Genomic DNA, 102572 nt, shown 5'->3' with positions numbered 1-102572 from the left:
ATGTTCGTAAGGATTTTGTTAATCGAAGTTTTGTTCGTTAACCGAATTGAAGATCCTTATGGGAGGTAATTCGTTAATCGAACCGTTCGTTAACCGAGGGACCACTGCTGTAGTTTCAAGCCTCATAACTTTTGTAGTGTAGAAATAAGTTATTAGTTTCAGTATTGTAACGAGCTTACAGTTTATTATATGTATCAGTGATTTCTATTATCAGTGTTATTAAAGCATGCCACTTATATTCAGACAGAAATATGCAGAACAAATGTGTGTAGATGAATTAAATTTTGATTAATTAAAGCTTGACATGTTTGATTAACTCATTACAATTTGCTCTTGCACTCAAGGCTTTACACCTTCAATTTTAACCTATAGTGAGTTATTGTTCATTTTGCTGGTGTTTAACATATGTGCCTATTGCACATATATGAATTTAGGAACCACTCATATCATAATCTCAAGACACTAGAGGTTGCACCAACACAGATTAAATTAACTTTCATATGTATCAGAACAAATGATACAAAGACACTTTAATTTTATGTCCTCTTGATTATGAAATGTGATCGTTATTATCAAGCAACTACAGTATAGTATAGGCTATATACTAATATGTTCTATACTGTACGTAATTGCATAGGAGTTAATTGCTATTATCATGATAATGTTATGTTGAGTTGGCTTTCAGGACATATAATGTAGTGTATCATTTTATAAAGGCTGGAACCATTGTGTTACAGCTTTATTTTTATAAGGATGCATTTTAAGCAATACAGTACTTGTAAACTGGAACTAATCAGAACTGATTAAAGCTTCTTCAACCATTAGCAGTTTCTGGTTTACTGTAATAATACTGTCTTTTCTTAAGAGTGCAGTGTTAGTTTGCAAATTATTTATTTCCGTATTCTTAAGTAACAATAAAATGGTCCCCATTTTTTTCCTCTCACTTTCTTATCATACAGAAGCTTCCTACTCTGACACTTACTCTAAAAATTACCATTTGCAACTCTCCAGGCATTCTCCGATACTTCAATGTGTAGGGCCACCCAATCATCACACGTGGCCTCCTCCTCTGCTTGTGCAAACAACATATCTATCAGAAGCTTGAGATCGATACCGGAGATCAAAGTGTGAGGGGAGAACCCAGTGGTCAAGTTAGGAGTCTTATTGTAATTATAGATGGCGGTTACCATTCCTAGATGCTTTGCCCAATGTCTCTTTGCTCGACTGACAGTGTTCGCAACAATTGGTGCAGTGTGTGGTGAAACCTCTCGCACTGTCTGTTTCCAGCTGGATGGTATGGGGTAGTCCTAGAATTCTTTATTCCCTAGGTCTTGCATAGGTCGTTCAGTAATGTACTTTGAAATTAGGCTCCCCGATCAGTGTGAATTTTCCTAGGGACATCATATTTGGTAAATATCTCATCAACCAGGTTCTGCTACAGCCGCTGCCTTCTGAGCCCGTGTAGCGAATGCCCAGGTGTACTTAGAGAACACATCTGTCACCACCAGCACATTTTCTCTCCCGTCACTTGTTCTACTACTGTAAAATCCACTGCCAGAATGCCAAAGGGTCTACTGGCTGTAAGAGGTTTCATCTGCATGCATACCTCTGGGATAACTGCCTTTGCTACAATGGACCGGTGGCAGTACCTACAGTATTCAAAGGTGTCCTGGTCCATTCGTGGCCAGTAACACCTCTGCTTAATCAATCTAGTGGTACATGCGATACCCTGATGACCCATGTCATCATGCAAAATTATCATTACCTCCTTCTGGCTTGGCCTTCCCCAGTTTCTAAACAACAGTTTGTTGTGAATGAGCAATCTCCCTCTCTACTCCCATAGACTGTTAAAATCCTGACCTTTTCTTAACTCCTGTAATTCACTTTCTCCTAGCTGCCGTTCTAGACCCTTACGGCATGATGAGATGTTATTGTCTTGCTTCTGCAGTTCCACCCATCTCTGTTCTACTGCCCCTAGCTTTGTCTTGTCCAAGTAAGTCAAAGGATTGTTGTCAGTGAGGACAGTAAACCTGCTGCCTGCCAGATAATCTTTGAACTTCTCAGTGACTGCCCACTTCAATGCTAGCAGCTCTAATTTCATGCTACTGTAATTTTTCCTATTTCTCTTTGACCCCTTCAAGCCCCTACTGGCATAGACAATAGGGTGTTTTCTGCCTTCTACCTTCTGTGACAAGGCAGTTCCTAGCCCCTGAAAACTGGCATCGATCTCTCGGAAAAATGGCTTGCTAAAATCAGCACAAATTAAAATGGGTGCCATGACTAACTTGTCCTTTAGTTGGTTGAATGCATCATCATGCTCCTGGGCCCACCTCGAGCAGAGGGACTGGTTTGGGGTGGTGACACCTGAAGTTTGGGCTGATAGTGGGGTGGCTAATTTTGAAAATCCAGGCACAAACCGTAGGTAAAAGGACAAACCCAAGGAAGGAACACAACTCCCTAATGGTGATGGGAACCTGCCACTGCCTAACAGCCTCGATCTTGCTAGGGTCTGTCTCAATTCCCTTCTGTCACACTACCTTCCTTTGAAATAGGTTGCATTTGGATGGTTTCAGTTTCAAGTTTTGTCCCTTTTTACCTAGAGAGCACCAGTTCCAGCCTTTCTAAGTGCTCATGAAGTGCCTTTGACAATATCATGAGGTCATCCAGGTACACTAACAGGGTTGAAAATATCTCGCTGCCAAAGATGCTCTCCATGACTCGCTGGAATGTTCCGGGAGCATTACATAATCCCACCGGCATGCGTTTATACTCAAACAGCCCGAATGGTGTACAGAAAGCAGTCTTTTGGATGTCCCTGTCATCCATCTCTTGTCCGATAATATCCTGAGGCTAGATCGAATGTTGAAAACCACTTTGCTCCTGCCAATGCATCAAGAGACTCCTCAATCCTTGGGAGTGGAAAGGCATCCATATGCATGGCTTTGTTCTGTTTCCTATAGTCAACACACAAACGCAGTGACAAATCTCGTTCTTCACCAGAACAATCGGAGCTGTGTATAGACTAGTGCTTTTCTGTATTACCCCCCTGCTCCAACAGCTGGTTGATATGGTCCCTAACCATTTGGATTTGAGTGGGGGGAACCCGTCTGAAGGGCTGCCTAATGGGAGTTTCATCTACGAGAGGGATGATATGCTTGATTATTCCAGTGCATCCTAATTAACCCTTGCTGTCCAGAAAAACATCGCAGTACTTTCGCAACACACTCCAAAGTCTCTTGTGTGCTACTGGGTATTTGTTCTAGGTCAATTTTCAGCCCTATTTGCCTTAGATCTTCTGGCATCTGCCCATCAGCTGGGCATTCTGTCTTCCATTCAATACTGTTTGAGCTCACCTCCGCTGTTTCTTGTTGAGGACACAGATTGGGCCTACGAGCCACTTCCACACGCCAGCTTTGCTTTAGCCACGTGCAGGAATTACCCACATTGACCCCCTTACCGCACCTAATGATAGTGTATGAAGGGATAAGAAGGAGGTTGTGAGGCAGCCACCCTTCCCCTGCCTGCATCGGCTCAATCAAGACCTCACGTTTGGGACATCTCCATAAACTTCGGATGTAAATACTACCGACTGGCTGGCGACAGTTGGCGTGGATCCTTGTTGGTTTCCACCTAGTAGAGGAAGCAAACCTCACTTGGTCTTTCTGCTGCCATCGGTGGATGCTCTAAATCTCTTAAAAACAATTAGAAAAAGCTCCGTCTCCCTTAATAGTACAACAGTTACCATATTGGGGGCCAAAATCCTTCACTATAACCACTCAACACTGGCTGAGTACATTCAGCCCTATCAACCCTGGGGCCTTGCTAACAGGGCGCTACTCCTCTTTCCTCACAAGGACCCCGACCTGTTCTATTTTATGTCCAAGAATCTCAACATCCACCAACATGTGGCCTAGGTATGGTATTGATCCACCATTAGCTGCTTTCAGCACAAGACCCTCTGGGGAATGTAATCCACCTCCCCTAGATTCAAAATCTCTCCGATAAACTCTCTGAGACAAGAGACACCTCACTACCAGAATCCAGAAGAGATGTAACCGAGACTGCTCCTATCCTAACTGCAGTGACAGGAGTTTTCCTCACCAGCCTGTCCTTACTCCACTCTGTGTGACCAGCCCACTCGTTCTACCCCTACTGGTGGGCTTCCTGCAGCAGGGGTTGGCCATTTCCTCCCCTCTCCAGAAATTTCTGACACTCTCGTGGTCTTTACTCCACTTCTAGACTGCTGAGGGGCCCACCTTGGTAGACCTCCTCTCCCTCGTCCTTGGTTCCGGTGCCAACAGGTGGCCGCCCTGTGCCCCCACTGTCCACATACATAGCACTCTCTCTGGAATGGGAATGGCCTTTCCTTGTTAAGATACTTAATTTCCATTGACCCCTTAATTTGTACTAGGTCTGTCTTCACAGCCTGAATATCTACTCCTAATTCAGCAAGCATCTTCTCCACCCCACTTTCTTTAGGTACACTCCCATGGGGATTTAATGTTTATCCCACTTTCTTAACCACTGGCAAACATTCGTTTATAGCTGTAACCTCACCCTCAGATGGGTTTTTTCCTTAATTAGCTGCTTTGTCATTTTCTTTGACTCTTCTGCAGCTACCTGTACCAATTCTTCATAAGACGATCCAGGCCAGCCACTCACACACCAACGTAGGCCACTCTGCAACTCTTGATCCCTTAAGCCCTTAAGAAAAACCTCTTTCAGATTATCTGACCTTGTAGCGACTTGTGCTGGTGCTACTTTAACCTTCTCCTCATACAGCAGCTCAAGAGCATCTGCAAATGTCCACACATTTTCCATTACACCCTGAGTCCTCTGATAAAATCTAAGTTGGAGTTCCCCCAGCGTCAGGTTTTCTCCATAAATACCCCTTAAAACTGTGAGAATCTCCTCACTATCACAACTGTCACTTCAAGCCAGTTTCTCCACTGTTTTCTGAGCAGGACCAGTGAGAAATATAAGAATATAGTTGACTACCCCTCTACCCTTGTCGCCAAGCAACCTTATGTTATGATTGGCCTCAGCTATCCACTTGCCTACATTAATTTGGTCCAGATTATCAAGTGTCCCTGAAAAAGTCCAAGTTTCATCTCATGGGCTACCATTTGCATAGGCTCACCTCTCTGGTCATACTGTGAAACCTCAGCTTCCATTTTAACACTCTTAGTGGGACTGCTCACCCCCTGTTCCATCAGGTTTGTGAGTATTTGTACTTGATTACATAGGGTAGGATAGTCTGGTGATACAATTCACTTATCTCCTGTTGGCGGCCTTGGTCAACCCCATCTTCTGAGCTCTCAAGTTGATCAAATTCTCCTCTGGAACATGGTGTGGGGATGGGCAACTTATGCTTGGCTTCTAGGTCTGTCCTCCTCTGCATAGATAACTGCTTCACCAGTCCAAGCCTACCTCCACTGCTATTGATCCTCAGCAGGCAGTGATGCCGTGCTAATCCCCGGGTGATTTATGCAATAAAAACTACTGTCTGGGTGCTACTTGTTCTTTGCTCTACAGGGATGAATCCCTGCTTACTCATGCAAGCAATTGCATACCCTGCATCTCCACCAAGTGTAGCAAAAACAGAGCAGCAGACTCCCATAGCAGGGATAGGACACACACTTGTAATTTTATCTCTTTCATTTATGCGAGAAATCACCCGAGGAAGGAAAGGCTGGGATCTATATCAGACACAGCTAATCATTATACATTGTACATACAAAACAAGCATCAACTGTTGTCATAATCACATATTGGCACAACACATTAGTAGGAACTAAACAGTACAAAACAATAAGCCTAACTCACCAGGATAACAAGGGGTGGACGCTTGGCGCCGACTCATTCAGGGGTGGTGGGGTATGAGTGTCTGTAGAACAATGCTTTTATTAGCCTTATCCTGGCTTACAAACTACCTCCACACGTTCATCACATTCTTCATATAACATTCATTATGCTCAACCTGTTGCTAGGCCCCGCTAGCACGCCTTCATGTCACGTAAACAAAAAGTGGCGTCCTCTCCACTTGGCCGGGCTGAGTTTGCTGGTAGCAAACCCCAATTTCAAATCCACAAAATATACTTTTTTCCTCCTCGGGACTTACAAAAATACATATCCATATTAAAAAATACTCTAAATCAAAAAATAGTTGTCTCTGGAGTTCTTCATACCAAATTAAGAAAATCAACTGTGATTGCCTTCTGAGTTGACACACAGCTGCATATGATGCTGCCACAAGTTCAAAGCAATTCCACAGATCATATTCTGTGAGGCTGTTTAGGTGCTCCGTTGTTTTTGCTTTCACCTCTTCTACCAACAAAAAATTTGTTCCTTTGAACACGGACTTGATCTTTGGGAAAAGGTAGAAGTTGCAGGGAGCCAGGTCTGGCGAATAGGGTGGGTGCTCAAGCACTCATGTTTTTATTGGATAAAAACTGCTTCACAGACAAAGCGTTGTGGGCTGGCGCGTTGCTCATCTGACAGCATTTTTTTAACCAATTTTGCACAAACCCTTGTCATGTTCAATTCTTCCGTTAGAATGTGTCGAACACTTTCCCTGTCTGCATTAACTTTGTCAGCTATTGCTTGACTACCCAACCTACGTTTTTTTCTAACCACATCTCGCACTTTTTCAATGTTGTCATCGGTAACTACTGGGCGTGAACAGCCTGAGCGGTCATCATCTTTCACTGTTTCTCTGCCTTCCGAAAGTCGTTTGTGCCATTCAAAAACGCATGCACGAGAAACGTGCAATCTTCACCGTAAGCCTCGGTCAATAATTGAAAAGTTTTTGTCGCAGATTTCTTAAGTTTAACGAGAAACGATGTTAACTCGTTGCTCAGTTTTGCAGTCCGACATTTTCCAACCAAGCGTAAGAACACATCTATACTTCAACACATGTCCACTTGTACCGAGAGAAGTGATCGTGTTAAGCCTTGTCATACTGTGACAGGTTAGAACATGTTCATTAAGCGTCTGTTTGTCCCTCCCCTTCCACTCTTGGTTCCCAAGTTATAGGGTCAGTCTCGTTATTTTTGTGTCGGACCTCATATACTGTACGTACATACATGTATTTTTATTTTCTCAGGGAAACCCTTATTCTCTCAGAATTGGAATTGTGTTCAACTATATCCAGAATAACATTAAAACACCAAAAGTGTCCTTGAAAAAGCATGTCATAAACAATAGCTACTCCTCAACACGGGAAAATTTAATTCAAATTGTAACCCAATTTACCAGATACTTTCCCCTGTAATTTTGTGGGTTTCATCCATACTAATAAAAATGCACACAAGTGAATGATGTTAGATTCTTAATAGATTGAAACTAATACTGTAAGTTTGGTTTTGTATCTTGAATTATACATTATGACCACCCTGTTGTGATTCATAATTTTCATCTTCACATTATGGGAAAGAAAAATTAACAGCACATGACAGAATACCCTGGCACTAAACCATTTTGAAAACTTACAACAGGAAAATAGGTAGTTTATAATTGTTACACAGTATTGGGGGAACCAGAGAACACCATTTACAAAATCATCTTTATTGAATATCTTCAAGCAATGAACACAGGTAATTAATCTGTATAATTATTTTACAAGCACAACGTACAAACAAACTATCCGTGCCTCATAATTTTCTGACCTTTTATGCTCTCAATGAATTCTTGATACAAGACCTAAAAGTGTCATTCTAAGACAAAATATGATAGCTATGATCCTTTCTTTAATTCAAGGCTGAGGGTATGGAAGCAATGCATTAGTCATATCTTTTATCCTATATACAAAAAGATGCTAGATCATAATTACCTCATTGAACTTCATCATAACTTTTCTCATGGTTTTTTCATGATATACAATATATTATTATCATATCTTTAAAGTGTGCTTGACAAATGCAAAGGTCCAAGTATGAATAAAATCAGCAACAAATGTAAGAAAATATTTACAAAGGAGACAAACATATTTGATTCAAACAAATTAGCGAACCAACTAACACTTGAAGCCATATACAGGCGATACATTCCACCGCAAATGATGCACTCGGACAATATATCAATAATCAAAGTACAGTATATAATAAAAAATGTATTTTCCTTGTTTATTTCAATGTAAAAAACATTCAGAAACACAAAGAAAAATAGACTTCTTTTCGGTTGAGTGCATGCATTTCGTAATGTGTGTATGCCCTACATATGTATCAGAAAATCTAGTTCTAGGTATATTGTTGTATCCAACAATTTCGTTTTTTTTAAAGATGCATGGTCCATTGAATGACACCATTTAGAGTTCATTAGGTTTTCATTCAAGACAAAATTATTTTATTGGGTTACAACAAACAGATAGTTACAATAGAACAGTACTATACTGTGATGGCCATATCCAAATGGAGTAAAAAAGATGGATTGTTATGTTATTTAGAGTACAGTACATAGGAATGGATCTGGTCCTTTTCTTCACAAAGGACTGGACAGTTACTTAACCCTCTCATGGTCTTTCGACGCAGATTGCATTTCTAAGCACTCCTGTGCTGGCACAACCCATCCCGCTCAACCATATCTCACACCGAGAGTACTCCTCCCAAAAGGAGGAATGCGGGAACAGCGTACCGGCCCTATCAACCACATAAAGTTCCTCCCACTGGGTTCATGGGCTGGCAGATATCTCGAAGAGTGCAATTTGGGTCTGATTCGCTCAACCCAATGTTTACTAAATTGGAAAAACCACTCCTGCTATTGACACAATCTGTGTTGAAAGACTACAAGGGGGAGGAGATATTGTAAATGATGCTATTTGCGTCGAAAGACTTCGAAGGGTTGAAATTTCTCACCAGGAGTACCAGAAGGTTAATATGACAACCACAACCCCAGTTACTGGTGAAGATCCAATTCTTGTAGAAAGTTCTACGTAAAATTTCTAACTGATAAAAGGTCAAGTTCCTTTCTGCTTACAAAATTTACTTTTACCCACAAAGACAAACCACAATTTTATTTCATTAATACTTTGAAAATGAAGGACTCAAATGTAAAATACTTGATTGTTTTATGTATATTTTTGTTAAGAGGTGTTTGATTGACTGCAGTCACCACCAGCCTTTAGTGTACACTGTCTACACACTGGAGACAAATGATGAACTACACAGCATATGGCAGTGATGTTTTCTGGTCCTATAATTCTCCAAGCATTGTATGAGTACATTTATAAGCATAAAGAGCATATTTCTTGCATACAATATTGCATGATACTTAAAAATGACCTGACATACACCATACTTCAACAGGCTAGCTGAAATACCTGATTTCACAAACCTAGCCATACAATGTTTCAATAAAACAAATCACTAGATGTTCAAACATTACCTGATTTAAATCAAAATACATTCTCTCATATAAAAGCTGTACAGTAAGTTCTACACTGATTTCATTTTAATGATACTGTGTTAATGCGTAAAATAATATAGAAATTATATTTCATCAAAATGTGAATATAGATAAAATATATTCAATACTCCATTTATCTTCTATTCAAACACAAACAACACTGGCTTGATAGTTTTACCTTAATAATAAGTATTTTATGCACTAATATAAGAGCTAAAAAATTGTGCCATTTTTATCATAATAACACTGAAAATTTTGTGTTTGAACAGATGATAATTGTGTTTTGCTAGATTGTGAGTGTTCTTGAGAAAATATATTAATTACATTACAATGATTATTTATCATGTTAACTATACATTAAAGCCTAAATGAAGTCATAATATATATGAACATGACTACAGTATTACCTACAGTTATTCCTATTAATCTTTGCAAGCCCCAATACCTATAATATATAGGTGTTTTAACAGGGGTTTTATTCATAACTTACTCAAATATAATTTCTATAACGGGCAGTGTATTAGTAAAAATTTTATGTAAATTCAATACCTCCTTAGAACTTATGAGAAATTAATTCATTTTATGAAGATCTTTTACATCGACTTGGGATTGTTTATCATTTGCCTATGAAAAAGCAATACATTGTGTTTGGGAGCTTCTTTGACAATATAAAAATGAGGGTATGGCTTTCCAAGGAGGCTTGTACTGTAATTGGGGAAGGGCAAGCCAAATTCCGAATCATAACATGAGGGGCAAAAAGGCACTTGTCTATTTCCACAGACTGCTTGGCTGGTTCAGGGTGAGTTATACTGTATTAACAAATGGGTGGCTCTGCCCATCTAAAGGTAAGACTTCACAATATACAGCATGGAAATCCCTTCATCAAGCTCTGAAGACAAAAAGCTCATACACAGAATATAGAGATCGAGATCAAAATGGCAAGTAATTTCTAGAGTACTTATGAATATCAAGGTATATGTACTGTATTTCTTCCTGGTGGTAGAATCCAGAATCTGGTGAGAAAATAATATCCAGTTACAGTCCGAGGAGAGAATTCCAAAGGTAAGTCTATAATGTGAGCTGAATTGTGACACGTGAATGGGTGAGGGTTTGCACTTGGTATGAACAAGTTGCTCCATTGTTATAAACTGGGGCTTCTTGCGTGACTAAGGAGATCTCATAACAATCAGCCTGGCGTTTATGGGTTCCCCTTCAGAACAGAGCCCGAGAAGGAGGAATGCGGATGTGAATCCTTCCAGTCACGGTACAAGTAGAAGGAGCCGATGGCGTAAGTCAGCATATTAAAAACACCAAACACCTGCAAATCAAAATTACTTTGAATAAAGGTAATTTTATAAAACAAAAGTATGCATTACAGTACAGTACAAAGATGTAGAATTTAAATTGATGATACCTGGATCAAATGTACATTTTTATGCAATAAATCATTTATTTATATATATATAGCTTGTTCGTGTTTTTTCTTTACAAACCATTGTGGTCAGTGCATTTCTTCACACCTATTTGTATTGTATAACCGTACTCAAAAGATCTGCTGGGAAATTTTGTATGGTGGTTCAAACAGCACACATATAGTAACTGGCTTTTGCTTGAATTTCAAGCAATGTAACAGCAATGTCTTGGGAAATGAGACAAACCAAAGTGATGTTACTACAGTAGGAAAATATGAACAGCAAGTTTTCCTTTTTCTATAAGTTCCCACTTAATATGATAAGTTTCCTATTTTCCATGATAAGTTTCCCATTTAATATGATGTTTCCTATTTTCTATGATAAAAGTTTCCCATAACTGAAACACAACTGCAGAACGTTTTTGTGGAACTTCAAAATCGTACTATGCTTTGTATCAGTAATGATGGTGGATATGTTGAAACCTACCAATTCTAAGATTAAAGATGCTAAAACTTAAATAAATTACCTCAACAATGCATTTTACCGATTGCTTTTATCTCCTTTAAAACCAAAGCTCTTAATATTTTAAACTGCATTGTCATTTTCCTCTATTGCATTGGTTAGCCATAATAACCCGATGGTAGCTCTCCAGGCGGCATTGTCTCGTGTAAGACGTTTATTTCGGAGGTTATTTCTTGCAAACTCTCCCCTAAGTAATTTTTGGCCTACCCCTAGCTCTCCTTCCCTCCACATTCAAACTCATGCATCTCTTGGCCCAATTGGCCTCCTCCATTCTCTCCACATAGCCAAACCATCTTGGCTAAACTTTGCAAATACCCTCAATAATCAGTCAGCCTCTTATCTATGAACAGGCACACAGCTCATATACAGTGCAGTATATCAATTCTCTTCAATGTACAGTACAGTATTCATTCATTAATTGGAGATTTCCTGTATAATACTCTTATAATATATATATATATATATATATATATATATATATATATATATATATATATATATACTGTACTGTACTGATATAAATTATCTATGAACAATATCTTTTACTGTATCATAATTAATATATGTACTGTACAATATTTTTTGCTCATGATAATTTTAGACATTTAGCCAAGAATCACAAAAATTAATGTTGGTTGCAATTTACTGTCAGGATATGCAGCATGGAGTGCTACCATCAGGTAACAGAGTATAACACACACAAGTGGAAAATAGCCATAAAACAATGATGATGATGATGTGGGTAGGTGTGTACAGTGCAGTACAGTACAGAAAACATCCTGTACTGTATTGTGCTTTTACTTAAACTCTACAAACTGTTTTAATTATTCCAATGCATTGCTGTCATTTGTTATATGATAGTGTACCGTACTGTTAGGGAGAGGAACCTCACTGATCCACCCAAGACAACAGTGCAGTATCTCCAGAGGGCTATAAACAAATACTGTGTGAGTGGAGAGTTGAATTTGTCCTGTAGTGTATAGTATACTGTATGATGTATATTAAAAAATGAACCAAGATGATTAAATTACTGCATTCCATCAAACAAATCTACTGTACTGGGAAGACTTCTGTAAAATTCAGCAATGAATTTCAAAGTACCAGTTTTTGTTTGCATAGTTTTCAGATACAGTGAACCCTCGAAGATCCGGATTAAAAGGGGGAACCACCTGTCCGGAAAAGCCAAGTGTCTGAATCTTCCGGCTAATGTACAAAATGTATAAAAACGATAAAAAATTCTATGAAAAAAAAACACCAAAATTACAGGACATATTATCCTGACTACTGGGGTAAGTTATACAGACTTTTTCCAGTGAAAGGCCATAATTTTGAGCAACATATTACTGGACTCATTTGTACTCGATGTACTACTGTACATTAAAGGACTAAAAATTTTATATTTTTTGCAAAATATGTAATGTCTATACCCACATTATTCACTATCTTGCAAGGATTCGAGCAATGCAAGTCATATTCTGCTAAGTTTAGTCTGTGAAATTTTATAAGATAAACACTTTAAGCCTAAAACTATCTTCACCCCTGGGAAGGGGGAGGTGAGGTTGACAGCCAGGCAGGGAGGAGGAAGGGGGGTGGGGTGAGGTGAGGTATTGACTAGCCGGCGATGAAGATTACCCAGTGCGTATTTATTTATCTGTCATATAGAGGGAGTTTAAGTTTTTCTCTTATAAAATGGCACCGAATTGACCTGGGAGAACATAACTTACATTGCTGGAATTCTTGTAAGATTATGATTAATTTGAATATAAACATGCTATAGTTTGCACTAGACATAAAAATTTTAGTAATTATTTAGTACATTTGAGTACAGTAAGATCTCATATTTTGTGCGATTTCATTTCGTGTTTTTGAATTTCGCGAGCACTACCTAATGTAACCAAGTCTTATATTTGGCGTAAAATATTGTGAATTTCGCGAGATCCAGCAAGCTGAATGCTGGCCACTGTCTTGTATGATGTCACAGTCCTCATATCAGTGACAGTCATTTCTGCTACAACGAGTGTTTTGTCAACGCAAATTGGTTGTAATGCGATTGATGAATAGGGGAACGCGGTTTGTAAAACGCGAACTATTGCATACGAATGTTGGCTATAACACGATTCCATCCTCAATGTTTTAAGTGTGGCACAGGGTTATGCAATGTTTACAGTTCACGTTCGACATAACATGTTCAATTGATTCATGTCTTGTTTGTGAAGTGTTTTTTGAGAGGTACTATGTAAATTTATTTTTTATTTTTTGCAAATTTAGTTGTTACCCATAAATACTGTATAAAAGGAATAAGTAAAAAGAATGTTTCGCAGTGAGGACTAATAATGGTTTTCGCCAGCGCTCTCTGTTTACATCACGTGATAAATTGAATCGCGCGGTTTTTGTCGATTGCTCCGTGATTTTCGCTGTTTTCTCCAATTTTGTTGTGTTAGCGATGAATATGGAAAGACAAGATAAGAAGAATGTTTCCAAGAAGCGTTCTGGTGATCGAATTGCCGGTGGTGAATATAAAAGAGGTTTACAAGAACGCAACTATCGCGTTGTAGCTCGCGCCATCCTAGTGATCACCCGGGCTGCTATTGTGTGCTTTTTTGGGCGGTGCTACCACCTGTCGAGTCAAAATAATGGCCTCTACCTCTACTGGGGGTCCCACTGGTGCTGGTGGGGGTGGGACAGACCCACTTAATTGGACAAATAAGGAAAAGGAGAAGCGGGACTATCATAAGGGAGTTAAGTTTGCCAAGTACTTGATGCAGGCCTAAAAACTAGTTTCTGGAAAGCACAATCAGGTCAATAAAGGCAGAATTTGTATCATTTAGAGGTTACAAATGGGAAAATCAGAGGTTGGTGTAGAGTGGCCAGTCAATATTGTTATTTTTCCTATTAGTTTATGTATTTGCATTTGGCAAATTTGAATTTGGCACAATTTTTCCAGTCAATATTACTTGCGAAATACAAGATCTTACTGTTCAGTACAGGTTTGCCCTTAGGACAATTATTTCTTTTACTTTTTTACAATATGTATTTAGGATAATGTGTGCATATAAATGAGTAAAAATAAATCTACCCAAAAATACGAGTTGAAAAACTTGTACTAAAATGTACTACGTACATTACTGGACTAAAAACTTGTACTAAAATGTACTACGTACATTACTGGACTAAAAATTTTTATCATGTGTGTAGAATATATGATGTCTATACAGGTATTCAAATTATTCGCTGTTTTGCGAGGATTCTAGCAATGCAAGTTATATTCTGCTAATTTTAGTCTGTGACATCTTATAAGATAAAAACTTTAAGCCTAAAACTACCTTCACCCTGTTTTGGGAATGCTTCTTAGGGAGGCTTCTTAGCCTAGAATCCCAATTTTTTTGTCCCAATCTTCCGAAACTCGGATTTACAGGGTCCGGATCTTTGAGGGTTTACTGTCCCTACATTCCATCTCAAAACTATTTTTTAGGGTACGCTCTGAAATAAAAATCAATACAATATACTGTAGTATACAATAAACCCTTGCTAATTTGATATTGTCTGGGCTCCCAGTTGATGAAAATACAGTACAGTAATGAGATATCGAATTATCCAAGTAAATTGAATTACCACATAATTCTGGACTTTTTCCAGCTTGCTTCACAATTCAAAAGAAATTAGTCATTTTTACAAACATGATGTTTGTTTTCATGTTTGATACTTGAAGCCTTGCATAAAAAAACTAACACTGTATACCTGTACATGTACATACAGGTATACGACATGGTTTGTGTAATGCACATGTAATACAGTATAGTCTGCATTTACGCGGCGCCTTGTCAGAATGAAATGCTTTAATTACGCGGTAAATTTGGTCATTTACGCGGGAAGCGGCACGGGCAGGGTGCGCGCAAGGTCGCCCAGTCATCAAAACATTACCGAGTTCTTCACCCACCACCCACCACAGCTGGCCCAAGTCAGTGATAGTGAGGATATGAACTTTGAGGGGTTTGACAAAGAGGCCCTGCAAGCCTCTGTGGTGCATAGTGATACAATTGATACAAGTGATACAGGTGAGGGCCAATAATCAGCCCTCTGACTCGGAACCAACCTCCCATCCCTGTGCGCCCAGCCATTTTTTCTACTAACGTAAGTGTTAAAAAACCTAATATCATTGATATTTCTCTTAATTATTAATTGTGTGTGCATACCATCATAAAATTAAGATGTTATTTTGACTACAAGTTACGTATTGTGTCGGAAAAAGTGGAATTTGGGGTTCGGCCCAGTCTCTATTTCAATTAATCCCATATGTTCTGTTATTTCATTTACACGTTTCTCGTTTTACGCGGGCCTCCATGGGTTCAATTGACCGCGTAAATGCAGACTCCACTGTATAGCAGTAACTAATGCACAGTACAGATTATTTTAATAGTTCTGAAATGTATTAATTAAAAACTAATATCATTTATAATAATAGAGTACAGTACAGTACAGTACTGTATCGGAGATACAGTATTTTTCAACCAAATCCAAGTTTTGTGGACATGCTTCGTATGTTCCATGTTTTGTACATACCCAACTATTTTTTTAATCTTGTTTTGTCTGTTCCAGTGATTTTGTTTTAATTATTTCTTTAACTTTTTCTTTTTTACTTTTATCCTCTTAGCCACTTGGGCAGTCGGTCACATTTCTGTTATGTACTGTTGGCAAGTACTGTACTGGGCATGTATTGACTCCAGAATGAATCTGTACCTGCACCAGTGCTGGTCAAGTCTGAACCTGAATGAGCTCACACTCTGTGCTGTCACAACACTCCCTGGCAATTTGCAATTCTCACTCTGAAAAAGTTTGCCATGACAATTTTCATAACTTCTGGCATCTTCAACCTTGAGCTATGACTTCGAGTGAAGCGGGCATCCACCAGCTCCAGGTATGAACACTCGACTGAATAACTCCCTCCGAGATGTTTATAAACTTCAATCAACTCACCCAACCTATAGTATGAGCTAGGTAATTGCAGGCATTCTAATCTCTCTGGGTAACTGAGGTGCCAAAGTGCAGGCACCAGTCTGGTGGACTTCCTTTGGACATTTTCAATCAACTGACAGTCTCTAGCATATCTCAGGCACAAGACGGGTTAACAATACTCCAAATGGAGAAGCACCTTTCTCGAACATCATTACAAGGGTCGAACCAACTACTAGATATCTGAACGACCTTTTTTTTTAAGACCTACTAGCTTAGTTACTTGATTCACCTCACAATGGCCAGAGAACTTCAGTTTATTGTTAACATATACACCCAAGTCCTTTCACATTCAGTCACTGTTCATGCTGTTTCTTCTTCCCACTGGGACATGTGATATGTCTCATTACTGTTGGTATGACCTAGGCGCATCCTCTTACATTTCTTGATATAGAATCGTAACAGTCATTCCTTTGACCACTCTTGAAGCTGACAGAGATCTTTCTGTCACTCTTCACAGTCCGTTTGGTTCTTAATTTCCCTGAAGAACTTGGTGTCGTCGGCAAACATTTTTAAGGAGGAGTGTTATAGCTTCTGGTATATTATTTATGAAACAAACAAACAACAAAGGGTCCAGTATAGTGCCCAGCAAACTCGTTGCACAACTTGCTTAGCACTCTGGAATGCACCATATCAGGACCAGGGTCCTTATGAACCTTTAGTTTTGACAATTTGTTTCTTATACCTTCTTCTGAGAACACAACGTGGGTCAGCACTGTGTCAAACTGCCTTTCCTCAAATGCAGGAAGAGTGTTCACTCTTTTTGTGACCACTGAGGAAAAGAATTTGTTTAACGCCTCCACCTTGTCCTGATCTGATTCTGCGTAACTACCATCTTCAAGCCTCAGATTCGTTAGACCCACACGTGTTTTTAATTGTGATTTTGAATAATGGAACAAAATCTTTGGGTTTGACTTGACCTCACTTGCAATCTGCCTCTGGAACTCTTTTTCAGCCCTTCTGCACTCTGACTTTGCTTGGTTCCTGGACCTGGCATACAGCCTCCTTTTGAACCCTTATGCAACTGAAAAGCACCGTATATAATGATGGTTTGATTTTTCCCATTATATAGAGAAAGTCACGTGCGTTATATAAAGATTTTAGGACTACTGTACAATAATTCAAAATTTCTTCTAAAATCACAAAATCTCTCAACCAAAAATATCAAATTGTCCTGAAATACAGTACTGATTTGCAAATACGTACAGTATATTGAATTAGCGAGGGTTCAGTGTATTGTACTGGACAGTATGAATATTAAGAGCAACTAAGACAATACAAGGTGCAGTATACAGTTGTTCAAATAAACAATATATATTGTATTAAAATATAAAAATATTATGTGCTGGTTAAATCTTAACATATTTGTTAATTCTGGAATATTATGCTAAATTATATCTAATTTTATAAATTATCTATGGGTTATGAAACTACTGTACTGTACTTACATGTTTCTTCACTGGAGGCTCCTTGTAAGCCTTTATTAATCTAAAACTGTGTAGATACAAGCAGTTATTTAACCATTAATAATTCATCAAATTATCATAAATATTCCACAAATATCATGTGGAACATTGGCTTGTTCTTGATGAAAAAACTATCTGTCATTAACAATAACAGTGCGTTAAAGTCAGAAAATATATACAGTACAAGTACAGTATGCAGTCTATTAATGTACTTAGTCACCTTCAAAAATTATTCTAGAAAGTAATTAGTGTAACAAATTTCACTAGTATCTACTGGTCTGGTAAGTCATGTCACTGTACACTACATAACTGGGGTTTTCTTAGCCTTTTCACCTTTGGGATTTGAGATAGGTTTCAGTCATGTAAGGTAAAAATGAGATGACTCGAGTTTGTCCAACAGAGTCAAAACTTCCACCAAAAGGACATACTGTACCTATCACTATGTCTAAGTGTTAGCAATGTTCTACATATCAAGGAAGAAAATTAGGTTATAATTAAACTGGGTTAAAATAGATATAAGGAACAGTTAACTTTGGTAAAAAAAACATGATGGTAAGGACCATGAGAAGGTAAGTCGTGAGTAAGGTATAGGGAGAACTTGGTCGAGTGGGTTGGGTAGGTAACCAGCTTACCCCTGCTGCGATGTTTCTCTGTGTCGCCAACTCGATACTGCAGAACTGCACAATGACGGCAATGAGATAGAGCAGAGTGGTAATGGCGGTATTGAACAGCTCCTGAAAGAGAAATGTGTCCTTCGTATTGGCGACAAAAAGGGACTGTGTCCAAAGGATAGGTCCGAGGTTTGAGGAGCTTTACGCTCTTCTGCTGGAGGAATAAGTTTGATTACTCTGCATCTTCATGCCTATCATGCATTTAGATGCAGAGGAAACATCATAAAGACAGCCTCCCGAAGAAGAAGAGCCAAAGGTCATTGGTGACGGGTCAGTCAGTCAGTTGCAAGATGCCCTACAGCTGCCGGTGAATGAGGGGCTGGTGAGGACAGAGAGGCACAACCAGCTGACGATACTCACCCCTGACAACAGGTAGAAGGGTTTTAGCCGTCTTGGTGGCCGTGGTTTTGTGACAGTGCTGGTTAACTGGACAATGCTAGCTATTATGTAAAGCACCGCAAAGAGAGCTGTTAGAATGAGTTCCTGCAAGCAAGAGGGAAGGAACAATTAGCACATAATACTGCAACAGGGAATCAAAAACAAGCTCGAGTTCACAAAATGAGGAGGATGAGGATTTTCAGTAAACATTCAAAACAAAGCATTTACCTTTTACAGCACATTGCATGGCACATGGGCAGGTTTAAAATGGCATTCAAATGCAAATAAACAAACACTATTAATAAATACAGGGAAAATTGTACACTAACAATGTGTAACCACTTCAAAACAGGTATGGTACAGTACTGTAATAGCAAAAAGCATTCTTTGCTAAACAGCAGTCTGTTCATTTTCATAACTGAAAGATATTATTAAACAATGCTACTGTTACAATTTTCTTACAGTTAATGATGTAAAAAAAAAAATCCTCACCCCTATCTGATTTCCTGTTTTCTTCTAATTTATATACAGTATAAAGATTAAACTATCATACTAGAATTAGGGATTAGAGGTCTATAGGTTTTATTTAAAAGATGCACTTAAAGAGATCAATATCCTTACACTTATCATCAACTGATGCTCTCATTAAAAAACATTGTACAGTACTGCACTGCACGTACAACACAGTATTGTACTGACTGCATAGCATATGTTTTTGTTGTTTACTGACAAGTAGAGTCTTGCTATCATCTTATATTTGTACAGTACAGTATAGGGGTTCCTCTCTCTAATTAGGGATTTGGGAGCCCATTAGACCTTAAAGAGGATCCTGTGGGACATAACCCGTTGTGATGTGAGTGGACTAGTGGACGACTTTATTAATGAAACTACAATTTTTCTAAGTTGCAAAAGGACACTGGTAAACAAAATTATTTTACCGTATAACCAATGATATAGTAGTTGACTAGTAGAAAACAATGTAAGGTTCTGCAGTATATATATACCTGTATAAGAATTCATGCTGACAACTTTGCTCTTCAATTCTGATGTGTAGGAATCTATTGAGGATCCAATAGGCACACCAAAAATTTTGCTTGAAAACTTTTGCTTATTCATTTAATAAAATAGATACTATACTGTGCTGTATTTTCTTCTTATCAATTTCCACTTCCAAAAATTTTATTTTACCATCTGCATATATTGCATTGACTTCCTAACTAGCAACTTTTATTTATTTCTGAAATACTGTAATGAGTGACAACAATGATAAAAAAAAACATTGGGAAAGCATGAGTAAATGCATCAATTGTTGTAAAGTGAAGTGAGTGTCAAATAGATCTAAATAAGAGTTATACTATATTTAAAACCTGATTATAGCCCCTCCACCTCAGAGTTAGTTTCACCCACAGAGATAACTTAGTTAATGACTATAAATCATTACAGGGCAAGCTACGAGTTATTAGAAAACTGCATAATGGAAATCAGTCTTTCTTGTAAATACTGTAACAGTATACTTCTAAGCACACATGAATTGCTCAGTTTTAAATTGGTCTTCAATTATTTATGGATGACTGACTACTGTACAGGAAGAAGTAACAATTGCCCTACAAATGGTAGTTTTCTTGGGCTATTCTCATACGATAACCCTACCAGCTACTGTAGTTTGCCAGACAATATTCAGTACATACAGTACAGTACAGGTATAATAAAAAAGTACACTACCCATGGATAGCAATGTCCTACACTACCTATAGGGTAATTTCTTAACTCTACTGACATCATCATACACTCTACTGTACTGTATAGTAACCTGATGTCTATAGGGTAACCCAAGCAACTCATGTACTACAGGCACTGTACAATACTACAACACTAAAGCCATACCATGAGTTGGAAACCCTAACACACCTGCAGACATTAGTGGCTAAGTCTAATTAATTCATTAGTTATGCTTCCCTGTCACAATCAAGTCCTTAAGAGGGAATTTCAGAAGTGAGAGTCATCATTTAAAGCAAAGAACAAGAAATTAACACATTACATCATCAACTAGGTTGGCCATATTGAATATTGTACCAGGCTCAATCCTTAATTTTCAGCCCCACCTTCTGTTTGGGTGGCTTACCAGTAGCACCATCTCCTACACACTGGTGAGGTTTCATGACCATGCCCATACTAAACAATTCAAATACCTTCCCCTCCTCCCTTCAGTTAACAGATAAATCAGCAGGAATTGGAGGACTGAGCACAGAATCCAATATGGCCCACCCTGTTCATGGGCAATGCAGCATCACAACTCATTGCTTTATCTTAAATGGTGACCCTCAGTGCTTAAGATCTCTTTTAGGGACTTGGTTCTGAGAGGAATACAAAACTAATTATAATTAATTAATCCCCATAACTAATGACTAAAGATGTACCTGACTTTCCAACCCATATAATACAGTACAGTATACAGTATAGGACTGTACTAAAACAGGCTCAATTCTTTATTCCTAAGCAATAAAATCTAAGTCAATGCCTTATCCACGAGAAGAAACTTTCACCTCATTGCTCTTTCAACTATCAAATCATATTTTGAAAGATGGTGCAGTCTAAATTCTGAACTAAGTTTTATATTTTGTGGTATCTTGAACACTTTGCTTAGAATAAAGGCCCCTAAGCTGTTATGCATTGGTCAGGAAAAGAACAAAATATCTCATGATGACACCTAAATCATTGAATCCAGGCTCTTCCTAGTACTGTATACTGTACAATATACAGGGTATTTAGTTATCCATTCCCACCATAACATTATTTACTGTACAGAAGTTTAGATCAGTCAATGGAGGAGACTCAAGGGGGCATTTACATGTTGACTTATGTTTCTCCCTCCAAAGAAAATGGTTCAAGATGCAAGAAAAGTAATTTATCACATTACTGTAATCACTATTATTGAAACAGAATCATTCACTCTGTCCTCAGCAACAGTGTTTGTAATGAAAGGCCTCCCAATTCGAGGCTTTCAGAGCATTGTTACTCGACCTGTTTCTGGAGGGTTGGTAGTTCTACATCCATGACCTTTGAGCATGAATGAGTACAGTATACATGTTTTCAAGTGATACGTACATTAATATAGCTTAATGGATTTCTTGTTATATTGAAGTATCTAGTATGCCATACAACGACGACTCCCTTCCCCAGTCCTACCCCCATCTACAGCTGTTACTGATATGGTAATCAGGCATACCATCTTATGATGATGCACTGGGGATCATATCAAAGCATTTCATCTAGCGTTTCAAATTGTAGTGATGGTAAATCTAACGATACACTTTTGGGGAAATGTACATTACAGACTGTAGGTACAAACATAAGACATATGATGCTGTATTTCATATAGGAGGTCAAGCTAGTGTTGCAAAGTGCAGTAGAATGAAGCAAGAACAACATATAGGACAATGTTTTAAATAATAATAGTCAATATGACATCATATACTGAACAGTACTGTCGTCTACACAGATCTGAACTCATAAAGAGATATAAAGATATATGATTGTTGCCACTGACTGTGTGATATTATGCCAGCCATAACTTAGATGACAAAAAGGAAGTGTCCATACATAAAATTAATAAATTACATAGCTAATACCATAAACCAAAGTGGATGACACTTCTAAGCAATGAGACAATTGACCAGAATGTTTAGGCAAAATCCTGTACAGTATGTATTATGCCAGTATGGATAATATATCAACTTTAATTTAAATACAGAACAATATAATCATTCTCAACCCTTTTAAAACATGTAAGTTCATGAAATTCACAAACAGCAAAAGCATGTGGAATCCCAATGATGTCATCCAAAGAAGACAGTTTAACTTTAGGTAACTGGTTAAGACAGTCAAGTAAATTATACTGTACTGTGTGTTAATTGATATGTTATGTCTGTTTCATGCTCACAGGCCACAGCATGCAAAGTTATTACAATATATACACCCACACCTACTGTACACAGGGAGAGTATACTCCCCATTAATACATACAGTATAACATCAATGTTTGTTAGAACTATAAATATAGTTTAGCTTTAATAAATTAATTTAGTGAGAGATATTATAAAGGACTGGTTAACAAAATATTTTCCACTTAATTCCAATAAATTTGAAGGTAAAGTACAGTACTGCAGATTTCTACTTATTAAACTAATAATTAAAATTAAAAAAATTGTTTCATTACAACAGAATTTTACTAAATGATCATTAAATCAATGTCTGGTGAAAGAGAGACTACTGTATTATGTAATTTAAAAAAACACCTGCAGTATCTAGTTTTGATACTGTATTGTTAAAATCATGATAACCCTCTGCAAATTTTGAAGGAGTTTAAAATACTGTACACAGTATTCCGTAGTTGAGTAAGAACTTTGTAAAAGCATTAAAATTAAAGACTTGAGGCTACAAAAACTAACCAATTATCATAAAGGAATTACAGTACGTACACTACTTAAGAAATTGGAGAACTTTTTTTTTTTACTGCAGATACAACTTTGCATTTAATGACTTACAGTCAGGAGCCAGTCGATGGGCAGGTTGATGGCATTCCTCAGGTTAAGGAGGTAGACGAAACACCAGATGGAGGTAGACACAAAGGCTGTCACCACCACAAACAGGAACCAATGAGTGCCTTTGGTCCATGCTGGCGCCGCACAGGCCATGCACAGGATGCCAAGGAACTGTAGGGAAGAAAATAATATTTATGTTATGGAACAGTATAGTTGATTCTGATACACTGAGAAATGCATAAAATATTAAATGCAGAGAATAATCTGTGTTACAATTTAAGCTCGAGCATTTGAACGACGAAGACAAATTAACCAATATGATATTGTACTGTAATGTACAGCGGTAGCACACTTGCCTCTCACTACTGGATCCTGGGTTCAATTTCCAGGTCAGATGTGAGAAGGGTATTATCCAGTGTGACCCAATCTAACATTAGGTACAGGTTTTCTCTGGGTACTCTGGTTTCCTCTTGTACAGTACTAACACTGGACAAGGAAGGTTGCATTCCAGAGCAGATTGACTCCTTGAATGGCCTGTAACCAGTAACCTGACAAGTGGTGGAAATAAGAAACTAATTAGTGCAGAACCAGCATCCTGTAACTACAGTATTAAGTTAATTTCCCTCTCCCTATTTCATAACATCATTCCTCATTACAGTACCAATACAGAGTACAAAACACTTACTCAACACTGTACTGTACCTCATTATGAACGTGAGTGCTTTCCTGGCCCCTACTTATTAATTAAATTTAGAATTTCTGAGATATTTTTCTTCAAATATACAAATGGCCCAGTTCCTGTAAATTTCTAGCACACACACACACAGGCAAACCCCGTTATTCATAGCCTCGGTATTCGTAACCCCGTTTATCCGCCTCAACCGTAGCGTAGGACAGCGTGTGTACGTGTGTACGTATTCCTCCGCCATACGCTCCTGCTCGCCTCAGTCTCACACGTGCTGGCGAGTGTTGTGTGTGATCTCACAGTTGGGTATTGTGAGATCTCGCAATGCCTAAGCAACCAGCTACTAAAACTCCCAGCAATGTTGCTATGAGATCACGTGTGGCAGTTACGTTGGATGTGAAATTGGTTATCGTAAAAAAAGACATGATCACAGAGAAGGAACGTCAGTGGGTGGGCGTGTGCACGGCTTGGCTCTCTTTACGGTGCATTCTATAGTTAAAAGCGCCGACAAGATCAAGGAGATGGCCGGGTCTGCAACACCACTGACAGCTACGAAGGTGACGAGGTTCCGTGATGCTGAGATGGAGAGTATGGAGCAGATGTTGAGCACGTGGATTGACGACCAGACCCAGCGCCTTAAAACACCTTTATCACAATGCATCATTCAACAGAAGGCAGTGGAGAACAACAGCTTTCAGTGCAAATTGACAGCGATAATGAGAGTGAGGTGGCTGACGACCCTGGCAGTGATGATGAGAGTGAGGTGGCCGACGACCCTGGCGGTGATGATGAGAGTGAGGTGGCTAACGTCCTTGGCAGTAAGGAGAGTGAGGTGGCTGATGATCCCAGCCTCCTCTCACCCCAGTAAACCTTCACCCTCTCCCCTAATGCCAAGTTCAGCAAGCAAGCAACACAGCACATCAAAGGTAAATTAGCAGTCTACTTTTAAAACTTACCTCACACACCTATGCACATAAACATTCAAACACTAACACACTTAAACATGTAAAGTATACTGTACTTGTAAACACATATGCCTAATAAACTCAGTGTTTGTTATAGATGTTTATTTGATATTATGTCCCTGTTTCTTTATTTATTTTATGTTCTATATGTGTTGAGTAAAACAAGTGTTAAAATCTGACAACCGTGACCACCCCAATATTCGCAACGAGTTTCATGCCCGTAACCTTTGCGAACACAATTCCTTCCACAGAGTCGTTCGTTAACCGAATCCATTGTTTCAATGGGATATTGGGTAATTGGTTCCGGCTCAGAGAAAAGTACATACAAAGTAAAAAAAAAAGTGCAGTAAAGTACACTTACTTTGGGGTGTGTATGTAGAAGGTTCCTGGTTGATGATGATGATGGGAATTAGAAGTGGGGGTGGAGGAGAAGGGCGAAGAGAAGGAAGTAGGGAGGGAGTAGAAATCACCTTTCAGGGGACCCATGCTTGATGCATTAATTTCACCAATTTAATTTTAAGTTCACTAGGTGTAATTCAAGATTATTTTATTTAAATCAACACTGTACTGCACTATATATTATCAATAGGTTAACTAAATTTCAGAATGACCAATAATTTTAATGTAAAAATGCAAAAAATATTCAAGACACCAACAAAATCGATGTTCACTCCACTGTAAACAAAGCCACACTGACGCCTGGTGGGTGAGTCAAGCGGCTGATGGCCGCACAAGAAACTAGTTCCCTGTACTGCATATATTATCAATATGTTAAATAAATATAAAATTACTAATAATTTTCATATAAAAAATGCACAAATATTATAGAGCACAACTTTCTTGATATTTACTCCACTGGAAATGAATGTAAACATAGAACAGATTACTGAATTGGCAGACTAGCCCATCAGCTGATACTCACAACAAAACGTGTTTGTCGTAAGGATTTCGTTAATCAAAGTTTTTGTTCGTTAACCGAATTGAAGATCCTTATGGGAGGAAATTCGTTAACCATTTTTTTTAATCGATCCGTTCGCTAACCGAGGGACCCCTGTGCGCGCGCGTGCACACACACACACACATATATATATATATACAGTATATATATATATATATATATATATATATATATATATATATATATATATATATATATATATATATATATATATATATATATATATATATATATATATATATATATATATATATATATATATATATATATATATATATATATACAGTATATATTGGGTAATTGGTTCGCTCAGAGAAAAGTACATACAAAGTAAAAAAAAGTGCAGTAAAGTACACTTACTTTGTATATATATATATACAGTATATATATATACAGTATATATATATATATATATATATATATATATATATATATATATATATATATATATATATATATATATATATATATATATATATATATATATATATATATATATATATATATATATATATATATATATATATATATATATATGTGCTACGGTTAATTCAACCCACAGGGCCCGCGAAAGTGAGAAACGCGTAAAGTGAACAACATAACATATGGGATTAATTGAAATAGAGACCGGGCCGATCCCCAAACTCCACTTTTTGACGACACACAACTATGTTGTAGTAAAAATATTATCTTAACTTTATGATGGTATGCACACACAATTAATAATTAAGAGAAATATCAATAATATTAGGTTTTTTAACACTTACATTAGTAGAAAAGATGGCTGGGCACACGGGGATGGGCGGTTGGTTCCGAGGCAGAGGGCAGATTATTGGCCCTCACCTGTATCACTTGTATCAATTGTATCACTATCCACCACAGAGGCTTGCAGGGCCTCTTTGTCAAACCCCTCAAAGTCCATATAAGTCCATATCCTCACTATAATTATCACTATCACTGACTTGGGTCGGCTGTGGTGGGTGGCGGGTGAAGAACTCGGTAATGTTTTGATGACTGGGCGACCTTGTGCGCACCATGCTCGCGCCGCTTACACAACATGGCGGATGGCGGGAGAGGGCGGGAGAGATGGCGGGAGGTTTGGATCCAAAAATGGCGAGGCTCGCCAGCCGCTCTCCGCGTAAAGGGGTACACGCACCGCGGAATGTGAGCATTCCGGTTTCGGCAGGGTTACCGCAGAAACATGGAAACGCGGAATGTGGGACCGCGTAAAGCGAGGGTTGACTGTATATATATGTATATATATATATATATATATATATATATATATATATATATATATATATATATATATATATATATATATATATATATATATATATATATATATATATATATTTCATTAGCCAATAAAAATTCAAGGTTCACTGACCTGGGTACGCCTGTTCACGAGGAGATATATATTTCATTAGCCCAATAAACTGCTTTTAGTATCCTGGTGGTCCAGCGGTTAGCGTTCCCGGTCACAGTCTGGGCTCGTGGGCCGTGGGTTCGAATCTTGGCGGGGTGAGGTGTTGATTGTATGTAGAAGTCCGCGTGCTTTATTGGGCTAATGAAATATATATGGATCCTCGTGTTTCGAAGCCGGATTTGGTAAAACGTTACTCTGACCACCTACGTGATACGGGTAGTCCCCATTAGAGGTTCACGGCGCCATTAGCTCGTTGAACAGGCTTTGTGTGAAATATAACAGAGTCTAGGACTGCTTTTAGTATCCTGGCGTCCAGCTGTTAGCTGCCCCAGTCACAGTCATGGGCTCGTGGGGCCGTGGGGTCTCGAATCTTTGGGTTGAGGTGTTGATTGTATATGTATGTATGTATGTATGTATATATATATATATATATATATATATATATATATATATATATATATATATATATATATATATATATATATATATATATATATATATATATATATATATATATATATATATATACTGTATATGCAAGTAAATCACTGTGGGTGCGCGTGATCCAGGTACAGTGACCCCTCGGTTAACGAACTCAATCCGTTCCAGAAGGTTGTTCGTTAACCGAAACCATTGTTTCAATGGGGTTTTGGGTAATTGGTTCCAGCTCACCGAAAATTGCCTAAATTCAACAAAAATGGTAGAAAAGTTCACTTACTTTGAGGTGTGTATGTAAAAGGCTCCTGGATGATGATGATGATGATGATGACGGGAATTAGAATGGGGGTGGAGGAGAAGGAAGAAGAGAAGGCATTGGGGTGGAAGAGAAGTCACCCCATGGCACCATTTCACCCATAAAATTTTAGTTCTCTTGGTGTATTTCAAGATTATTTTCTTTAAATCAACACTGCACTGCATTATATATTGTCAATATGTAAAATATATTTCAAAATGACCAATAATTTGCTTGGAAACACAGAAAAAAGCGTTTAGTTGAAGAGAGTCTCAAGCAAGATGTTACCTCCAGTGAAAACAGAGAGAGACTAACGCCTGTTTGCTGTGTTAAGAGGCTGGATGCTGTGCATTAAACTAGTCACTTTACCTTCAATTATGTTCAATAATTGTTAAAATGACTAAAAAATTGAATATTAAACTTTTAAAATTATTGAATAGTATAAACTTCTTGATATTTACTTAAATAGTAAGGAATTTAAGCCCTAGAACCGATTAATGTATTGGCGGACTGATACTAAAGCTGGTTGCCCGGTCAGTGCAAACGAAAACATGTTGAGGTCGGCTCGTAAGAAATTCGTTAACAGAATTTTTGTTCGTTAACCGAATTGAAGATCCTTATGGAAGGCAGTTCCTTAACCTAAATTTCGTTAACCGAGGCGTTCGTTAAACGAGGGGTCACTGTATACTGTATGCTGATAACCACAAAGAAAGAAGAAAACACGAAGCGCTTGGGAACTTCGTGTTTTCTTCTTTCCTTGTGGTTATCAGCATATATATATATATATATATATATATATATATATATATATATATATATATATATATATATATATATATATATATATATATATATATATATATATATATATATATATATATATATATATATATATATATATATATATATATATATATATATATATATATATATATATATATATATATATATATATATATATATATTGGAATGTATGTTAAAAAGCTTTTCTATACCATAATTAAATTTATAGCAATACATTACTCAATGACAAAAAATATCAATATATACCCTGTAATGTATGTACAGTACAGCTTCTCCAACAAGTATTGAGACCCCCGATATCCAAAAAAAATTGAAAATTAGGCAAAGACCAACCCAACCCAACCCAACCAAACTGATACATATTGCTTGAATTTTATTGCAGCGTTCCTGAGGTCTCGATACTTTTTGGATTGGCTTTACAGTACTGCACAATAAAATAGAAGACATTCTGAGCTTAACAATATTAGATTGTAATAAAATTTAAACCAATGTATTCTAAAAGGGTGATCTTTTAGCAACAAGAATAGGCACCAATTTGTCAATTCAGAATGGTAGTCAGTCTCCAAGAGTAACCAATTTTGATCACTTCCGAAGTAGAGCATATTTCATGCTGTTCATTTTTATAGAATGACGAAAATCATCCCATTCATCTCCTTAAAATGAGACAAGTGAGGAGCAAGGTCAGGCAGAAAATCTCACAGCGTTCATGGTCTCGAGGCAAGACCTATACATCCCGCATGGCATATAGTTCAATGCTAACATACATCACGTGGTAATAAAACTGTGAATGTCAGTGTTGGCGAGAATTATCTGCCTCCAAACTGGGCAACTCCCCACACCGAGCCTGGCCGTCATCCAACCAGGAAGACCAAATACTAGTAGGGTGCCCGTCCTCCTTTACCCATCTAATTTTCTATCATTCCTTCACACTTCTCAGTCTGCTCAAATTTCCGTTCATTCACTAGGGTGCTCCTCCTCCTCCTCCTCCTTTACTCATCCTTTTTTCTATCATTCCTTCACACTTCTCAGTCTGCTAAAAAAAATTCTGTTCATTCACTTAACACTCCATCTGGATGTCTACTCAACACTTGGCATTCAGTTTTGATATCGATTTAATGTCACTGTATTTATCCAATGGGTTTACTGGTGTAGTGTCAGTAACTACATGTACTTGCCCACACAAAGAAAACCACTTCAAAAATAGTCCAGCGAATGTGGGCAAGATTATTTCATGATCTTGCAATTTACACTTGTGTGGATAATTCAAGTGCTTACAATGTCCTTGTGAAGGTAATCCATATTTTTACCTTCCGTTGATGAATTTTTTCCAGCCTCTTAAGCATTCATGAAAACTTTTTAAAAACCAAATCATTTATTTATCTAATCCCTAAATCAATAATTATGGGACATATATTTGGAATTAACAGGTGATGTCCATTTATTTTGTAAGCATTCTGGGTGGTTGCTGTGTTGTTGCTGTCGCCTCAACTTGGCTATTTATTTTCCTATTTGCAGTAGTTTAAGATGTCCTTCACTTTTTGTCTTCTTAATAGCATGAAGGTGGGTATTACTGTGGTAGCTGATAGACGGTACAGTATGTCTTTCATTTCTGTGGTGTACATTAGATATTGGGATTAATTCTTGACTTTCTGTGAGTTCTATGATAGACAGGAAGTCACTACTTAACTTTATGAGGGCAGTTGAAAGCCCCCCCGGCCCCACCAGTGTCCGGCATGTATGGGTGACGTTACGGTCACTACCCTCCCCCCCCCACCTGTCTCCACCAGTCCCCGGTGTGTGTGTGTGTGTGTGTTTGGTTTAAAAATAAACCATGTGAAAAAAAAATTGCACATCAGCACAAGATGTGCAAATTTTTTAATTCTACTAAAACATTTCATGGCGCAGCCCACCCTCCGCTCATCCCACAGTAACTCCCTAATTAAAGACGATAAAGACATCCATCAGCGCTGGAAAGAGCACTACCATTCACTGCTCAACCGAAACACTGATGTGGATGTCCTGACTACCTAACAGGTCCCTCAGCATCCAGAGTTGACCCAACTCAGCTATCCTCCATCCCTGGATGAGGTAGCTACTGCCATCAAACAGATAAAAAATAGCAAAACCTCAGAGTATGATGGAATCCCAGCCAAGGTATATAAAGCAGGAGGACATCTGCTTACCAGCCGTCTCCACTCTCTCCTGGAGAGTATATGGGAAAAGGAAGAACTCCCCCAAGCTCTTAAAGATGCCGTCATCATCAAGGGAGACCGGTTAGACTGTGGCAACTACCACGGGATCTCGCTGCTGTTTGTAGGTGGCAAGATCATCGCACGAATCTTCTTAAACAGACTTCCTCCTGAGGCGGAAAACTTCCTCCCAGAATCTCAATGTGGCTTTAAACCATCACGTGGCACCACTGACATCTTTACTGCCCACCAGATACAGGAAAAGTGCAGAGAACAGCACCGTGATGGCCTTCATCAACCTATCCTAGGCCTTCGACTTGGTCAACGGGGAAGCCCTCTGGTGGACCCTCAGGCGTTTTGGCTGCCTACCAAAATTCATTGCCATTGTGAAGCAACTCCACGATGGTGTGAACGGCAGTGTCCTGCACAATGGCACCCAGTCTGAGTTCTTCCCCATCCAAACGGGGGTAAAATAAGAATGTGTACTGGCACCAACTCTCTTTTCCATTTTCTTGGCTGCCTTCCTTACTCGTGCCAGTGCCAATTTAGCCAGCAGGGTGGACATCCAGTACCGGATGAAGGGTCTTTTCAACATAAGACGACTCCAGGCTGGAGAGCCTGAACACCTCCGCAGATGTGTTTGCACACTTCGGCCTTAAAATGAATGTACGAGACTCAAATTCTCTTTAAGCCTGCCCTTGGTTCAGCCACACCTCCACCATCCATCCAGCATAATGGTACTTCCCTTTCTAATGTTACCCACTTTCAGTTTCTCGGCTCGCACCTGTCCACCATCGCAGACATCAATGAAGAGATTCAACATCGGATCAGATGTGCATCTCAAGCCTTTGGCAGACTCCATACCCATGACTTCAGCTGTAAGGAGCTGAAATTATCTACAAAGCTGATCGTATATCAAGCAGTGGTCCTTCCCACTCTGCACCGAGTGTGAGCTCTTTCAAGACAAGACTTGACCAACACTGGAGCAGGTTCAAGTACATTCAGGAGCCAGTGCATGCCCAGTACTTGCCAACAGTGCATAACAGAGATGTGACGGATCGCCTAAGCGGCTAACGAGCCGATCAGTGGTGAAGAGGATAAAAGTATATGGCAGCGAGACATGGGTCACATACAGGAGACACCTCAAGGCACTTGAAAACTTTCACCAACATAGTCTATGTTCCATCCTCTGAGTTCGCTGGGAAAACAAGAGAACAAATGCCAGTATTCTCGCTGACACCAACTGTAGGAGCATCGAGGCTACCATTATCCATAAACAACGCTGGACTGGCCATGTTACTCACATGGATGACAGTTGATTGCCAAAACAGCTACTTTACAGTCACCTAACGAATAGTAAACGTAATGCTGGTGGGCAACTGAAAAGGCATAAGGATAGTCTTAAGACAAACCTGAAAAAGTGCCAAATCGACCCCCACACCTGGGAGACAATTACTCCACACCGTAACGCTTGGAGGAGCACCACACGAGAAGGTATCAATACTTTCGAGTTAGCCCAACTGCATACCGAGGCAGACAAGCGCCACTGCCGGAAAGACACTGCCTTCGCCCCTCCCGCACTAGAGGTAGCCCTCCACATGTGCAACATCTGGGGACAATCCTGCCTGTCCCTTACCAACCTCTCTAGTCACCTCAGAGCTTACCAACGAAGGTGACATCCTTAATAACTCGTATCATTGTATCATAGCTGGACGATCGTCATACTCGATACCGAGTGACAGTAAAGTATGTGTGTGTGTGTGTGTGTGTGTGTGTGTGTGTAAGACATAACCATAAGTGTTTTCAGTCGGCAAAGACATTTATACCCAAGGGGAGGAGTGGCTTATGAATAAATAAGAGGATATTGATCCATAAGTGGTGTCATTATAGTAATTAAGAAGAAGAGGGGTGAGGGGAAGGAAGTTGTGGAGGGGGACGGTTGAAGAACAAAATTCAACCAGCCTTAGAATAACCTACCATAACTTAACCATAATCTATAAAAACCTGTCTTAACGTAACCAAACAGCCAAACCTCGTGTAACCAAACTTAACCAAAGCTAATCTAGCCTAGCTCACCCAAGCCTAACCCAATATGATTTTCTTATTCTGTGAAGGGTAGCAGGAATCAAAACAAAAACAAGACGCTCTCTCTTATCAGTCAAGCCCTCTGCTGCTTCATGGATCTATCTCTTATCATCAATTCTCCTACTGTACTTCCTTCGCCCCATTCTTCCACTTTCTTGGTCTTTCCTACACTTTCCTACCACCAATCTCGGAATTATACACTTTTAACCAATCTTTCACTCCTCAATTATACACATTTAACCAATCTTTCACTCCTCAATTATACACATTTAACCAATCTCGCGTCTCAATTATACACTTAACCAATCATTCACTTCTCAATTTACACTTTTAACCAATCATTCAACTCTCAATTATGCACTTTTTTGTACCAATTATTCATTTCCCATGCTGTTAATAAATCCATGTATTTGCAAACCTTGATCAACTTACAGCGGTTCAATACCTCTTTTATTGCAACATCAACTATAATTTCTGTACAGTATTTCTTATTATCGGCATCCTCTTCTATCTTCAACACAAACACACACACACACATAGTGTTATCAAATATGACTTCTCCATTGCTTCTAATCTGCTTTTTTCCTCTTGCAATCTAAAGTCGACGCTCCATTCCTCACGTAGCATTAATCCCATTTACCCAACTGGCTCCTCGCTCCAGAACTCTCGGGGTTTGTCTTTCCTTTTATTCCATCCATTAGAAGTACTGGACGAACACCCATGGCGAAATAACACATCCTTGACGTAGACTTACTATAAAAACCAGTGCTCTTCCCGATACCTTGACGTGTTTATTTTCCCGTTAAAAATTCTGATCGGCATTAAGGGTAGCCTATTGGGGGTTTGGGAAAATTATAGGGCAAGTTTTTCTTTGGAGGGAAATTGTCTGGTGGGATTTTGTTCGGTGGGATTTTGCTATGTACAACCAGGATAGACCGTGTTAACTCTGCATGGCCAGTCATATTATTATTCCCAACATTTGTACAAAGAAACTAACACATAGTGACACATAGATTTATACATATAGATATTATCTTTACCCATGCGTGCGTCCAAACAAACAAGGATCAATACTTTGGGCAAGCGATTGGGAGGACACACACTACGCCCTCCCGCCCGCCTTGCATCAATCGACGGTGAGGGTTCATAACCAAGGAGTAACATGAAAACTGCGCGTGTATTGACGACACTGGTAATGGTATCGGCAGTGTGGGGAGTAGTACCCATAGGAGCAGATACCAAGGTGCTGCGTGATAGTCTGTCTATCAACACAGTAGATTTGTTATAGATTTGAATATCAGTTAATTACTTAATGCAATAATATCTCCGTCAAAACGAATGATTAATTATTGATTAAGGCAACCGTATGACAGTGAATATGACAATAGTCTATATATCAAATTAGAAAACATTCAAAACCTTAAGTGGAATTAATTTTACAAACATCCTGTTGTCTATAGTTAACTAATACTCAAATACTCAATGACTCAGAAACCCGACACAAAGGATAAGCACAACAACTCGACCACAAACAAAGAAAATGATATCAACTAGAATGAGAAATGAGCAGGGGAGTGACTCATACACTTACCTGCACTGCCCTGCTGGTGGAATTTCCAAGCTTGCAACCACAACACTCCCTCAAATATGCAACGTTACCCAATAATTCTGCTACTTTAGTTAAATATACGAAGGCAGTGTGAATTTTAAGGTGCATTTTGAAGACGTTAAATAAAAATATAATGTAAAGGATCAGGTGGCTGCAGAAGGTACACCTGTCACCTTCAGTAGCTACGTTCAATCCACACCTTTCACCTTCAGTAGTTATGTTCAACCCACACCTGTTACCCCCAGCAGCTATATTCAACCCACACCTGTTACCCCCAGCAGCTATATTCAACCCACACCTGTTACCTCCAACAGCTATATTCAACCCACACCTGTTACCCCCAGCAGCTATATTCAACCCACACCTGTTACCTCCAACAGCTATATTCAACCCACACCTGTTACCCCCAGCAGCTATATTCAACCCACACCTGTTACCCCCAGCAGCTATATTCAACCCACACCTGTTACCTCCAGCAGCTATATTCAACCCACACCTGTTACCCCCAGCAGCTATATTCAACCCACACCTGTTACCTCCAGAAGCTATATTCAACCCAAACCTGTCACCACCAAGCAGCCATATTCAACCCACACCTGCCACCTCCAAACAGCCATATTCAACCCAAACCTGTCACCACCAAGCAGCCATATTCAACCAGACCAAAACAAGCAAGAATGTGAGTATATGCATCATCATGGCAGGGAATCAGATGGTAAATATTAAACAGCAGATGTAATAATGACACGAATTTGAGTTCTCTAATGTACTGTACTTCCTTCACTAGATACGACAGGTTTTTGTTTTGTCACTTTCGAAGGACTTTTTAATGGCACTTGCCGGTTATCCTTGGTCAGATAACTCTTTATTATTCATTATTGTTGTATATGCTAAAATTATATCAAATGTGGTGTTCCTAGTATGGTTATCGTTATTAGTCCTTGATAAGTATAATTATTTCGTATTAATAACGATGTGTCCTGGTAATTAAAGAGTGGATAAGCCTCTAAATTAAATCTTGGTTATTAAGAGAAAATGGTGAACAAAACTCATATAAATAGTCCTTTTTAATTAAGTGTATGTAATAGACGGATCAAATAGATGATTGTGACTATTGACTCATAAAACATTTCATCCCTTTTGTGTGTTTAACCAAATTCATGATTAACACCAACCTCGACCTGTCATTTCTAAGTGTAAACAAGACTTCAACAATGCTCTCTCTCTCTCTCTCTACATCTGTCTATACTGTACCTGCAAATATAACAAGCAACAGACACAACTTCCTCACTTAGATAATTGCCATAGTAACTTGCAGAATTCAGGACAAACTGTGTAAGATAAGTGGTGGTAGACACTTTCACCAGACACAAATACTGTACTGTACCCAAGTTCTCAGGTGATCATACCCACGATGGAGTACAAGCGAAGAACACATCAAAGCGTCCACCAATGGTAAACAGGGCTTGAAAATGCACGATAAACTGGTTGGTCGACATCGTTAACGCCAATGTAAAGGCGGAGTGGCAACCCTCAATGTGAACATACCCCCCAACCTTCCCTCTTCTTAACCCCCCCCCCTCCTCCATCCCTCCCCGCAACACAACCTGGAGGTAACGGAGGCGGGTTTGTAATGCCGGGTCGCGTTGCAGCCGCCCCTGCCTGACTCAGCGGGTCGGGTTGTTACTAGGGCCCAGGAGGGTGGTAGTACAAGCAAATGGGCTTAAGTTCCTAGCCCTAATTTCTCGAGAGACCTTTACGTTAAATTCCCTCACGTACTGGTGATGTGAGAAGGCATTAAAGTTAGGTTAGTGATTTACGAAGAAAAACCAACATGACTAGTAAAGGTGTAGATTTTACCTTGAGTTTTATCATTACTGTATATGGAATCGGTCTCACTAAGGCAGGATAGCAGTCAGGAACGGGGAAGTACTGCATAGTTTTACAGGGTGATGGGTGGAGAAGTGACGCACGGTGATGGACAGCAAACAAAATAATGAGAACAAAAATAAACAAACGAATAAGACAGATAGAGTATAATGACGGGGTTAAGACGGATCCTGTTGATAGTGAAGACTCAAGCAGTTACCTCTGAGCCTCCCCCCCCCTTAAGTGTCGCCCCAGCTGTCTTTTAATCTGTGTCTAGTATTATTACCACTCTATAATGTAATGTACCCCAGTCACTATAAACACACATATACTTTTACCTGCCGCCTTTATAAACTTAATTACCTTAAAATATTTTTTGTGTCCGCCACCACTGTAAGAAGTGTGGGCGGCCTAAAAACTGCGTAGAACTGATCACTTGTTACCCTGATTCGGTGTGGAGTAGGTGGGCGTCGCGGCGAGCCCACCTGACACACTACCTAAGGACACACCCACCTCCCTCACCAACTACCTGGGAACCCACCCACCCACCTCACATACAACTATACTGATAAGTAAATACATACACAGCCAAAATTCGCACAAATAATGCATATTATAATGTAATAATAAGTCTATACTCATGTAACTGCATTAAAGTTATCATCATCATCATCATCATCATCATCATCATCATCATCATCATCATCATCATTATTATTATTATTATTATTATTATTATTATTATTATTATTATTATTATTATTGCTATTATTATTATTATCATTGTTATTATTATTATATTTTCATAACCTGGAATTAGTTAACTTAACATATACCTTGTGTTGACGAACGATACGTAAAACAATTGGACGCCTGTAATAGCTAGCTAAAGGTAAACAAATGATAAAACTGGGCTAAAAATAGAATCGACTGAAAATACCCGCGTGGGTGCAAACCGTGAAAGCTGAAGGAGTTGAATGTTATCTTTGACACTTTGTAGTATTAGAGGGCAGAGGGCGGGTCCTGAACTTTCAAACCAAATCCTCTATGCCCCGGTCTCGTCTCGGGTATCAAAGCACTCACGATTCGGGTCTTTGTCAGCAGTACTTGGTGGATTCGATAACTCGGCCGAATCTTTAAAGAAATTAAGGGAAATGATGTACTAAAGGCAGATTGTCTATTACTAAATTGAGTCATAGATAGATAGATAGATAGATAGATAGATAGATAGAACACATACACCTGGTTAAGTCCACAATGAAACAGGACTAACGGGTCACAAACACTTTAGTCTCCCCCCCTCCCTATGCCATGCTCCATGTAGTGTAACCTCACTCAGGACACGAGAGACGGGGTAGGGGAAAGGAGGAGAGAGAAGAAAGAAAGAAAGAAGACAAAGTGAGATAAAGAGAGAGAGAGAGAGGGAGATGTGTAGACAGAGAAACGAAAAAAGTACCATATATTATACTTTAAGGTGATATGGTCAGTATAGAACACAAATGAGAGAAAAAACAAAACACAAGATAAATAGAACACCCAAGAACAGACAAAGAGAACACAGTGAGAAAGAGAATGAGTGTGGGAGGGGCAAAGGTAATTTAATATACTCATTATAGCACACGGGTGAGCCAGCCAACCTTAACTGTAGGTACTGCCAGGCACAACACCATCAACACTCGCTTTATGGAAACACTAGCTATGAGGAAACACTCGCTATACGTAAACACTCGCTCGTAAACACTCGCTATACGTAAACATTCGCTATACGTAAACACTCGCTCGTAAACACTCGCTATACGTAAACACTCGCTATACGTAAACATTCGCTCGTAAACACTCGCTATACGTAAACACTCGCTATACGTAAACATTCGCTCGTAAACACTCGCTATACGTAAACATTCGCTATATGTAAACATTCGCTCGTAAACACTCGCTATACGTAAACACTCGCTATACGTAAACACTCGCTATACGTAAACATTCGCTCGTAAACACTCGTTATACGTAAACATTCGCTCGTAAACAAAACCCCACTCCATAAAATCACAAAGAAACACCAGACAATTTCCCACAAAACAAAATCCTTCAATAAGAAACAAAGTGTGTACAATATCTTACACACTCAGAAATTTCTTCAGTCCTCATACTAACGCTTTAGGCTGGGTTAGATAAGAACGGTAAGATAACAGTAAGTAGTTAAGGAGTTGGTTTATACACACACACACACACACACACACACACAGGTATGCATTTACCATAGGGAGCTGGTTGAAGGATTAGTACTGAGCCTGACTGGGGTAAGCTGAGAACCAGGTCTAACTAGACTTACCATAACCGGGCGCTATACACAGCCCATATCCGGCCAGCACCCACCACACACCTGGCTCTGTATTCATACCCGGCTCTAAGCATCCACCACATATCCGGCTATGTACACCCACCACACACCTGGCTCTGAGCATCCATACATATCCGGCTGTAAACATCCACAACACATCCGGCTTTCTTCATCCATCACACATCTAGCTCTACATATTCCTAGGATGATCTTTAAGGATAGAAGACTGGCCACAGAGAGAGAGAGAGAGAGAGAGAGAGAGAGAGAGAGAGAGAGAGAGAGAGAGAGAGAGAGTGTTAGTTGTATCATCACAGTTTCTACACGACATCTTAAGCCAACCAGCAGGACAAAGGCGAATGAGGTGGAAGTTTCAGCAAATTTTGTTTGGCCGGGTGTTCAACGCCAGCCACAACAACTTACACACACACACACACACACACTACTCCCTCGCTAACTGTATAGAGTGTCGTAACCATGTAATACTGAAGGTGGTATTAGAACTGCGAATCTACAGTAAATTTGTGCATCAACTTCCATCGAATAGGTATCGATGGAACAGATGCTAAAAAAAAAAAAAACTCTGGTCAGATGTTGGTTAAGATGTACTACTGTATAACCCGCCTGTGTTCAGTGGTCGTTTTCTTTTTCTCCTCGGAGTAAACATTTATAAACATCTCAGAAGAGTTCAGTAGAGCAAAAAAAGTCGACGATTTATAAGAAAACGTACCCAGAAGCTAGTTATATTTACTACACGGTTTTTGCGTTAAGTTTAAACACAGAAAACTGTCTTGATAGAGATAAGCACCAACCATAGGCAGTCAGTCACACAGCCAGCCAGCTTAGTTAGTTAGTCAGTTTGTCAGCCAACCAGGTAGCCAATTAGTCGACCAGTCAAACTACCTGTCAGCGAACTAGTCAAGGCAGTCGGTCAGTCAACCAGTCAGACAGACCCGCTACCACTACTGTCATGTTGCCTCGAGAGTCCAGTTAACTGTTTACACGAACATGTCCCAAGTTGTAGAATAAATAAATAAATAAAAAACAAGTAGGTTCTGATGCCTGTTTTTTCTCTCCATCACTCTCTCCATCACTGACAAAACCCTAAACTGAAGCAAAACTGACAGACTTACACCAAAAAACTGTAAGTAATCTTGCAACAAGAGACAAATAATAACCTGAAAAATTTTAACTTATTTAAAGTACAATTAAATTTGACAAGAGCTATTTCTCTCTTCTCCCGACTGAGGTGGAGTCGCCGCAAAACTAATGTGCAACAATGCAGAACCTAATATATCTCAATCCTAGTAATTTTCAATATATAATCGATCAAATTCCAGATCTCTAATACTTCTTTGGTGGAAATATAATCAAGTATTCGCTGCAACATTGAGTATAAATAAAATTGGTAACTGGGGAATAAATACTGTATTTATCTATAATAATAATAATAATAATAATAATAATAATTAACGGTTTATTGAAAGAGCTTTACAGCCAGAAGGCTGAAAATATACAGTTACATATTTGGGGAATGGGTTACGAATTACAAATAATATACAAGTGACATAAGTGACACAAATAAGACATATAGTAACTTAGATGGGGATCAGCTCAAACTACAGTTCATTTCAACATAGTGACAGTGTAGGGAAGCAGTGTTTACTGGGAGTGAATACACTGATTTATTACATGTTATTGATAATTTTTACAATGGTTGGGACTGGGCTGTTCTTATAGCGATCAGTTCGTGCACGTATGGGCTGGATGCGGTTGTGGTGTCGAACAGCAATTCTCGGACAGGGGATCTCAGGTGGTAGTAGGGGCCGGTGTCGGGGATGGTGTAGAAGCTTCTTACCAAATTTGCAGATGAGGCCGTGGTGATGGTCAGTGAGAGTCGAAAGGGTCAGTGTGTTGAGCGCTTCTTGATATGTGGAGTAGGAAGGGGAGAGAATAATCTTGCATGCCCTCTTTTGCACTTTTTCTAGGTGTTTACGTTGTGTGGCATTTAGGGAGGAAGACCAGGTGGGGAGGCATAGGTGAGCTTGGGAAGTATGAATGTTGTGTATACACTGAGGAGCTCGTGTGCAGGAACTCCGAGGGACTTGAGTCGGCGGAGCAGGTGGAGACGGAAACTGGAGGATTTGACAACTTCACTGACGTGTGGTTTCCAATTTAGTTTGTTGTCTATGGTGACGCCGAGGAGCTTTGTGGAATCTACAACCTGGAGTGTGTTCGGACCTAGGGTAATGGAAGGAGGTGGGACAATGTCGGAGGAGAGGTTGATGTGCATAACCATGGTCTTGGTATGGTTGATGGTGACATGGTTGTTGGTGGCCCAGTTTTGGAGACTGGTCAATAAATCCTGAAGGGCGGTATAGTTGGGAGCAGAATTGTTGACGCTGATCCCAATGGTGGAGTCGTCGACATATTTCCAGCGAGCAGGGGTTTCTCTTAGGGCATCATTGATGAGCATAAGGAAGCAGAGTGGTCCCATCTTGGTGCCTTGGGGGACGCCACAGGTGAGTGACTGAAAGGTGGAGACAGCCCCTCTATGTGTGTGTGTGTGTGTGTGTGTGTGTGTGTGTATGCGTGCTGACTTCCAAATATTACCCCCAGACAGATTATCATCGAAGGGAGGGGGGGATTATCGCAGGCTGGTGACAAATGGTGCGGGAGGTGACAAGCCGGAGGTAGTAGGGTGTGATGGCCCGGCTGGCCCTAGTGGCCCCCTCCACCACACTACAAGGTCACGACACTTGCCCAAAAATACGGGAGATCTCACACACACACACACACACACACACACACACACTGCATTTCTAAAAATTATCTCTAAGCTCATCATTAAATTTAACAGCAGATCAGTCCTTCGAGATCAAGGAAATAGTGTTATAAATAAAAAAAAACGATATAAATAAAAAAGATGTTCACCTGGAGGCAACACAAACAATAGAAATGGTTTAAGAGTTCACATTACAATATTCTTCTGTTATAGCCTATAATATAAATGTCAATGCTGAGACACACACGAATGTTTCACTTCCCTTCACAGTACTGTAACGTCGTGAGGTTTGGAAACTAAGCATAATACAACACTGCAGTGTATACCAAGTTTTGTTTTTCTTTTCCAAAAATTGGACGAGGTTCGTAAATATTGTCCTTTTAAAAAATTGCAATGTAACTTACGAAAATATCAAAATGTCTATTTTTCTTTTGGCATAGACAACTAAACGTTTATCCTCGTTCTACTCGGTTTCACATAAACTAAACTCAAGTCAACAAAACTTACATAACCCGTGAAAAAGGTAGGGTACATTTGCATGACTCTAACATATAATAAATTGATTAATTCTGTAATATTTTTCACCACCACTGGCCAACGTAGTCATACTGACCTCTTGCACCGAAAGTTACAACATAAATCTTTTACTCCACTAATAAGTCCTGAGAGGGAAGTAGTCTTTATGATCAACTCTCCAACTGAAGACAATTTATGATTTGTTCCATTCACATATTATTTTCACTTTGCCATTGAAGACAAATTATACATCATCACCCACCATAAACTCTTACTCATTGTGGCCCAAGTGACTCGCTGTAGAAGTATGTATTAACGTCATACGAATATAAATCCTCTATGAAATATGGGAATGAGATTAAGATCGTTAAACTACATTATAACCACAGCCAAGGGCACTGGACTGCCCCAAAAATACCACCAGAGACGTTTAAGTGACAATTTGGCTCAGGTCAGTACCCCTTCTCTTACCATACTTCCTCATGGCCCAGAAGTACTGAAATAAAACCTGGCTGACATGCTGACGTGGGCACAATTTATCTACATACATCAGACGTTATAAAAAGGGGGACACACTACAAGGAACAACCAGAAATAATTCTCCCCATGCTATAATACATCCGCAGACAGCAGGAGTAATACGAAGAAATACACTATAAAACTAAAACTTTTCCAATTTAAAAACTAGTTTGAAGTTTCCTTAACAAATGTTTATCTGATATTTTCCACGGTTTACAAGAGCCAACTCCATCACAAAACACCTTAGCATACCTCCATGGCGTATATATACCAGAAGAACATATGAGCAACATTAATCCCGATACAAGGTGGTGGCTGTGGGGTACACATGACAAGATTATAGCCCAGCTGCGGCGCTCACCCACCGCCTGCCTGACCCTGCCCGCCCGCCTCGCAAGGACGCGCCAAATTTAAACTTCTACTGCCCCGCCACCTTACCCCCAAGGCTCACACACACACACATACCACCGTTTTTATGAACTCTAGCTCACACCATTTACTTTTTGTGACTTTATCTTACAGTAATTGTTTACATTTGACTTAAAGAGATTTATTTTATATGGAAACCATATGAAATATTAAACATTTCAAATAGTTGACTAAAATATACCCTAAGAATATATTTTAATATTTTTTGGGGGTATAATTAGGTGCTTATATACTTCAAACCATTAATCTACCGTAAAACACACTTGTTAAAAATCCATTCGAACCCACAGCCATACACCATGAGCTGGTATAAATAAGCAGTGGGCACCATTTCCTGGAGAATATTTAGCTTGGCACTACAGCGGGTGACGTCCCGTTACTGTACGCTTGAGGTCTTCTCGATACTCTCAATGTTGTAACTAACAAGGTAAATGACCAATGGCAGGGCTAAAACTGTAAAACCCTTTAACATGTTAACAAAGACACATGAAAGTTATTAATCAAACAATTAAAAGATTAATCTGACATCGTTATCCCTTACGTCAACAACATTGAACAAAGTAGGTCATAACAAAGTAACAGAGAACAGACCAACCACCCCAAATGACTAGTAAAATGATGAAAGGTGAAATAATAAATTAACATCACCGTGAAGATAAAAACAGGAAACTTCGCCGTGATTTGTTTTTGGCGCGCTAGGTTGAGGTAGCCAGTTGGCGACGCGCAAGCATGGAGCACTCGGTGGCTACTCCTAGTGACTGGTGGCGGTGGGCGTGGGTGGAGACACCTCATTATCTTTTTGTTCATGGGCGGGGGAGAAAGGCGGTCATCACTCCACACCGCCATCGCCTCCTGAGTATTGTAGGGGAAGGGGGGTGATGACGGTTAAGACTGTGGATGCTGGATGCTTGTCGTGTGAATGAGGTAGTGGATGATGAACTGTTACTTTTCCGATATTAAGGAGACAAAAAGAAAGAATGAGAGATTTTACTTGATTTCAGAGGTGAGTAAAAGTAAAAGGGCCGCTAAGACACCTACAGAGATAATTATACAACAACAAAGATGAGTTCCATATGTCACCAACTTAACATTTTTGAGGGAGGCTGAGAGGGAGAAAGGAAGAGGAACAAGGGATGACATATACACGCTGATTAATCTGTAAATACTTATATTACTCGAGCATATCAAACCTACATGTAATACAGTATACAAATAAAAAAACATATTAATAATACCAAGTTCGTTTTTCTCAGTAAACCGCAAGATATTTTCGCAGTACTTGGAGAACAGTGAAAACATTATCTTAACATAATCTAAATACACTTACGAGAGTCTATGCGTTACTATATCAATTTCATTCTCAAACGTCCTTAAATACAACGCTATGAGAAAATGTGTCTGATTTACTTCTAAGCTGTGCCACCATAAATATCCAGTCAGTCAGCGAGTAGTAACATCTTTTCTCCGTTAGTGAAAGTCAGTCAGTCAGTCAGTCAGTCAATAATAATGTCGGGTTGGAGATGTTTACGCAGTTAAAAATAAACGCATGGCTATCTCAAGACCCAGTCAGCCCCGGAGCTTCAAGGGTCACCATAACACATAAGCTGTCAGGTATGATACAACTTGATAAGCATCGCTGACTTGGGTCCAGTCGTATTAAACAAGCACAGGCTGGCAGTTGAGAGAGTGGTGGTGAAATTTCAAGCACTGTCGTCAACCAGTTATCAAACGCACGCGGTGCATCAAAGCATGTACCGTATCTTTTGAACACTAAAATACGTTGTTCGACATCTCATATAATTTTATAGCCTTATCTAATATTAAAAAAAAATTAACTCGAGAAATAAATGATAAAATAAAATATATATCATGTACATTTATCTTTGGAGTGATTTAATGTATTCTGCGTTCCCCTCCCACACCCCCACCACGTAAACATGATCCGTCCACTGCAGGATCACTGACCACTCACTCCCTTCCCCTCCTCTCTCCTCATCCCCCTCCCCCATCAGAGATCGTGCCCAGAACACTCTTACCAATTATATATTATGTCACATATATAAAAGAAGAGATACCGTACTTACAGGGTCTATATCAGCTGAAAGACATGACCACTGACAGATATGACTTGACAGACATGACTAATGACAGACATGACTACTGAGATATGATTACTGACAGACCTGATTACTGAGATATGATTACTGACAGACCTGATTACTGAGACATGACTACTGACAGACCTGATAACTGACAAACATGGTTACTGACAAGACAAGACTACTGACAGCCATGAAGACTGCCAGACATGGTTACTAACAAGACTACTGACACCCGGACGAAGCAAAGTCATTCTTGTCTTACTTGTCTTTTATGTAACACTGCCACCACATTGATGCATTACTTGTGGCATTCATAAAGACACAAAAATACTAATTAGGTTAGGTTAGGTCTTTATGTTGTACGTAAGGGAGCAATAATTCAATTAATGGTATAAAAGTTGGGTTTAATTATCATTTTCGAAAACCTCACTTAAATTGAGGAAAATATAGTGGTGACGTGGTTGTGGTTATCATAGTTAACACTGGAGAGAGAGAGAGAGAGAGAGAGAGAGAGAGAGAGAGAGAGAGAGAGATATCAACACAGAAATGAAAAATAACCCCAGCTATTACGCACAACTCAAATTAATGAATAGCGACAAAACACATTAACAGTTAACTTTGGCCGCCTAAAACATCATAACAATGCTGACCTCAGTTTCACCCCTCAGGTCGACCCACCCAACCTCAACGGGGACGCGGCGCAAGAGTTCCAGAGATTCGTACGTTAATTCCGTTCCTCGGTACAATTTCCTCGACGATTGAACTGGCTGGTTTAACTTAGTAAAATGAAGGAAGGTCACAGTAGCTGAAATAGATAAACGTTGATACTTTATGACGTGTAGAGTATTTTCTTGTTAGTTAACGGGTATTTTATTATCCAAACAACAGCTTAGTTCAGGTTATGTAGGTGATGAGTGTGAAAGACGACAGTGGTTGTGGCTATGAAATGTAATCAAGATAATATTCTAAGTTACTAATGTTTTTTTAAATATATAGGCTATAGTATCTGACCGGTGCCTTTCAAGAGCTACAAGACGGGCTTAGCAATATTTATATGTTTATTTTGTATTACTGTAGCTAAATAAACTTTCAATTTAACTTGTACCTGTGTTCGCTAATAAAACAACTTCAATTTCAATATCAAAGTACTACAGTTAGTCTCCCTGCAGTGAGTTCGTTCCCAGCACCCGCCTCTTCTCCCACTAGCCTAGTCACCGCCCTAGTTACCTTCTGTCAGCCCCTGGTGTTTACATCTCGGGCTAGTTAGTATATCTGCTTCAACCCAAATGGTCAGGAAGACTCTAAAGGAACTTATCATGTCTCTACCTGAACTTTAGTAATTGACATCTCTGTTCACTCGTTGTTGACTTTGCTGAAACGAAGTTTAATTATATCGACCCCGGATGTTAACGTTTGTCTCTTAACTGTACCAAGTGTTTATCAACCTTCAATTACCTTTAAATTAGTATATATCGGTAAATACTGTAAAGGACGTAAGCCATGAGAAAAATAAAACATTATTTAAATTAACGTTAAAATTATATGAAAGATGTTAAAAGTGTCTTGCTTGATAAAAAAATAAAATATATAATAATCTTTTACGTGTATTCCTTCCTTAAAATAATACTGCTGTCATAACTGTACTGTATATGACAAGGTGAAAGTGTGTTTAAATACATTATAGATAGATCATAGGCACCATCTCTATCACGAACACCAAACAGAAATTAATGTTTATGCATATGATATACTGACCTGTACAAGTATTCATAATTATGTCTATATTTTGATCCCATTAAGCCACCTCTGATAATGTCATAATATAGGAATTAGTGTATCAACGCTTAATTATACATCTTCCTAGAACAGTATAGAAGTCTCAATTATTTTAGTCTAGTTTACCCTTGTTTGTGAGGGACGATAGATATGATAACAAACATCGACCTCACTCGATGTGTGTGTGTGTTCTGCCGGTAAACAAAGTGGCCACAACGACAACAACACGGTGATGTAGAGCGCAGCCTGAAATGAAACAAGTTACAAAAACTGGTCAACATCACATTGGGTAAACCTGTTCTTTGAGTAATGGTCCGCGAGGAATTACCGTGTGTGTGGACTGGCCCTCCTAATCGCCAAAACTACCTGAACTTTATGCTTCACACTCCTACAACAACGCACGTTTCTCACAACCCTAATGCAAGCACGTACGATGCAGGCCCCAACCATCCTTGCCACAGCGTTATGCAGGGCCCCAACCATCCCACATACATAGCGTTATGCAGGCCCCAACCATCCTTGCTACAAAGGCTATGTAGGCCCCAACCACCCTGCTACAGCGTTATGTAGGCCCCAACCATCCTCCTACAGCGTTTTTGCAGGCCTCCAACCATCCTACTACAGCCTTATGCAGGCCCTAACCATCCTGCTACAGTCATGCAGGCCCTAACCATCCTGCTACATGATCGTGCAGGCCATAGTATACCGACACAGACCCTAAGCACAGAGGACCAGCGTGGAGGTGTAAGATGTGTTTTTGTGACCCGAGCAGCTGACCTTGAGAGACAGCCCCCGAGCACCCGAACGCCTCCTCCTCCTCCTCCTCCTGGGTCAGTAGGTCCGAACACACTCTAGCCTCCGTCACTTTGAAGGGGGGGCGGCAACATTCTCGCTTTATGAGGCCAAGGAATGAAAAGTATTACATCTTAAGACTTTTACTGTTTTTTGTTTTTTGGTTTTTTAGTCTCAAGAATGTGGTCAGGTGATCTTACTCATGAAGCTTCGGATCATGAGGTCTTGCGTCTTGTTATCGATTGACATTGTTGATTTCAAAATGGTCGCATTCGGGATTGGTGAAGGTAAATGGCGATAAAAATCTGCCGTATATTATAGAGGTTTCAAGTTTTATTATTAAAAAATTCTATGGTACAGCGACAATGAACATGCCTCTGACTACTTCGACACGGGTTCGAAAATGGATCAAATGCAAAGCGATTGTTGTCCAGTTCGACCCAGCTGAATATCACAGGTGTTCTCCGGGTGCTGCGGCCTCCTGTCCAAACACTGGGCCCCTTGAAGGACAAACTCACGAGGAACAATAGCAGGGACTAAAGCCACCACCAGCTTCCTTCTCGCAATAAAAGGATAAGATAAAACTGAATGAAACAGAACAATATTCACAGTTACACAAGAAACCGTGACATTCTTTTATGATGACTACTTCCCCAACATACCCTGTAGGCTACTCAATAACAATGGTCTCTGGTCTCGGTAAAATTACACTTCATTATAGAGGTGAACAGGAACACAACTAACTGCTGGTGCATTAATCATTTCTACTCTACTACTCAAGAACTTTTTTTCCTTTGCCATAATAAAAAACAGGTATATGTACATTAACAAATATTTCAAAATGATAAACATCTCATAATTATTACTTTGGATAAATGTAACTCGCTCCATAAAGTATCCTTCTGGTTTTCTGTGAGACAATATGACACAATGGACGAAGGATTTTGATAACCCTACCGAGACAACAGGAGTCACAGTGTTCATTCTGAAATTCATCGGACCACTCCGTAAAGATGCCTTTTGGCCTTATCAAATCAAATCAAATCAAATCAAATCTTACCTAACGTAACGTAACCTAACCAAACCAAACCAAACCAAACCTTACCAAACCTAACCTAACCAAACCTCATCCCTTCATTTCGGGTTGGGGTATTTTATCATCAGGTGAAATAAACTGCGGTTCATAATCTTCCCGAGAACCTGCCAGGAATACAGTTTTCGTTTGAGTTTCCAGTGAAAATGTCCACCACATTTTAGTCCACACGTTGGTAAGTGTTGTTTTAGTGAGCCATAGTTTGATGCCTTCTCACGCCACAAGTTAGGAAAGAAATGAAATGACTCACTCTGCAGGAAATACAACACAACAATACCCGCCCACACACGCAACACAGTAAAACCTATATTTAACGCAGTACAGGACGAGGGTCTATTAGATGTGTAACCTCCATCTAACGAACTATATCGAGATGAAAATCCTTTATATCGAGGGTCCGTTAAAATGGAAAACCCCCCAACTAACGGACTATATGCAGAGAAAAAGTCCGTTATATGGAGGTTTTACTGTACCTGACTTGGAAACTTAATAACAAACAGTACTGGACTTAGGTTTTTGCCCCCCTACGCGATATATCATTACCTTCAGATGGCCTAAGGACTCCTCAAACACAAGGGTCCAGTCTACAGAGTGTCCCTTGTTCACTACTAATACATCAATCATTTTGTAGGACTGGATTCCTTTAAGGTGAGCTGCCTGTGGGTGTTACTCTGTGGGTGTTACTCTGTGGGTGTTAGTCTGTGGTGTTAGTCTGTGGGTGTTACTCTGTGGTGTTACTCTGTGGGTGTTACTCTGTGGTGTTACTCTGTGTGTTACTCTGTGGGTGTTACCCGTGTGTGTTACTCTGTGGGTGTTACTCTGTGGGTGTTACTGTGTGCTACCTGTGTGTTACTCTGTGGTGTTACTCGGTGTACTGTGGGTCCGGTGTTACTCTGTGGGCACTCTGTGGGTGTTACTCTCCTTGTGATTTAACCAACGTCCTAAAATTAACACTATGGTCGATACTGGGGTGACTGCCGAGGCGAGTTTGTGTGGAAGTGCAATCCTGTGTCTCCTCCGATCACCCAGGAACCAGGCTATCCGTTGTGAGTTGGATTAGTTGTGGGGAGGAGGTAGGGGGTTGAGGAAGGAATGTAGAAGGAGGTGGAGGAAAGGGTAAGACTAGAGGAGGATGGAGAAGTGAGGGATAGAAGGGGAGGTTGGAGGAAGGAGGTAGGGGGAGGGTTGGAGGAAGGAAGGAGGGAGGAGAATGGGAGGAGGGAATGACTGCAGATATACATTTTATTAATAGCTACCAACTCAACCTCCCATCTCGCTCCTTCTGTCTTCTCCATCTCCTCTGCAGCCCTCTTCCCCCATCTCCCTTCCTCCCCAGCACCAGCCGTCAGATCCAAAACTAACGAGGGAATGATAATAGGTACGCCCCCACAGCCCTCCTGCCCACACACACGTCATCCCGCCCCAATCCATACTTCCGGGGAGGAGGCGGCTCCAACACCTCCCACCTGCTCAACAGCCTCCCAACCGCTCTAACACCCTCCCACACCTGCTCTAACACCCTCCCATACCTGCTCTAACACCCTCCCATACCCAACACCTCCTCACCCTGCCTAACACCCTCCCACACCTGCTCTAACACCTCCCACACCTAACACCCTCCCACACCTGCCCTAACACCCTCCACCTGCTCTAATACCCTCCCACACCTGCTCACCTCCCACACCACCCCACCACACCTGCCCTAACACCTCCCACTGCTCTAACACCCTCCACACCTGCTCTAACACCTCCCATACCTGTCTAATACCCTCCCATACCTGCCTCAATACCCTCCCACACCTGCTCTAACACCTCCCACACCTGCTCTAACACCCCACACCTGCCTAATACCTCCCATACCTGTCGCCTTCCAACACCTTCCCATACTCACCATACTTCCCCACACCTGCTCCAACACCTCCAATCTCTAACACCTCCACACTTACACCCTCCCATATTCTAATACCTCCCCATACCTGTCAATACTCCCCATACCTGTCTAATACCTCCCACACCTGCTCCAACACATTTTGCAATACACCCACACCTGAATCAACACAACCAGCGTAGTGGGTGGGAGAGTAATGGGTGGGTGGGGTTGTGGCAATGTGGGTGGGTGGGTAGAACGTGTGTAAAGGGATTGAAATGGTGTGGTGGGAGGCAAGTAGATTTGTGAGTGTGTACCAGTAAACCGCGGCCTCTCCTTCATTCCACACGTCCTCTCTCGACAGCTCTGTAAACCCGTGTGTGTGAGGGTGTGTGTGTGTACGTATTTCCTCCCTGCTGTAACCCTCTCCCATGATGAATATTTAACCCCACTGTAAACCACAATTCCTTAGCGTGCATCATAGTCTACCTAGTTTACATATACCTATTATCCTACTCACAAACACACACCTATATGTAATTACTACCCTTACCACTTCGAGCTACGTGATACTAACCAGGTAATTTACGTACGTCGTATTTATGAATGGCTAGTCTGAATGATCAGTTTTAATATATCCCTCTAAATCAGTGGTTCTTAACCTTTTTTGAGTCACGGACCCCTTTGGGAATCTGGTGAAAGCTATGGACCCCCTCCCTAGAAAAATGCACATAAGCACATAAACACAACTTTGCATGCAATGAATATACTTTATTTTATTGAAAATTCATAGCCTCATACAGTGTATGACATACACAAAGTATGAATAAAGTAAACAATCTTAACAAAGAATTATGTTTCACACTTTTTTATGCAAAAATTAATGGCCACTCCATACAGAAATGAAATAAAATCATCTTGTGCAAATTAAACAAAACAAAACTTTAATTCTGCTCAAAAGTTCATTTCAATGTGAAGGTTGTTGTTGTTTGGATTGACATAAGAACATAAGTAGTCTGCAATAAGCCGGTTGGCCTGTGCATGGCAGCTCCTGTCGAGAGTTACTACCACTCTCTATCATCCATGAATCTATCTAGCCTCCTTTTGAAACTTTCCAGCGTTCTAGCACTTACTACAAAGTTGCTAAGCTTGTTCCACTCGTCCACCACACCCTATTTGTGAACCAGTTCCTTCCTATCTCCCTCCTAAACCTAAGATAAATGTTAAATTTTTATCTGACCTTCACGGACCCCCTCAACCCCAGGTTAAGAACCCCTGCTCTAAATTATGTATCAGTGTCGCTACGCAGTTACAGACGTTTTCAAGTTTCATATCAACACCAAACATTAATAACCCTTGATACCCCAATTGCAATGAAAACTAACGCGTGTTTTCAATATCTCAACACACCTTGTTGAAAACCGTCTGATATGAGCTTCCATTCAGCCTTCCCCTCCCTGCGTTACTCTGTCGTCAGTATACGCTCCAAATATACTAATGAAGGTATACAGTACACGTACTAGTTCAGCAGTATACCCGCGAATGAAAGTCTTCCTATATGTGTTAGTGAGAGACAATGGCGTTATCTACTGTGGCAATCAGAGCTGTTACACTTCCTACAATACAAAGTTATCTGCTGCAGAACTCATTTGTATACAATGTGGAGCTAATTACGGCACCACAGCATTTGTTATTATAAACGTGGCAGAGCTGGATACTACACATGATCACTGGGGTAGTAAGGTTATAAGCGACAGGTGTGGTGTGATAAACGGAGGTGTGTGTGAAGGTATTACACTGCCACAGGTGTTCCAGCAGCACTACGTATGATGCAGGTGTGGGTGTGTGTGGGTACTACCGTTTACCACACATCTCGCTTTACCATGATGAGCATTTAAAAGTTTTCAGTTTTGTGGAAGTTGTACTTTTAAGAAGCAGCCCAGAAATGGGTGGTCTTGTTAGGAAGATTAAGGTTCTTATATTTTTTGGTAAGATTATCATTACATAACAACACGCTTATAAGGGTTATTGCAGTCATTAAGTGACTGGGGTGGGGGATATAGTTGACAGGATGGACAATATCTTGTTTGGTAATGGGAACAAACCCATCATCTGCCTCAGTGCAGGAGGCAATGATATTGGCAGGTGTAGGAGGAGCTCCTTGATAAGTTCAAGACAGCTGTAGAACGTAATGAGGTGAAGGGAGGGATCCCTATCATATGTGGTGTCCTGCCTAGAAGGAGAGTTGGTAATGAATGGTTGTCAAGCGAACTCGTAACAATTGTTTTAGATTTAGGCGCGAAATAGGTAAACATTGGTTTGGAAATAGAGTAGTGGACGAGTGGAACAAATTACTAAATATCATCATTAACTCGAATGCGCTGGATAGCTTCAAACATAGGTTGGAAGGATATATGAGAAATAGGGGTTGGGTGTAAATGGGACTGCCCAGTATGGGCCAATAGGCCGGCTGCAGTCTCCTCCATTCTTATGCTAAATCATGATATTCCCTCCCTAACACAGGTAGATTCACCTTTGTCAAGGTTAAACACAAGATGCCCCTTCACCGCTACAACACAGCACTAACACACACCGCATTATATAAACGTTATTTAGGTATTTCACGTACACAAATAATTTATGATACTAATTAGCCTTAGTTAACATTATATGAAACTCAGTCATATTCTACCCCCAGTCTTGGCGTGTTTTGTATTAGAAGGTTCCACTTAGGGAATAGCTCGCCCAAATTCCCATCCCATACTACTCTACCAAGCAATACTTCAACTCCTGCAGGTCATTCCTTTCCCCCGTACCATAACCAGCCATAATATACCCAACCCCAGCGTTCTTCTTAGGGGTGTGTGTGTGTGTCGGGGGCAGCAGCCTGTACTCACCCTCTACACGTCAGTCACAGTCGGTGGCACCGATCACATCATGTCTGACTCACCTGAAAAGAAAAATGAATAACATAAGTCAACACACCCAAGAGGTGTCACGTGATGAATGACTAATATACACACACGCAGTTGTCATTTGAGATGGATAAGGTAGTAGGCAGGTATCAAACAGTGAGGAACTACCGCCTGGAAGATATTGGAAGCATACCATGTTGTCTAATGGTAAACCCTGCTGCCATATGGAATCACGAAAATTGTGACCAAATCCCAGGTTGCTGATCTGACTTTTTGCCACACTTACACAATTGCAGGGTCTCAATTGTTTCTCTTACTTTGACAACACAACATACATACAGTATATCATTTCTCACTATTGATCTATTTTTTGTTTGTTTTTTATTATAAGTATTATTATTATCAGTGTTGTTATTATTATTTTACTTTATTTTTTATCATAAATTTATTTGCTATGAACTAATTATTATTATTATTTTTATTACATTTTCGCCCCCCAGGCCCCAATGTGGGTCAGTGACCTGCACCCGGGTGGGCTAATCCCCGTAAGAAAAAACAAAAAAACATACACGCACTTCCATTACCACTGACATTTCGTCCGACCGTCAACCCACAAAATTGTGCTAACAAAGCGCTATGCGAAAGAACATTACTCATTACTGTGGACAGATGTTAGTACGTTGACGTGGTGTTATATTGTTAACTATGGCGCCATCTACCCGTCTGGGACCGAACTGTTAGACTTGAGGTTTGGTAAAATTATCGTTTCGGTCATTCATATATTTGGAAGTAGGTCAGAATCGTTCAAAACGCATCAAAAACTATAGGAGAAAAATAAATTTCAACCTAACTCTCGGACGGTGGTAACTAAAATACCTAAAATTCGCTGGATGACCAAAACGATAATACCTAAATGACTGCTATATTGTGCGTTATATAATACTAAAGTGTAAATAAATAAAGGACATTCTCGTTAATATAAAAAAGACAATGCAATCCCAACTGTTATTGTTGTGTCATACAAAGGACATTTACTTTTACAAGTACGTCAAGACAAACACCGATTATTATCACCACCACCCTCACGGAGTACAGACAAAATCAAGGAGACGGACTACCAATTTACTGTTATATCTTGATGGGATTTACATGAATATATAAATCAGCTGGAGAGAGAAAAGATAAAATAATAGACACTTATCAAAATAATGTGTGTCAGGTACATCAGGAAGAGAGGCAAGACCATCCATCTACAGTAAACCACCAGGTGACTGTACACTGCTCACTTTCTCCTGTGTGGTCTACAACAAGCCGAGTTTACACTGGTAGTTTTCCCTCATCCAAGCTCGTACTAGTCACGCCATATTTTACTTTACTTAACGCAAAGTCCAACACGTTAGAACCATCGCCTCCGTCCAGTCTCGTGTAATGTAAACAAACTAGTGTCACTCAGCCAGCTGACTCAAGGATCAAATGAGATCAAATACTGCAATATTGTAATAATCCTATTAATGGCACTTATAGTAATGAAATTTTGTGAGTGTGCATGATATTTGTATAATATTTGTACAGTGAAAATATTTGTCAGTGCTATATTAAATGACGAAGTACTCGTTTGACCAATGGTTTAGCCAAGATCCATGACGTCACGCGAGCCGACCCTGTCCAAGGCCACCTCTTGCCCTGACCCTGACCAAGGTCACCTATTGCCCTGACCCTGCATAAGAACATAAGAAAATAAGGAGTCTGCAATAGGCCGGTTGGCCTGTGCATGGCAGCTCCTGTCGAGAGTTACTACCACACTCTATCATCCATGAATCTATCTAGCCTCCTTTTGAAACTTTCCAGAGTTCCCGTACTTACTACAAAGTTGCTAAGCTTGTTCCACTCGTCCACCACCCTATTTGTGAACCAGTTTCTTCCTATCTCCCACCTAAACCTAAACTTATCCAACTTGAATCCGTTGTTCCGAGTCCTATCCTGCTCGGATATTATAAGAACTTTATCTATATCCCCTTCTTTTAATCAGTCACCATCACTAGCTACGTCAGTCATCACCTAGATTTAAATACAATTATCATCGTAGGTAAATAATTTGAGTTAGGTTCCTCACAAGTGGTATCGCATAAAATGTAATTCTCTGTAATTATATAAAAAACATTTATGAACACTATTCACAGGAGATGGCTGGCTGTGAAAATACCTCACTATTACTTATACACTGGATTACTTGCTGTGTTAAATACACTTGGAAATAAAATGGATTAAACTCAGGGCTGCTGCTTGCTTGACTGTCTTTTCCAGGGCTTGTATGTGAATTGTGGTTTTGTTCAATGTAGTCATTCGGCCACACACACACACACACACCACTCCTAGGTCAAAGGTCAATGGTCGTTGACTTGACTGTATAAACGAATGTAGGAAAAACATATGATATCGAATAAATACATAACCAGTAACAGAAATAAAGTATTTTTATAGTTATGCTCCTTAACGTTCCCACAACCGTCACTTGTAGTGAGAGCTAACAGCTGGTGCCTGGGCCTGACTAACACAGTCAAGTAATGGCGACACCACAGAGGAACCGTGTATACCTGGTATTAGGTCATGAAGCCACGACCTCTAGTCATCAAAACTGATTGACGGGTCAGACGCCAGTCTAATCACTGGGGAGCGACCGGCTCACGTGACGTCAACTCGGAGTGAGTGTATTTGGGACTCTGTCTGGCCAACCTTGGGTTTAGCCCACTAGACGGTTCATTGGACGCAGCAGGCAGACCCACAATCAACCGTGTTGTGACTGGATTGAAATTTTTTTCAGCCCAGCCATGTTGATGGAAAACTTCCAATGTAACCACAGCCGCTGCTTTCGTGTTTATTATTCCCCCCCTAATTCGGTGTAACTATTTCCACCGTACGTGATTATATCCCGAGACGCTATTTTTACAGTGCAGTGTTTTTATTATGTTTGGTCTGTATGATGCCAATATATCAGTCAGAGAAGACTTTACTTGCTGAGCTTTGCGTTTTGTTATAAGGGTTTCCAACCCACCCCCAGTTGCTTTACGGTATTGATTAGTGAAACAAACATAAAAATACAGAATTAGAAGCAGAAAAGGCACAACACAATTTATAACAAAATACAAAGTGCTGCAAGTCAAATCTTCCCTGTTTTGTATATTTGTTTTGTCTAATCAGTATTTTGTACATTGAAAGGTGAAAGAAAGGAACGTTACTTAACAATTAAAGCAAGGAGTTATTTATATATATACAGTACTTGTTGAGTAACTCTTAGCTCTGGTGGCGGGAACTGTGACCAACACAACACGTCTGACTCCACCCTCACCACTTCCGCTCTCACCCCAGCTACTGCGATCTCCACGCCTCACTACCTTGGCGCTTATTTGTACGTCTCTGCCAACAGCTCCACTACACAAAAATCTTATCCTTCTCTGCCGTATTTCCGAAAACTGAATGAGATCTCTACATTACAGTTTCATGTTTTTTTCCGTGGAGAAAATGATGGAAGCTGAAATTCCGGACTTTCGAAGAATTTTAAAAATTACTTCCGGATGAAGATTTCGAGTCCTAAATGGAGGACATGTCCGGGAAAATACGGACGTATGGCAACCCTACTTTTAAATTTTACACACAATGACCCTTCCCAGCCAATACATTGCAGCTTTCTTGTTAACCAAAGTTGCATTATTATAAGATTCACAATAGGCCTCTCATAGTGTGACCTGCTACTTGCTACTAACACTCAGAGGACTCCCGGTTACCCAGTGTGACCTAACCTAACCTACCCTACACGGTAACTTGAGGATTAAAACACACTTCCGAGTTTTGTCATCACACATTCTCGGGAAGTTTCTAACAATCTAGAAAGTTTTTCCCAATACCCATCACTTCCCAAATTCCTTCCTTGGTTAGGTTAGATTAGGTCATCTCTCACTTCCTCGTCGCCCACCGTCGTCACTTTCCGTCCTTGAGAGGAGTTCAATACTCTCCTGTATCCATCTCCTCACCCAGAGCCCCTCCCCCACGTTGTTGTCCCACGAGTTCTGATTTTTTCGTCCACCATCTGTTACCAAGCCGCTTTTCACCACGTTACTGAACTACACAAAAGTGAAAGCCAGAGCCAATACAGTGTAACGCAAGGATTACTCAAGAGACTTTGTGACGTAGTGTGAAGTTTAGTGGTAGAGGCTGTCGATGGCCGGGATGCTGCACCTGTCCCTCACCAGTTACTCAGATAGCTAGGTGTTCCGGATCTTTCTTTAGCTCACTCTCGCAAGTTTACCGCCTCCCCCTGGCCCCTACAACACCACGCACGTCATACTTCTTTCACAAACACACCTGCTGACACCTACTGCTTCCTTCTACCCTACACCTGTCATGATCTTTAATAAACATACCTGCTGACACCTACTGCGTCATTCTAGGCTACACCTGTCATGATTCTTTAATAAACACACCTGCTTACACCTCCTGGCCGCCACAACACCTCACGCGTCAGGGTGCCTTAACTAACACACACATGCTTCCTTTCTTCCTTCCTTCTATACCCCGTTACGCTACGATTCTGTAGTTCAAGTCATAAAATAAATTCTAAATGAGAGGCGACGTCCAGGTACAGTCACTCAAAAAACTATCTGTACTTGGGGTGATCGATGAATTTCAGAATGAACACTGTGACTCCTGTTGTCTCGGCAGGGTTGGCAAAATCCTTCATCCGTTGTGTCATATTTTCTCAACACAATTTTGTATTGATAGTTTTTTTTTCTTTTAGTGACTAGATGCAGGACCAAAGGATGTGAGCTCGTCAGTAGGGTCTTCACAGCCTAACCTCTGAGGTCTCTGCATACCCACTGAAGCCTCTGCATACCCTATGAGGCCTCCGCATACCCACTGAGGCCTCCACATACCCTCTGAGACCTCTGCATAAGTAACAAAAAACAAGAGACTCACAATAACAGAGACAGGATAAAACCAATTTTTTTATAGTTAATGTGTGAGAAACTTAATATTTTTTAATGATTATTCCTATTCTCCTGATTTTCCTCTGGAGGCGATGGTTTCAGGGTAATTTCAACCTCTGCTATTATAATCACCAATCTGACTCCTCGCCAATCTTGTATGGCGTCCCCCAAGGTTCCATTCTCGGTCCAGTACTGTTTTTGTTGTACATAAACGACATACTGTAGTCCACGCCAGCACACTCAAAAAATACAACTTATTTGCAGATGATAGTAATCTCTATGCCAGCAACTCAGACCTCCATTCCTTGATGAGAACTATGAACACTGAATTGAATAAAATTAGGACCTGGGTAATACGTAATAAACTGACCTTAAACCTTGAGAAAACCCACTACACGACCTTTCACAGAAGGAAAACTTACCCCCAGACTTGAACCCCCTGTACCTTGGTAATACAGTCCTCAAACGCGAACAAAATACTAAATTCCTCGGAGTTATTGTTGATGAGAAACTCAACTGGAGAAACCACATACAAGCCATTCACAGTAAAGTCAATAAACTGTATGGTATCATGTATAACACTCGACAGTCACTCACTCTCACAGCAATGAAAGAAATATATCATGATCTTGTTTACCAACAGCTGATACACTGTCACACACTATGGGGGCCTCTGGTTCTTCAAAATTACAATCCCTGGTTACTGCACAAAAGAGAGTTGTGCGGACAATGACCTACTTGAAAATTACAGATAACACAAACGAAAAATTTGCTAAATTGAAAATGTTAAAATTCGAAGATATTAACACTTACTGCTGTGCCCTCTGTGTTTACAAATCTATCAATCACTTGCTTGACAATAATTATTTCCAGTTCCGGAATAATCAGAGATACAACTTAAGGTACCCAGAGCTACTAAGACCACCCCCCATGCGCTCCTCTCAGTCCCAGACCTCCATAAAATATCACGGTGTGAAGGTGTGGAACAACTTACCCCCACCCATCCGAGCAAAGACTATGCTCCCTTCCTTTAAATCATCTCTTAAAAAATAGCTATTGTCTAAGTATTAATATTTCTTGTAATACCTACTATATTTAAAGTTCCTGCCTTTATTGTACCGTCAAAACCGTTTTATCGGAAATTATCATGTAAATAGATAAGAAATTACCATTGCAATAAACATATTTGCCAACTAGACTAATCCTGACAGCTCTGTCCTCTTGTTCAACCTTAATACTGTACAACCCATGTTGCACTGCTCCTCCATTATACTTATGTTTTTCAATTCCACTGTAAATTATGTGTATACTTATAATATAAATATAAATTAATAAACTAAAAAATAAATAATAATAAATAAATAAAATAAATATTGAAGTGATAACCGTGGTAACATTATGAGATGTTCTTATTACCACCATGCTATTGTACTATTCCAGATGATACTAAATGTTACATAATACTTCCTTGAGATAAATGTATAGTATATATCAGGTGCCTCAAAGAGAGCTCAGGTTCTCAACTGGCTCAGACTTGTTCATATTGTTATTATTTTCCACTCTGTATCTGTGTTTTTCTGGCTAAATAAACTGTTTCAATTCAATTCAGGAGTTCAACATTTCGCCTTGGCTTAAGTCATGTAGTGAAAATCTTAATCATTTTAATGTAGGAATCTCTGAGTATCTTGACCCCGAGTTGTGAGTTATGAGTTGTGTTGTAGGTTATGAGTTATAATAGGATGGGGGGAGACGCTGGGAAACTGAGAAACCACAATTGGATAAATACTGAATAATGTAAAATATAGTCGGGGTTTTCACACTGTCTTCATCGTGTGAGAGAGAGAGAGAGGAATGATTACAAAGAGGAAGAGGAAGAAGGGGGAGGGGGGTGGAGTACCAAGAGAGACAGAGAGGAAAAGGGAGGAGGAGGAAGGATGGGAGGGAAGGAAGAGGGGAGGGAAGGGAAACAGATCATCCCCCCTCACCCCGCTATTCCTCCCCGACATACTACTTCCTTCTCATCCCCCCCTCACTCTCCTCCCCCACACAACTGATACGCCAGCTAATGGACTCCCAGCCATCATCCAGTCACTGCCGGGGAAAGTTTCCACCTCAACCTGCAGTGTTTTGTGTGTGTGTGTGTGTGTACAGAGTTAGAAGAGTAAACAGGTTACCCTAAATTAGACTAAAATAACATATAACACGTTAGGTTTGTTTACGTTTCGACTGGTTAGAATTAAGTCAATAATCTACGTGATTCTATTATCGTCGCAGAGGAAGTGGACGACGAGCATTACCAATTAAGAAACGAACTAGCACTCGCTCAGCCCAGCACTCCTGTGAGCCAATAAGACCACTAACACCTACCACACTAATGCCATTACGCAACACCCACCATAGATCTCACACTGTCTAGCTGCTGTCCCCATTACTAAAGAGCTAAGGCATTTTTTTAGTGAATTAACAAACCTGTGTATTGGCCCGTGAGGTTAGGTTAGGTCAGGTTAGATAAGCTTGTTGATTAAGCATGTTTCTCTGTGATGAGGTAAGCAAAACCCCAAACTACTGAAGCAAACTCTCTCTAACGAAGCAATCTCTCAGCTGTCAGGTGTAAGGTAGACCTGGCCTCTCACCCGGTGTTGTAACTGAGGTAACAATGGAAGAAGAGGTGATGGACCTGGTGACCTCCCACAACCTCCCTCCCACACAGGTACACCTACACCCACCCGATAATATATTACACAAATAAACCAACACCACTACACCCCAAATACCTATCATCACAAACCTAACATCAGCCAATAAACCAGAAACAAACCACAACAAAGGACAAAAACAACCCCACAGACGTCACCTAACTCGCCCTCAAGGATCCCGAAACTGATAAAAAGATCCTCCACTCCCTTGACGTAACGCTCTGTGGAATATCGTGTTCACGGGTACAACCAGGGGCAAAAGTTCGGTCCCCGCGGTGAGGTGAAACTGAGGCACAGGAATGAGTCTCCGAACTGACTTAACCTGGATGCGGTTGTGTTGTTTTATCTCATTTGGGGTCGAAACTGCTTCATTTTGGGAGGGAGTGGACTTTTGACCCCAAATGTACACGAAGACGAGAGTTATAATTCAAAAGGCAACATTCTAGTGGCAGCAACAATGAGCTTCACCTCTGTTTCAGTGATCCAAAGTCGATAAGGACCTTCCTCTCCATAAAGGCAAGGTTCCGTGCCTCTACTAGTATAATAATAATAATAATAATAATAATAATAATAATAATAATAATAATAATAATAATAATAATAATAATAATAATAATAATAATAATAATAATAATAATAATAATTCACTGTATAAAAAAAAAATAGCTGAAAATATAGAAAAGACGTCATTGTTATATTTAAATAACAAAGTGACGCGGAGGAGAGGATCGTTTAACAAGGACTCTCAGCGTTGGTACAGGACTGAAATTTCAAATACCAACCAACAGACAGACAGACTCATACGTTATTCCATCAAACCAGGAAAATAAATCACGATGAACGGATAAAAAAAAAAGTTAAAAATTCATCCTGTAAGACCGTCACTTCCAATATCTCCCATACAAGAGAAAACAATATACTTCCTCCTGTATTTCCAGGTTACATAGTAAACAAACACACAAAGGTAGACAATACGACCTGTAACAACCAGTCAAGATGGCCGCCAAATATAAAATAGTAACCCCACGACCTACAACTTTCTAAACAGTAAATAGAGAGATGTGTCGTCGTCAACTTTCTTTTCGCCGAAACTTCTTTTTTTTGGGGGCGATGTGACTGCCACTACCACCCACTACCACTACCACCCACTACCACTACTAGCCACCCACTACCACTACCACCCACCACCACTACTAGCCACCCACTACCACTACTAGCCACCCACTACCACTACCACCCACTACCACTACCACCCACTACCACTACCACTACACTACCACCACTACCACTACTACTACCACCCACTACCCACTACCACCCACTACCACTACCACCCACTACCACTACTAGCCACCCACTACCACTACTAGCCACCCACTACCTACTACCACCTACGACATCTCCCACAACAAGGGTTCCGACACTCCACACCTGAAGAGATTATCATCGCTAAATCTACCTCCACACGTCAGTCTCCACACAGCTACTGCCAAAACCATCATCATTGTTACAAGGCCACTACACCTCACCACAGGGACACTATACCATAATATACATACCTCTGGAACACTACACTACATCACAAACACTACACCATACGCACAACACAGGGAACACCACCCTACACCAACACTATACCCACGCTAACTAGTGAGACTATACACGCCCCCACGACACCATAACACCATATACGTCAAGTGGAGGGTTGGGTTCCTCAGTTCATGACTAAGTTGAACTATTATGTTACACTGTGAGTTACTGACGAATGTATTCTCTTCTGTAGCTCTTTATTAACATTCATTAGTCATGTCCGTGGAATTTAGGCACTTGCACACACACATACACATACATCCACGCAGACACACCTATACACACACACACACACACATACATCCATGCACACACACACACACACGCGCACACACACACACACACACACCTCATCTCTAAACATAGTTAACTGGTTGAGCAAGAGACATTTCCGTTCCTTAATTTCAATGTGTTTCTTTATGGTCTTACACAACGAGACGTGAATATTTCCCTGTTGTGATACACTATAATTACATCACGTTATATATGTTTAAGTTAATAAATAAGATAGAAGTACAATAATAAACACTGTTAAAATAAATTAATACGTTTATATATCTCAGTAAAAGATTCGTACTTCACATCTCCAGTTAGGAAAGGACAGCCTTCAGAACCTTGTAACAGCTGCAACAAGCGTACCTCTCAGTAATGTGTCCTGGGTTTAAATCTCTAGCTCAAGGACGGACGTGATTTTTTTTTTATCCAGTCTGCTTAGCTGCCTCCTATATTTCCTCCTGTACAATATAAGTCGGGACAGAGTAACATAAGCCAGGCCAACCACCCAAATGGCTAATAAGGTCATAAGTGTTGAGATGATAAGTTAAGATAAATAAATAAAAAATAAGTTACACACACACAAGAAGTCATCGTTGTCTCATCACCTGCAGCTGGCCGCCCCACTTTCCATCGAGCTCAACTATACTATATACGGACGTCTAGGTGAGATTCCAGGGTAAGGAGCTACACCTTGCTTCCCTCCGCTACACCCCAGGCCAGAGTGTTATCTGAAGGGGTCGTGAACGGTTCTGTTGCACGGAAGAGGAAGGGAGGGAGGAGAAGGGACCTGGTGTGTGGTGGTGGAGATGGAAAGGAAAATGCAAACAAAATATAAAGTGGATGTTTTGTTTTTTCTGGTAGAGTACAGTTTTCTCTCTCTCTCTCTCTCTCTCTCTCTCTCTCTCTCTCTCTCTCTCAACCGTTCAGAGGAGTAGAAAGTAGAGGTGAGTGGAGATAGATACTGACACACCCGAGTAACACGAGGACGCACACACGCACACACACACACACACACACACACACACACACACACACACACACACACACATACACACACACATACACACCTGTTACACCTTCACTTGTGTTTGCAGATGGATGGAGAGAAAGGGAGGGGAAGTGAGGAGGAGGAAGAGGAGGAGGAGGAGAGAGGGAGGAGGAGGAAGGGAAGTCGGCGGGTGGAGGTACTACAGTGGTAAAGAGATGAAACTCAATCTGCTGAATCACCTACTGCAACCTTTTGTACTCTCTCTCTCTCTCTCTCTCTCTCTCTCTCTCTCTCCTTTCTGACTCACAAGATAATTTCTCAAAACATCAAATCGCTTTATCATTTCTTTCTGTCTTTTGTCACATATATTCAAGTCTTGCCACCACCAGGAATACATCAATTTTGTACCCTAGTGAAGATACAGGATTTGTACCAAGTGTTGTACTCTATAGCGTTTGAGAGGAGTTATATCAGAAGGGCCAATTAAAAAGTTACCTGTCCGGACCCACTGACTGACTGACTGGTTAGGTTAGGTTACGTTACCGGTACGTTACGTTAGGTTACCGGCATGTTAAATTAGGGTAAATTAGGTTAGGTTAGGTTAGTTCTTCCTTTTATATATTAATTTGCTTTTCGGATTTGTATTTCGCGGCATATATATTTAGCGAAGCAGTTAAAGGGAACCAAATTAGCATTACGCGAAAATCTGGCGTGTGGTGGGAGGACAACATCTCCTGGTGGGGGCGGGGGTTGGGGGGAAGTGGGGAGGGGAACTTGAGTGGCCAGCAAGGTCGTGTGTGTGTGTGTTTTAATCGCATATAAATACCAAAAGATTAAAGTACAGTACTGTATAGAAAGTGTTTTTAATTGACGGTTATAAATGGGTGGGGTGGGGAGTTGGGTAGGGGTTTTTCTCTAGAGAAAGGAGGAGTGAAAGAAGATTAGAGGTGGGGGAAGGAAGTTATAGTTCTGAAATTGAAGCAATTTAGGAGGAGGTAGGAGAGGGCGGGCTGACCGCCGAAGCTAAGCTAATGGTGTGTTAGGGTTGTGCCATTGGGTTCGTTATTGTCTGTCGACACAGGCACTAGACATCCTACCCTGTCCCATATATGGGTGTTTTAAGGGCCTCATTTCATATTCCGCCGATCCTACTGGCGGATGCTGGTCTAGGGAGGTTTTCTATTGCCTGGCCGTATAGATCGGGGGTGGTAATGGACCTTTTGAGATTTGGTAACTTTTTGGGAACCATGTATGGTTGTTGTCGTTGTCTGGTGGGAGTCTTTGAAGGAGTTCTTGCTCTGATCGTTCTATCTTTTGCCAGGGGTAGGGGTAGGGTAGGGGTAGGGTGGGGTGTTGGGTAGGGTGGGGTGGGGGTGTTGGGTAGAGTAGGGGTGGGGTAAAGTGGGGTGGTAGGGAATTAGGTGTGGTGTGGGGTGTTGGGTAGGTAGGGTGGGGTGTTGTGTAGGGTAGGGTGGGGTGTAGGGTGGGGTGTAGGTGGGGGGGTGGGGGGGTGGGGTGTTGGTAGGAAAGCTGGGGGGTGGGGGTGTTGGGTGGGGTGGGTGTGGGTGGGGTGGGGTGTTGGGTGGGTGGGGTGTTAGGTGGGAGTGGGGAGTGTTGGGAGTGGGGTGTTGGATTGGGTGGGGTGTTGGGTGGGGTGGGGTGTTGGGTGGGGTGGGGTGTGGGAGTGGGTTTTGGGTAGGTAGGGGTGTTGGGTAGGGTGGGGTTGTTAGGTAGGGGGGTGTTGGGTGGGGTGGGGTGTTGGGTGTGGTGGGGTGTGCAGGGTGGGGTAGGGTGGGTGTTGGGTGGGTGGGTTGGGTGCAAGGGTGTTGGGTAGGAGTGGGGTGTTGGGTGTTGGGTGGTGGGGTGTGGGGTGTGGGGTAGGGTGTGTTGGGTAGGGTGGGTGTTAGGTAGGGGGGTGTTGGGCAGGGTGGGGTGGGTGGTGGGGTGTTGGGTGGGGTGTGGGGTGGGGTGGGGGTGTTGGGTGTGGTGGGGTGTGTGTGGGGTTTTGGGTAGGGTAGGGTGTTGTTGGAGTAGGTGGGTTGTTAGGTAGGGGGTGTTGGGTAGGGTGGGTGTTGGGTGAGGAGTGGGGTGTTGGGTGGGAGTGTTGGGTGGGGTGGGGTGTTGGGTGTGGTGGGGTGTGGGGTGGGGTTTTGGGTAGGGGTAGGGTGTTGGGTAGGGTGGGTTGTTAGGTAGGGGGGGGGTGTTGGGTAGGGTGGGGTGTTGGGTAGGGTGGGGTGTTGGGTGGGTGGGGGTGTTGGGTAGGGGTGGGGTGTGGGTAGGGTGGGGTGTTAGGTGGGGTGGGGTGTTGGGTAGGGTGGGTTGTTAGGTAGGGGGGGGTGTTGGGTAGGGTGGGGTGTTGGGTAGGGTGGGGTGTTGGGTGAAAGAGAATCATGTGAGAGCGAACACAGGAAATAAACACGACACAACACACACTCATGAGACAAACAAACACAGACGATAACAACAACAAAATCAAGTATGCAACAAAGGTCTTCAAGATCTGCAGCTGCTCGCCGTATTACCTGCAACAAGTCAATTAACATTCACCCAGGTATGTAAGAGATAGGACTGCTTTTTAATACACTCCAATCATAATGCTCGAATTGCACCCTGGATTACTGATGGCATTATTCTTTAGTTAATAAGAGAAGGTATATTTAGAAAGGATATTTTGAAAGTGCTTATCAATGTAAAAGATAATTAATAAACTGTGCATTGTTTAGACGTAAGGACTGTCGACATATTGTACAGGATGGGCAAAAATTTAACTAACACAATCTAAACTTATGTTAAATTCTGTCATTATTCTCATCATACATCATACACAACAAACATATTACAATACACGACATTCACCGTTCGCAATACACAACACACATACCACACATTATCATACATACATCACAAAATATACATCAGTCTGTATAGCTGGTGTGCAGAGCGAGGTGTTAATACCACCTTATCATACTAAGTACAGCGTAAACACTTAACATGCCATGCTGTACCTGTTTTTGTACGACCTACCTACCTACCTACCTACCTACCTACCTATGCACCTACCTACCTACCTACCTACCTACCTACACCCCCATAAACAACTTAACACAAGTACCAACCTCGCGAGACATCCTGAAGCACTGTAACTATGAGCTAAATAAACCCAACAATTATAGCTTATCTCTCTTAAGTCCATTTTTTGAGCATTTTGGAGACCATCTAAAACAAAATCCAAAATTAATTATTACACCAGAAAGTAATGTACACCTGTTAGGATAAACCACTGTTGATTCATATATTCAAAAACTAGTCAAACAAAAATTCTGGAAGCGTCTGCAGTCCTAGGGATGAGGTAAGGTAAGCTATATATGGTTAAGAAACTCAGTACAACGTCGACATCATTTACAACATTAGCCCTTAGTGTGACATTAGGAATAACCTCTTCTGGGTTTTACAATATTACGTTTACAATATTTCTTTACAATAACTAGTAATGAAAAGACGTAAAAAATTGTCCATCTACGATACAACACAGATATTGAAACTGTACTGTTATCTATCGTAATAATATGTGCCCTGTCATAATCAGAAAGGGTAAAAACAAATCGTGACCAAGTGTTGAATATGCATCGGCGTCGACTGGTCTGCTGTAACCAGAAAATTCCGCGCTGACTAACACTGTATCAAAGTTAACAAAATTAGACCTTCAAGATATCGTAATGGTCGATGACGTTATTTAACTTATAGATTCGAGTATAATGACCTTGGTACTATAAATCTACAGTTATAAATTTCATTAATCTTCAGGTGATGGTTTAAAATCTTTAACCCAAACATCAAAACGGAGAATAATACTAAGAGCAATTATTAATTATACGCCTGGCAGCATCTCACCCACGTCTGCTGCTCTGCCACCCTAGAAAAAATTCTCGGAAAATCCCTCAGCCTGTCAATCCGGAGATGATAAAACAACTAGAAAGAGACATAACTAGAAAGAGACACAACTAGAAAGAGACATAACTAGAAAGAGACACAACTAGAAAGACATAACAAGAAGGGGAGACACAACTAGAAAGAGACACAACTAGAAAGAGACATAACTAGAAAGAGACATAACTAGAAAGAGACATAACTAGAAAGAGACACAACTAGAAAGAGACATAACTAGAAAGAGACATAACTAGAAAGAGACACAACTAGAAAGAGACATAACTAGAAAGAGACATAACTAGAAAGAGACACAACTAGAAAGAGACACAACTAGAAAGAGACACAACTAGAAAGAGACATAACAAGAAAGAGACACAACTAGAAAGAGACATAACTAGAAAGAGACACAACTAGAAAGAGACACAACTAGAAAGAGCACAACTAGAAAGAGACATAACAAGAAGGAGACACAACTAGAAAAGAGACATAACTAGAAAAGACACAACTAGAAAGAGACATAACTAAGAAAGAGACACAACTAGAAAAGAGACATAACAAGAAAGAGACACAACTAGAAAGAGACACAACTGAAAGAGACACAACTGAAAGAGACACAACTAGAAAGAGACATAACAAGAAAGAGACACAACTAGAAAGAACACAACTAGAAAGAGACAAAACTACAAAGAGACACAACTAGAAAAGAAAAAACTAGAAAGGGACACAACTAGAGAAAAGAGACATAACAAGAAAGAGACACAACTAGAAAAGAGACACAACTAGAAGAGACATAACAAGAAAAGAGACACAACTAGAAGAGAGACACAACTAGAGAGACACAACTAGAGAAAGAGACACAACTAGAAAGAGAGACATAACTAGAGAGAGACACAACTGAAAGAGACACAACTAGAAAGAGACACAACTAGAGAGAGAGACACAACTAGAAAAGCACAACTGAAAAGACATAACTAGAGAGAGAGACACAACTAGAAAGAGACACAACTAGAGAGACACAACTAGAAAAGACACAACTAGAAAAGAGACATAACTAAGAGAGAGACACAACTAGAAAAGAGACATAACAAGAAAGAGACACAACTAGAAAGAGACACAACAGAGAGAGAGACACAACTAGACAGAGACACAACTAGAAAGAGACATAACTGAGAGAGACACAACTAGAAAAGAGACAAAACTACAAAGAGACACAACTAGAAAGAGACACAACTGAAAGAGACACATAGAAGAGACACAACTGAAAGAACACAACTAGAAAGAGACACAACTAAAGAAGAAACAAAACTAGAAAGAGACATAACTAGAGAGACACAACTAGAAGAGACACAACTAGAAAGAGACAAAACTAGAAAGAGACATAACTGAGAGACACAACTAAGAAGAGACACAACTAGAAGAGACATAACTAGAGGGACACAACTAGAAAGAGACACAACTAGAAGAGACACAACTAGAAAGAGACAAAACTAGAAAGAAGACAACTGAGACACAACTAGAAAGAGACACAACTAGAAAGAGACAAAACTAGAAAGAGACATAACTGAGAGAGAGACACAACTGAAAGAGAGACACAACTAGAAAGGACATAACTAGAGAGAGACACAACTAGAAGCCAACTAGAAAGAGACACAACTGAAAAGAGACATAACTAGAGAGAGAGAACTAGAAAGACATAACTAGAAAGAGACATAACAAGAAAAGAGAACACAACTAGAAAGAGACACAACTGAGAGAGACACAACTGAAAGAGACACAACTAGAAGAGACATAACTAGAGAGACACAACTAGAAAGGCAACTAGAAAGAGACACAAACTAGAGAGACAATAGAAAGAGACATAACTAGAAAGAGACACAACTAAGAAAGAGACACAACTAGAGAGAGACACAACTAGAAAGAGACACACTAGAAAAGACATAACTAGAAAGGACATAACAAGAAAGAGACACAACTAGAAAGAGACACAACTAGAGAGAGACACAACTGAAAGAGACACAACTAGAAAGAGACAACTGAGAGACACAACTAGAAGAGACACAACTGAAAGAGACATAACTGAAGGAGACACAACTAGAAAAGAGACATAACTAGAAAGAGACATAACTAGAAGAACACAACTAGAAAGAGACACAACTAGAAAGACACAACTAGAAAAGACACAACTAGAAAGACATAACAAGAAAGAGACACAACTAGAAAGAGACACAACTGAAGAGAGACACAACTGAAAAGAGACACAACTAGAAAAGAGACATAACTAGAAGGAGACACAACTAGAAAGAGACATAACTAGAAAGAGACATAACAGAAAAGACATAACTAGAAAGAGATACAACTAAAAAGAGACATAACAAGAAAGAGACATACCAAGAAAGAGACATAACAAGAAGAACATAACTTGAAGAATCCTGGACCAAGTCTTGCAATATGTGCAGCTAGCTCCGCTGGGTGACCTTGGTGGGGAGCTGCCCTAATAGAGAGAGAAGCGAGCTGAGGAGGTGCGGGATGGTCGAGCTGGAGTCTGTGGGCGATTCACACACACACACACACACACACACACACACACACACACACACACACACACACACACACACCGGCGGAATGAATGGTAGGAGGAGGCGACCCTGAACTATCATGGTTGTGACAACTTTATAAGTCTGTGCTTTCTAACCAAGACACTTATTATTATTATTATTATTATTATTATTATCAATGACCACAAACATCGTTATTGCTATTGGAAATGATGGTAAGTAGTGAAGGTGACAGCTCGAGGTAGGTGAGTGGAGGAGGAGGGGACGGGATGAGCCTGAAACTGGCCATAAAGGTACACATGAAATAATAATGCAACACACACACACACACACATATAGAACTCAAAAACGTGAATCTAATTGCGGGATGAACCATGAATGAAAAATAAAAAGTTGATGATAGGTGGTGTGTGTGTGTGTGTGTGTGTTCTGTACCAGTACACACATCCCCCTCGCTTTCCTCACACCTACACTAAAGAAAGTAACTATAACACGTTCACTGGACACAGAAAGCACTGTCCTACTGGGGTCCAATTTAATTGATCTAACCACATGAACTGGGCCCCAGTCCTAATAAACCCTTACCCCAAACCCAATGGACCCTAATTCCTATGGTGAGGTTAGAATAGGTAACATTAAGCCCAACTCGTCTTAGGGCCCAAATGGTCATATGCATCCTCGTCACATAATAATTGTCAATAAGTAGAAAAGAAGTGGGGACAAACATTCTCCTTATATAGTCCGCCATTTGTCGAAAGATATATCACTCTAATTCGCTAAATTTGGTGAAGAGTCACTCAAAAGGCAGGCGGGCCTGAGGGTAGGACAAGATCTACTCGGGTGTGTGGCTCGCCCCTACACCCCAGTGGTAAACATCCTGCTAATTTGTCTATGTTTTCTTTTTTCTTTCTCATAAAATTGCCAAACTCTGTGAAGCTAAAAAATATATTATGAATGGGTTATCCTCGGTCTCCCGCTGGTAAAGCTCAAATAAAAAATACGACAAATCAGTTATGAGAGTAAACCTATTCCATTCTTAAGACATTTTACAAGAGTCTGTTTTACGTACAGTGAGACCTTGTATCGTAATGCCCTTATACAGCACCACCACCACCACCACTGCACCTTCTATAAGGAGTGCTGGACGTGGGAGACATCGAACACGCCCACCAAGGCATCAATGGTCAAGGGTTTGGGGGCATAGTCAACCTGCCTCGCATTTTCAGGGTCGAATAGGCGGGCGATGCATCGCACCCTAAAAGGTCAGAGTGGCTGCTGGGAACATGAAAATCCCCTACACGAACAAGGTCCATATAAACTGGTGGACACACGCCCTACAGGGGCAATGTAGGCGGAAGGACCTACAAGACACTCCAGAGCCAGTGTGGTGCGACGGAGGCAGGCTGCGCCACACCACTTAAGGCAGCAGCTGGGCCCCCGCCTCGCCCCACACCCAACTACACCTTGTTATACAGTGTTCACCCTCTATTGCTCCTCTCCTCAATACCAGTTCTCTCACGGGCTCAGGGACATGCACACTCCTCCAGAATGTGGCCGATGCCACCACTCATCCGCTACCAGTGTCTCGATTCTCGAATATTCGTATGCTCAGATTTTTGGGGGTGAGAAAACACATTTACTTACGACAGACTGGGTTTTTAATGCTCCTCTGTCATCTTTATATCACAAGTAAATAAGATCTAAGCCACCAGCTACAAATACTTTAACACGAAACTGAGACCTTGGGATCAGAGTAACACCAAGTTTATGATCTAATATTACTGATCACAAAAATACGAGACAATGTGAAAACTTGGCTGATATGACAGTTCACAAAGTTACTGTTATTATTAATATAGAAGGAATGAGATAAGAAAGGATAAATTACTTGTTATTTAAACTCTCTGTTAGTGCGTATGTCTCAGCGTGAATACTTTATCAATTAACATATCTGATCTCCTTAGCTTGGTGTATAAAATAGTAACTATCTTTATCTTCTGACTTAATTTTTAACTTGGTATCTCGTGGTGTGTATGTGTGTGTGTGTGTGTGTGTGTGTGTGTGTGTGTGTGTGTGTGTGTGTGTGTGTGTGTGTGTGTGTGTGTGACCCTGGTTGATGTGAAGGATCTATACACCACCACTATCATCATCTTCACCACCACAACCACCATCCCCCTTCATCACCAATGTAACCATATTAATCACTGGCACCATCCCAACTACATCATTTTCACCACCACATTCATCACTATCACCACCACTACAACCATCATCACCACCACCATCACTTTTAAAATCACCAGCACTGTAGAATCACCAACATCAATACCAATACAATATCACTACCACCAGCATCACCACTACCACCAGCATCACCATCACCACCACGAACACGCCCGCCACCACCATCCCAATTGACATCAGTGACACTGCCTGGAAAGTTTGTGAAGCGTGGGAAAGCTCTACTGGGTGTGGGCGTTTGACAGGCCGGGTTATAGTATGGGCGTGACCAATGGAGATTGGCGTGTGGGCGTGTGGCGAGTGGGATTAATGTGGTTATGGGCAGGATAACTCAGTGTAGTGTGAACGCGGTGATAGGCGTGTAACAAGGTGAGATTGACGTGAGCGTGGGTGTGGGCAAGGCGGTGTAGCTCAGTTGTGTGGGCGTGGGTGTGCCGGTAGCGCAATAGTGAGGAGAGGATTCGACGGGGCGAGACTGACGTATAGGCGTGGAAGCGAACATGATGCATCGGAAGTGGTGTGTGGGCGTGTATGTGGGCGTTGGCGTGTATTGAAGTGGGAACAACAGGTGGATGTGGTTTTTTTTAATTTATCATTTCACCATTTATCACCTTACTAGCCGGGCGGTTGATTTATCATAGTTACTTTGTTATGAACTTTATTGTCCACTGTTAGGTAAAGTCACACTGCGTAACACCCCCTCTCACGGGCGTGCGTATGCCGGTTGCGTAGTGATGTGTAACAAGGTGGTAGGGGCTGGACTGGCGTGCGGGTGAGGAGCTGAGTCAGAAAACATGATGCAAGGATGATGCGCTCATAGCCACAGGCAGCTACCCAAGTGACCCACACCCCCCTCCACCTTCCCCCCCTCGCCTGACTCTCTTTTCCTCTCTCTCTCTCTCTCTCTCTCTCTCTCTCTGCTTCCTATCTATATTTATTTATGCTTCATCTACCAGGAAAATAGTGACCTTATCTTCCTATTTCACTATGTCTGCCAGTTTTCTTCATCACCATCAGATAATTCAACCTTTGTGCTTTCACTTTTACTCTTCTTTTTTATTACACCTGGTTTTTGCGCTTACCTGCATCGCTATTGTTCTGTTCTTCTCTTTATACATTCAAAGTTTTCTACATCTTTCTCTTCCCTTTCAATATTCCGAAGATCCTCTCCCCTCTACCAATGTTATGTGCCTGACGCGGTTCTTAGGATATTGTTGTTAAGAACATAAGAACATAAGAATGGAGGAAACTGCAGCGGGCCTTTTGACCCATACTGAGCAGTCCCGTTTACACCCAACCCCTATTGCTCATATAAGCATCCAACCTATTTTTGAAGCTATTCAATGTATTCGAGTTAATGATGATATTTGGCAACTTGTTCCATTCATCCACAACTCTGTTTCCAAACCAGTGTTTACCTATTTCACGCCTAAATCTAAATTTGTCTAATTTAAAACCATTGTTACGAGTTCGCTCCTGGTTGGATAGTTTGAGTACCTTTGTAATGTCCCCTTTGTTTAGCCCTGACTTCCACTTATATACCTCTATCAGGTCGCCCCTCGCTCTAAGTCTCTCGAGGGAGTGCAAATTAAGGTGCTTTAACCTGTCTCTATACTCAAGGTTCCTAATGCCCGGGATTAGTCTTGTCATTCTCCTCTGAATTCTTTCCAATGAGTCTATATCCATTCTGTAATACGGTGACCAGAACTAAACTGCGTAATCCAGGTGTGGTCTCACAAGAGCAAGATACAGTTTTAGGATGACCTCGCTAGTCTTGTAACTAACACTCCTTTGTATGAACCCAAGTTACGAGCAAAAACACATTGTTTACTTGGCTTAAGGTTCCTACTTATCATTACTCCTAAATCTCTCTCGCAATCGGATTTCTCTATGGTATCGTTGTTCATCTGGTATCTGGTTTCCCTGTTTACATCTCCTATACTGAGTACTTTACATTTGTCCACGTTGAATTTCATCTGCCATTTTTCAGACCATTCGAAAAATTTGTTTAGATCTTCCTGTAGTTTTGCGGAGTCCTCATCAGATTTAATTACACGTCCTATTTTAGTGTCATCAGCAAATTTACTAATGTTACTGTCTATGCAGATATCTATGTCGTTTATGTATATAATAAATAATAATGGTCCAAGTACTAAGCCTTGGGGAACTCCACTTGTGACGTTGCTCCAATGGGACTTAGTGCTGTTAATGCTCACTCGCTGTTTCCTGTCCTGTAACCACGCCCTAATCCATTTAAGGATGTTACCTTTGATTCCATGAGCTTCTACCTTTCTAATTAGTCTTTCGTGGGGGACTCTGTCGAAGGCTTTGCTAAAGTCGAGATATACCACATCATAATTGTGCCCCTCGTCCATCGATTCGAAAACTGATGAAAAGAACGTTAATAGATTAGTTAGACAAAAGCGTCCTCTTGTGAAGCCATGCTGGAAATCATTGATCAATCTGTGCTTCTCCAGGTGATTTCGAATAGAGTTTGAAATGATTGCTTCCAGTAATTTGCCTACTATTGATGTTAGACTGATTGGGCGATAGTTAGAAGATAGTGATCTATCCCCGTTCTTGAAAATCGGTATTACATTCGCTATCCTCCAGGATTCTGGTACTACACCTGTTTTTAAGGACATGTTAAACAACTTAGCTAAGGGCATACTAAGCTCTTCCTTACATTCCTTTAATACTCTGGCAAATATCTCATCGGGACCAGGTGACTTATTAGGCTTTAGTTTGTCTATTTGCTTACTAACATCGTTACTAGTCACTACTATCTCGCTAAATTTGTTTTCATCACTATCTCTGAATAGAGTCGGTGCCTCGGGTATCATGTTTAACTTTTCGGTGGTGAAAACTGTTGAAAAATATTTATTCAAATTATTGCTCATTTCTCCGTCGTTATCAGTGATCTCGCCGGTATCTGACCGTATTGGTCCAATCTTTTCACGTGTTTTAGTTTGATACATTTGATAGAATCCTTTGGGGTTTGTCTTCGCCTCCCTTGCTATCCTTACCTCATTATTCCTCTTGGATTTCCTTTTCTCGGTTTTAACCCTACTCGCCAATAACTTATAATAATCCTGGAGGTAAATTTCGCCACGCTTTATCCTTCTACCTATAGCCTTCCTTTGGCAAATGATGTTCTTTAAATAATTATTTATCCATTTAGGGTCATTGTTGTCTGATCTGAGTTTTTTGTATGGTATGTTCTGCCTCTGTGCATTAAGTAACTCATTATTTAAATTGATGTGGAACTCGGCAGTCCCAGATGTCGTTATCAGGTCCGAGTCATCTGTCAGGTTCACGGCCAAGCGCGACACCCCCTCTCTCAGCTGCCTCTTTAAACTGTCAAAGTTTGACCTTCTGAAATTTGGTACTTTAGTGGAATTTTCCTTACGTCTGCCCTGAAAATCTAACTGGAATCGAATTTCTTTGTGATCGCTGTTTGCAAGTTCGTTCCCTACCTCGACATTGCTAATGAGGTTTTCTCTGTTCGACAGAACTAAATCGAGTACATTATTACCCCGTGTGGGTCCGGTTATATGTTGAGTTAGGAAACAGTCCTGGATCGTCTCGAGAAAATCCTCTGATTCTGAGTTACCCGTAAGGTCAGTCCAATCTATTTGGCCAAGGTTAAAGTCGCCTACTATACAGACTTTGTTGTGTTTGTGTTCAGTGTTCATCATCTTCATTCTCAAGGTTGTTTACATCCTCTTCAAATGAAACACGTCAATAACCTCTTAATATTGCGTTAATTTTACTGTGAATCTTAATTATTTCCCTGTCATCTTTGCATGATTTCCTTCACACAATTATGGTCTATAATCTCTTTCAACACACTTTCTCCCATATTCTCTACCATTAACATTATTTTCATTGACAAGTCTTGTTTATGTCTCCCCAAGATCACTTTTCCCCACATAAAAGTCACGTGACTCACACCCAGGGTCTGTATCATACAAGGCCAAACAAGGTTACTTCACATTCCCTCCAATTCAAATCGAAATTAACTTTTTAAATAAACGATAATTCGAGGGGTCCATCCCACCTGAAATACAGTAAAACAAATATAAATGTAAATAATGAACACGTTATATAAATTATTTTCAAACCCCGAGGAGTTAAATAATACTAAAAATGTGAGTAGCTGAAGTCGAGCACCGGCCAGACTTGGCTTGGCACCTGTAGGAACATACCAGCCTCACCACCGGCTATAAGCGGAACCACCAAGCGCAATCCCACTGTTTCCCTCCATCAAATAATTCCTCCATAAAACTTTAAAACTCTACAGGAACTTGAAAATATTCCCGTACACACTATTAAATATTTTCCTATTAAGAAAAAAATTAATATACCAGGCGATACGACATGAAAAACTATCAGATTATGTTGCAACCACTACTGCACGACCTTGGCAGTTATCGTACACAACCTTGCAAGGAGACAAAACAGAAGAACGTAGAGAATCTTCATTGTCCGACGTAAAGATATATGACTAACATTTCATCTCTAAATTCAAAATAAATAAAATACAAAGTTATAGATGATAGTGACTTTTATGTATATCATTGTTTTGATCAAGTTAACATATTGGTCAGTTTAGATGCATAATAAAATGGATACAACAAGCCAACTAAGTATTAGCCTACGAAATAAAAGGTGTAAGTATCGGAGAGGTCATAGGAGGGCGGTGCCTTCATGAAGAGGGAGTTGACGACACACGCCCTACGAGACCCTGGTGTAGATAGGCACTAAAACTCTCTCGGCAAGGTAAACCGCTGCCCTACGTCAGTTTCAGACTGCGTTCACCAAAGGGGCGTTTCCAGGGGCGAGTAAAGGTTTACACAAGCCATATAATTCCCTCCTTTCTTCCCCCTAAAAGAGTCATAATACAAGCCTCATATATACAGTGTAAATTTCCAGTCTTGTAATACAGTGAAGTTTTTAGATTTACCAGAAATAACTTACTGTACATTATTTTACATTCCTGTCAGATGAAAAGGTTTAACTAGAAAAAAAATTGGAGATTCATCGCGAGTATTAAGCTATGCCATATTAACATTGGCATTCCTCCTCTCCTGCTAAAACCTTGGAATGCCCAAGCATGTGTTCATGAGAATAAACAACCAAGGATACAGAGCACAGGGCCGTGCCTCCGCCCTGCAACAAAGTGAAGGTCAGTCATAGTTCTTCTGTCTTGAGATAACAGATGTTCTTTAATCATCTCGTGAAGGAGGTAAATATGGCGGAGTAAGGCCACAAAACATGCAATACACAACTCATAACAATGTCCATAGCTCTTGTGCCGATAACTTATTCCAAACTTGAACAAATACATTTCCCACAACCAAAAACGACACAAATAATCTGGCTTTGCTAAGTACAATTTATACTTAACGTGGCAAGTCCTTCAGTGTTGTACCACGATGATAAAATTTATAAATTTTTATGGAAGAGACAAGGAGAAAATACATTTCAACGTTAATATACTCATTTGTCAAGCTAAGGCGGTGATTGGTGGTAAAATCGGCCCCAGCAGTCTGACAACGTCCCAACCTAAATCTAATCTAACCATTACGACTGAGGTCCATTCCTAATAGTCCGCCATCCTAATAATAATAATAATAATAATAATTAACGGTTTATTGAAAAAATTCTGCAGCCCGAAGGCTGAAAATATACATTGGACATAAATGACTTATTACATACATTGGTGGTTTAACAAAAGCCTTCATTAGAGAAAGGTAAAGGAACATACAGTGAACATACAGATTAATGTAGGTGTTGAACAGCAAACTCGTGGTGTAGTAATTCCCTCACAGATGGTGTGATGAGGGACTTGACGTGGTGTAGTAATTCCCTCACAGATGGTGTTATGAGGGGGGGACTTGATGTGGTGTAGTAATTCCCTCACATATGGTGTTATGAATGGACATGTGGTGTAGTAATTCCCTCACAGATGGTGTTATGAGGGACCTCACGTGGTGTAGTAATTCCCTCACAGATGGTGTTATGAATGGACATGTGGTGTAGTAATTCCCTCACAGATGGTGTGATGAGGGACTTGACGTGTAGTAATTCCCTCACAGATGGTGTTATGAGGGACATGTGGTGTAGTATTTCCCTCACATATGGTGTTATGAGGGACCTCATGTGGTGTAGTAATTCTCTCACAGATGGTGTTATATGAGTGAGGTTTGGTCTTAGGCCTTCCTATCGTAGACGGATTAACACATCGCTGGTTGTTGTTGGGTCTCACGGGCCGTTATCACTGGGTACTTGGGACCTCACTGTGTGAAGGTCAACTTGGGTACGACTGTTACTGTTGAGTTGTTCTCACTGACTTAAGCACTGTTCACCACTGTTCACCTCTGTTTAACACTGGTTCCGTTCCTTTCATAAATGAAATTGTAACTTCTGGCGTGAACTTGTTGATATTCCGGTGGGGAGGAGGGTTCAGGGGAGGGGGTTGGTATGGGCCAACTTAACAGTTGACCTGGCTGCTCCGAGAGGCAGTAGGATTGTGGACTATTAGGACAACTAAAACAAGACCCCTCATAAACAACTAAAACAAGACCCCCAATAAACAACTAAAACAAGACCCCCAATAAACAACTAAAACAAGACCCCCAATAAACAACTAAAAACCAGACCCCCAATAAACAACTAAACAAGACCCCAATAAACAACTAAAAACAAGACCCCCCAATAAACAACTAAAACAAGACCCCACAATAAACAACTAAAAAAACAAGACCCCCAATAAACAACTAAAACAAGACCCCCAATAAACAACAAAACAAGACCCCCAATAAACAACTAAAAACAAGACCCCACAACCAAACAACTAAAACAAGACCCCCAATAAACAACTATAGCAGGAATCTTATAAACAACTAAAACAAGACCCCAATAAACAACAAACAAGACCCCAATAAACAACTAAAACAAGACCCCCAATAAACGTAAAACAAGACCCCCAACCAAACTTAAACTAAAAACAAGACCCCCAATAAACAACTAAAACAAGACCCCCAATAAACAACTAAAAACAAGACCCCCAACCAAACAACTAAAACAAAACCCCCCAACCAAACAACCAAAAACAAGACCCCCAATAAACAACTAAAACAAGACCCCCCAATAAACAACTAAAACAAGACCCCCAATAAACAACTAAAACAAGACCCCCAATAAACAACTAAAACAAGACCCCCAATAAACAACTAAAACAAGACCCCCAATAAACAACTAAAACAAGACCCCCATAAACAACTATAGCAAGATCTCATAAACAGCTAAAACAAGACCCCTCGTAAGCAACAAAAACAAGACCCCTCATAAACAACGAAACAAGACCCCTCATATACAACGAAAACAAGACCTCATAAACAACTATAGCAAGATCTCATAAACAGCGAAAACAAGACCCCTCATAAACAACGAAACAAGACCCCTCATATACAACGAAAACAAGACCCGTTATAAACAACTAAAACAAGACCTCATAAACAACTATAGCAAGATCTCATAAACAGCTAAAACAAGACCCCTCGTAAGCAACAAAAACAAGACCCTTCATAAACAATAACAAAAGCAGGATGACTAATGAACAAGTAAGTCAAAATTATAATGAACAAATCACTAATAATATTTCATGTAAAATCAATACTAAAACCAAAATACTTCAAGTACAGCCAAAAAATGTGAACAGATCATTTGGACCCCCCCAACATGAGATGCGAGGGACAGAATTAAATATAAACATCACAGTATTTTCGATAGCATAAAGTGGAGTCAATTTTAAAGTGCTAGTAGAATTAAATAATGAGATGTGAGATAAACAGTGGTGATAGAATTTAGCTCATTGTATCATTATGATGGTGGAATCTTTGACCACACTGAAGAATAAACTAGAGGAATTTTCACCGCACATCGAGGGACAGAGACACACAGAGAGTAGGGGGTAGTGGGGCGATGCAACTCAACTCAGGGCCGGGGGCGATGTTGCCTACCCTGCCAAGGCGTCACCTAGCTGGCTGCGCGTCATGTGGCCGCCCTCCTCAGCTAACCAGGCTCCCGCGCCGCCCCCAACCTAGCTCGTATCTGACTACCTAATATTACTGTCATTATTCTTATTACACGGTCGATGTGTGCCCTGAATAGACCTAGTGTAATATAATAATCTTATCTTGAAACGCTATACTATTCAAACTTCTGGCATCACATAAATCAACAATACAAATGTCCATCTTTCGTCGTAACTGCATCATCTGAAACACTAAAGCGGGGGACGTAATAACACTAACAGATGAAGTTACCTTTCTCGGATTCTGTATTTCATTATAATTAACAAGGCTAAAACTTCATCAACACTGTCACATCAGTTAGGTTTCTCTATAATAAATAACTGCAAGAGAAACGTACAAGTAAATGCAACACCCACTTTTTCATTATCCAATATCACTCCTTCAATCCTTGTATTTTCATTGGCCGAATCCTAACGTGTACTCTTGTCAATAAAGCTTTTGAACGTAAATATAAACCATAAAGTTTTTGGTGTATGTAGTTTACTTTCTATGCTATTAGTCTAAAGGTTCCAATGAGTGGTAAGAGAACTGATACTCTCGCTGCAAATTAAATAACAATTATTGTCCATTGTGCAAGAGAAGGAAGGTTTTTGTTTTTAAATGCCCGTTTGCACCGGGAGGTTTAAATCCTGTGTCCCGCTCGGGGCGTGGGTGACGTGTATATACTGACCTGTCGTCCGGAAAGCACCGACACTACTCTGCCCAACAGGTTGTATCTGGATCAACAGAATCAACCTGGCTGGCATTATACATATAAATATACACTTACACTCATATATATTCAACGATTAATTAAAAAACGATGTATTTCTTAACTCAGTTATCAGTGTTTTCATTAACCCTGTTCTAATTAATGACAAGTATAGAAAAGTTCTCCAAGCTGTAATGAGTGCCAGAACTAAACCAAACGTTGTATTAGTTATTTGCATGGTTACAAACACAAAACGGACGGTTCCTGGTTCTGGAGAAAAGATAAATTTATATACGTATTCATTACTTCTCGAGTTTTCTTTAATGTGTTGACGTGAATTTGTTTCTTCAAATGTTGTTTGCCATATGCGAAAAATAGTCATATCTTAAGTATTTGTATCAATAGACAATAGCTAAATCATAACCGGCCCATATGCCCTCTCAGTCTGTACCCAGGCGCGGGGCACATGGCACGCACTGCACTGATGTGGTCGTTTCCTTCCCCCGCCTCACAGTTCCAGTATGCGTTACGTGGGTTAGTTTTTGTCAGAGGATTTCGCCGCATTTCGTCTCGCTTGGTGTGACCTGGTAGCTGTGTGTAGACCGTTGCGAGTATCATTGCCCGGAGGGATGTGTATGTGCGTTGCATCCTCACAGAGGCTACACCTTCAATAACAGCGGTTTCTCCTTCTTTATTGAATTATCTTAAAGTCCTTATTAAGGGCCCCGATGGAAATACCGTAAGCTTTTAACGGCTTTCTTGGGCTATCCTTAATTGAATCGACTTAGAGTTTACTAACGTTTGTGTACCAGCAGTGTCTACTGTATGTACTATGCATGATGAACCAATGTAAACGTGTTTAAGTGTATTAAACATCTCTCTTATGTATCGATAGAATGCATCTGCACTAACAGTTTGTGGAAGCTGCGTCCTTATTGAGGTTACACCTGCAGATTATATGCATTACACACCTGTATCAACAAATCGAGTGTTTGTTAATAAACGTCTTACTACTTACATAATATTCATAATTATAACATAATTATACGTTGATTACTTTTAAGCGTTATTTAAGTGTTCTATACAAAATCTAATGTAAGAAATAAATAAAAATAGCTTTTGGTAAATTTAGTCACTGTTTCACCAATAGCCCTTACACACACACACATTCCACGAAGCTCCTCGGCGTCACCATAGACAACAAACTAAATTGAAACCACACGTCAGTGAAGTTGTCAAATCCTCCAGTTTCTGTCTCCACCTCCTCCGCCGACTCAAGTCCCTCAGAGTTCCTGCACCGAGCTCCTCAGTGTTTACACAACATTCATACTTCCCAAGCTCACCTATGCCTCCCCACCTGGTCTTCCTCCTAAATGCCACACAACGTAAACACCTAGAAAAAGTGCAAAGAGGGCATGCAAGATTATTCTCTCCCCTTCCTACTCCACATATCAAGAAGAGCTCAACACACTGACCTTCTCGACTCTCTGACCATCACCACGACCTCATCTGCAAATTTGGTAGAAGCTTCTACACCATCCTCGACACCGGCTCCTACTACCACCTGAGATCCCTAGTCCGAGAATTGCTGTTCGACACCACAACCGCATCCAGCCCATGCGTGCACGAACTGATCGCTATAAGAACAGCCCAGTCCCAACCATTGTAGAAATTATCAATAACTTGTAATAAATCAGTGTATTCACTCCCAGTAAACACTACTCCTTGCACTGTCACTATGTTGAAATGAACTGTAGTTTGAGCTTTTCCCCATCTAGTTATTATATATCTTATTGTATCACTTATGTTACTTGTATATTATATGTAATTCGAAACCCATTCCCCAAATATGTAACTGTATATTTTCAGCCTTCTGCTGCCAAGCTCTTTCAATAAACCGTTAATTATTATTATTAATATTACACACACACACACACTGTCAACCGTATTAAAAATGCACAAATTAAATTTACATTACATGTTCCTTTATTTTGATAAAAAGACATACGAATAAAATAATGCACCATGTGTATTGCCTCAACAAATTTGAAACAGACTACATTATCGGGTAGGAACGGACACAGTTTTATACTTCGCTTGCCACAGTTGGTTACTTGAGAGACTAAACTAGCACAGGGCAGACTCAAAGATAACCTTATTGAAATGGTATCCGGTTTTTATCCTTGCCTTGCTATGTGAAAATAAAGCATCCCTAATACCCACTTCTCTCTTGCGTATTATTCAACTACAGATGCCTCTTCCAAAGTGGTTAACAATTCAAAATTAGTTGTTCATCTGAAAAAGCTTGTTCAACTTACACAGCTGCTCATCTTTCAGAGAGGATCACAGTGAAAGCCAGAAAAGTGTAACACGAAAGCTGCACCCTGAAAGCATAACCTTGGAAAGTCCCAAATAGCCTCGTAACATGCAAGAGCATTAGCAATAACGTAAACAGAAGGCGGGGGAATTCTTCAGGCAAAGCTTAAGTAATCGTGTCGGGCGCGGTTGAGTGCCCTTGCTGGTGTTGTTATTTTCGGAAGTTTCCTCACAAAAAACAATAAAAAAAACAATCATCCACTTAAATGTCATGAAACCAAGCATAGATGGCGCCCTAAATCCTGCTGTCCAAGATCAGAAGCATAAACACCATGCCCTCGATTCTCATAAATGCGTGCGTTAATTTCCCCTAAAAATATGAGTGATGATACGATAACATGTTCAAATGGCAGCCAAACTGATATCAAAATCAAGCTAAGATTCAAACATGAGTTGATGTGTTATTTAATACTTTGTTGACATGACTGGAGCTCGTACGACAGGAACCAGAGGACAAAACATTTAACAGCAAGGAATTTAACTGATGCAAGATAACAACACATTTCCATCGCAATAGTGGAGGGTTTGTTATCATGATGTGAATGACTGAATGAATAACTATTGTGTACACACTAATGGGATATTCACCACTAATAACAATCACGAGAGTAAATTATGCTAATAGTGACTATTGTTGTTCTCTCCGGAATGATACGTTGATTATTTAATATTTACGCCCCACGTGCCATTAAAAATATATGTAAGGTTTGTCACTTAAGTATTAGTAATCTTATAACATCCTCTTATTCTGTACAATTCAACATGATTACTTTCGTATATTTTCCAAGTGGCTAATAATTTTGTAAGATCTTAATACAAACAAAGCAAATACGTTTTGTCAAATGAGGAAACCAGATTTAAGTCGAGAAAACAGGGAGGCGACAGCGAGCATTTAAACGTGGATGTTGCAATATTTAAATACAATTATGCATTACCTTGGCATGAATGCGCGTGTGCGTGTAAGCGCATGATGTAAAAATACTAATGTGAGCGTAAGTACTGTAATGCAAGTAGGTACATGAAAGTATTTGTATGCTTCATTTTGAAAATATTCTATCATTTTTTTTTTTTACAAACTATTGCAGGATGTAGAGTACTACGCGGTACGGCCATGGTGTCTCAGAGAAGTTCATCTATCACGGCGGTAACTGTTAATGAGAGATGCCCAGCAACAACCGATGGACTCCACTAAAGGTCATGTGCATTCTGTGGACCTGGTGGCGTGATGTAAATGTACTGTACAGCTGTAACTCTGACCTCTGCATGCCATCTCGTCAAGGTCACGAAAAACCGATACGTGTAAGACATAAAACTTTGATGAAGCTTCTGTAAAATTCTACCAACTAATGAACTAAAAATGCAATAACTACAGGCATTTTGTTAAGAAAAAAAATTATAATCCCTTATTACTGACTAATTTATTCAATAAAAAGGAGGGAAACAGCAGTATGTCCTCACACCCGGTACCCGTATCAAAGTACCGACCTGATATCTGAGGGTTGGCGACCACAGTTCTCCACTCTAAACGTTCTCGGACTGTTTTGTATATCTCTAGGGACCCATTTTTAATTTAATTTATCCATGCCAATCTCTCCCTTCCCCCGGGCCTCATACCCCCAACTTTGCTGCTAAATATACAAAAGTTATCACAAATGTCTGGCTATCACCGTTACCTCATCTGTCAGTTTGGGAAACCAGCCTCACCGCGGTCTCCTACCACCACCACCTGTTCAACACCACATCAACATCGAGACCATATAGCTAATTAACAAATTCTCTTGTATTTATGAAGTAATGATTCTTATTTTCGCCTCATAATACCCGGAGGGCTAAGTTACGATAAGGGCCTCTCCTAGCCTTACTAACCTAAGCAAGTGTTGAGACAGACTGATAAGAATTTGACAACTATAATATTTTGGTCGACGAGTTTAGTCTAGTGAAACATTCTTGTGAGATTTTGTCTGGTAATAATTCGTGTATGCAGCAACCAGCAGTCCTAAGAATAAGTGGTACCCGCCACAGTGAGGCAGACCTCAAAACCCTGTCCTCAGTCTATTACCTAAACCGCCAAACAACTTTCTCCCAACCTCTGATAAGTCCAATGTCTCTAGGTTTAGTGTTCTACTCGGCAGCATGTATGTGTGTGTACCCTGCAGGTGTGGTTTGCCTGGCCATGGCCTCTCTCTCCCTCCCTTTCCCGTGTCCCACATACCACGCCTAGGTGACCGGCCTAGGCACGGATAAACCTTCCATATTTATTGTTCAGTAAATCTGTTATCGAAGTCGACACCTATTAGTTAAGATAGTCAAATAAAGTAACCCAGACAGATAATTGTAAAACCCAGATCAAGGTGAGAGACACGAAAATACACAAATAAATGAAGAATGCACAGGTCAGTTAGTTGGACTATACAAGAAAAAGGTCATTACCCTCAAAGAACCCAGGGCACTGTCTGCACCACCACCTAAAGTTGAATTAGAAACGACAAAGAACGTTTTCTATACCAATAAACTTATTAAACACTTTCGGAAAAAAAAAGAATGTTTTGTACTTTATAAATTGACGAGACGATGTTTGGATAGCAAGCATATTCCTGAATTGAAGAGAAATCAACCTCACACAATGCATCTCTCTCACTGACGTCTAGAACATAAATAATGGTAACCTAAAGCCGGAAGAACTGTCATGACAATGCCCATATCACATGTCAGGAAGTAAGTAGCCAACCGCCTGATAACCCACGCTTGGTATTAGTAATTGTACGCCCTTCCAATTCCGGTCCCCTGGCTCTTTTACATACCGGGTTGTAGGGCAAAACCCACCTCGCCTAACCTAACACTTTTTAACACAATTTATAATCATCTGACGCTACCAAATTCTTAAGAGGACGAAAGCCTATCTAACCTAACCTAGCCTGTAAGTCTATTAGTCTTAACGGGATATAAGGTGTTAAAGAAAGTTGAGCTGGTAGATATACAAAGGACGAACACAAAGAGAAAGAGCTAAATGTATAACAAAGACGAAAAGAAAATTTGAGGTACAAGTCGACAAAAACGAAAGAGGAGGGATAACAAATACATAAGAACGATGAAGAGACGACAAGAAGGAAGTCACTAAAAACGGGAAAACAAAAGGAATGAATGACAAAAAAGGAGCAGAAAAATTACAGATAGAAACGACAAAAAAGAAAAACAATGTATCCAACATCTACATCAGAACCTGCCGAAGGAGCTGTAACAAAGGCCAACAGATTCTACGGTCCTCAGTATGAATACCTTACAATAACACCCGAGGCCACACGTCACCTACTCCACGCCACAACAAACCGCAAGTGAGGAACCGCGTAGAGAACAGGTGTAGCAGTGGCATAGGTACCCGATACCCTCTCTCCCCCAACCCTTTCTTCAGGTCCTGGGTCCGGAAGGAGGGTTGTGGGCCAAGTGGATCCCAATAACGGGGTCTCCAGGAGAAAGCTGACAGGTAAGGCGTCTCTCTCTCTCTCTCTCTCTCTCTCTCTCTCTCTCTTACACACACACACAGGTACGAGACAGACTTGCGGAGGACGTGCTAAGGGTTGAATAACCTAGTGTTATCGAAGCTATCAACTCATCTGTATTCCAAGAGCTACGCTGTTAACATTGCCTTTATCTGATATCATCCATTTCTCGGGTGGTCCCTGCTCCAAGTGCAATAATAACACATTCTTCTGGCAATTTTCAAAACCAAGGATAATAAGTTCCTGTAATGTGGGTAGACTCGTTTTAAATACATACAGCCTACAATTTAGGAGAATCTGTTAGTCTTAACTAGATATGCTCAAGTTTAATCTAAGAGAAAGTTTTAAAGATCGTCAGGAACGACATAAGTTCGGATAAAAACGAAAGAATGACTTTGTTTTGATAATCCGCCGGTGCTAATCCTTGATATATTTTCTACACTTGTCACCCTAGGAACTGTCGACAACACATCAGCAAAGAGCAAGATGTTTCTGGATTCAGTGAGCAGTTATAGCCGGGTATCATGTGACGCCTGACGAGGTGAGGCAAGTTTCTCTCTCCTCATTCCATACTAATATTGACCTTGGTGCTCTCACTTAAGCCTAATTTTGTCTGTTGCTTAGCCATCTTCTTGTTTATCTATCTAGCGAGCTATCTATCTATCTATAAAGATACACCTTTAAAGGTTTTTCTATATCAGGAAAAATAGCAAGTACGGAAGAGAACATAAGAGGATGGTCCTCTGCCATCAGGGGGCCTGTTTTTTGTTTTTTTTGCGGTGTGTTTTAATGCCTTTTAGGGCTTCTGAGAGCTTCAATTTTTTATTTAGATTTATACTCACATTCGTTAGGCGGCTTTAGGCCTCTAGGTCAACCACTAATAGGCCATAATAGACTACACGGAACAAACAGCATAGTTCACGGTCAAATTCTCCAAGTATCGGCGTCTAATGAAATTCTAATATATAAATCAAACCAAAATTAATAAAGAAAAAGTTTACCTTGGGAGAGTATCAATCGTGAAAGCAAATTAACGAGTCGCTTTGAAATGTGATTCGTGATTTTACTACACACGCTGCGCTTTCAGCCACTAAATCAATCTGGAGACACGGAGGAGTAACTAGGAGTGGCGAGGCTGGAGCACCAGTAACGTATTGTAGGACGGAAACATAGTTATTCAACTATAACGATACAATGAAGCTTTTTAACATCCACTGATTCAATTTATCATAGATGCCATGCTACATAACTCTTAACATTTCTGGATCATACAAAATTCCTTAAGATATAACAGTTGTAATGACCTCGCCAAATATTACAGATACCGAAGTTGTAGAAAAGAAGCTAAGAATAAACTCGGTACTGCATAAAATTCTAGACAATAACTCGTACTGTGTAATAAGAAAAAGTTGTCCAGCTTTCTCTAACACCATGGGAAAATACCCACTCCCGCCCCCCCCCTCACATGTCTCACCACGGCAGTCAAGGGCATCGTGGTCTACACAGAGATAAAAAAAAAAATCAATTATACGTTGGCGCTTCATTGTTTGACATTAATAACAAGAAGTGAACACTAAGCCACCATACCTCAAGGGTTCTTAGGTATCAAAATTGCGGTGAACAGAAACACGGTGACGGTACAAATGTCAACTTGATATTAGCACATTTCCACGCTGTGTAATTTTACTGAATAATGTATATTTAATTAAAAATGAAGAACACTCAGCGTCGTTCTACTCATAAAGCCAAGCCACTACAATACCAGGCATTACTCTCCACTCAAAACCATCGCCGATCATAGTGAAGAGTCCTTGTTGTGATAAGGGTTAGAGAAGCTGTGTAGCGCCCCTGAAGAAGCACGTTATTCATGCAGCCTCGGCCACCACCAGGCAGGACCCCACTTGTCTTGCTCACCCTAGGAATAGCTCACTGCCATCTCCTACTGCTGCTACACCTGTTTCTCCCTCTCGCTGATCCAACACCTGTTCTCCCCTGCTGCTGTTACACATCACAGCCATCAGCAACGGAGCCTTATACTTCTATTATTCTGTTGCCGTTACTAGAGCTATTCCCGGTAAAATATATTCATAACATGCTGTGACAAACTCTCTCTTTACTACATGAATAATTTGTTTTTCGTTAATGGAAGAAAAACCCCGGTATTGCAGTCTGAAGTGCAGATAGAAAAAATATGTATCACCAATGTGCTGGTTCTTTGAAAATACAGATACAGTGCACTACTCGTATCGTGCTTCAAGTGTTTAAAAACATGAGCTTCAATCTTTACCTCATGCCCACTGTAAGACACATATCTACAATCACTGTTTTTTCATCTTATGCATCAATCTATTATCCTTAAGCATCCACTCAGTAGTCACGCACTAAAGATAGCAAAATCATGCACAAAAACTAAATCAAATGATAAAACAACTATCTCACTTAACCTGCACAACAAGACTAGCATCTTTTCAGAGGCAGCAGCCAAATTCTTTAACATTCAAGATTAACCTAGCTCAGGCTCAGGCACTTTGGCACGGAAGTTCCAAGAATACCCGGACAACAATTTGTTGAGTGTTTCATATATGCAGTTAGTTTTCAATGAAGTAAAAAATACACGGTTTTACAAAGTTCATTGCGATTTGCGGTGAGATTGAAGATATGCATCCAGTTAGTGTAGCTACTCGACCAAGAAAAAATATGTATTTTCAAGAGGGTACATTTCAACTTGTAAATTCAAATTCAGTCAATATAACGCGCAGACTTTCAACATATAATCAACGACCTCACCAGCCAGGACTCGAACCCTCTACCTTATGCGTGTGACCAGGGATTGCTACCACCTTGCCACAGGGTTTGTGTGAATTATAACAAAGTCTAGGATTGCCTTTAGTGTCCTTGTGGCAAGGTGGTAGCAATCCTGGTCACATGCATTAAAAATATACAAGAGGTTATATATCACCAGAATACTGGTGACTAACTATGCAACTAAGTTCTTTGCCAGTGTTTATCTGTGAACACGGGAGGCATCTGTCAGTGGTGGGAGGAGGGTGACTGCTGGAAGCAACAAACGTCTGATTGTTTATGCAAGTTGCTCCATCAACAATCTTACATGCCCCCGCACGTGTACTCAGGCATGCAATCATATGAATACAAAGAGATTACAAAATATAACTCCTATGAAGTCGTCCCTACCCGGATCCTAGAAAAAGTTGTAACAAACATCGCCAATACTTGTTTCTTGTTCAGTTCCTTCAATTATCAGTTATCAATGAGGAGGAATTACTGGGCAGTTTGTGTGAGTATAAGACAATGAGAGTATACTGTGTAAGTAGCAGACAATGAGAGTGTACTGGAAAAGAGTAGTAAATATCTACAGCCAATAACACTGAACACTGTGTATGAAGGGAGAATATTGAATATATAAGTGAAAACCTGAAGCGTATAATATAATAACAAGATCATAAAGGAATAAATAAATGGGTGAGATAGAAGACGCGTTAGGTGTAAACAGTTTCAACGTATTGTGTTCTGCCTTTGCAATACGTTTTGTATGATCAGAAGACGTACACCGGCCATTAAAAAACAACGTTCTTCGTTTTCCAGGAGTCTCTTGCAAGGTTAGTTTCAATTCTCACAAAAGAATTGTTCATTTCTCACCATTTCCAAATTTCATATCACTGATACCTTAGGAACGTGATTTTTAAGTCGCAGGGTGATGAAAGGGCCATGTCAAGAATAGTCAAACAAATTTTCAATAATGCTACAGTTCTAACATGTGGTAGATGAGTAACTAGACCAAGACCATGGGAGAGAATGAAGGAAAGAGAGTGAGAGTTTACGTGGAGAAACGAGATTGGGAGCAGAGGTAACGTGAGGAGGGTGTTGGCAGCGCTAGTTAAGGCAAAGCCGGAGCAGAAGAGCCAGGGGTGCCAGCCAGCTCGCCTCCTGTTAGTTGGCCAGTGCCCACAGTGCCACCTCCCAACTATCACACACACACACACACACATATATATATATATATATATATATATATATATAAGTAAATCACTGTAGGTGCGCGTGATATATGATATATATATATATATATATATATATATATATATATATATATATATATATATATATATATATATATATATATATATATATATATATATATATATATATATATATATATATATATATATAAACACAGTTATACATCACCCAACCGTACAATTACATAACTGCAGGACTAAGTGAGCCAAAGAACCAAAAAACGTGATAATCATAAAACTGCCATATACTAGGCTCTCATTCACAAAGGCTTATACAGTATACATTTGTATTCTTCTTGACACGGGATGAATGAACGAATCTAGTTTGACAAGGAGTAATTGTAGTTTCAACACAATTTTGATCTTCATTTTTGTATCATGTCAACCAGTTGACAGTTCTTCACATCTCCAGATACAGGAAAAAAATAGCAAATGAATTCGGGCCTTAAATGGCTCAATTAGGTAATTGTTGACACAATGGGTGGCAACTGTGTAAGTGTGAAAGTGGCATGTAATGTCTCGTTATAACCACATTCTTAAGCATATAAACAAGAAAAAACGTTCCTTTAAACTATGATAATGTTCTGATAATATTCTCATTTATTTTTCTTATGGTTTCCTCTGACAAACAGAACTAGCCTGTATTATCACTCATGGGCGGCGGTGGCCAACATCACACCTGCATCAGAAATGACCACGATTTAAAATGTAATTATAATCCTTTTTCAGCGGCCAACAAGCTCTCTACTGTAGCTGAAGACGAACGGAATGTTGAAATTAGAAACATAACACAAGGCGAGAACTACAGACAGAAGTGCATAAAAACCTGAAATATGTCGGGTGACTTAAATCGTTCTGAAGAATAAAACGACATGGATCCTGCCAAGCCTCCAGACAACATAAATACAGCCAATGACGATGCTGTTTAAACTCTCCATATAGGTTTGATTCAACTTGTTTTAATCTAACTTCTCTCTATAAACCGGTTCGAGACACACACAGGATTTAACAAAACTACCGAACATTGCATTAATGCAGGAGATTATAACGATAAAAGTCCTGCCTACTGCCGAGTAAGATTCTATTTAGTTTATTACAAAGTTAGGTTGGGCAGAATGGTATAACTATAAATCAACATTAAAGCATAATTAAGTACCGCCTGGAAAAAATATGAGTAAATAAATACATCCGACCTTTCAGCCTTTAATACAACAGGCTAACATGGCCCAAGTAACAGAAAAGTTCAAGTGGCAGCTTAGTCAGTTAACTTTAAAAGTTCACTTGCTGAGACAGGTTCGTGGACACATGTTGACCAACGGGCCTGGTAGATCAGAGTACTAAGTGTAAAGTTCACTCTCAGAAAGAAATTTGGTGCAAGATATTAGGAAACTGCATCAAGACCAAATAACGGTTTGAATTCAGCAAGGGCAGCAAGACAAGCACCAACCTCAAGGTGCTGGTGCCACACGTCACTACACCAGCACTGTGCCAGGTAGCTGCCCCTCATCTCCCCCCTGAATAGTTATTCTACAAGGCCTCAATAATATTCTTCAACTTGATTTGTCGAAAAACGGATTGACTTACTACCTAACCGACCTGTAATAATTTAATGTGTGGATTTGTGTATCAACAAAGATTTCCACATCCCTAAAAGTCCAAACTCGGCCATTCTCTTTGTGGATTTGACACGTCGTTTGTTCGCCTATATTTATGTGAAGTGGGTTCCATATGCATGACAGTGTGGATACAGCACACAAGAAGACAATACTGCCGGTACTGCACTCGACCGCCTGGGTGAACCGGGAATCAAACTACCGACCCCTGGAACAGGAGGCGAGTCTTGTGCCCACTCGACCACCACGATCTATGTACAGTAAATGATCGCAATCAAGTTCTATATCGACCTTATCCCAATGTACACAAGTCTTTCATCGCACGCAGTGTACCAGTGTACACACTCCTCCGGCCGGCTCACTATGCTCCCGCAACCACTAAATCTACAAGGATCTAAACTTTCAATGGCATCAATATGCTCTCCTCTAAACTGAAATTTAGTGTACAATACGACAATGAAATGTGAGAGGAAGCCTAAAATATCAAGACATCGACCTCCCTGGGCGGCTGGGAGGGGAGATCAAAGACGGGAGCACCATTACGAGGTATACCTCCCAAGGTTCAACAACGATACAATCAAAAGATAAAACACTGTGATGTATATCCAATGGGTAAAACACTGTGATGTACAGCCTATAGGTACAAGTTGGTTGAGTTACCTCCCCGGGTATAACCTGCTGGGGTGAGAAGTGAAAATGGACCCTTTCCAGTATAGTGGGCAGAGTGAACACAACACTTGTATACATTAATTAGCTTTCGGTAAACAGCGGGGCATTGTGACCGGTACTGTACTTAACAGCCTTCATTTCCCCCAACTGTAAATTTAAGCACCCATTCAGAGCTAAATGAAACCAGGTTTCCCGAGGCACGAGCCAGCGACCCTTTGGATAAGTACAGCTGTATCCCCTCACCTGTATACCCCTTGTCAAGGTACAGCGGTACCATAAATAAAGTGTATCTGTATGTATGTATGTGTTATACTAAATAGGGACAATCAATGATTGTTCTATAAACACCAACTGTCATTTTTACCAAATAGATAACTTTTTGTATCTTTGGCTACAACTTAAGAGGAAATTAATAAGGGGTAAAATTTACTGTTTCATTTAAGACGTCGTTTCCCATCATAAGACAACCAAATTATACCTAAAGTAGATTAGGTACGGTTAGATTAGGGTTACTAATACTATGAAACTATTCTTTTATCTGTATCATGATGATCTACAATTCTACTTGATCGTCTATGACCAGTACACGATCAAGCCGCTTTATATTACAATATTTCATCATTGATTCAATTTACTGACTCCCCACACAAAACACATTCCTCGCATTACAGTATATGCCGTACCTTAAAATTTCAAAGGCAAGACAAAATTTTGGAAAATGGAGACCCTCATGCAGGGTTCCTAAACATTTCTCACTAACATTCTTGCCAGGCATCAAAGGGGCTTATAGCTGAACGCATCTACAAATTGGAGACCTTTCATAATTTCACTTCTCAAACTGTCATTTGTTTAATTAAATAACTTCCAAGTTCAGTGTTTATACTATACTCGGTCTACTCCTGCTTCAAGTATACATATTGTTCTCATTATACTCACTACAAAATCTGCCAAACCAATTTACCGTTTAAGCAGAGGTATTTAATATTCAATTCATATGGCACGAACATAACACAGAATAACATCCACGAAAAACCAAAGTGACATACCATACCTAAGTATTAGTGTAATTCACACCACCATGCACTGACTCAGATATTCCTTCCTTTACAGAAACTCTTAGTAATATTCAAAGTCAACATTGGCAATACCTAATTTCAAGTAAAAAAGAAACAGCAACCAAAACTTTCTCGTAACACTACACACCCGCACACTACAGGCTCTTCCCTTCCTAAATTTTTCAGTCTTAACACGGTGTAGTTACGTTCGTCGCAAGATCTAACTCAATGGTATTAAAAATTAATTTCATTATAAAAAAGGTAAATCCCAATTATCCACGTAAAAATAAAAATCTGCAAATCATATTTTCTACCTTCACCTCCATCAGAAAATGACTCTTGTTGGCCTTTGTAATCGTTTTTTTTTTCTATGTAGATTAGTCTTCACATTGTTAATTGTGTCACCATTTGAAAATTTATTTATTTTGTTTATGTCTGTATATAAAAGAGAGAGAAGCCGGGCTGGGGAGCCAGCTGAAAATAGCCAAGCCGGTTGTGTGAGTGGAGGAGCCAACTTAGCAGCACCACCTGTGTGCCGGACCTCCCACTGCTCCTCCACCTCCCCAACAAATGCCAACATAGACTCATGAAGTACACTTGTTTCACAGTATAATATTACCCAACCTAACCCAACGTCTCCAATACCAATAAAAAGAACTTGAAGTGAGTCAAAGACGTCATCAGCAGACATGTTGCTGCAATATCTTACCAATATGTCGAGGGTTCAAGTCCTGCTTGGCCCAGACACACGTGAGAAGGGTGTTATCCGGTGAGACCCTACCAAACATACTATTTTAGATTCACATGTAAGAACTGTTGCAGTAATATTCTAATGTACGAGGTCACCAGCTAAGGGATTAGTCTAAACGCAGCCAAACGTTGCATCCAGCACCCCGACAGTTCGTCGCTCGCGTCCCCTCCCACCCAAGACATCACCGAAGTGCTTCTTGGGTGTGTGAGTGTGGGAGGTCACGTGATATGGGCGGCGTTGGAAGCAGGAATAAAACCATGAGACCTTTCTTTTATTTTGCACGAGAAACATAACAAAAGTGAGCACCGAGAGAGAACTTTATTAACTCACCAATTCTACGAGCTTGACAATGCCTGGGCCTGTCTTGAAGTACTGCAGGCAGAGTGATATCCCTGAGGACTTCTGTGGGGCGGCGTACGTCGGGGAGGTTGTTGTACTAGTCGTTGATACGTCCGACTTCGTGTGAGTTTCGGCCATCATGTCGCTATTTAGGGGTTGTTTAGGTTCTCCTCGTTGAATTTTTTATTACTCAATAAGAGTCACGTATAAACACAGACACGTCCACCGCCCTCACAAGTTCGTAACGCACTGGCTGGGGTTAGCTGAACTTACTCGTCTCGGTCCCCCACGCCACACACACACACTCACACACATCCCCCCCCCCACTTACCTCGTCACCTCCGTACGCCCCGCCCACCTGTGACACATAAACTACCTTTGTTGATATATACCGCTATCATCACGTTAATTCATTGATTCACTTTAATTATCTTCACCTCCTTCTTTCACACCAAACTTGTAATCCTTAAATTGAGTCTCGTATAAAGGAACAACGTTTTATTTATCAACAAGCGAGACTTTTGTAAGTGACGCCATACTGGTTGGTAACTTAAATGCTAGAGCGGCAACCCACACTTCCACAACACCACAGTGAAAATCCTTTAACTTCCACAGGTGCTACTACTCCTCCACTCCCACACACATATTACCACTACTTCACTCCCACACACATTACTACTACTCCACCCCATACACATGTTACCATTCCTCCACCTCTCACACGTTACCACTCCCACACCTTCCGACTAAATTTGTCTTAAATTCTCTAAAAGATAATTGGCATCTAGATGTTAGAACAATCATATCCAGTAGTTTCTAAAAAAGTTCATGGCAACGAAGAGTGAAAACAGAATGAAGAGGAAGATAATATTGGATCAAAATCTAAGAAACAATGATGCCATAACGGTGGTCCTGAAATTACATGTGTCCACTAAAATGCCACATTGAAACACTATATTGAGGCTCGTTCATTACCCTCCACCATCTAACATTGATAAGCTTTTATTTATATATATTGTACATCTCTTGGTCACCTGATGAGTAATGCCCAGACTGTGGTACCTGCCTTGTGGTAATTTACGAATGTCGTTCACAGTTGTACAGTCAATAAGCATGATTATTTAGTCAAAGCTTGCTGATAGCTTATGTCATCTGGCCATGCTACCTGCGATCGGCTGACTGCTCGCCTTGAGTCTTTTTTCAAGGAACAGGGGTCGCTTGGGGAAGTAAACGCGACCGATATAGAAACTGGAAATCGCGAAATTTTGTTGAACCTCTGATAAACGCCACTCTCTGAAGAAAAGGCGAGTTGCTTTAACACATGGTGGCATCAACACAGGTACTTGCTGTAACACTATTGCTACTGCAGGATTCGATAACATGCGAGAGCTTTGTGAACTGCATAACGAATGGTTAAGACACAGCCTGTCACTATTAGTCCGCTTGTTTAGGCGTGTTTGAAATTTTCTAGTTTTTCCAGACTGATAGCGAGTCACTTGCCGCTTGGTAAAACCTGCCTGTCGTGATGTATGTTGGAGTTCGGATTAAACTCCATTAGGGGTCACAGCCTCAAGTTAAATAAGTTTATCAGTACAGGAAACTGCCAATAGCTATTTTTAATTTACCTAAGGGTTACCCGAACTAGAGGTGACCTTGCCGAGGGAAGGAGGCAAGTGGCATGTGTAGGATCTCTCCATTGTTCTTGATGGTCTTGTGCCGTGTTATTTTGAAGCCCAGGACTGTTCTCGCTTCTACAGCTTGTGTTGGTAGACTGTTCCATGGGTCTACCACCCTCTGTTTGAAGGGGCATTTCCTTATATCTATCCTTGGCGAGCTTGAAGTTGTGTCTTCTAATGTAGGTGGAACGTGACATCACGAAACATTGACCAGGGTTTTCTTGTTAATCACTTTCAAGATTTTGAATGACTATGAGATCCGCCTTATTGTGTATTATTTGAAGAGTTGTCAGTCCTAAGGCCTTCAGTCTAAATTGGATAATCGATGTGATATAGTTCAAGAATCATCTTAGTCGCTCTGTGTTGCACCTTTTTAAAAAGTATTATTTCTTCCTGGCGTTATAGCTTCCATGCCTGATTACAGTAATCCAAATGGGGACATATGAGAGATTTATAATATTGAGCATTTTCTTATATTTATATTTAAAGGTACGACTTCGGGCTCTTAAATTTCAGTCTACTTATTTCACTGCTATTCCCACTTGTTGCGTAGCCCTTAGTGATTGGTATGTCACGACACCTAAGTATTTTTCCTTATCAGGAGTAGCCATAAAAATGTTGTTCAAAGAATAGTCGTGATTAGAGTTGTTGCATCCCTCGTGCCGTCTTACATTTTATAATTGAAAAGAAACTTTGTGTATTCCTTTTAATCCACTTAGCCACACTGCATCTCACTTCTGACAGAATTCCCGTTGTTAAAATATCAGGCTGTGATGTCTACTGTTCAGCTTATAGCATCACAGCCACAGGCGGGAATATACATTAGATTCTTTTTTAAATAAGTGCACCAGCCTGTCCCACACTTTGTTCTGTATCCACATGCCACGAGCTTGAGACATGCATCTGGGATAGGTGGCATTCTTGCCCAAACAGCTTGCAGACCATCCTGTTCCATCTTCCAGTCAATCGTATTGGAGGGAATGGGAACATTTGTGTGTTCCTGCTCTGCCTGGAGCCAGATCTTAGCCTGGTGATTGGCACGTGCAAGGTGAAACTCAAGGGCCTCCCTGGTTGGTGGCAACATCTCCAAACTCTTCTTAGCCTTGGAAAACAGTTGAAATCTAGCGTGGTTGACCGCATAAAACAGATCAAGGAGGGCCTCGGTCCGGGTTGCTCAGTGGAGAGCGAGGCCCAAGCCAATACATTGTACTTTAGTGTCAACTTCCGTCTCTTAGACACAGCATAGACAATGTCCTGGGCTATTATGCTAACAGTCTGCTTGACACTGCTATCATCGATCCCCTCGTCCAGGACATCAGTTCCGCCAAAGAGCAAAGAGCTGTCAGGAACTGCTTGATCAACATGATTTTGATTAAGTCCTCGCCAAGTGCCTGGATGTACTGGATTGTCAAGAGGAGCTTGCCTGACTCTGAGGGAGACATGAATCATTTCTTGAAAGAAATTGCCCTGTCCAACCTCAGACGTGGCACCTTCTTCATCATCTGTTGATTCCGAGTCCGAGGAATACATCCCCTGTTGCTGTGACTTCGTCTGGGTTTTAGAAATCAGGAATTCTGACGTATCACCAAGATACATCAAGAGTCGCCTTTTTGCCAGTGGTCTCATATAATTTGTATTTTTCCAACCAACTTTGCAGTCTTATAGAAATTCATTCCTCTGTACTCATACACATCAGGCACACGAATACCTTTCTCACTGCACATGCTCACATATCTGTTCCAGACACCCACCATGTCGTATACCTACCCATTAGTAAGTCCTGTACCCAGATCTCTACAGAGTTTCATCATGCATTCATCCAGCGGCTCCCTTGTTTCCTTTGATGACTCTTGCCTTTTCATTCGTCGCTCGAAAATTACCAAGTATGGAAGATGAGAACCTCAGAACATCCTTCTGCAGTTATTAAATCACAATTCCGGATAACCTTGTCCTCATAATTGGGTCAGCTGCTGAACGCTGGATGAGGTCTGCAGATTTTTCGAGTTTCTACTCTGTGGACTTTACTTGACTTCTGTGTTTGACAGAACATGCAGAGTGATCAGTCATTTGGTGGTGCAGAGCTGCCCCGTGTGGCTGGTGCAGAGCTGTTTGTGCTACATTGTGCCTCGCTTGATGCCTCGTGCTTCTTTGTCAACCTGCGAATCTTGCTTTCAGAGCTAAAGGTGGAATAGCAGACCTTGTCCCATCGAACTTGTGATTCCTCAAAGTCTTCCTGTAAAAGGCTGTCGAATCTTTCTAGCACATACACGAGTATACAGCTGCTGTCACCAATTTTTTCCGCTGTCCGCCAACAGTCTTAAATCTGGTTTTACCATCTGTTGAGGCAGTGCGCAATTCACCACAAAAGAAGCATCTATGGTCCTCACCCAAGACCTCATAGTAAAATAAAATAAGGCAAATAGTGAGGGAGAAACTCCACTCACCTCCTCTCTATGGACTTCATTCTTGCGTCCAAATTTTGTAAAAGTGTAGCGACCACTGAGGTTTCATCCCTTGGATCTTACAACTAAAACGCTCGCATTGGAGCCTTTGGCACCTGCTAACTATAAACCACCTTCATGAGAATTTTCTTGCCACGCACCGGCCCTAAACTACAACTATTAATCATCGAATTAAATTTTTTAAGAGGTTCTATTGAAATACTCTTACTTCCTACGATGAGGCCTCCTAGTTCTTTTGGGAACCCTGAAAATAATAGGGATGTGGTTACTGAATTTTTTTTTGTTTCATGTGCCTTAATTGCCAAGCTTCATGTACTGTACTATTTCTCATTTCTACCACTGAAAAAATTTTGGAATTAGGAAAAAAGAGAGATATCTCCAATAGGAATGAATCCCACTATTCGATGCCTCAATCATTCACTGCGTAACTGAATGTTGCTGTCGGCACCCGAGATCGTCTGGTTCAAAAATAAATGTACCCTCAATCCGTGAATGCATTCATTTCGTCGGTGTATTTGTGTTTGTGTGTGAACCTGTGAATGTGTGTGAGTGTGTGCAGTTACCATGAGCGTTGGTGCTGGTCTAAACCGAGGTCACGCCAGCGTCGTTGTGCAATTCGTGGGAAAATGTCAGGCCTAATTTGAATTATCTCCTAAACTGCAAATTATAATTGTTTTTATCCAGTAAACTTATTATTTTATTAAGAAGTAGGTTTGTATTAAATTTCGTATTTATGCAAAGCGTAGTTGAGAAGATATAAATTTCCACTTCCCACCAGATAAATTCTCTAATTTCCCTAGTCATTTCGCGGCATATTTAAACACTTACTTTGTTAGCTCGTCCCAATAACTAGGATTATAAGGTTATATACAACTTAGTATTCTAATACTTAGTATGAAAAATATTTACAATTATATTTATACACAACGCGATACTTTTTGCGACAAACGATACAAAGATTTAAAAATTTTCTGGGAAGGTGACAAGTCAAGAAGACATTTAATATTTCAGAATTGTTTGCATAAAGTTATCAAATAGTCTCAGGGATGGCAAATGCCTTGTAATCTAAAATATTGTAAGTACCGTATCTCCTTGTGGAGTGCAATAACCCCCAAAAGGCAACTTTCCTGTGAAGAATATTTTTCTGACACGTGTACTGTAGATAATGGAAAATGACTTCAGACTTCGGGAATAATTAATAGTGCTTCTGAATACAGATATAAGAGAATACTCATTCACTTCTAACAAACCTCTCGTACTGTACTCCATCCAGATTATTGTGCTGCGGGGAGACCACTCCTTCAAAAAGATCTATCACTGAAAAAATACGACGCGGGATGATTAGAATAATTCGTGAAATAAGACATCCGATTATTTAAGGCTGCCGGTGGCTTTGGAACTGTCAACTCTTCAGACATAACCCCAGATAATTCCTTCGAGATATCAAGGGGTTCCAGACACAAGAAGGCATAGGTTTCAAGTTAGTGAATTTTACAGAATGAAAACGAGGAAGTATATACAGTATTCATGCATAGAGTGACAAACCTGCATGCAACAGCCTGTCAAAAGTTGTGGAAACAAGATTAGGAATGGGATTTAAAATAGCCCTAGAAAAGGCTGCCAAGAGTAATAGGATATCCCTGACCACCAGAAATCTCATGTGCAAAACTACCATCCTACGTCAATGATGTTTATGGCAATTAAATAAATATATCCCAAAGGAGAGTACTTTAATTACGTGTGGTATTAGGTATTGCGGTAAACTTATTTAAGTTTGTCCGTAATGTAACTTTTGTAATGTGAATGAACAACTGCATATGTTTAATTATAAGAAGAATATTCTTCCTGTTTTTTAATTCAATGCCACCTTGGTCTGGAGTAAATTTATTTCTCAAATACGTACAACATATTATTTTTATCTCCTCACGCAAAGTTGTCATTAGAACATAACGTGTTACATTTTAGTAAATGTTAAACATTGTAATGGAGGGGTTAGCAATGATGCATCGAAGTCAAGAGATTTTTGTATTTAATTCATCTTGTAAAACTACTTTTGGAATGGACCTTTGAGAACGGGAAAATCATACTTCTTTGTTATAATTACAAATTTTCTAATGAAATTATTTCCTGTAGCCTAAACAAATGCAAAAGAGTTTAACAACAGTGCGTGATGCGCTCGCTGAATCTAT

The 102572-nt window shown here is 40.4% G+C and overlaps 1 protein-coding gene across 2 annotated transcripts; it reads right to left on the bottom strand.

Moving 5' to 3' along the window:
• Nucleotides 1-7550: 7550 nt before the first annotated feature.
• On the bottom strand, nt 7551-96528 carry LOC121858879 (CKLF-like MARVEL transmembrane domain-containing protein 4). 2 transcript variants are annotated; one of them, XM_042355530.1, is made up of 4 exons: nt 96237-96528; nt 23406-23573; nt 18844-18966; nt 7551-10720 (listed from the first exon to the last, which is right to left on the bottom strand). In XM_042355530.1, exons 1-4 carry the CDS (start codon nt 96384-96386, stop codon nt 10601-10603), a joined length of 561 nt encoding a protein of 186 aa, XP_042211464.1. In that variant the 5' UTR covers nt 96387-96528; the 3' UTR covers nt 7551-10600. The 2 variants fall into 2 exon arrangements, with proteins under 2 accessions (XP_042211464.1, XP_042211465.1); XM_042355531.1 differs by lacking the exon at nt 18844-18966 and adding an exon at nt 18445-18546 and having other exon boundaries at nt 96237-96523.
• Between the last annotated feature and the right edge of the window lie 6044 nt (nt 96529-102572).

Source organism: Homarus americanus, unplaced genomic scaffold (genome assembly GCF_018991925.1).
Source record: "Homarus americanus isolate GMGI-L3 unplaced genomic scaffold, GMGI_Hamer_2.0 scaffold46226, whole genome shotgun sequence".
NCBI lineage: Eukaryota > Metazoa > Arthropoda > Malacostraca > Decapoda > Nephropidae > Homarus > Homarus americanus.
Note: the sequence above shows the minus strand (reverse complement) of the source record. Positions and strands in the feature narration are given on the sequence as shown.

Bases quoted from the DNA above. Each gene is read 5' to 3' on its own strand.
- LOC121858879 (XM_042355530.1), bottom strand. From the start codon at position 96,386: ATGATGGCCGAAACTCACACGAAGTCGGACGTATCAACGACTAGTACA. The intron at 18,967-23,405 runs GTAAGTCATTAA...TCTTGCTTGCAG, and splicing joins CCATCGACTGGCTCCTGACT to GAACTCATTCTAACAGCTCT. The intron at 10,721-18,843 runs GTGAGTATCGTC...TTTGATTTGCAG, and splicing joins CCTTCTACCTGTTGTCAGGG to GTGTTTGGTGTTTTTAATAT.